We start from the raw sequence: 136,830 nt of genomic DNA, 5'->3' as shown, positions 1-136,830 counted from the left end.
CACCAAACAGTTAATAATAATAAACAAGTTTTCACTGAGGCTCTGTAAGAGCCATATGAATGAAATAAGTAATTATTGATATGACAGGAGCAGGAGGCTTTGACACTTGGGTGGTGGGTGTGTCGATGTGGGCGTGACTGTCATCAAGTATGAATGGGAATGTTACTGACCTGCTGGCTTTGTGTGTATGAGGAAGCGGTGAGCGGGGCGGTCAGTCCTTGTAGAGTTTGGAGCATGATCATCAAAATGGAATAAATAGATAATTGTGACAGAACAAAGAAGTGGCTTGGAGTTGATTGATACACTGACAGATGAGATTCCCAGAGTTAACCCAGTGCTGGCCCTTTACCATCATTAGTTTGTCGTGTTTTATAATAATAAAACGTGTTTATTATTATTAAGTCTTTGGTGCAAAAAACGGATTGAAAGTCGAATTTATTCACTGCATGTTTATGTCTGTATAAGGTTGAGATGGAACTGAACATGAAAATGGCCCTTTAAACCATTCAGTCAACCAGCAAAACAGAGACACAATCAAAACTGTCAGATGACTTATTACCCACGATAATAACTCAAAAATAGTCCAAATTAATATATATTTTTATTTCTTTCCTACTTACGGAAAGTTTCTGTTTATATCGTAGGTTTGTAGTGCCTTTATATACTAAAGAAAAAGATATAAAACTTCAGATATTTCACAGAGATATTAACATTCATGGAGAAACCTCACATAATTAAAGCAGAAAGTTCGGTGGCCACCGTAAGAAAGGCTTGCAGTATTCAATTATGCCACATGAGCTGATCAGTACAGTATTGTGAGGGAATGCAAAACCAAAAAAATGTCCCCATGTCCCCTGGAGGCCTCCGTAATTCTCCGTGAAATGAAGTTTTGACTTGCATGTTTTTCATCAGGTATTTTCCAGAAGAACAACTCTTGGCTTCAGGAGGAGATAGTGAGGCAACAGCACAACCTGTTGGGTGGAGATGACTCTACATTCAATATGGAGTTACTGAAAAACGGCACAGACAAACCCCAACACTTTGGTAAGAATTTAAAACAGAACCTTAGTTGGGACTTTTAGGTATTGTTTTTACTTTTATATGCATGTTATTTTTGCTTGATTTAGGCTTCTTTGAAAAAAATAATATCTTGATAGATTGATGCTAAATCTTCTCTTTGGGATGACACTCATCACTGCCTCCATCCATGATTGTGGGATAATTATTCCCACAATCATATCAATCAATGAATATAATTACTCAGGGAATAATTATAGGCCTTATTTAAGATGGGTGTTAATTAATTCAAAAAGGCCTTGTTATATTCTCCAGATAAACCAAAGCCTGGAGTATTACAGTTTTTAAGGCTGAGAATACTCTTGATAACTTCTTGTACCGTAGGATGTGCCAGGGCCTCAGCCTCCTCCTGTGTTAGTTTAGGCATTGTAAATGATTTTATGTTTTATATTCAATTTTAACACATATTTCAGATATTTTTCCTCCTAATAAAAGGCCACAGTAATATTTTTTGGTTGTGTAAGGATCTGGTTTGCTTACAACACTAATAGGTTGTGCTTTACATAGCTGAAAATGCAGAAAGTGGCTTGCTTTAATGTACTCATAATACTTTCTATTAAAAAAATTTAATCATAGATCCGTTTACACTTCATATGTTAGAAAGTCATCTAAATTACTTTTCAGGTCCTGAGAATGTTGAAATAATGTCTCCAAATTTTTACACTGCTGGTTTTTGTATTTTGACTCTGAATGTTTGTCAGTTGTGTCCTGTAGACCCGTAGTGAAGGTGCTGTCTCCAGAGGATGGAAAGCACAGCATTGTCCAGGCAGCAAGAAAACTTTGTCACTCTGTAGAGAAGAAGGAATGGAGCTCTAAAGACATCAGCGTCTCCATGTTGGACGTACTTCTCAGAGGTATGACTCAGCGCTCATAGGCATCAGAACATTAATAAACACTTAACAGGGTTTTCTGCTGTGCATTATTCTTTCAGTTGTCTGCATGTGTTATCAAAAATAAGATTGAAAAGGTAAAGACATAAAATAAACACTCCTTAAAAAGATCGAGAAGTGATTATTCCCTCTTAGATTTAGAAGTTTGATAAGCTTATTACTGTTACGATTTGAAAGATGTATTTCCTCTTATTATTAGGCATGGCTTTAATCCATATTTATTTCCTTTAGATATTTTGTTATATAAAGGATATGTGTTGTTATTTCAGGCCTTTTCCTCCTTACTAGTTATAGAACTTTAGATGAACAGGCACACTTGATGACTTACAGTGGGTCTGTTTTTTAGAGACCTGGTGAACACCAGTTGGTTCAGTTTGTTTGAGTTTGTTCAGTTTCATCATGTAATGTTATCCAACCTTCCTCAAACCGTAACATTTAATACATATGACCTTCCATTGTCTTTATTTTTTCAGAATCAAAAAATATCCCAGACCCTGAGTTGGTGGTGAAGTTTGGTCCTGTGAACAGCACACTGGGTTTCCTCCCTTGGCACATCAGACTCACAGAGTTTGTGTAAGTTGCTGTCTGTCCTTCAGCCTCATCACATAGAATGTAGTGGTGCATACACTCCTGATCAAAATGTTAAGATCAGTTTAAAAATGGCAAGAATTAACATTTTACACTGGTGGATCCTAAAGCTGGACTATGTAACTTTTATAAAAAAAAATTTTTTTTAACATATTTATTACAACTGTCACTCTGTCATTACAGTATGGTATGAGACAGATAATCTGTGAAAAACGTGAGCTCCACTTCCTTCTGGTGCTAACTAGAAACAACCAATCAGAGCCAGGAGACGAGTCTTAGCGCTTGTTAATCACAGTCTGCTCCTTCTTGCTCTTCCTCCCCTTTTTCTCTGCTGTTACAATTTTTCCCTATCACCAGATCCCATTGTGAATGCTAGGCTAGTTAGCATGACCGTCGATGACTGCCATGTGGTTTTCATGCAACACTAAGTTGTTTCTCCGCCATTAGCACAGTTAGCAGCCAGTATGTGACATTGAGTGACAGCACTAAGACCCGCCTCCTGGCTCTGGTTCAGTGGCGATTTCTGATATGGGCAGCCACCCAGGGTGGCATCTTGTGAGGGGCGGCATGAACACTACTTGGCTGTGTCCTTGATATCTTCAGTTCTTTTTTGTTTTTATCATCTGATCAATGTTTTTTGTTCCCCATCAGCTCCCTGCCCTCCCACAAAAACGTTTCGTATGAAGACCTGTTTGGCTCCCTGCAGCGTTATAGTGCCTGTCACCAGCGGCTCGGACAATGACCTGCAGATTGTTCTGCTCTTCAGAGAGGTGGACGGATCAGGTCCAACATGTTTGTTCAGAGGCTGGATTGGAGGTGACATCCTTCCTGTGTACCATGACCACACCCATCCTTTTCTTCTGGACTAAAAACTTTCAGGATGGCTAAAAGATGAAGGAATCAGGAATGATGAGCAGCTTGTCTTCTGCCACTACTTCGTGTTTCATGATGAAATCACTTTCCAGTATACTGCAAATCAGTGGAACAAGGCTAAACAGAGATGAACGCTGACCAATGAAGACTATCTCCACTGACTGTTTTACAATATCGACTCTGTCTCCCCAACCTCTGTGGGTTCTGTGGATATCATTTCCACAGAAAAGAAATGGATACAGAGAAAACTTACATTAATCATCAGTTGGCATCTTGTTAAATCCAGCCATTATTTTTAGATGGATTTTCAATACTGACAATAAATGGACAGAAAGTTAGATATGAGTGAGAAACATCAGCAGTCTGTTGGTCTATTTGTTCTGTTATCCAATTCAAAATTGTCACCTTCCATTCGTGATTTAGAAACTGACAAATGTTTCAGTTTGCCTGAAATAAAAAAAAGGCACAGCCACTTTGGTGACTGACCCAGAAAAAATTAAACTTTCTTCTTTGAAAGGGAAATCCTCGCTCCATTGTTAACATGCTGTTTGCATCTCAAGTGCCGTACATGTTAGATATTTGCAGGTGAAGATCTGTAAAATAAGACGTAAACAATGTGTAAAGCACGCGTTGTTGGGCCCTGATATTTTGTGTCACAGTGGATCCCCTGATATTTGCTAGTCAGGACCATAACCAACTGAGGGCACCCTCTAAAAACACTTAGAGCAGTCTGTCCAATAGTTCACACACTGAATATGCATTGATATGCATTAATACATGTAGTGGAAACCTTCTGAGAACTTCGGCAGAAGGTAATCTCTCCTGACAGATATTAAGATCCTTTCTTGGAGATACAGCCAAAGAAAATAAATGCAGCTCCTGGATCAGCTGTTTTGCGAGTGCCAGCCAGTAGTGTGTCTAGTGGCATTCTGTCCAGTTCTTCCAGCTTTACAAGCAGCATTTTGCACCAGATACTTTTTAGATATGCACTACAAATAAATCCAGATGAATAGACAGGGTCTAATGCATAGACCATTTGATTAATGACAAACCTGTAACTAATATGCTGGTCCTCTTCTGTTCAAGATACCTATGCACACCAATGGGTAGTGTTTGACTATTTCTATCCAATGAACAGAAAAACCCTTAACACCAGATATGCAACAGACAGAAGTGGCACTGAACAGCAGCATTGAGAAAGTCCCACATGATGTGCAGTGTTTGTCACATGACTTTGATAATATAAATTTACATACACATTCTTCTTGCCCACATTGACAGAGTGGAGTTGTCAAATCACAGCGTTCTGGCTCCAGAACATCAGAATAGTTCATGATGTCTGATGGACCGCTGACTGTGGAGTCACATTATAATGACTCCCTGGTTACTGCAGGTAAGGTTTAACCTTTCTGTGCTCTGAGTGGAGCCACAGGTGGTGTTTTGGGTTCAGTAACACCGTCTAAATGTACAGTCCCTCACCATTTGAATTTTTACACTTTGCCTCAAAATTACAAATCTTAGCGTATCATTTTAGGTATTTGATGTGATTGTCCAATACAGAGGGTTGGGATTAGTGCATATAATTATGTTAAAGGGGCATATTTATGTAAAATTAACTTTATTGAGCTTTATGTCATGTTATAATGTTATTACCTATAAAAAAATACCTGGAGTATTAGGTATGCATGTTTGAGAAATCCTTTAATTTCCCATGGAAACCGTTCAGTTTTACAAAACGCCTGGCTGGACCTAGCACCGCCTTCAAGATGCAGCTCTTCCTCAGAGCTGCAGTTTCCAAGTTTCGGTTCTTCCACGTCACAGAGTCCCCTCCCCCGCTGCTCCCACTCAGCTCCTTCAGACTAGCAGCAGCAATCAGCAAACACCTGGTGGAGCTGTGCATCTTCTGAGCTCATTTTAGGATTTATTTCTCATAGCTAAGCTGGTAGAAACTTTAAAGGGTTAAGAGAGGAGCCATGTTGTGATGACTTCCTGAAGGCGGAGTTTCAGAAAGAGCAGGAGTCTCATGCTCTTCCATTTCTTTTTTGTGTATCTGCTCTGTCTTCTCAATGTCCCGTCAGTTGTGGAAGATGGCTCACTGCTCATACTGAGCCAGGTTCTGGTTCTCCTCTGGGTTTGTTCCTGTTAGGGTGGAGCTTTTCCTCTCCATCGTTGCTATATGCATGCTCAGCGTGAGCTGTAAAGTCAATGACACAACAGTGACTTCAGATCTAGGTTTGCTAAATTGAATAATAAACTGAGCTTAATACACTGTTTGATAACTAAGATAAATTAGAGAACATGTGTGATTGAATTGAGCAAATTTAATTGAAATGTTCTAATGCTGTGATTTTTGTTTAATTGGATATTCTGGCCATTGAGTGTAACAAGTAGCAAGTAATTTATGTAAATCTTTTCATCAACTCAATTAGATGATGATCATCATAAAACTGCTGCAGATTTAGTTTAGAATCTAATAGAAAATTGGGGGATTTCATTCTTCCCATGTATGGATCAGAAAATCAGGACATATAACCCCAACCATCCATCCATCATCATACATGCTTATCCCCAGTGGATGATCCCAACCCTTTTTTGATTTAACTAAACTCTAGAACAAAGTATATCAAAGACCATACTGTGAGGTTGAGCACTTTAATTCACTTCACTAACCAAAGTTTATATAAAAACTCAGACATTTCAACAGCCGTTTAGCATAATTGCAATTTCTGAAACTTGGATGACTAATGAAAGAGTAATGAACTTTGAGACGGAAAGATATGATATAAAACAACATGCAGAATAAAGCTGGGTGAAATGTGACCATATAGAATCAAAATGTCAAGAGGGTGACTGACAGCCTTTTTAAATGGTTTATGATTCAGATCCCAGATAGCAAAATAGGAGAGAATCAACGATAAAATATAGTCAGGCAGAAACATTGAATCCATGCTGAAGCCTGACATTGAAGCGATATTGAAAGTGGTTGGTGACTTACATGTTGAATCAGTGTTAGGATTTCAACTATAACTGACAATATATCAAAGTTGATTCAACCATCATCTGAATTTGGATCTACATGCACATTTGTGTTGATTTTATATTGAATCAAAGTTAAGGAATCAATATTGATTCATGTAAATATTCTGGTCTGATAGGTCTACATCATAACACCTTTAAAAGCTTAAAAAGACAGATTATTTACAATGAATCAAAAGTTTTGCACTGCTATATTTATTTATTTATTTATGCCAGATTGCAAATGTTTGTAAATAATAATAAAAAAAAACCCGTATTCCTTAAAGCAGGTAGAGAAATGTTCTTCTGTCGTCCTCAAGAGGGCAGCAGATGAGTGAACAGTTGAACGTTCTTTCAGAAGAAGAGGCTGTTGTTGGTTACATCCATCTTCAGATAAACGTCCGCCATCAGCTTGACTGCACCATGGGAGCCGTTCTGGGACTCTGTTCCATGGCTAGCTGGGTGAGAATCTTTTTGAAATCCAAAAATACATATCCGAATGAAACCTTTGACCTGATGCAATGATATTCAGTTTCTCCATTATTGTTTATTTTTAAAGAAGACAAACCACGCAGAACAGCAGTCTGACAACCATTGACAAGAAAGAAAGGAAAGCAAAACCATTAGGGAAAAAGGCTTTACATCCCTTCCGCTTCTGTTGTTGAACAAACAGTTCTAAACAAATCTATTCGAGCGTTGGAGGTTTAGGCCGCAAACCCGCTTTGTTTTGATCGAGTGGTGACGCAGCCTGTACTATTCCAGTGATAAGTGACTGGGTAAAAAGCCTACGCTTAGCTAGCTACGTGATTCGTTTATAATGTATACAAGACAGGTGGATGTTATGTTCCACCTGCGCTGTTTAACACATCACCATCTATTTATACATGGCAACAAGTCATTTAATAGCCTCACTGTTGCACAACTAGGATCAGAAATTCCTCTCCCTTTTCCTGTCCTCAGCTAACCTAGTTTGTTTACGCAGATCCCCTGCCTTTGCGGCAGCGCCCCCTGTCTGTTGTGTCGATGCTGTCCAGGTGGAAATAACTCGACCATGACTCGCCTCATCTACGCCTGCTTCTTGTTGCTGGGAGTGGCTGTTGCCGGCATCATGTTGATGCCTGGCATGGAGGGCCAGCTCAAAAAGGTAATGTGTTCACCATAAAGAACTGCCTTCAAACTGTTCCTAGCGTATTAAAACATTTGTCGGTGGTACATAGTTGGAAAAACAGTTGAACTGTGCTGCTAGGAATGACATTTAGAAAAGATTTAAGAAGCTGGAGTCATCAAATAGTTATCCCTTGTTTGACAAGTGTTTTATCTGGTTATGTTTTCTTTGAATTTGGATGAGAAATCAGAACCTTTTCGAATGAGTCATACATCAGGTCCGTGAAGGTATTTACAGGAAACCACAGAGAAATTGATATTAAAACAGAGTCTGAACTTACATATATAAGGAGCGTTAAATTGCTTTGCAAAAAAAGAATATTTCATATGAGCCCGTAAAGGAATTTTGAGGGAGGGATTCTTATTTGTTTTATCTTCAATTTCTTTTTGACTCAGTGATTAGTTTCTGGTCTCTGGTGGCTGTTGGTACTCATTTTTGGTTTTAAATAAACAGTCACAATAGTGAAGTTCAATTACGGTGTTTTTGGTTTTATTGCATTGATATTGTCAGCAGTCCTGCTGCAATAATCTGTCCCACTCAGACATCTTTTGCCCACAAAATATGTGCAACATGCATTAAATATAATCTGCGGCACCATTTATGAGCTTTATTATTACTAGTCTTAGTATGTATTTTTAATCTTCCAAATATATGCCCAGCCATCTTTTCTGTCATTGTATCTCTGCGTCCTTCTCTAGTTGTGTCAGACACATTTTCAACCGTTGATGAGATCACTCTGGCATTTATCCATCTTTGACATTTTTCCAGACTCCGTTTGAGTTTTATTCAGATGCTTTCTGCGGACGTTTACTAAGATTTCTTCTTTTGCATCACTGTAGATTCCAGGATTCTGTGAAGGAGGGATTGGTTCATCTTTACCTGTTATAGAGGGCAAAGTGAACTGTGACGTTCTGGTTGGCTACAAGGCTGTGTATCGGGTTTGCTTTGGAATGGCCATGTTCTTCTTACTGTTCTCTTTGCTTATGATCAAAGTAAAGAGCAGCCAAGACCCTCGAGCAGCACTTCATAATGGGTGAGTGTGTGTATATATATATACTGTATATATATGTATAATTTACTATTATGATTTTTAGAAGTGGTTTGGAAATGCTTTGCTGGATTTGAACAGTAATCAGCATCAGCCTGACTGACTGGTATTTGTATTCCCTCTTTTTTTCCTTTTGTACCAGATTTTGGTTCTTCAAGTTTGTCGCAGCTCTTGGCATCACTGTTGGTTCGTTTTTTATCTCAGAAGGACCTTTCACTACTGGTAAGTATTCCTTTCCTTTGGGCATTATTTTGAACTGTGTAGGTTTTTCTAGTGGACATTGAAAAAATTAAATACTGTAGTTTTATTTTTGTGATAAAAGAGTGAATTATCCTCATTCATTCTTTATCTCAGAGGTAAAGAACAGCATTGCAGTAAATATCGATTGACATGGTCATTAATGGAGTTAATAATCAGACACAAAAATGTTTTGGGGTAAAATTTTTGATTCTGACATTCCTGCATATTTAAAAATTCTCTGGGTCAAATTAACCCGGGAACATTATTGCTGCACCTCAGAGCTGAACATAGTAGGAGGGTTAAATATGGCACTCTGCATACGTGTGCAACCCGCTGTACTTTTTTTCTAAATGTTTTAAATGTAATTTACTGGTCCTTATTTGGAATCTTTGTAGATCAGATCCAATGTATCTAAGCCTGAAACCCTCTTAGGTCGTATTTTTGTTCTGTGATCTCTGCTTGTTCTTCATGCTTCTTCAACAATTCACTGTAAGGTCCCAACAAGGAATACTAGGCTTGTAGTTGGCCCACCAGTATTCTAACTCTGACCCACCTCATGATGTAGTCACAAACCCAAAATCCAGAACCGTAAGGAGTAACAGAAGATGGTGTAACAAGGGAAATGTAATCTAATGATTCAACGCTAAGACAACAGCAGTGCCAGCATGTCTATGGGAGCAAATAGCGGACAGTGTAGATGAGACTTCAGTGTCCGTCTGACCAGCAGAACTTGAGGCACATCAATGTTAAGGATAGAAAACAACACCTGTCCTTTATGGAAGGTGCTGCATACATTAAACAGTCACCATGACAGATCTCAGCCAGAGGGAGGAGACATCCCTGAAAACCATTTCCTCAGGTGAATACTGTGAGCTCAGCTTTGGTTCTGTAATCTGGAAAAAAAACACACACATCCTGTGATCTCAGTGAATTCACTTGTATTATGTTAACAAAAAAGATGGGATCCTTTGTGGACAAAGGATCCCTGGATGGATGCAAGAAACATGCCAACAATGGCAGAACTGATATGATCTGAAAGGGGTTTCAATCTCACCAATGTTCCCCTGTTAAAAAAAGAGAAGAAAACAATGAAATCTTTGTGTCCAAAAGCAGAGGTACCAGTGGTTTAAATCAAGGAGAACTGAAGGTGAATTCCCTGTAGTTAATCACTAAGTTCACATTTAAAGCTTGTTTTCCTTGCTCTGCTCTGCAGTGTGGTTCTACATCGGGATGGCAGGAGCTTTTTGTTTCATCCTCATCCAGCTGGTTTTACTCATTGACTTTGCTCATTCCTGGAATGAGTCCTGGGTGGAGAAGATGGAAGAGGGAAACTCTCGCTGTTGGTATGCAGGTAGGATAATAACCTTAGGAGTTATGTTGTGTTTAAACGTACACAACATGTCAGGTGATATATTTCGGTTCTGTTTTACTTGTTAGGGGAAAATTAGAATGTCTACTGGAAAATTACTCTTTAACACTGTTTAACATTAGAGATTTAAAGCGCAAATTCTAATTTGACTATAAGGACAATAGACCAAAAATGTGATTTTGTTCTAGACTTAGTGCTTCAATGATGTTTCGGATTTTATTATCTCAATTTTTTGAAAACTCTGAATTTATTCTATGGTGTTTAGAAATTAATTGTGTCCCCATGGGTTTAAATAAATGAGAAAAAGGAAATGAATAAAACATAACACAAATGAAAGAGAAATTTAGATGCACAATTTGTATTGATTATTGCTTGTTCTATAGAATGCATAAGTGGACCTTACTTACAAAAGCTATGTAAATCAAATTCCTCAAAAGAATAATTCACTGCAGCATATAAAACAAATCAAGTTACATTGTGTGATTTAAGTATTGCAAACTTAAAATAACTTGAGAAATGTATTTATTTAACACCTCTGGTCAAGGTAAGATGTGTAACCAGCATTATGATTAAATATTCCATGTGCGATTGCCTGAAACAGGTGGAGCATATCCTGTTTAACAATCTTAAGATCTGAAACAGTATATGAAATAAAACTCACCATGACGAAGACCGAACCATGTTTATTGTGGAGCCTTTTGGTCCTGATGTTCTGGATCCACCTGCTGACTAAAAATGGTAACACACCTCCAGACCTTCATAGACTTTCTGCTGTTGGTGCTGCAGGCCAGAGTTCCCACCCTGCTCCTCAAGGCGCTCTGCCTGCCTGAGTTGGATATTTACCTGCTTCAGCCAAGCTGATTTCAAAAATGGCTCTAAAATATTTTGAAAACAGTTTGTTAATTTTCTTCCTCTTGCCTGCTATGTTCTACTTTGTGGTGTTCTATCACATCAAATCCTCATTAAATACATTGAAATTTGTGGTAGGTAGAAAATTTGAAGAGGTGTGTGTACTGTTGTTACACTGCACATCCTGTTGTGTTTTTGAACAGACCTCATCTAAAATTGGCTTTTGCTTTGCTTTTGCAGCTCTACTTTCAGTCACTGCCCTGAACTACGTTCTGTCCCTGGTCTCTTTGGTTCTGTTCTATGTTTACTACACCCATTCTGATGGCTGCACTGAAAATAAGGTCTTCATTAGCATCAACTTGCTGCTGTGCGTCACAGCCTCCGTCATGTCTGTTCTACCACAGATTCAGGTAATAAGCACTTCTTTTTGAAGTTCTCTTGTAAAAAGCAGCATCTTGTAATTTAAAGGGGCTGTATTATGTCAAATTGACTTTTTTCAGCTTTACACCATGTTCTAATGTTTTATCCCGTCATCAAAAATATACCTGAGGGTGGTTTTCACAAAAGTCGGATTCAGAAATACAAGATCTGAGATAAAGCCAGTGTTGCCATAGCGCCATCAAGTTCATCCTGGCCAGAGGTGGGCAGAGTACCCCAAAGTTGTACTCAAGTAAGAGTAGCGATAGTTCAACATATTTTTACTCAAGTGAAAGTAAAAAGTAGCCAGCCAGGAAATTACTCACACAAGAGTAAAAAATTATTTGGTAAAAAGCCCATTCAAGTACTGACTAACTGATCAAATTATCAACCATTTAATGTTTAAAAATTACATCAGATGGACCAAAATATGAAATTAAATGGAAATTATGGTATTTTAAGGATGAAAATGACAATTATTAAGTAACAAAAAATATCTGGCAAATCAGTTTCTTTTAATAACAAAAACTTATGAAACTTAAACATAAATTAAAAAGTACAGCTTAGAAAAAATACTCCCTAAAGTTTTTTTTTTTTTTCTAAAAGTTACTCAAGTAAATGTGAGTAAATGTAAATAGTTACTACCCAACTCTGATCCTGACTTTATCCGTTTCATGGCCAAAGCTCCTCCACTGAGCTGCTTCACAGAACCCTCAGCTCCTTCAGACTAGCCAACAGCAATTAGCAAAAACCTGATGGAACTGCTGAGCTCATTATATGAGCTACTCCTCAGAGCAATGCTGGTAGAAATGTTGTTAAAGGGTTAATAGAGCAGCCGTGTTGTGATGACTTCCTGAAGGTGGACTTTCAGAAAAAGCAGGAGTTTTTAAAGAGACGGAGGTCCAATTTCAAGGTGTTAAATTGCAAAGTCAAGTCATATGTGATATATAGCATTTTTTATAACAACTGAAGGTAACATGACTGGTATGAAATGGCACTATATGCCTGGAAAATACATAATACTATCACGACATGGTGACAGTTTCACAAATATGTAAAAAAAAAAAAGTTAATAAAGTTATATATGCTGTAACATGTAAACTAAGCTGAATAAACTGTAACGTTTTAATACTATAAATACAGAATTTATTTCAGTGTTAGTTCTGTATGTGTTTATGTATTCATTCCATTAATTTAGAATATGCGCTTTGTTTTTATTAGATACCAATGAGAAAATTTATGTCGAACAATTTGATAAAGATTAAAGTGGTAGTGAACATTTTCAGTTTGTTGCTTTCTTCCTAACGCTGCACATTCTTCATAAAGGAGTCCCAGCCCAGGTCTGGCCTGCTGCAATCCTCCCTGGTCACACTGTACACCATGTACCTGACCTGGTCTGCAATGACCAATGAGCCTGGTAAGGAAACATGTCTACAAATTATTAGTTACTCTAATGACTGTGTCCTGTTAACACAGCGCTTAAAAAGAGAAGAGAAATAAAATATGTTAATATCACATAAAATTGGCTTCTTATGATTGACTTTCTACTTTACTTGAAAGATTTTTGAAGCAGGACACAGGGAATAGAGCATTCTCACAATAATGAGAGAGAAAAAATGTCTGATTTATGTATTGATGTCTTCAAAATCAGATGTTTACATACATTCAGTACAGATGCCTTTGAATAACTTGGGTGAAATGTTCTGGGTTTCCTGATTTTGAAGACATCAATCAATAAATATGACATATTTGTTCTATCATTACTGTGACTTTTGGAAATATCTTTGGTAATTCTGTCTTCCAACAAGAGACATTTGCTCTGAATTTAATTCAGACAATGAAAAAAGGTATATATGTCTTTTTATATACGTATAAAAAGACATATACATGTATGTAAACATACAGCAGGTGTATTATAACTGACAGTTTAACCTGTGAAGATACCTCAATAAATGAAAATGCTTGTTCATGATCCCTCTGTAGTATTCCATCTTTTGTGTTGCTCAGTTTTAACATTCAGGAACTTGTCGTGAACTGAAAGTTTGGACAATTTTGATTTGAGTTTGTGTGTGTGTGTGTGTGTGTGTTGGGGTGTGTGTGTGTGTGTGTTTTGCAGACAGAGATTGTAACCCCAGCCTTCTGGGTATGATTGGGCTTAATAGCACCAGCCCTAAAGGTCAGGACCATGTGGTTACATGGTGGGATGCTCAAGGAATTGTGGGATTGATTCTTTTCCTCATGTGTGTCCTGTACTCCAGGTGGGAATCTCCTTTATGTCAAAGTTTGTTTTGAGCCGGCAGAGATGCTCAGATTATTAGTAAATTAGTGGTTGAAAAAACAGATCCTGCACATTGTTAACTTGTTGTGCTTCTGTTTGTCCACCAGTATTCGCAATTCTTCAAATGCCCAGGTGAACAAGTTGACTCTGACCACTGATGAGTCTGCTCTGATCGAGGACGGACCCCAGACAGACAGCTTTGAGGAGGGCAGTGGCCTTAACAGAGCTGTGGACAATGAGAAAGATGGGGTCACCTATTCTTACTCCTTTTTCCACTTCATGCTGTTCCTAGCGTCACTCTACATCATGATGACTCTCACCAACTGGTACAGGTAGGATTGTGAGGATTATTCTATTATTTTAAAAAGAATGGTACAGGCAGACGTTTTCTGCTTGGTGCTGAAGTCGATGCTTCGCCGCACTTCCTGTCATCCTGCACTGAGCTCAGAGGATTTATGACAGAAATGTTTTGTAAAGAGTCAGAGCTGTCTCTCTGATCCAGTCAACCCTGTTTCTATTGGAACAATATACAGTGGAAGCCACATATTTACATAAACTGAATAAAAAGACACAAACATGTTTTTTTTTCTTTCTCACTGTCTGAAGTTAAATACAACCAAACTTTTCTTGTTTTAGTTTAGTTAGAATTACCAAAATAATTTATATCTGCGAAGATAGAAATAACTAACTTGCCAGAAAATTTGGCGAGTTAGTTATTTCTATGAATTCAGAAGCAAGATAACTACCTTTTAAAATGTATGACTTCAGTCAAACACTCAGTGTATGTAAATATCTGGTTCCATCTGCATGCATAGCAGAGCACATCTTCCATTTAATGAGTGTTGTTGTGTGATTTGTTGAAGTCATGTAGACATAGGGCCCAGTGGAGGAGGCTATTTGAGCACCAACACCCTGTAGTGTGTAGTTTAGAAAGATATAGATGTGAATGTAAATCTCAAAGGCATATGCAACACACACACACGCACACCCACACACCCCGACATACACACGCCTACACCCACACAATGACATTTTATCACTTTGCTACACTATGAGTAAGTTCCATTTTCCATATGAAGTGGCAGCATTCTAACCTGTTAGTTGCATGTTTCTCTGTATCTGCAGCCCTGACTCCAATTATGAGACCATGACCAGCAGGTGGCCATCTGTGTGGGTGAAGATCTCCTCCAGCTGGATCTGCATTGGCCTTTATGTGTGGACTCTGGTGGCTCCACTGGTGCTGGTCAACAGAGACTTTGACTAAAAAACACATTTCCCTGCTACGCAACTGTAGACTCATGCTTTGCATCTCCTGTGTTTTCTTTCATCAGCTATATAAGATGTAACTTTGTACCTGCTTACCGTGACAGAGGCAGATTAGTCCTGGTGTTAGAGGATCTCAGTATTCAGTGTAGTTGTTTTTGGCATGTGCAGTCTGGGAGATGAGTACAGCCTGTGTGCATGCATTCATTTCATCTTCATTCCCAGTAAGATGAACCTTTGTGTTCTTGTGACAGGTTGTAGCCTGTTTTTAGTGAACCCTTGCACTGATGCAGTTGTAAATAGGTTGAGTTTGTTCTGTGGTTTATCCAAAGTGACTAATCGTTAATAAGCATGTTTTCCTTTAAGCAGTGAATGTTTCTTCACTTTTTAGGAGTGTTGTGATGGCTTTAATTGTCTCTAGCTGTCAACTTAATACTAATGGTCTGTATAGTTTTGGGACATGTGAAAGGCTGTTCCACAGAAGGTCAGGCTCAAGCAGAGAGAGGTCTGGAACTGGGAACACTGTTCCACTTCATTGCATGAATAGTGCTGTGTCAATGTTTTCTGTGTTATTTGCAGCTGGCACATACATAAGAGACATTCTTCCTTTTATTGATTCTGATTAGTAATGTCTATTGTGTAAAAATAAGACTGGTTAAAACCTCTTTGTAGTGTTATTAGATAATAGTTAAGTATTATGTTTCTCATAAAGCTATTACATCCCTTAACTAAAATAAAGTGAGAAAAGAAGTGTGTATTTTGTTTCATGCTTCCATTAAGCTGTACTCTGGATATGTTAAAAAGTGACACCAGACTTTTAAAGTGCTTGATTAATTAAATAATGAGATGAATTAATTGATTAATGAAGTCAGTCATTCCCATTCACACACTGATGTTGGCAGGCTGCTGGGTTGTAGCCACAGCTGGAGCAGGCTGACGGAGACCAGGCGGCCATGTTGACCACCACCAGCAGGTAAGGTGGTAGGAGTTTCAAGAAGACGACAGTGGTGGACAGAGTGGAAACTGAACCGGCGACACACTTAGGCGAACTCCAACCACTGTCACCTAAGTATTAGAGCAGAGGTTCTCCATCTGGGTCTTCAGGTTTCAGGTGTTTCCTGTACGCACCCACCTGACATATTTACATAGGTGATCAACAGGTTTCTGCTGGTCAGGGAGCTGGAGAGGAGAGAGTCCTGGAACAGCAAATATGTCCCGAGAACCACTGAGGACTGAGAACCACTTTGCGAGACCAATATTTTCACAAAGCCAGTTGTGGAATGACAAGAATTGTTTTTTTATGTCATAATTTTTGTGTCATTAAGATGAGAGCACAGTGACCAATATGTGTAGATTTACCTGCGCACACATACCTTAGTAAACAACCAAAAATTAGATTTTGTGCATTTAAATTACACAAATGCTTTCTCATGCACACACTCAGCTCTGATGACTTCAACTCACCTGCTCTCTGCCTGCCTGCAGCTGTCGCCATGGAAATGAACAAAATCACCAGCCAATCACAGACGAATCTCTTTAATCCAATCAGATTATTCCTAGGAAGTATGTATTAACGAATGAAAAACAATCATAACCAGCAAATAAAAATACTGAACCAGAACATTATGAAACAACACAGGACAAGAAAACAGTAAAATAAACTAATATTTAAGTAAGCATACAAAAAATGCTTAGGTTATTTACTATGTGCTGTTTACATAATAATAATAATAATAATAATGCATTTTTTAAGCAGTAACACAATGTGTGAAAAGTGCTTTTGTCACATTTTCAGGAGTTTTATTTTTACAATTCCTAAATGGATATGCAAAGCTTTTTAAAAATACTTTTATTAGAGGGGCAGTTCAGTGTAAAATCATTATTTCCTCATCATATTTGTAGTGTTGCTTTGATGTTTGATCTTAGTTTTATGTTCTGAAATACTTAATTGTGACAAACATGCAAAAAAACAAATCTGGTAATGGGCCAGCTCTTTTTCACACCTCTATGGTGAGTATCATTAAAATTTTACATTTCAGAAACTTAGTCATATATTGACATGGTTTAAAACCTTATCGAGACAAAAGAAAGAAGTCCACTTGGCTTCAGTTCAAGCTTTCAGAAATCAGAATGTGGCTTGGTCTATGTTTCAGGCTAATATAGCGTCAGTGCTGAATAAAGCTGACATGTGTTAGGCTAATAAGACTGGAAGGTAATAGTACTTCAAAAGATGTCACCTGCTCTGTTAAAATGGCTGTAATTACGAAGACACAGGAGGAGATTATGAAAATACGGGAATCAGAAAGCATTAAAGCCGCCCAGGTGGCACATGCAAGATGATTTGTTTCACATTGTATGTAGTATAATTTTGATATTAACAAGACTATTAACAAGATAATAATTTCACTTTCAATTTTTGCTCAAAAATAAACAGAGCCAAAAGCCATTAAGGAGTTCAAAAAATCTTATTGGTGTCTTTGGTTGACTACTATTGGCTCTGAGTGACTCAGACATTTCTGTTGTATTGCTGTTTCAACCAATATTACGATTTCCAATATTTGTAGGAAATTGAAAAATATTGCTCACTAGGCTTGTTGTGATACACAATAAACTAGTCACAATAAACTAAAACGCGCTTGATAAATAAAAATTAAGCTGATAATTTCCAGTTGCATGCGCTCTGCATGTTTCTGCATGGGAGGTGATGTTGCTCCCTCTCTATTCATTTTCTATGAAACTTGCCAGAAGCAAAAGTTACCAACAAAATTCGTGCATAGAAATTTCAAGCTTTTACACATACACACACCCACACACACACACACACCCGCACACACACCCCCACACGCACACACACCCACACACGTGTTGTGACTATCAACACAACACAAGAAAGTTAAGGGAATGTAAATTAATTTTATTTATATGGCACATTTTCAGCAACAAGGCAATTCAAACTGCTTTCCATGAATTAGAAGGAAATACAAACAAAATAAACCAAAGGAAAGAGCAAAAGAAAAAAAATCTAATCCTCTGGACTTTCTAAGTATGTTAAATTTTGTAATGTTTCTGTTCTGAAAGTCATTTTTCTGGATTCTAAGTTTGTTGCAATTCCTGATCTGGGTTGCTAGATAAGCATAAGTATCCTCTGGATAGGAGAGGACTTGTTGTTAAAATAAACTGAGAAACTTTTCATTTCCAGGACAAATCGTTTCACGGTCTAATCCTACATCAATAACCAGCAGAAAGGATCCAGTAACACCTCGTCTTTAACATATTTATTGTGTGTTATCTAAGCATTTATTTGATATTTAAAAAAAAAAAAAGAAATCAGGTTATAATTTTGTGATTCTCTCTCTAGTCTTTGTAATTTGTACATGTAAAAGATGCTAACCTCTAGCTACACCTGCTACTGACTTAGTGAGCTACAGGAATCTGTTGTGAGCTTCAGTATGTTTGTGTTCTGAACACAAGCACACACAGCTCCCTACCTCCATTCTTCTCTCCTTGAACATATCTTTGCTATCCAAATGAACGTCTTCCTTCACTTTTTTTTTTTTTAAATATTAGGGTTTAGATTAAAAGCTCATATAAAATACCTTTTCTTCTTCAGGTGAATAGAATTAAATGTCAGCAAATATGGATGTGCTTCTCTGTATTTAATAGTCACTATGCATCTGCATGTTTGTCCTGCTTGAATTGTGTTAGTGGGGATAGCAAATCTGTTGCTAAGATGGGTCTTTTGCCTCTAAAGTAATGCTGTGTTTATTTCAAGTTCTTTGAGTGTCACTTCCATGGTAATGCCATGGGTACTGGTACCCTAAGCAGGCCTCTTTTGGCTGTTACTGCCTGTAGAAGAGGTTGTTTTTGTCCTGCTTTTTCACTGCTTTAGCCAGAAGAGTTAGGTTAATACAAGAGGAATAATGTTTGGATAATATGTAGGCTGACATCGATATAAGTTTGTGATGACCAATCTCTCATGTCCAAAACTCGTGAATGGAATCCTCCCTTTGTGTTTCTCTCTCTCCATGTTAATGATTACAAAAAGTAGTTGTTTTTCTTGAAGTTGCATGGTGACTTTGCTGCCTTAAATCCCCAGGAAATTGAAACATTTTTAGATGCAACATTTCTGAGTGGATCACTGAAGGGTTCAACGACTTTGTTTGGAATTTTCTGAAATCTCAGAAGTGTATTGCTTCCAGTCAAGTCTGTCTTTGCCAGGATAAAAGTATATACATGACTTTGAGACAGCCCTGGCAATAACAATAACAGTATTTTTTGAATCAATTACAAATAAGATTGAGTCAATGGTTACAGCAATGTAAAATCTGATATTATATTTAGGCATTAGATACATTTAAACTGCAGGAACCTTTAAATAATCCGTCAACCATGAGAGATAATCTGTTTGTTTCTGCACATGGGAAATTATAGATGTTTGTCATTCATATAACTCTGTAATAAGAAGTACCCTCTCATTTCCTCACCGAGTAGACTTACTGTATGTCTGCTGTGCGCTTTGAATGAGATCATGAAATATTCAGTCCAGCCTGTTGGTGGTCAGGAACTGTGAGTAACACATTCAAAGACTGAGTATCAAAACCCATTGCCACATACTTTAAGTCTTTAAACAAACAAAACAGCAAATCCCTTGATGCTCGAGATATTGCTTCTGTCACCTAAAAACATTTCCAGGATTAGAGGACTAATGGCCCAGCAAGATCTAGAGAAACTCATCCATGTGTTTTTCTTCTGTCTAAAAAAAAATCAATCTTGCAGCTGCAGCTGAAGAGCGCTGCTGCTGGTGTTCTGATTAAAACCAGGAAGAAAGAGAACATCACACCAGTTCTAGAGTCCTTACAGTGAGAGAATAGACTTTAAAATACTGTTGTTAATTTATAAATCACTGAATGGTTTAGCACCAAAATACATTATAGATCTGTCGTTGTTGTATCAACCTTCCAGACCCCTCAGGTCTTCTGGTTCTGTTCTGCTCTGCATCCCCAGAACCAAACATGGAGAAGCAGCATTCAGCTTCTGTGTACCACAAATCTGGAACAAACTTCCAGAAAACTGCAAAATAGCTGAAACACTGAGTTCCTTTAAATCTAGACTAAAAACCCACCTGTTTAACATAATCAATGGAACATGACCAACATATATTATGAGTATTGATGATTTTAACAATGACACTTGAGAAAACAAAGTCTTTTACTAGTTTCACAAATGTTGGGTTTAAGATTTGTATGTGTTTGTGGTATAAAACACGTTGACTTGCTGCTGAAATGTCTTATACAAATAAACTTGATTGATTGATTGGATGATTGGATTATCTCAAACAACAAACATCCAAAGAATAATACACCGTTTCTTACATTGCTCTTGGAAATATGTAAAACAATTGGGATTTCAGGAGACAAGTATAACAGTAAATCATCCCCTGCTATTGCATACAACTTTCCTGATTACTGTTTTAGCACTGTTTAGAAATGATCTTTCCTGATCACTGTTTTTTATCTTGTACTTGTGGTGGACCCAAATGTAGCCAGGATGTTAGAGTGAGAATAGTAGTCATAAAAAATTAGAAATCAATTTGTAATTTACTGGCATGAGGATGACAGGACAGTAAGAAGAGCACAATGAAAGGATTCATCAGTGAACTATGAAAGCAAAAGAGCTATGAAGGTGGGATCACCTAAATGGAGACCAGATGAGACTAATCAGAGGAATGCATAACAGTTGGGTACTAGGGAAAGGTGAATAGCTAACACTAAGAAAGCAGTAGTAACTGAATAGACCACCAGAAAGATGTTAATAACCAAAAGCTGAAACCTAACACTAAAAACCACACAAAGAACAGAACACAAAACAGAAATACTTTATATCTGTAGGGCATTCTGAGAAATCTGTTGACTTAGCCTGAAAATGTGAATAAACTCATCTTATAGGTTCCTCCCCATGTTGCCAAATCTTGTGAGAAACAAGCAACCAGCTCTATGAAAACAAGCCCAATAAAAGCCAAACTGGTGACCACACAAATCCCAAAGAATTTAAAGTGGTTTACAGCGCATACCTGCATATAACAGTACACCACTGCTAACTACTTTGAGTTTTTGCTATGTTGTGGAGAACTGGGAGATAATCATGTTTTTGGAAAGAAAGTAAAGTCCAAATGAGCAAAAAACCACAACCTGTTGGTTTCACAGCTGACCAAATGTTCCAGTGATTCTTGAGAAGAGGGACAAAACAGGCCCTATGGATAAAGCACAAAATTTTAATAAAATATACACTAAATATAATTTTTTCAAATATCTGACTAAACTAACCTGGGCCATGTGAGCACAACGATGTATGATTTCCTGGTATTTGCTGAATATTTTTTATTTTAAACATTGTAGTAGGTGGATGGTGTCTTTAAAATCCCTTGTCCTGGAGCAGAACTCAATACATTATAGTAGTTTAAAACAATTAAAGGAATACTAAGATGATATATTATGAGAATTAAGTATAAGTATTCAAATAAATAATTATAAAAGTATCAATAAATTGAATTCAAAATAATTTTTATATATTTTCCAACTCAATCGAAATTTGTCCCAAGTTTTTGTCAACACCGTCAGACATAAAAAGAATGTAAAAAAAATCAGGCATTATTGGGGGGCATCAAGAATCACTGGTTCAATGGTTGCTGGAAAAGATCAAGTGTTTTCTTGTTAACTGGAAACCATTTGCTGCATGCTTGTTGGTTGTGCAGGAGGCTCTACTTCTGCTTTTCAGAGATGTACTGTTATATGACTGTGTTGAGTTGGAGGGTTGGGCGGTTGGCCAGCAGTGGCCAGAACACAGCATGTGATATTATGCTCAGATGGTTTATTTTGAAGGTCTATATATGATTTAAGTTTGTGTTGATTTGAATATTATACACAGGTACAATATTTTTATGAAGCATTTTAGTGCATCTATATGTATTTTAACAAGTAGTATATTCTGGTGGTTTTAGAGACTTTTTTTGTCATTCATATGTATTTTTTCAGATGCTAGTCAACTTAAACTTATTTGTGTAGGATTATTCAGCAACCAGGCTGTTCAATGTGGCTTGATTTTTTCTGGTGTACTTGGAAGTAAATAGGATTCAGTGTGTTGCAAACTGATATGGTTATGCTGAACGGCGATGTTCTCAGTGCGCAACTTCGTAAACTAAGAATAATATGCAGTGTGTGCGCTGATAACTGAAACACTTAATATCTGTGTCGGTTTTGCAGCTTTATAAAGTGTACCAGACAGTCACACACAGCTGTTTTTCATCCAGACAACCTATCACACCCAGCAAATCAAAATATTGCATCAAGCAGCACATGCTACTAAACAAAGAAAACTTAATATAAGAAATACTTGAATTTTATGCTCCAAGTATATGCAGTTAAGCATAGCAATACTTATTATTATCCATTTAAGGTAATTTTTCTTTTAATTTATCTATGCTCTTAGCCCAGCCATGAGTATTGATTAGTTTTTAAAGCAATGTTTCCAATGAACTAGGTTAATGCAATTTAGCTTTATTTTACCCAAAATATTACACAAAGTGATGAAGTACAGTTAGGTAAAAAGTATTGATTTGTTTTAATATAATGACAGTTATTAAGTTTTTATGGAAAGTCTTGGACCTAACAGTTTTTTGAAAATGTCACTGAAGTAATAATTTTTCAATTCCATCAAATTTATTAACAGCAGAGAGCTAATAAAAGCACATCATCATCTTAAAGTATTTTCATGACCTAATTTTGGGAACCATAATATTTTAGTCTAAGTGAAGAAATGTGGCAATTTTCACCAGACACCTTAATTTAGTACATGTGCAATGCTGCTTTGAGCTTAACTTGCATATTTTGCACTCTTCAGTAAACTATAGGGAAGACATAAATATAGAATGGAAAAGTGCATCAGAGAAGAGTCAGAAGTAGTTTGAGAGCATGTTTGAATTTAGAGAAAGAAGAAAATGAGCTTTTCATTGAAGGTTTGGCACACGTTCATTAAAGTGGGTCTTAGAATGGCTAGTATGGAGGCTAGGCTTTTCAATGTGCTTTTCACGTTTTCCCTGGCCCCTCTAAAACAAAAGTCCCACAGTGCTTTTGTTGTTGGTTATTGCACAATCTTTGGAGGAGAAGATGTGTTTTCACATTATGTGCAAAAAAGAAAGACCTGTGTTAACTTCCCAGATACAGTCAGGAAGTTCCCTATTTTACAGCTTTTGGGGGAAAAAAATGTCAAGTTATTTAAATAAAAAGAACTGCAAGTGCCTTTGTGCTGAATTGAGTTGTTACTCTCAAAACTGTACACACCCCTGCAAATTTTCAGATTTTTCGACTTGAAGACCACAAGAAACAAGAAGAAGATATGATGAACAAAAAGCTGCTATAATCTGGCTGCATAAACTAACACTTCTTGAATCACCTTTTGATTTAATTTCAGTCTTTAGTTGCAGTCTCTCAGTATTGATATTTGCTCTCTGTATTGCACTAATATTTAACACATCTGTCTGACTGTGAGGACGTCTCTTGTTCTCTGGCGTCTCCACATGACCCCAGAGATGTTCTGGTAGATTTCGTCCTGGACTCTAGCTAGATCAGAGATCTGCAACCTGAGGGAGCAAAGCCACCTGTGGCTCTGGAGCCAAAGATGGCTCTGATCAGCATGACCCCAATATGAGAGCGAGGTGTGTGTGTGTCTTAAGAGAACAATGGGTCATAAAGTAGGGCATGTAACCAGCCTTTAGAGCTAACAAAGGGACAAAGAACAATGTTTGGTCGTATGTATCTTTTGTGACATCAGTAGTGAGCGCAATGACTGTTTGAATATAATGTCTGGTTAGTTGGTTTTAGGAAAAACAACTCTGCCTATTGTTCTGTAATAGTGCCAAATTAAGCTTGTATTCACTGAACAGATCATTTTATTATTAATCACAATTATGAATAGCTAAGTCAAACATTTTTGTCAATTTGTGTTACACAAATAGTTAGTCCACGTAGAAAGAAACCTCATTACGGCACAAAGTGTTGTTGGATTAATGTTCAGCAAGTGTTCAAAATGACATGCATCAGGTAAAAACCCCAATAACCATATTTTGATCGGATTTAGCTCAATTGAAATGATATTTTAATCCAAATGAGAGAGGTGGTTCATGTCTGTTTCTAATCTGAAAGGCCTGCATGTAAACGCCGACCCTGTTTGTACTCTGACTGTGGCAAACTGAAATGACTGTGTATGTGTCCTTTATGTCATCCTAACAAATGTACGTCTTCTGCAGCTGCTGTGTCAGGGAAGCAAACCCAAGGAAGTCAGTAAAGTCTTTACTGCCATTAGAGCTCAGTGCGGGTCGGGTCCATTCTGGGCATTCAGAAGACAGGATAAACACACCACTGCCATAGTTTGTTTTTATGTTCAGTAACAACATTTTACAACTCTGTCTATGTCAGTGCTTCTATTATGAATGAAGCCTGGTGCATGTAAATTGCCATTACTGAATGGCCATTCAGCCAATGGCTGATTGGCTGAACGTAGTGTTGGAGTACAGGACACTGGGGTTGCTAGGCATTTTGGTAAGAATTAGTCATTTGGTGTTGCTAACGCTACAGCTTGTAGCTTGTAGCTACAGCTTGTAGCGTTAGCAGCGCTACAAGCTACATATGCCAACATTATTCCCAAATTAGAAATATCCCATAGCAAAACCAGCATTGTGTGCTGCCCTTGACATTCAAAAATGATATAGCAGTTAAAAACGCAGAAATGCAGCAAGCAGTTCTTAGGCCCTGTACACACGGAGCAGCACAGACAATGTTGTAGTAGGAAGTGATCATTTCTAATCACTGAAGACGCAGAATCCATGTGGATGCACGGCCTGACTGACAAAAACCTTTTGCAGATTCACTTTTAACCATCACAATGTTTTATGACAATATTCATTTTCTTCTCATATTAAAACCTGATACAGAGAACAAGCGTGACTAAAAACTGTATTTCATACAATTTTTGGAAATCTGTTTTCATAATGACTTATTTAGCTTATTTTAGGATTCACCTGTACTTCTACAGATTAGACAGTGCTGCTCTGAAGCTGATTTCCCACCCTTTTGTTTTTGTCACACCTTTGTGCAACAGGAGGTGTTTTGACAGTGTTAAAAAGAATGTGCTGATCGCCCCTTGCTCTAAAGCCTTGGTCCAGAAACAGCCACATTCCTTGTGGTCACTGACCAATGGAGGCAAAATGTAATTAGCACCTATTAGTGAAGGCCTGGGGGCAATCTTTTAGACTCAAGGGCCAGCTCAAGCCCTGAGTCAGAAACAAAACACGCCCAGCTGGTCTCTTACTATGCACACAAGATTAATCCCACAGTAATGTGGCAGCACAAGAGTATGACATTTATTTGATGCTCCATATTCCTACTGTAGTTAGGGAAAACAAAAGTTGCCAACAACATTATTTTGGGAATTCAACCCAAGGAAATAAGTATCAGCGTCGTTGGTGCACAGGTTTGCTTCACTATTAGTCACAATTCAAATGTCCAATTTCTAGTTTTTTAAAACAAAAAACACAAAACACAGCTTTTAAGGATGGTGAAACATAATGGTACAGATACAGGGGTTGGAAGTGTACAGGACTGAGGCTTACCAGCCTATTATTTGTGATATTTTAACAGTTTGTGTGCTCGGCCGAGAATTAAGGGCCTCAAACCACAAATGTTGATAGAGAGGTCTAGATAGAGGCGACAGAGTGACCACGCCTCTGTGCCAGCTCCTGGACTCTCAAACAAACTCCTGGCTAAAAACAGATCATGGCTTCTAGAAGTGAAGATATATGTTCAACGTGGTTTTTAATACTCAATAGTGTGACATTTTTTATTATATTTTTACTTTGCTCAACTGTCTCTTGTGTCCTATTCTGTTTCATTCCTTGTGTTTTATATGTATTATCTTATTTCACCCATAGTAAAACACTTTGGTTAACCTAGTGGTTATTGTAAAGAGCTATGCAAACAAAGTTATTATTATTAATCCCTGAATGTTAGATTCTCTTCAAAATATGGAGAACACTGAAGAGAGAGACAAATACATGTGTACATATTTTTATATAATTAGACTAGTCACTGCATCTTCCTCAGCACATAAAACAGTTGTAAAAAGGCATGCACGCATTCACACACACTTCCCCCACTCCCCTCCCGCACACATGCGCACACATGAACCTCGTGTTCCTGTATCACATCCCTGGGCATTTTCAGGAAATCATTAAACAGTGGCTTTTAACAATCACAAATTATACTCAGTTGTTCTAAATTAACATGTCTAAACAAGATTGTTTTGTCCTTGTTTTTATGGATTACATATTTTTAAAATCACTAAAAAAACAAATTCTATGTCAGAAGTCTGGTGAGTAAAGTTTGGGACCGTCCTGAAAGAGTGCGATCATTTTTGGGGGTTTGGACTCTTTTGAAGCCAGAACCATTACGACTTCCCAAGAAGAAAACAGAAGTAAACAAGACCAATAAATATACTTAAACAAAAAGTTTACGCATGACAAGTTCCCACAGAGCTGCATTAAAAAACCAAATCATAAAACAAGTAATTAACTTACAACAAAAAAGGCTGACTTTTAATTAGCGAATGTTTATATTTTTGATGTTCTGCAATAAAAATGTTTGTTTTTAATCAGATGTTACTGATTGATTCCTTTTAACTTGTATTCAATCTAGAAAACTGGCTGGTTGTAGAAGTGAAGGGTCCAGTGTGTACAATTTGTAAATGGTTGCATAAGTAATCACTACACCAACTTAAATTATTACACATATGTAATGTAACATGTACAGTCAACCTTGTGGTCAACAAAGTTTCTTCCCTAGAGATCGGCACATCCAGATAAGCCCAGTTACTCATCTCCTATATGGCAACAAACAATTCTGGGAAGCAGCTGAACAGCGGCAGGAAGGATGAGAAGGTCAAACATTCTTCCTCTGGTTATTTGCCCACAGTGTCTTTGTGGGAAGATTTAGGAAAGCTCTACATTGGAAAAAAAAAAAAACCCAGAAAGAGAAGGGTGCGGCCAACGTCAGCTTCCCTCCTGTGAAAGAGCAGGAGAAAACTGTGATGCTGAGTCGCTCTACTTCTCTGGAACAAATCACTCACTCAATTAGTGACTTTCATACACATGAGCACCCACACATGTATCTTACTAGGAATACATTTCTAATGAAAAAACCCATCAAGTGAAGAAACCAGTTCCCACGCGTTTTTTCATCTTTAAAGGGTGGGAGCTGCTGTTTTCCTTTAATATACTGTATCCTCAGATGGCAGGATGCCAGGACTCACTATACGCTTGAACAGAACCAATGGAAGATCCGTTAGTGGAAAAGTGATTGATATATAAATATAGCTTATTTGATAGCTTTTATGATTTGCTGGTTAGTTTGAAAGTAATCAATGGATAGAGGGAACCTGGTCCTTCTAGTTTTTCTTCGTGCCGGAAGAAAAACGAACGAATGACTGAGGGTCATTGCGCATAACAGAAACCCTGTAAATTCTAGACACTAACAGGTACCATAGAATTGCACAAAAATCTGTGAGGGACGACGGAGTCCCTGCTCAAAATTCCGTGAAAGAGGTGTACGGAGCCTTGTGCTGGAAGCCCATTAAAATGCATCTACATCGTTTTAAACTGTGTGATTGTGAGCGTGAGTGGGAATAAAAATACCAATAGGGATTTTGTTCCATATAACACAGTAGGAGTGTAACCGGTAAACCTTTTATGGATGCAAAAGCAAGAACCCCCCACTTGATGACTTTGTGTTTCTGTGTTTGATATGATGTAAAGCACTTTGAAATGCCTTGCTGCTGAAATGTGCTATACAGATAAAATTTTATTTGATTTTTGATTTTGGTCCACTGAACCACATGCAGGAAAGTGCCGTTAGACACTTGGGAATGCTGCCTATGTGAGTGAATGAGAGTGATTCTGAAGTATCTGTCAAACATCATCCTGATACTTGTGTGGTTTCTCCTGCAAGATATATAATTTTCTCTGCAAGTTATAATTTCTCTTTACCCGACAAGACCTGCTGCTGCCTCTGCCCTAATGTCTCCTCACTGACTTTGCTCTTTTTATTGACAGTATTTTAAATATTTTAAATATGTGAAAGCAACAATGAGGAAATCTGAAAAAAAAGAAAGATGACTGGGTTTATTCTTTAGCATTAAATAACCAACAAGGGGTGGAACATAGACAGAGGTAGGTAGAGTAGACAAACATTGTACTCAAGAGTAGCACTACATCAACATTTTTACTGAAGTAAAAGGTAAAATATAGCTTTTTCACTTAAGTAAGAGTGAAAAAGTATTAGGTAAAAAGGCTACTGAAGAACTGAGTAACTGATCATACAATCAGATTTATTTTTGAATTATGTTAAACAAGTAAAATCTAAAGTTATGTGCAAATTCTGGCATTTTAAGGCCTAAAATATATAAAAAAAACAAAAAAAAACCCTACCAATAAACAAAATAACATTTAGACAGAAAAAACTTTGAAAGTACTAGTTCCAGTGGCAACATTAAACTTTACATAAAGTAATATAGTAAGTAATGTGTGTATTAAAACAGGGTGATGTACTTCCAGTGGTAATTTGTAGTGCTTAGTGTGTCTCATTGATCTCCAAATGACCAGGCAGGTTCAGCAGACAGAAAATAACACCGTAAACATAAAGCTTGAGCAGAAACAGCAGGACTGTGGGTGTGTGTGTCTGTGTCTCACACATTTTGGGTTAAAATATGTTTGTTCGTTTTTCATTGAAGTTGATTGAATTGGATAGAATATCCAGAAGTTGTACTCAGAGTATCTTTAGTTGGTAGTAATAAATTAAAAGTAAAAACCACAGTGCAGTAAAACTACTCCTAAAAGTATTTTCTTCTAGAAAGTTACTCAAGTAAATGTGACAGAGTTCATGTAGGTATAGAGAATAGCTGACAGCATTAGTAGTGTTGTCATAAGCTTACTGTGGTAACTGGCACTGATTAGTCATTTAGTTAACATGGTACGTGTGCAGCAGCAACTATTCTGAAGCTTTTAAACAGGATCAGTTATTCATATCATTCCTGTCATGATACACATGCAAGCTTTGCACTGATTGACTGAACAAGACTCTTCTTAGTGTCCATTATATTTAAGCAACAGCTGCTTTTGTGGGATCAAACAGCATGGAGTCAGTGCTCAGTGGAAACTGCACTGTTATTCCATTCAGAGTAAAAGGATCCACCCTTATGTTATTGTTGTCATATCAGTGGCTCCACTATAAGTGGGAAAGAGGGAGGTAACAGCTTTTGCAGAGCACAGATGGCTGTCTTTCAATAAACAATCTCTGATCTTTGTTGGCTGTTTGATCAGATGTGGGCAAGTCAAACAAATAGAAGGGAGAGTCAATCAAATCCAGATTTCTCCTGTTAGTGAGTTCAACAAGAATTCTTTTTTGTTTTAAAAATTGAGGTAATGACCTCAATTTGTTGCCTGAATTTGTTGCCTGAATGTTGCCTGATGGCACAAAAGTGCCATCAGGCAACATTCGATGAAATGATGGGTTTGCAGTGTTGAAAATAAGCTGCAATCCATACAATATAGTGTATAGTATTGTGAATTGCTTACTCTGTACAGCAAAATGTTTTGACAGATTGTTTTATAAGATCCTAATAAAATTTGTGTATTTGAGTGCAGCAGTGGCACAGGGGTAGAGGGAGGGATCTCTATGCAGAGACCTGGCTGTCACAGGTTCCAGTCCTGGACAGTCCTCACCTTAACCACATCGTTCTCCTCTTCCATAACCCACTTTCCTGTCTGACCTCTGATAAATAAAGTCCTCTAGAGCTGGAGAAAACCTTAAAACTGTATGTATGTCTTAGAGAAGAGTAGCTTATAACTGTCATGTTTGTGCAGTTGCACCACAAAACAAAGTATTGGTAAAGGTTGGTAATGTTAAGAATACGCATGTCATTCTGAAATTTTTATTTGGAAATACAGCTAGTGGAACATTGGTATAACCAGCTCATGCTACCAGTGTGTGACCGATCTTCTCTAAATCTCTTTACTTTAATCATAACAATGCACTTGACAATGAACTATTCAGTCACATTCCATTTTCCCATAACTGAGAAAACAAAGATGGAGGAATCCACTATATAAGGCAACTGTTGATTGCACAGATGTACATGAGTGGATCTAATGAATTTGGGTTGTCCATAACACTTTACTGAGAAATAAAAGCATTACAGCTGTGTCATGGTTTTAGGTAGCTGCCTGGGCCACATACAGACACTCTCAGGAGACCCGAGAGTGTTACGATGCTTATTTACAATGATGTAAAGAAATGAATAATTGGTCTGGGGTGGTGCAGGAGGCGCGGGAAATCGGTAACACTGGAAGATGAGCAAGAACAGGTGAGACTCATACTGACTGATTTAGAGATGAAGAAGAATATGGATCTTAGCTACAAAGATCTGTTGAGGAGAGACGAGTGGGAACAGAGATTGGAGTGGAGAAAGTGAAGCTGTGTTGGAGGGCAGATAGGTTGGGTGGAGGCTGAAGGTGGAGGAGGACCCATGGCTGGCCTTGTAATGTAGAAGAAACCCAGAGTCTTCACAGAGAGTTTGAAGGTGTTGGTTTGACGCTGGTGAGTTGCAAAGAAACTGTTCCAGGATGTCGACCGTGGTAACGTTTAAAGAGTACACAAGGAGGGAAGTGATCAAGAAGTTTAACACTAAGGGTCCGAATGACTGGCAACTGATTCCTCTTATCCTCCTCTTGATGAGAGCTGAACACCTGCCACACTTCATAAAGAACAGTGGAGACATTGGACAGTAGTGTAACATTGCATTGTCACAAACAGCAGAGCAGGAGAGTGGCCTGGTCCTTTACAAGCCTTCTTACTACATTGTGTGTGGCACAAACCATGCATGATTTACAGTATTTTCTGCAAAACTGCCAATGTGTGTTAATTTCATAAAATGTGGAAAGAAATGGTTAAACAAACACGTTGTGTCATCAGGGCCTCTCCACACCGTGGGAGAGGCCTGAGCCTGCAATCTGACACACACACTTCTCACCTGTGGAAACAAAAGACTGTAAGGAACACAAATCAGCAGGAGGGTTGAGTGTGGTACCAGAGTAAGTTCAAGATGGGAAGCAGGGTGGGGGGAGTGTGGCTGCATCTTTTGCAGCAGAGTCTCTTCCATTTCCCAGTGTTTCCAAACAGCACCAAAGACATGCACAACTATGAATGCACAACATAAATCTGTTAACTTGTCATGACTGTTTTGTGGCATGTTTGCAAACTTAAATAAGAGAAATAACTTCAGTCAGAGAAGTAAGAGGAAAGAGAACCTGAAGTTGTGCCAAAATTATTTCTTTTTTTAAGTGACAGTGTCTCTCAAACTTCCTATCGTTCTGTTTCAAAGCACACAGATCTGAATTAGGAGCCAACCTCCCATGGATAATTACATTCTTTGTTAAGGCGGCCATATTGTCTAATGAGGAAGTAACACAATGAACAAGAACATCAATTTCAGAAGGACTAGAGATTAAATTGCTCCCTCCATCTGTTTCTCTGAGATTCAGAGGAAATTAAACATGGAACAGATTTTTTTAAAGGTTCTAGCAGCATTATTTGATAAAGATCTTCTACAATGAGGGTTATTGGGAAGTGATGTTATATCATCACACTCAATGTCATATTATATCATAGCACAGGGTAAAAAGCAAGCAAAATACATGGATTTACATGTATGTAATTACTTAACTGAAATTCACATGTTGAAGTCTGGTCATAATAATATGCTCGTTACTTGTTTGCCATTGTTGACATGTAAAAGCTCTCTTGTGCCGTTTGAACTCCACTGTACCAGGACCTCCAATGAATTTGCTAACTTATTGAGAAATTCTAAAAATTAGAGTCCGTCTGTTCATCTATACAGTACTGTTAACTGTCAGTGTTGTGGCCAATCAAATCATTTTGGGAGAAAGAGACACAATTCTAAAAACTCCACTACAAAATATTAGAATTCATACATCAATTGAGATCCTCCACCTGCGGTCAATGTGTTCCCCACAGCTTTCTCTCAGGGCCTTTTGAAGCATCTGATTTTATTCAAATAATAATCTCATCCCTTTTATCAGGTGTTTTCCCACAGGCCACAAGCTACCATACCTATGTTCAGTGGTTTGACAACTGCAGTTAAACACCTTAACAATGACCAGCATGTCTATCCATTGATTTGTCGTTTAAAGGAAGGACTCGTTTTTCTGCAGACACTCATGAAAATGACTTTTTGCATGAACCTTTCCTTACATCACACTTGGCAGTTTGTCATCCAATATTGATGTCACCATTACTGACTGTTAATTACAAAATGTCATCCAGTGAAGATCTTTATTTTCCATCATATCTAGGTGATTAATGTTATCAGACATGATAAAGACACAGGTTAAAATAAAATGAATGTTATTGGTCATGTAACTGACAGATGTAGGATCACACAAAACTATCAAACTACTCTTTGATAGTTTTAATAGTAATCTACCAACACCATGTGAAAGGTCAACTACCTGAGATCACCAGAGACGCACAAATCTCGAATCCTTAAAAGCACAAAAATAAGTCTTGCACTGTTTTGTAAATGCAGTTGATTCCTGCTGTTCTGAGAAACAACAGATAAGTAGAAGACGGATACGTCAGAAAACAGCAAATCATTCCCAAACAACAGCTTTTAGTATGAGAAGTAAACATTTCAGTTTTCTCATAACTGAGTGCAAAATATTCAGTAATGGTTGGTACAAAGTTTATCAAACAGACTTAATTACTACTGTCTGTCTGCTTTACTAAGCCTTGAAGAAGGATCTCTCATTTTACAGAGAAGTCATGACCACCTACAGAGTTTTCTCAGTCTTTCTAAGCTCCAGCTATAAACTAGCTGTGCAGCTAGAGAATCCGTATTGCAGATGTGAATAACAGTATGATACCTCTAGTGCCTTTCTCCTTCCTTTACCCAGTGCAGTGTGTATCATACCCAGATGACAATGAGAAGGTGTATAAATATGTCCTATCTGGAAGTCTAGTCTGACACAATGAACTGTTCTGCCATTTCAGGTTTCTGCTCTGTCAGGACGTCACACAGGTGTGTGTTTCAGATACCCAGTTTGGCTAGGTGTGTCATAGTCCAGATCATTGAGATCAGTATTTGTGGGCGAAGCTCACAGCCCAGAAAGATGCTGTTTATTGTCTTTATCATTCATGCTGTTTAACCAGCTAAAATAATTTTGTTCCTTCTTTATGGCGAGTTCCTCTAGCATCTGGTCTTCCTTAGACCTTCACTTAGTCTTACAGTGTAAGTTGTGAACTTTTGATAATTTGCAAACCATATGAAACTGAAATGATCATATGGGTTCCCGCCACTCTTATCAAAAAGAAGAATACGTCAAGTACATACATTTTTAGCTATTTTATTTATTGTAGTCTGTCTTCTGTCCAGGTTACAGATTTCCTCACTTTCTGCTGACCTCCTTTTCTATTATCTTTTGTGCCACTCTCTTCTCCTTCCATTTAAATGGTCTTGTCTTTTGTTCTTTCCTGTTGTGAAAGACTTTCACTTTGATCTGAAGGACTAGTGGGGAAGGTCTTAGAATCTGTTCCATAAATATTAAGAGGTCTTTACTTTTCTCAATACATTTCATACCACAGAATATACGGATGTTAGGGGCCTGTGCCTCCAGGAGGCTTCTGTGTCTTTTCTGGACTGACAGAATATCCCAAGTTTATGAAAAACCCTTTCTTCTTGTCCAGCAAGTGATTGTCAGCCTGGGTTAAAATTCATGCTGGAACGTAAGCTCTCTATGAAAAGGGGTTCCAGATAACTTGAATATGGGTTTAACCAGTTAATCAGTTAAAGTTAAAGAAGACCACAAACTGTTAGTTCTACAATGTCAAGATGTAGCTATGAAGTTTCTTCTCTGCAATGTTACTATACAACACTGGATATTATCCAGTCATGACTAGTGCACATACCAACATTTTAGAGCTTTTTCTTTTTTTTTTTTTTACCCCTCCAGGGGGTCTTTTGTGGGCTCTAGTGTCCCTTACATGATAGTAGGCTGATAGGAAACGGGGAAGGAGAGGGGGGAAGACATCGGCAAATATCGTCGGGTCCGGGAGTCGAACCCGCGACGGCCGCGTCGAGGACTCAAGGCCTCCAAATATGGGTCGCGCTAACCACTACACCACCACGACACGCCCAGAGCCTTTTCTTTTAAGATTAATGTTCCAATATTCTGCCTGGTATTGTTTACATATTGGATGTATGAATAATTTCACCAATATGTAGAATTTTGATCAGTGGTTATTGAAAGGTTTTGTACTGTCTATGAAAAAACAAAAACAGGAAACAACTTAGCTTGTTCAGTCTATCTGGCACAAACATCAAGATATGTACATGTATGTATTCATAAAGAAATGTTGTAGATTTAGAAAACAAAAGTAATTGTATAGTTCTCATTTTATTCACACTTATTGGCTACTGTATGCATGGATGAGTGAATGGAAAATTTTAAACCATTTCTTCATCCGACGTCCAGCAGTCCTAATGGTTGTCTGAGTCATTTAAAGGTTAACCTGAATGTCAGAGGCTTGTCAATTGTGAGACTGTAGGTATTATGCAGATCACCAGACAGGTGTTAAGATCATTTGCAATGGTGGTGGAGGAAATCTAGAAAGACAAATAAAATATAAATGTATAGCTAAAGGGTATATCAACTTAGGATATAGCATATTGTAATTTACATTCCAAGTATGTTACTTATGCAGAAAAGCTGATATTGTGAAAGATTAAGCTTTAAATCAACATTGAAATAATTACACTGGTCTTAAAATATTAATTATATTAGATTTCCAAAGAAATTGACATTGCAAAAGATTTTAAGTCAACTTGTAATGGAGTGAGTTGTACTTAAAATTATTCTTTATTACTTGCATATTAAAGGTTTTCCACAATTAGCATAACGTTGCTCTCAGTGATAAATTAGATTTAAGTATTAGTACTATTAGTAACTTACTAATATTTCAGTCTCATATCTAGTGAAGCAGAACAGTGGAGGTACACTCTAAAGACAAGTTGAGTTTAATTTAATAAAAAACTTGCGATCTGCTCACCTTAAAAAATGTAAACCAAACAGCAATCTAAATGGAGGTTTTGGGAGGATGTTTTCACTCCTGTTTAGGTCACAAATTCCAGTCAACCAGAACTAAACTAGTGCTTCAGTTTTGCACATTGTCAAAGCATTTTGAGGCACAGTCAAAGGAAATTTTGTTGCTTCTATTCTGTGAATACAAAGAAGAGCACCGTTTCCTGGCACATTATTGTGCCAAAGTTAGGGTCAATTTATTATTGCTTAAAAGGTACAAAGTAGCCTGGTAAAAACCAGACCCCAATTTTAGGCTGCATTATTTTCTTTCTTCAGAGGATCTGGGCTCTTGGAGGCATGGACTGTGTTGTTTTTAAATGTTACCCGATGTTTGACCGTGACGTATGTTATGTGCCAGTTTGACCTAAGAAGCTTACCGGAAATCGCCTGCGCTGTAAACAGTCGTCCTCCACTGCAAATAGAGAAGTGCTGATCTGAACGAGGCTGTTGTTAATGTTAATTTAATATTTGTGGCTAGGCTATGGGGGTCACGGCTTGCAGTTGTAGGCGGTGAGTTAGACGGGTTGTAGTGAGAAAAATGATAATTTAATGATGACGAAGGTTACAGAAAGTCCAGGCAGCACAGATGAGCATAAAGGCTAAGAAACTCAAAACGCTGGTAGCAACACAACGTGAGACAGCTAAACAGTGTCGACAATGACAGGACAGGGAGTGGAGAACACAGGTGGGATTAAATACACAAGGGGTAATCAGGGAACACGAGACACAGCTGGGAGCAATCAAGGCCAGATGAGACAAACCAGGAACTAAATTAACACACAGAAAAACCAAATCCTCACTAAGGGCCAGGATTGTATGACTGAATATCTCACATTAAAGACATAATACAATAATTGTCATCATGAAGAGTCGCTGTGCATAAGAAGTGCATAACATTTCTCTACAAAAAACAAAAAGTAAGCAAATAGTAAGTGCATTTTGTCCATTAAGCACATTTCTCACACAGCTGTCACAAAGTGCTTCACAGTATAAATAGTAAAAAAAACAGTCAATATCAAAAGTCAACACAAAGAAAGCGACATTTACAAAATACATCATAATGTATTCTGTAAATACAATATGATGTATTTACATAATAGATCATGTTTGCATGGCAGTGGCACAAACATAAAGCCCACAACCCATAGGGGGAGCCGTCAGTCATGGGTTCGAGTCCCGTCCCATTGATCTTTGCCACATGTCTTCCTCTCTTGTAACCCACTTTCTTGTCAATTCGCTGGCAAATAAAGCCACTAGAGCCACAAAAATCCCCCCAAAAAGAAAATAAACTAAGAAATACATCATGATAACATAAAATTGTCAAGGCAGCTCAGGTACCAGTCAGGCTTAAATGCTGAACTTGTGTTAAGTTGCTTTTTAAAATGGAGTAAAACGATTGGAAGTAATTTGGGAGATTATTCCACCGTCTCCTCTGGTGCTGTAATGATTGTGATGGACCATCAGCAGGATGTCAAACTACCAGCTGAAGAGGCTGAATCAGATCACATATATAGAGACGGATGGATGGTCTTATATATATACAAGGGTGTTTTGACCTTAGCATTTAATATAAATTAATGTCAGCAATTAATGTAAAATAAATTCATATAAATTAATGTCAGACCACCGTCCTAAAGATATCTTGCCATGATCATTTAGATTGTGCACACGTGTGCTGTCCAATCACCCGTTCTGTGTGCTGGTCAGAGCTGGGCTGTAAAACCTGCACATGATGATTTGCACATCCACACGTCTCTTTTAGGCATATAGTTTTGTGCCCAAGTCAGACTGTCTTGCTGCTTGTTTATCTTTATCTTGCTGTGTGTGCAGTGACACGGTGTAATCAGCTCTGTAGTGTATCATCTCCCAACCCAAAGGTAGTCATTTCCTCAGTACCTCAATCTCATCACAAACATGAAACCTTCTTTTAGTGTCAGCCTTGGATGCTGAGATCATCGTAAATGATGATTATCTCATTTTATATCGTTTCTTGCTTATGCTGTGGCTCAATGTCTTATTCTTCAGTCAGAGGGGATTCTTGCATCATTGAGATAATTACTATAATCTCATGCTGGCTTTAAGCTGTGTTTAAAAGCCAGGTCTTCTAGATGTAACTTGAGTTTGTGTGTTTTGTGCAGGCCTGGGTTGGGTGGAGTGCTTCTGGTCATGGGATCTGTTGGAGATATTTGTTGGTGGGTAACTTTATATGCTGTTTATGACAGCACTCTTGATATGTTTCCTAGTTTTCCAACACAAATAAATAATGCAATACAAGACAATGTTTTTTATTGACTGCTTTTAAATAAATGTGACTGGACACAGCAAAAGTAAGAAGAAGTTTGCTTAGGGGCGTTTAGAGTGTCTGATTTAATATTTTAAAATGATGGCGGGCAGGACAAAAGGTATTTTTAAAGACTTTATTCAAAAAATTAAATCAAATAAGTCACTTTTTCCAAATTATTTTTTCAATGTAACACTTATCAAGCTAATAAAGATAGTATGTATATGTAATTTAGAACAGAGTAAAATACCTCTGTTGACAATAGATAGTGTTTACTGTGAGTAACATTATTGGTTACAAGCAGAATTTTACTGGTTTGTAAAAATAAATCTTTACACATATCAAGCTCCTCAACAGAATTTTTTTGTAACTTTGTGGCAGTTCTAGACTAAATTTGATGTTCAACCCAGCCCAGGTTCCCCACTGTCTGACCGGGTCATTTTCCTGCTCCTCCTGAGCGTAAAGGTTAAAGTAAAAACATGAAGGGATGGATTCTGGAATTGCCCATGGTTCCTGCAGGCTAAAACTTGGTTCTTATATAGTTTAAGTGTGGGATAAGTGTGGGCCACGGGTGGGGACCTCGATGACCTGATCCTCAGCAGCAACAGAAGCTGGCTCTCGAGACGTGGAATGTCACCTGGGGAAAGAGAAAGACAATGAGCTGATGTGTGAGGTTGAGAGGTTCTGGCTGCAAATAGTCGTTCTCACCTCAGCAATTGACTCTGGTTCAGGAACCAGTGTCACTGAGAGGGGTTGGACACTCTTTCACTCTGGAGTTACCCCTGGTGGGAGGCGCCGGGCAGGAACCCCCCATCTTGGTGCCTGTATGTTGGGGTTTACCCCAGGTGAATGACAGGGCAGTCTCCCTCCACCTACGAGTAGGGGGACAGATTCTGACTATTGTTACCAGAAAAGATTACCCATCCTTTTTGGAGGGGGAACTGGAGAGTGCTCCTCCCTTGTTCAGATGGTAAGCTTATTTATTAAGCTTATTTGAAGTTTACTCTGATATTTGCGCTAGAAATGAGACCAAAAATACTGTTTTTGCAGTGAACTGCAAAACAGCTGAAACACTGAGTTCCTTTAAATCTACACTAAACCCCCACCTGCTTTGTGTTTTTGCAGCGTGGATGTTTGTTCCAGATTTGTGGAGCACAGAAGCTGAATGCTGCTTCTCCGTGTTTGGTTCTGGTTCTGGGCATGCACAGCAGAACCAGAACCAGAAGACCTGAGAGGTCTGGAAGGTTGATACAACAACAGCAGATCTTTAATTTGCTGTCCAGACTTCCATCTATTTGATTTTTCTCTTGCTCTTGCCTGTAATCTTCTTCATTCCCGACCAAACATTTCCAATGTTCCTTTGTAGTTTGCTCTTCAGCTTGTTCCTGTACGCCTCCTTGCTGTCTCAAATCTCAACTGTGAGCTGCTTCTGTATGTTCCTCAATAACTCCCTCCCATATGGCTCCTTTTTTCTTGTTTTTTCTTGTGTGTTATCCACACAGAAATTTATATAGTGGTATTATGTATATATTGGAATATTAGGCAATGTCAATCACGCGCTGGCTCGCTCTGCTATATTACAGCTCCTTCATCACAATGGAGCCTGCTATGATGCTATAAATGCTCAGTTTGTCAAGATGGCCACTGGTGGCGGATAAAAAATTTCCCTAGAATGGCAAGTTCTTTCACCGACATTAGCACATTTAGCAGCACATACATGAGCACTCTGGACAGTGCCAAGAGCTTCCTCCTGGCTCTGATTGGTTGCTTTGTGACTCATTGGCAGATGTCAATAAAAGCAATAAAAACTGAATAGTTGCACCGGATTAGTTGAAACGAAATATCAACATTGCTGTCTGAGTGCATTTCTGCATAAAGCACAGCAATAAACTTCTGAACATTCAGACAACACTTCACACAGAGCGCTGCTGAAGTAGTTTGACCCAGACCTGGTGAGTATGGCAGGCGGATGACTCTGCAAAGAGAGCCATCTATACTTCTAGTCTGCTCTGCATTCCCAGAACCAGAAGATACAAGAGCTCTGGATGGTTGATGGCAGCAGGTCTTTATTCTCGTACACGTACAGAAATATTTAACCCAGACTTTTAAGAGTTGTGTAATTTCATTGCATGACAATTTCCATTTACTTTTTTTTTTAGATAAATTTAATACAAACCTATCAAATAAACCTTACATAATTCCTATTCATCACTGTAATGTAAGCTATTTATTTTAATTGCTAATTGTAATCCTCAGGTTTATGTATTTAGTATTATTAAAGTATAGTTGTATTAAATTAATAATGAGTATTTAAAATACAAAAAGTATATTGTTTGAATTGCACAATAATCAAGTTATAATAGCATTTTTGAAATTACCATAAGCCATTTATGCTTATGCAATAAACCAATTTAAAATTCATCATATTCATTCAATTCCTTCCCATTCAGTCAATTGTGATGATGCATATATGCATATGCATAAATACATAAACCTTCCTGATGAAGCCCCTGACCTGCCAGAATAAAATATCCATCCATCCATCCATCCATTTTCTGTTCACCCTTTGTCCCTAATGGGGTCGGGAGGGTTGCTGGTGCCCATCTCCAGCTACGTTCCAGGGTACACCCTGGACAGGTCGCCAGTCTGTCACAGAGACATACAGGACAAACAACCATGCACACGCACACTCACACCTAGGGAGAATTTAAAGAGACCAATTAACCTGACAGTCATGGTTTTTGGACTGTGGGAGGAAGCCGGAGTACCCGGAGAGAACCCACGCATGCACAGGGAGAACATGCAAACTCCATGCAGAAAGACCCCAGCCGGGAATCGAACCCAGGACCTTCTTGCTGCAAGGCAACAGTGCTACCAACTGTGCCACTGTGCAGCCTACTAGAATAAAATATGCAGTTAACAAAACACCAACTAAAAATACATCATACAGAACCAGGAACCTCCCACATAACTTCTTACAAAATGCATGCCACATGTTGTGAACAAAGGGAATGCTACCTGCCTCGTTTAGCTACTGATGTTACTAGTCATTTTAACCAGCATAATAACCGATTGCAAAGGGTTAATTTAACCCATTATCAACCGGTACCATATAATATACAATACTGATAATCTGTGAAAAAATTGACCAGATATACACCGCTCAGTCAGAAGCAACGTATCATTTCAGCACTGTCAATCACTCATGTGCGCACGCTGCTCACACTCTCCCTGTTGCTCTCTGCTACACTGCAGCTGGAAGGAGGTGGAGGAGCTTCAGTCTTTACAGATTATCTGTCTCATGCCATACTGTAATGGCATGGTGTCCATTTTAACAAACCTGGAGAAAAAAAACTCTTTTTTTGGTAAAAGTTACATGTTGCAGCTTTAAGAACTTCATATTTGAAGAGAATCTTAAATTCTATTCAGGATTTAACAGGGAGCTAAAACAGAATAAATATGATCTCTTGTTATCAGAACTCATTAGAACTGCAGTGTTTGAATCAGCTGCAGTTTCAATGAGTTAAACTTTGTTTAACTTCATTTTATGGACCTTCTGATAGCATGCAATTACAGTAGTCCAGCCTTGAAGTAACCAATGCATAGAAGTAGTTTTTCACTGTCACTCCTGGACAGAATATTTCTGATTTTGTCAATATTCCAGAGATTAAAAAAGAAAATCCTAGAAACCTGTTTAATATGGGATTTAAATGACATATCCTGGTCAAAAATATCACCAGGGTTTTTTACCTTACCGTTACAGGTCATTGTATCCAGATCACGTGATGAGTTAGTTTGCTTTTTCAGAGTTTCAGGTCCAAACACAAAAACTTCTGTCTTATCAGATTTTAAAAGAAGAAAGTTTAGTGTCATGCAGGTTTTTGTCTTCAAGACATCCCTGTAGTCCACCTAACAGACTGGATTCATCAGGTGGTATGGATAGATATAGCTGAATATTATCAGCACAACAGGAACGGAGCCCTGTGGTACTCCACGAGTAACCCTCGAGTGTGAAGAAGATTTATCATTCACACAAGCAAACTTGAATCTGTTGGACATATAGGATTTAAACCAACCTGTTTGTACAGGCACATGCAGAGGGAGGGGGGAGGGGGGCTTGAGCCCCTGCCCTTTTTATCCTTGATGCCCCTAGTGCCCTTTTTGAGTTTTTTCTTTTTTTTTAAATTAAAAAATATATTTTTAATCTGTATGTCAGAAGGCCTGTTTGTGCCCCTCAGCAATAATATTTAGCTAAATATAATAATTTAGTAAAAATAAACTAGTCTGGCTGCCCTCAGTCTAATAATGACTCTCAGAGCCTCCATGTTGTTCAAACTCCGGGTCCATGGTGAGGAGGAGGAGGATCTGTGTCCTCTAACTATCAAATTATGGGCAAGAATATTTTTTCATACACTGGTTTGTGAATAAAAACGTAGGTCTGATGTTGACGTTAGAAAAACTGTTTCTATTTATATTTTCATAATGGTCCTTGCAATAGTGGAACAAAACCCGCCTCGCCATTAAACTCAGAAATGCTTCAGCTGCAGAGAAAACTTCTGACTTTAACTTCATCATTCTGCTAAAAGCCCGGTTCACTACAGGCAGTCTGAGTCTGTCCACTGACAGATATAAAGAATATCTGTCTTTACATCAGACATCCTGATATAAGACACGGTCCCGACTGTCACCGCGAGTCGCAATGCAGATCAAAGCTCCAGTACCACCCGGTACCACCTGGTACCTGCTCTCTGTTCGCTCTGCTTCTCCTTAACGTTTCTACCAGGTGGTTTAAAGCCGCTGCTGATGGGATCTGGGCTGGAGGTTCGCGGCTGTAAATAGAAGTTATTGCAGAACCTCAAGTGTTAAAGGAAGATTCGGCCCAGAGCATTTAGAGTTCACAAAATAAACATCAGAGAAAATATTGTAGCAATAATTAGAACCGCAGCAAAAAGCCAAACATGCCACAATGAAATGAATCAAAATGTCTCCAAAGCATCGGCTGACTGACAGGGGCCACCGGGGGATTCCAGGTAGATTTCAGGTAGATTCCAGGTAGATTCCAGAGATGCGCATCGCAGCAGCTGTTCCTCCAGGGCCGGCCCAAGGTAATATGGGGCCTTAGACAGAACCCCGCTCCCTCCGGAACCCGTCCTACTAAGAACCTCAGCATCCTAACATGTTTAAATATAGATAAGGTGAATCTGTGAGAGGGAGACCAGGTTTATTGGCAGAGTTTAAAATCAATCACTGATTATTGGTTATTTGCTGTGATGTATTTGTGAACAAACCCAATTCAAACACAAAGATTACACCATATTGTAGCCATGGTAACACAACAATCAAACTATCAAGATGATTCTTTAAACTTTTACAAAGTAAACTTCCTAATTAAATCCTAAATGTACTATTTATTTTTCTCAGCTGAATGCATTAAATAAAATGTAATAACATTGTTATTCTCTATAAATGATGCTACAGGTTTAGATCTATGATCTGTGTTACAATTAAACCATTTCTAGGGGCCCCTGAGTGTCTGAAAGCCCCTGAGTGTCTGGAGGCCCCTGAATGGCCCCTACCAGCAGCTACTGAGTTTTCTTTGCCTTGATATCCCAGTCTTATAATTCTAGGTCTCAGAGGTTTAACATCAAACTATTATATAGAGTTAAGCCCTTTGAGTTTTTGATCTATAAATCAGTCTGCAGCCACGTTGTTCTAGAGGTTAAATAGATGTTATTAGGGCTTAATTAGTAAAATGGCAGCAAATTAGCTTATTTCATAACCTTTGACCTTCTCTCCTCTGGTCTGTTTAACAGCTCCAGTCTCAGATCAGCTCAGCCCTCCAGGACTGTCAGCAGCAGAAACAGAAACTTTATACCTGATGAGGAAAACATAGACTAGATTTGCTTTGCATTTCCCCGCATGATGGCAATGATATAGTAGGATCAAATTAGATTCTCGATTAATATGGGTTGTTGTTATGTTGTTGTACGGAGTTTTTGTTCAATGTGCCCCTTTTTTAAATTTGAGAGACCTTTGAAGGTCTCTGCACGGCCCTGTGTTTGTACATTGGGGCCAAAAGCAGCTCTGAGATCTACCAATAGAAAAACAGGCACAAGTCCATTATCTGAGGTCAAAACAATATCATTTGTACATTTCCCAAGTTCTTTTGAGGTTTATTATGAGCTCTGAAACCCGACTGAAACTCTTCAGTAGTATTTAGACTCATACATTTCACAAGCCACTATTTGCTCAAGGATTTTAGATTAGAAAGGAAAATTAGACATAGGTTTGTAGTTTATCAAGTCATCTTGATTGAGAAAAGGACTCTTATGTAAATGCTTAATTACAACTGTAAACAGCGTATTTCCTGCTTTCCTACATTTGGGTTCTCAGTAAAGAGCATCTTATGAACTTCAAAAAGTTTAACATAAAAGCACAAAGGCCAATAAAGGCTTCGCTGTGAGAGACAAGAAAGTGTTAGAGGAATCAAAAGCTGGTGAGATGTAAGACGCTAAACAAGAATAGATGATTCAATTCTCTTTTGACCACAAGTTACAAAGAACAGACAGTTTTCTGCAGACAAAAAAAACTAGGCTTTTCTTAACTCTTTCATATAAGTTGAACTAGTAATGCTCTGTTTGAATCCCAGACAACAGCATCCATTCACTCAGGCTAATCAGTTTACTGCTTAAGAAACTCACTGACTCAGTCTTGTTAGGAGAAGTCAAGCAAGGCCATGAACAGAAAGGGCTTCAACTTTCTCATGTAAAACCACTGGATACTGCTGAGGGTTTTAGTGTGTGTGTGCATGTCGGGGTGTGTCTGTTGAGCATATGGCAAAGCATTTTCTGCCGAGTCAGTGCTGTTCTCAAACATGCAATTGATTGTGCTGCGGTTTTGCCAGCCAAGAGCAGTTAAAAATACTCCACCTAACCAAATGAGGTGCAATTTGTTTGTTTCTCTTTAAGGCTCTAAAGTGGAACCATGTGAGGCAAAGACTTTTATTTCCTGAAGGCTTTTTTTTTTCTTAGCTTCTTTGAAAATAATTAGAAATCTCAATATTATTGCTACCACATTTCAAACGTAATTAAAAGCTGTGGGAATTGTTCTCTTTTCTGATGTGGTCTGATGGATTTTTTTCCCTATAGCTTAGAAAAGCTAAACAAGCATGATGTTTCAAAATGAGCCTTTCAAAAAATGTGCTGTAGGCCAGAAAATGTTGAACCATCTCCAGATGCAGAGGTTGAATAGCTATTACCAAAAATAAAGAGGCAACAAATTTATATCTACATGTGGTGATCATGTCATTGTATAGTAAGCACATGTTTTTTGCCTACCAGAACTGTTAATGAAGCAATGTGAGAACAGATCCAGAACCTCCAAGTCTCCCAGCCACAGTGTGATGTGGAGGTTGAAGAACATTGGAACCTGGAATCCCAGACAAACGTTTAAAGCATATTGTGTGTTTCTTTCTTCAGATTTTAAAGCAGTTACATTAAAGGTTGCTATTACCAAACACATGAGAGGACAAGAGCTTTTTCTGGCTCCCAAACATGTTTTTGATATTTGAGGTTTACAACTGTGGTCAGAATTGTTGGACTCCTTCTTGAAATCAGACAACACTGTTAATGTGTTCATGGAAATGACCTTAGTAAAACTGTTCATACCTGTAAGGCTTCCAAAAGAACAAAAACAAAATCTTCACAAAGTTCAAGCTGTATGTTTTATTGATGTCCCAAATTGTCAGGGGGGAAAAAAAGTGAAACATTTTCTGTGTTCTCTGCTTCCAAGATAAATCTGGTCATTCAATTAGTTTTAAAACCACACCTGAACTCTTTTAGTATTCACATTTCTCCTGAGTAATCAAAATTTTACCTTAAGGAACTCTGGCTAGCAGGACTGTGGCACTTGAACTGTGAAACTACTCTCACACGTTTGGTAAAAAGCACATTCATCAAGACAATATAAAGAACAAATAAACAGTCTGGACCTCAGAAAGACGATGGTAGACACACACTTATTGTGAGGGTGAAGGTTACACTGTCATTTCCAAATATTTCATGCTCCTGATGCCATTACAAGGCATCAGGAGACAAATTCTGTTGGAAACAACCCTGGGCGTGGCCATGTGTGCAAAATTTCAAAAAACTTTGAGGGCAAAAAAAAGAAAAGAAATATTAACAAGGACTCTGGGTTTCTCCCAAGAAGGTTGTTGCTCAGCTTGACTCTACTGGAGATGATGTGTTAAGGAAGACAATTGTGAAAGTTGTCCACTGTGGAGGACTCTGAGGCCACAGAGTAGGAAAAACTCCTTTGCTGAAACAATGGCACATCAATAAAGTTTGCTCAAACATTTGAAACATGGTGATGTGTTTTGGAAGTCTGTTCCAAGTTTGGTCTGATGAGGCTGAACTGGAGCTCTTTGGCCAGAGAAATGTTGCTTTTGCTTGGAGAAGGAAGGAAACCGTCAAAACAAAGACCTGTGATCCACATGGTGGTGGGAGCATCATATGGTGACTCAGGCTCTAGGAACCTTCATGTTCATGGAATGTTTACTAGAAAAGCAAACCTTAAATTAAAATCACACACCCCTACACCCATACATACAGTACATACAGTATGTGTGTGGGCGTGCGTGTGTGTGTGTGTGGGGGGGGGTAAATTAATGTGTATTAACTATTAAACTGTATTAACAATGCAGCCACAAAATGGGCATTTTAATGTGTCAGGGAGGGCATCCGGCATGAAACTGCCAAATCTAACATGCGGGTCAAGAACATGATCTCCAGTGCACTGGACCGGTCAAAGCCTGGGTTGACAATATCATTAGAGCTGGTGATCAACAGCACTCAAGGTATGCACTGGGTGAAGTAAAGGGAAAGAGAATGTGTTATTGGATTTTTTATTATCTAATATTCTTTACTATTAACAAAATTGCGGAAAAAAAGGTGTTTTGTGTCAAAACATCCTGTATGAGGCCCACATCTGTGTGAGTGTATTGGGGGTGACCTGAATAGGAATTTCATACCACAAACATGCAAATGTGAGCTGGTATGACAATAGAAACCCCTGAAAATATTCATTTCCTTGGCAACTATGGGGACGTAGTGAGGTTACTGCACTGGTAACGAGCCTCACAGCAGGTTATTCAGGCACCCAACTGTGGAGTTATTGCTCAAGCTCTGGCCATCTTCCTTTCAGCCTACATTTAGCTTTCTTCATGGCTTCAAACAGTAACGTTTGATTCAAAAGTTTGGATTTAAAAGGCATGTGCGAGTGAGGCGGCCTGACTCAGTCATTGTCATGATATGTGCTAGAGATGATGGACTCAATAGCAGAACACAAAAAGGAGATCACAGAGCAACAAAACAGGGACAAGGTTGCATGAAAAGGATCCAGTAAGGATAGAATGAGGGAGAGGTGGTTAAATACTCGGCCTTTGAATGCTGGAACAATGGGCCAGTGCTAATTAGAAAACAAGGTGCAGCTATGAGGGGAGAGAAGAAACCAGGCTGGAGAGAGAGAGAGAGAGAGACAGAGAGAGAGAAGTTGCACAGCAAGGAAAAGGAAACTCTTACAGGGGAGCTGGGAAAATATGAATATAACTGTTGCCAGATCAGCCAACGCAACAAATAAATAAACATAATCTAACTAAACAAAGTAAGAACAGACTGATCTAAAGTAAGACCAAAACCAGACTGACCTAATCAAAACAAGAATAACGAAGGCAAAACACAGATAACAAATAAAAAATACAGACAAACCCAGAAAACTCCCAAAAACAATCTAAGATCCTGACAGTTCCACCAGATCTGCCAGGAGGAATGGGCCACAATACAGGCAAACTAATGTGAGAAGGTAGTATGCAATGTTTACCAAAAATTATGCAGTTCGAAGGCATGACTAACAAATTCTGAAGAAATGTATGCAAACTTCTGATTCTGAAGACGTTTCTCTTATTATTGTGGCATTTAGCCAATAGAAATAATTTTGTTAATTCTAACTGGATGCGTTAAAGATAAGTTTGGTCTGATTTAACTTCAGACCAAGTTAAATCAGAAAAGATTGTGTGTTTTTATTCAGTATAATTACGGTTCAGGTTTAAAGGGATTGTGCCAACAGTTAAGTTTGTAGGGGGTCTGAGGTAAGGAGTGCAGTGCAGAAGAATGACTGAAGCCACAGGTAAGTTAGTCTTATACCTGTAGATTTATTGTTAACAGTTGCTACACTGTTCAAAACAAGAGTAACAACATGAAAATAAAATAAAATACAATAACAGTACCTGAGCTCAGATAAATGTTACCAGGTGTTGAGAATAGTTAGGGTTCAAGTCAGGTCAAACTAGCAAGAGTCATAGTTTGAGTACTGCAGGTCGTCCTACTGCACAGCTGAAGTGGTTTGTGATGGAAGAACACGCTGTTCTCCCAGGCCACTCAGAATGACTCTGGGTCTGTTCAGAGACTCCATCTTCTTCCTTAGCTGGAAGAAATCCAGGTCCAGAGTTTCTATTTCATTACATGGCCATAAATAAATTAATGGAAATGCTTTAATTTAAAAGATAGCACAATGTTTAAATCCAAATTTTTAATATTCTTACAGTACAGCTTAATCGTGGACTTCAGTTTTTAAATCCCAAGCAGCTCATTTATTCATCAACAACTTATATAGTCAAGAAATTCATGACTTAAACATGACTTTAATTCATGGCTTAAAGGCATGAATTAAAGTGTGAATAAAAACACACACATTTTTATCTCCTGTCTGAAGTTAAGTCCGACCAAACTATTCTTGTTTTTGCTAAGTTAGAAATTATACTGAAATTATTCCTACCTGCTAAATGCCAGCAAACTTAGCAAGGATATTTCTAGAGTTTTTTTAAATAACTTTGCTCCAATTCAAAGGTTTAAACATATTTGGTCATTATTGGAGATATATTTTAAACTTGAGTTTAACATTTTGGGCTTCCTTCCACAAACTTCTGATAGGTTACCTGTCACCCATCCATCCATCCATCTTCTTCCGCTTATCCGAGGTCGGGTCGCGGGGGTAGCAGCTTCAGAAGGGAGGCCCAGACTTCCCTCTCCCCAGCCACTTCTTCTAGCTCCTCCGGGGGAATCCCGAGGCGTTCCCAGGCCAGCCGAGAGACACAGTCCCTCCAGCGTGTCCTGGGTCTTCCCCGGGGCCTCCTCCCGGTGGGACGTGCCCGGAACACCTCACCAGGGAGGCGTCCAGGAGGCATCCTGACCAGATGCCCGAGCCACCTCAACTGGCTCCTCTCGATGTGAAGGAGCAGCGGCTCTACTCTGAGTCCCTCCCGGATGACTGAGCTTCTCACCCTATCTCTAAGGGAGAGCCCAGCCACCCTACGGAGAAAACCCATTTCGGCCGCTTGTATCCGCGATCTCGTTCTTTCGGTCATGACCCAAAGCTCATGACCATAGATGAGGGTGGGAACGTAGATCGACCGGTAAATCGAGAGCTTCGCTTTTTGGCTCAGCTCTCTCTTCACCACGACGGACCGGTACAGCGCCCGCTTGACAGCAGACGCTGCGCCAATCCGCCTGTCGATCTCCCGCTCCCTTCTTCCCCCATTCGTGAACAAGATCCCGAGATACTTAAACTCCTCCACTTGTGGCAGGACACCCCCCCTGACCCGGAGAAGGCACTCTACCCTTTTCCGGCTCAAGACCATGGCCTCGGATTTGGAGGCACTGATCCCCATCCCGGCCGCTTCACACTCGGCTGCGAACCGCTCCAGCGAGAGCTGCAGATCACGATCTGATGAAGCCAAAAGGACCACATCGTCTGCGAAAAGCAGAGATGAGATCCTAAGGCCACCAAATCGGATCCCCTCGACACCTTGGCTGCGCCTAGAAATTCTGTCCATGAAAGTGATGAACAGAATCGGTGACAAAGGGCAGCCCTGGCGGAGTCCAACTCTCACCGGAAACGAGCCCGACTTACTGCCGGCAATGTGGACCAGACTCTGACACCGGTCATACAGGGACCTGACAGCCCGTATCAAAGGGCCCGGTACCCCATACTCCTGGAGAACCCCCCACAGGGCTCCCCGAGGGACACGGTCGAACGCCTTCTCCAAGTCCACAAAACACATGTAGACTGGTTGGGCGAACTCCCATGCACCCTCCAGGACCCTGCCGAGGGTGTAGAGCTGGTCCAGCGTTCCACGACCAGGACGAAAACCACACTGCTCTTCCTGAATCCGAGGTTCGACTATCCGACGGACCCTCCTCTCCAGGACCCCTGAATAGACCTTGCCAGGGAGGCTTAAGAGTGTGACCCCTCTATAATTGGAGCACACCCTCCGGTCCCCCTTTTTGAACAGGGGGACCACCACCCCAGTCTGCCAATCCAGGGGAACTGCCCCCGATGTCCATGCGACATTGCAGAGTCGCGTCAACCAACACAACCCTACAACATCCAGAGCCTTAAGGAACTCCGGGCGGATCTCATCCACCCCCGGGGCCCTGCCACCGAGGAGCTTTTTAACCACCTCGGCGACCTCGCCCCCAGAGATTGGAGAGCCCAACCCAGAGTCCCCAGGCTCCGCTTCCTCAGTGGAAGGCATGTTGGTGGGATTGAGGAGGTCTTCGAAGTACTCTGCCCACCGGCCCACAACGTCCCGAGTAGAGGTCAGCAGCACACCATCCCCACTATAAACAGTGTTGGTGCTGCACCGCTTCCCCCCCCTGAGACGCCGGATGGTGGACCAGAATCGCCTCGAAGCCGTACGGAAGTCTTTCTCCATGGCCTCTCCAAACTCCTCCCACGCCCGAGTTTTTGCCTCAGCAACCGCCCGAGCCGCATGCCGCTTCGCCCGCCGGTACCCATCAGCTGCTTCCGGAGTCCCACAGGCCAAAAAGGCCCGATAGGACTCCTTCTTCAGCCTGACGGCATCCCTCACCGAAGGTGTCCACCAGCGGGTTCGAGGGTTGCCGCCGCGACAGGCACCGACAACCTTGCGGCCACAGCTCCGATCGGCCGCCTCGACAATGGAGGCACGGAACACGGTCCACTCAGACTCCATGTCCCCCACCTCCCCCGGGACGTGTTCGAAGTTTTGCCAGAGATGGGAGTTAAAGCTCCGTCTCACAGGGGATTCCGCCAGACGTTCCCAGCAGACCCTCACAACACGTTTGGGCCTGCCAGGTCTGACCGGCTTTCGCCCCCACCACCGGAGCCAACTCACCACCAGGTAGTGGTCAGTGGACAGCTCCGCACCTCTCTTCACCCGAGTGTCCAAGACATACGGCCGCAGATCCGATGAAACGATGACAAAGTCGATCATCGAACTGCGGCCTACCTGTTACCTGTCACATTTGAGTAAATTGGAGTCATACCTGTGGATGTGTTTTAAGGCCACACCTGAAACACACTATTTCTTGTTTGACATGACAGGAAAGTCAAAAGAAATCAACTAAGATATCAGGAAGAGAATCGTGGAGCTGCATGTCTGGTTCATCCTTTGGAACAATTGACTGATGCTTGAAGTTTCCATCATCCACTCAAATAATTTTATGCAAGGATAAAATTATTATCCTTGCTCCAGAAGGAGCTCAAGAAGATGCTCCTTCTTGAGCATCATAATGGCTCAAGAAGGAGACAGGTTCTTTTGCCAGAGATGAACGGGTTCTGGTCCAAAATTAACCCCAGAGCTTGTGGCTGAAGCTGGTCAGACAGAGTCATTATCCACAGTCAAGCTGTCCGGTACTGACATGGGCTGAAAGGAACAAACACTCACTTCAAAAGAAACATAAAATGTCAGACTGCAGCTCACAGATGTCCACTGGGACAAATATCTTTATTTTTGGAGACATGGCCTGTAGTCTGATGAAACTAAAGTTGAACTGTTTGGGCATAATGCCTATTGCTAAATTAGGGGAAAAAGTGGAGATGCTTGTACCACCCTAACTGTTAAGTGTGAAGGTTGCAGCATCATGCCGTGTTGATGTTTTGCTGCAGGAGGAACTGGTGCGCTCCAGAAAGTATATGGGATCAAGAGATCCTGAGGATCATGAGGATCATGTAGAAGTATGGAAGCAATATCTGAAGAAATCAGCCTGGAAGTAAAAGCTTGGGTCCAGATCGGTCTTCCAAATGGACGATGACCCTCAGCATGCAGCCAAAGAGAAGACAAAGTGGCTTAAGGACAACAAAGTCAAGGTTTTAAAATCTAAATCGAGCTTTAAATTTACAAACCACACACAGAGTCTACTACAATAATATCTAACACACATTGAACCAAAACTATAAAGTTTGTTAAAAAAAAAATAGGTACATCCCAAAACATTAACATATGAAAGACTATAAACTGCTTCATTATAAAGGTGGTGTACACTTTTTAGACCAGCCACTACAATTTTCACAAACAATAATGTTCTACCCAAGTAGAATTGAAAACCCTAAAAACAGGGAAAACAAGAGTAATAGTTTGAAGTGATTGTATTTTAAACAAACATAAACACTATAATTACACCTTAACATTCCTCACACATTTTCTCACACAGCCTGTGAGATGTAAACCATCTTAAGCTCCTTAGTAAGAAACATGGTATTAGCGACAGCAGCAGACACGTAAATATATTTTTGGGGCCTGAGTGGGTAACATCAAATTACCTGTAAAACTGTTAAGAAACAAAAAAAATATGTAAAACTGTTATTCATGCATTCAGGGGGTAACCTAGGTAAATAAAATCTTAATTTTGAATTTGAATAGAATTTGAAGTAACTAAGGTGCATTCACACCTGCTCTGTTTAGTCTGTTTAATCAAACTCTGGATCGTTTGGAGAGGTGTGAATGTAATTGGACTGAAAAAGAAAACTTTGGTGTGCTCAATAACACACCTCAGTCTCAGTTTGGTTGAAGTGAACTCTGGTGTGGATTGACTGCAGTGTGAATGCAAGCGGACTGGAAAAAACTCCAAAAGAAGGAAGCAAACAATAGTGTAGGGCATTCTGGGTAAATTCAACAAAAACAAACCTGAGAGTCCAAAGCTAGTAGGAGAAACTCGTGATCTTTTGCTAAAAGACAAAAGAGAAATCCTACAATCACAAACGTTTGACACCATTCCATTTTTTTTTTTTTACATTTTACGAAGAAGAAAGTTCACATCTTCATCCGAGGTGTTTTTTGTGTCTTTTCCTTCAGTGGTTCAGAGGCGAGAAGGTGAACAGGTTTTTCAAAGGGTTTGGTTTGTGCATGAAAGTGACCAACACCTGCTGAAAATGTATCAAATTTTGCTTCCCAATTGAACTGAGTCTGCTGGACTATCAGGTGAAAACACCCTAAAAGTTAATATTGCCACTTTGCGTAATTTAGCAGGACAGCTCCAGTTTGAAACCACGTATTTACAAATATTTTGTAAATTAGGTTGTGTGACATGAAAGGAAATCCTTGAGAAATGAATGTTGTTTTTTTTAAGTTTTATATGAATCTCAGACAAAGAGAAATGTGAATGTAAATCTACCCTCTCATGAGAAAATCAAGAAGTGCAAGCACATAGTTTTGGTGCCTTCAGAGTTTTATACATGGACAGATTTAACTGTCATTCAATTGTACACTTAAAAATTTACATATTCAAAGAAATTTTGTTGCAAGGCTCTAATAATAATAAAGTAAATAACTAATAATAAAAGCATCAATATTTCTATCAGATAACATTTCCAGAAATTGTAGCAGTACAAACAGGAAAAAATATTTTATTGCGTGTTTACATAAGAATATAAAAGTTGAGAGGAAATATTTGTTGACAGTTTTTGAAGAGTTGACTTTTAAATTAAAAGTAGCAGTAAGGGGCCATGGCCTGTTGAAGTCACCAGGATGTTTGGTCATGTACTAATCCTGACTGCAGTGTTTAACATTATGTAACAAAATGTAGTTTTGGGAAATATGCAAGAAGAAAATTGATTTTGAGATGAATAATATGTTGCAGAGGTACAGGTGAAGTATAGTATATTATAGTTTGTGTTTATGTTGATAGAAGAATGTAAACATGAAGTCACTTCAAAATCCTAATCAAGTTCCGATCATTACATTTTAATTAATGTATTTTTTATTTAAGTGCTTTCATTTTAACACTTCTGCCTTGAATTACCTTGTTTTCATTAGATCACTTAATGACTAGAACTCATCGTGTTCATTATAATTGGTATAGAGATACATTGCTATGGCAGGTACCTATTGTTCTACACCTCAAAATAACTGTCGCTTCCTACTACCACTAATGTGGCTCGTACCGCTGCGTGGCTCCCTCACAATATATATATCAAAACGTGCGGCTCAATCCCTTGAGGGGAACTATTACTTCTGTTGGTATTTCGAGTAACTGTGGCGACATAATTAACAAAAAACGAGCCAAATTTAACTCAAAACAAAAGTCTAACTGACTCAAAATAGACATAGGATTTAGTCTGCCAGTCTGAGCTGCTCTTAAGAACCACAGTGATGGCAGAATGTCAGAACTACAGACATTGTGGAACAACTGCTATAAACTCATTGCATCTCTGAATGGTGCTGTTTATGTTATATTTTATATGCATATCATCTAGTGGTGGCAAAAGCAACAAAACACTAGTATGCTATGGACTTAAGATGGAGTACATGCACACATATTCATGACATACTTTGATTAAATCAATAAATGTAATTCCAGTACTGAAAAATGAACTTTATACCAGGTGAGTCTCTCTAACCTGAGAATGTGAACCTGTACTGGGCTGATTCTGTGCCTTCAAATAATTTTAACAATGCTCCTGTAGAAGATTCCTAACTTAGAACTTATAAGTCTGAAACAGTAACAGGTCTGAAAAAAACAGACTGTGTGCTACACTCAAGAAAGAGATTCATTTGATGCATCAAAGAGTGATGTCATCACTGCTGATGTCATCATTACCAGTGGAACTGAATATTCTACTGGTGCATTCACATCAAACACGTTTTAAGCATCAGGTGAGTCTGGTTTACATTCAAGGTCTATGTGGAGCGTTGGATGTGCTTGATGTGTCAAAAGCTCCAAATGGTTCAAATTGCTCCGCACTAGAGGCTCGAAGCACCGTGACGGCCCTCGACGCGCCTCCACATAGACTTTGAATGCAAACCAGCTGCACCTGACGCTCAAAACGCATTTGGTGTGAACGCACCATTATATGTCTAGTGTCACATTAGGTCAGTGCTTCTCAATTCCAGTCCTCAAGCCCCTCTGCTCTGCAGGTTTTAGATGTGTCTCTGTTTCAGAACAGCTGATCCAAATGATTGCATGACCTCTTCTGCAGTCATCAAGTACTGGAGAAGTCTGTTAATCACTCACAGATTCAATCCAGGTGTGTGGCAGAAGGGGAACAACTAAAACATGCAGGGCAGGGGGGCCTGAGGACCGGAATGAGAAATACTGCATTAGTTCCATCATCAAAGTGTGGTTCTAATATGATGGACTCATTGCTTTGTTTAATGTTTAGAGGTAAGATGCTAATTAAGGTTTAGACAGGGTTAGGGTTAGGAATAGACTAGTATTGTTTAAGGTTAGGGTAAATGTGTGGATTAGGCAAAATCGCAGCTACTAAAATGAAGGAAATCAATGCTAAGTTCTAATATGTGTCGAATAGTTTTGACAAACTTGTACAGCATTTTGTTTTCTAAATCATTCTACAAATAACCAATGATGATATAATATTAGGGTGTTTCTCTGCCAATTGCGTAGCTGCAGTACATTAGTAGTCTAATGTGTTGAATGTGCTGAGACACATTCAGCACATTAGAAACCAATCAGAACCAAAAGTTTGTCTTTTGGTTCTGATTGGTTGTTTCTGGACAGTAGCAAAGCTAGATGGATTTTCACAGATTCTCTGTTTCATATTCTACTGTCAGACACATTTAACAACTATTCATCCATCCATCATCTAACACACTTATCCTTGCACACACACATTCACACCTTAGGACAATTTAGAGAGACCAATTAATCAAGTAATTAATGCCAAGTGTTAGCAAAACCTGGGTTTGGATAGTGACCTAGGTTAGTGCCACTTGGGTGTGGGTCGACGTAAAGGACGAGCCGGACATAGATTGGCCTTCATGCCAATGCCAACACGAAGGCCCTCCATTGGTCGCATGGATGTCTGTCTTTCCTCGGACCTCCCAGTTTGTGTGGAGATTTGGCTTTGCTTGGACTCCTCTGTTTGCAGCCTAGGAGTGAATCTGTGCAAAGGCCAAGCCAGGCTATGCATGGAGACCCCTGGTGGCTTGAAGGTCTGTGTTTGCTCTGGTTGCAGGGGGGGCTCTGGTTGCAGGGGGGGCTCTGGTTGGGTGGAGACTCTAGGATGGTTATTTTCCAGAGCAAGTTTCAACTTTACCTTCAGGTCTGCAACCTGACCCTGCAGAGATTTCACTGTTTCCTCCTGTTCTCTGAATTTGGAAGCTTGCTCGGTGTGATGTTTGAGCTGTTCCTCATATTTAAGTCTCACTCTGTACTCTTCAACCATTACTTCTACCAGACCTTTGTTGCGGGAGGCGTATTTTTCAGCCTCCCTCTTGAAGTACTCCAGCTGCTGAAGAATGTTCTTGTCGGCTGTAACTTTGGAAGAGCAAGAAGCCTTTGGTACATTTGGAATCTCTGCTACGTTTCTTCCATGTTCAGGTTTGACTCGCAGGTGACGTTCTTTTTCTAACATTTTTTGCAGTTTTTGAATCTCCTCCTGCTGTGATTTGACTTCAGCCTGGTATGCAATCCTTTGCTCTCTTTCCTCATGGAGACCAAAGATCTTACTCTGCAATTCTTTTTTAAGATCGTCTACCTGCTTTGTAAGATCACGGATGTGTTGGCTAGGCTCTTCCACGACGTCCACTGAGGGGGTAATCTCGAAGCCAGCAGAGTGAGTTGTTTCCTGCTTGACTTCCTGTGATGTTGGAATCTCCAAGTCGGTGGAAGGACTCGACTCCCCCTGGATCTCTGGTGATTCATCTTCCGGCTCAATGGGGCTGTCTATGTCTTCTTCGAAAGGGAAAATGACAGCGTCGTAGTCGACTTGGATGTTGAGGTCCATAATGTCGACCCATGAAAGCTCAGCTGGAAAAGCTTCATGTTCACAAGCAATCTGTTGTTGCTTCATGTCGATGTTCTGGTAATTTCTTGCTTCTCTGAAAGGCGTGTAATATCTGGAATCGATATCCCGCTGGTTGTGATTAATTTCGAACGTGCTCTGAAGAGTGATCTGTCGCAATAGAACTGTGGAACAGGTCTGAGAAAACGCTGTCTGTGAACTACATTCAAGAGAGAGATTCCTTTGTGGTATCATAGAGTGATGTCATCACTGCTGATGTCATTGATGCCATTGGAACAGAACATTCTATCCACCTTATTCCTGGGAGGCTTACTGGGGAAACGATTATGGGTCTTAGAAGTAGAAGTATTTCATTGTAATTTGGAGGGTTTTACTGATCTATATTCATGATAGAAGTTAGATCTCTCTTTTCAGTTTTATTGTAATTTGTAATTATGAGTTCAATCACGGGGAGCGACAGGAACACAGCGTTAAGTTTTGTAACGGAATTTCAAAATAAAAGCCTAAATATTCCTCTCAGGATAGTACTGCCTTTACTATCTTTTTCTCTCAGGTTATTGCACTGCCCTGCTGCGCAAGATAGTGAATTAACCTTAGCACAAACCTTAGCATTTCACTGCCCCCATTAGCATTAGCCTTTTCACTAAAAAAAAAAGCTTTTAGCTATTTTCCTTATTTATTAGCCACGCTTAGTACACTGAATGGAGTGATGCTCCACATGGAACTGACAGCATTTTGGCTAATGTTAGCAATTTGGCTCATTTTAACTTGTATACTAATTTCAACATACTGAATAGCATAAGTCCATGTTACTCAACATGCTTGTGACTTTCCACATGCTATTGAGTACATTGTGGCTTACTTTAGCATTGATGCTAATTTGTAGCATCAGAACGCCCACGAAGTGTGCCAACCGACAGGCACACTTTGGCAGGCTCAGTTTAAATTTCTTCAGAAATTTTCTAGTTTGTATTACATGCCTGGGGTGTCTGTTTTCTTGACCCTCTACTTTCATTAAGTATGGAGGACAGAGTGACAACTTCAGGAACTCCAGCTCTGACTCCCACTCTCAGCTCTACTCTCTCCTACATTACATCTCCTTGAAAAGAGTTTCTGGGGGAGATAATGAATGAGGTAAGCTTGCGGTACTCTGTATCTATGTTTCTTCTTCTATACACAATAGATAATTATGTTAAACCATTAGGGTGTTTTTAGATTTGGGTTGGTTGTCTTTTAGTGCTTTCATCAGAGCTAAAGAAAGTCCAGGGTTCAGCCTGGTTGGCCAAAGTCAAAGGGTCAATGCGCTCACATGGTTACAGGAGTTTCATTTTCACACACACGCGTCACGTTCAACAAAATTCCCTGAGCTGCACTGCTGTGAAGCCCCTTCCACTAAAGTAAACATCATGATGTTTTGTCATATTTGTAGTTACAGTAAGCACAACAATCATGGCAGAGAGGAATGACTATTAAAAGTTCACAAGTTAAGAAGAGGATGAGATTGTGATTGACGAACTGGAAAACCTTATTTTATTTCCCATGTTATCAGAAGTAAAAATAAATCAAACAAAAAAAAACAAAAACAGAAGGCGTCAGAGGGACATTTAACGGTTCATTGAACCAGAAATGAGAGGAGCAGTTCATCAGAGGAAGTCCAAGGCCATGTACTGTACTTCCTCCTGGCCTCGGACAATTGTTTCTCAAAAATGTCCAACCTGCTCTCCAGAACTGTATTCTGGAAACCGAGTAGTTGAGGCTGTTCTCTGCATAAACAAACACACCCACAAACATCTGACCAATCACCAATTCTCTAGAGGAGTTGAGAAAAGAATAACAAGGATGGCATGAGAAAAAAATTATGCGATTTTCATTACTTACATTACTTAACTATGGCAATGAGAACCAATTTTCCATTTCTGTTTTGTTTTACTCCTTTACTTTATTCGTCATATTGTTTTGGTCCCCTTTTTCCATATTTTAAAATATAGTAAAATATATCTATTGAATTGAATTAATTCAACTCAGTGACTATGGTGTGTAACAAAAAATTATCATTAACATGTAACTAATATCTCAACATAGAGTGACCAGACGAGCTTGATTTCTGGGGACAGTCTCAGTTTTATCTATCCCAATCATTTCTCAGCATGGTCATCTACTACTAGCATTTCGTTCCCAACTATTTTGCTATTGCCTGAACACTCTTTGATACACTGGCTGGTGAAAAACAGAAGTACATACTAAAGATAACCACCAAGCAAAAACTCCAGTTCCACCAACTGACTCCGGCTGATTGGACAGATGAAAATCTTTTAGCATTCATGGAGTTTAAAGCAGCTTTGGTTGATCCAGTAGTCCTGGCCCACCAAGACTTTGACTGCCCATTTGTCTTCTCTACCAATGCTTCGCTGAACAGTTTTTGCAAGCTCAGGAGGGTGAGGGTGTGACTTGCCAGTAGAGCAAGCAACTTTCTCACACTTGCACAAAGAAACACCCAGCCCATCATCTTCAGTTTTTGGCACTTAGACGGTCTGTGTGTGACAAATTTAGACACTGGTTGAAAGGATATGTATTTACGGTGTGGACAGACATCAGCCCACTCAGTCACATTCTCACAAAGCCATGTCTGGATGCCTGTAAACAGCGATGGGTGGCAAAGCTGGCTTCTTATGTTTTTGATAATTATATATACTGTATATATACAGTATATATGTATATGTTTTAAATATATCCCTGGTTCAAAGAATGTGGTGGTAGATACCTTAAGTCGCCAGCCCTTTGTCAAATCTACTGTGGTTAAGAGGTTGTTGCAGAGCCCAGCTCCTTAATGAGGCCCTCCATGTCTCACCTGGCTCTGTCCAGGAAGCTCTAAGAGTCAAATGCCAAAGACCACTCCAGCATGTTGCACTTATATGACAGAACATAGTTTTGGTCCATCACAAAGGATGATGTCCATGCTATTCTTGAGACACACTGTGAATGGGAGTCTGCTCCTAGAGTAGAAACTGTTGACACCCTTGAACACCTGCCTTAGCTTATCTTTCCATCTTGAGACTATCTACCTGTGTTTTCAGAAACTGTGAGAGAACAACAGCACAGTGATCCTGTGTTCTCAAGGATACTACATTATGTTGACTGTGATCATCATCCATCTAGAAGAAAAAGATTAAATGAACAAACAATTGTCATCAAGTACCTCAAACACTAGGAGAAATGTGTCGTGTCCAATGAAATCCTCTATTGACTGTCTAAAGACCAAGTTATATGCAAGAGACACCACCAGTTTGTGGTACCCGACTCACAGAAACCTGATATTCTCAAGGGATCCACCACAGTGCTGGTCTTCAAGGGCAGTTAAGGAGTATGGTTATTGCTTGTCAGATGTTCTACTGGCCCTGATATTGACCATGATATCAAACGGAATCTTTGTTGTTCCCTAGTAAGGTGGACAGGAACTACAATCTCTCACATGCTTCAATTGACACACAGAGTGTTTGCCCACAAACTTCACTAGTTTATCAATCTGTTATTGACACTAAGCCAGATAACGTCTATACTATCAGAACCTGTGGATAGTCAAGAAAGTCTATAGACTGATCCAGGTGATGACTATGATGCTAGTCAGCTTATTGACAGAGTTCTATCTCAGTGTTTCAAATGATCCAGCAGAGGCATTTACACTAATATGTTCTTTTGTAATCTGGATTTTTCTTATTCTGGGTGTATATCACCATTGTCAGTACAGGTCCAGAACCGCTTTTTGTTTTGGGGTGTGGGTTATGTGGGATGTAGGCTGTATCCTGCTTCCAGGAGCTGGTAGGGAATAAGGCACCATTTTTTGCCACTTCATCCTTTCTAAAGGATACTGAGTGAGTCGGACTGTATACACACACCGGCCGGGTCATGTAATTTGTCTTTTTCCATATGGTGATTATTTTGCACTTTAATCATTTTTGATCAAAATTCAACAGGAGCGAATGTAACAGAAATAAATAAATAAATGAATTTCACCCAAAACTAATTTGCACTGATAGAATTTTTTGTTGATTGCTATGCATTGATTGTTTGAAGTGACCTACTGGTAATTTCACATTGCTGCATGCATCAGGTCCTTCAGATGCATTGTCTTACCCATGATTTTTTTAATTAGTAAAATAATGTTTAGGCTCTGTGAATTGTTAAATATATTGATTTTCAAAAGAATAATAAAAAAGAAAAAGAAATCACGAAAAAAGCACTGTCTTGAACTTCAGCTCTCTTAAGTTCTGCCTCTCTCTTCAGTATCTTCTGTTGCGTTCATTCAGTAGATTAACAATCTCGCAGATATTTTTCAAGGAGCAGCAATTTTTCGAGTTCCACTACATGTGCTGGCACAGATGTAATATGAAACATACACAAAAAATAATTGTTATGCAATTATTCATTTTTTCCTTTCAATTACTTTGCTGTTTAATTAATCGAGGTGTTTTTCAGGATCTTTCAAATATCAAAATACTTTGCCTTTCTCATTTGGACTCTATAACATAATCATAATAAAAACATAAAAATATATGTTTTTAACATTTTTAAAGCATACATTTATGTCTTAAAATGCATGTTTTGAAAATGTAAAGTAGATATTTGTAGCAGAAGCACACATGCACCGCACTTTCTTCTTTGACATTAATTTTTTTATCTTGGTCTATTAGGAGCAGAATGCCTCCTTATACAATGTTAGTAAATACAAATTGTAGGCTGCGGTCAAATACAGGAATCAGAATGTCCCTTACAGGACACTTCAATTTGGCTTAAAATACAAGACGTCTCGGTTAATATGGGACAGTTGGCAACCCTAGTTTATGCCATTCTACATAGATTGAATAATTGAGTTTACAGACAGAGTTGCAGTTTTTAAGAGCGCACTTGTAAGACAACACACTAAAGTGCTTATTTCGGTTTTACAAGATTCTGTGGAATAAAGTAATGCAAGTAAGCTCTTTACTGTCTGTCTAACAAGATACACATGCAGTCAGCTTCACAGAACACTAAGATTATACTGGAATGAACCCAACTTATAAATTATATACTTTTTTCAGCATCCCAGAATTTCTTGGTTTAAAAAAAGCAAAGGGTTGTGAACAGTGGGGTCCACCCACTGTTCACAAACTGCCCCAACTACATAATCAGAGTTAGAGCCACATGAGATAAATTGAACAAAAATGCAGCATTAGACAAGGCTTTTTTGGCATCATCAGATGCCCGTGCCCTCTTGAGGTCCACTCTGTATGTTTGTCCCCTATTTTGCTTTTAAGTGCTTTTTACAAGGGCATGCATATTGATTTGCCCGTGGGATGAAATGGTCATAAAAGTCCATGATCCCCAAGAACACCTGCAGTGTCTTCACTGAGGAAGGGTGAGAAAAAGCTGAAAATGCCTCAACATTAGCAGGGAGGGGAACTGTCCCTTGAGAACACACTCTGTGTCCCAGGAACTCAACAGCAGGCAGACCTAACTGGAATTTAGCTGGGTTCATGATGAGGCCATGCTCACTGAGCAACAGCTGATGGAGGTTCTGCCGCAGAGGGACTAGCCATCAAAATATCGATGAACAAATTAGATGAGTAGTAGCCATCTAATCTAATTAGATGAACAAAAACTACATCCCATGCAGGACCAAATCCATAAGTAACCGGAATGTCTGCGCTGCACCTTTAAGGCTGGAGGGCATCTGTAAAAACTCAAAAAGACCTCAAGGAGTGACAACTGCCTTTTTTGGAAACATCTAAGGGATGCAAGAGAACCTGATGGTAGCCTCGCACCAAATCCTCTTTGGAAAAAACAGTTGCCCCAGACAGGCAGGTAGAAAAATCCTGAATATGAGGGGCTGGATACCTGCTATTATTGGTTGGATTGTTAAGGCATCAGTAAAATAGGACATCGGTGTCACATTGACATAATGAGTGAGTCATCTGACTCATTCCATTCCAGAAAAAATATCAAGATCACTGGGATCTCTATGGATTGTGATCGGGCTTAGGAAGAAACGCCAGCTTTTGGGTGTTATCAGAAATGAGGAAGCTATGGAGGTCTACAAGTCAGGCTGAGTAAACATTCTCACAAGCCACCACTCCCCAGCCTACTCCTCACAAACGCATAAGCCATGTCCAGCAAGCTTGATGAAGTGGAACATCTTATTTCCACCAACAAATACGCCCGAGACTGTTGTGTTTTCATTGTCACAGAGTCATGGCTGTGCCCAAATCTCCCAGACAACCCAGTACAGCTTGCAAATAGATCCTTATATCATTATGACAGAAACGCAAACTCTGGAAAGAGCAGAGGAGGAGGTCTGTGTGTCTACATTCAGAAAAACTGAAGCAGCAGATAAGATTATAGACACCAACTGCTGCCCAGATCTCGATCTGATATCAGTTAGGTGTAGGCCATTCCATCTGCCGGGAGAGCTAGTAGTCATTATTAATGCTGTTTACATTCCACCTAATGCCAATATCAGCACCGCTCCCACACAGAGATTTGCTTCTTCTACCAGTAGGGGGCAGAACTGTGCAGTTCCCTCAGGAGTTTGCTAATTGATGCTAGCTAGTCCAATGGAGCTGAGTGGGGGAGCGACAGGAGATGAGTGAGACTGCAGCTCTGAGGAGGAGCTGCTGCTAGGAGGTAGAACTTGGTCCACCCAGACGTTTTGCACAGGTTAGGTTTGACCTCTTTTGTACAGAGGTACAAAATTGATTACTGCCCATTGATTACTGGATTGGACGTCGCCTATTAAGTCACTTTAGTTGTGACATTCTCTTGCAGCCATCATTAGAATGCATTGAGTCATGTGCCCAAAACTTGTCTCAATGAGGGATGGAATTGGTCACAAAAATATTCATAGCACCATGATTTATTATCCGATTTCTATTACATATGGCTTAAATTAAAGCTGAGAAAATTGCTAATGTTTTAATAGATATATTATATAATCCCACCGTCCTTCTGTGCATCCATCTTTTTACTTTTAAAATTTTTTTAGACTTTTTTGAATGTTACAAGAAGTTAATTTTTTAACAATGTTGGTTAAGAGAGTTTTGACTTCTTACTCTGCAAGAAATGTACTTTGCCAGGCACAACAACTTGGCCACATTGTTTACAGCAGGGATCAGCTGATTGCGCTGAAGCCGACCTGCATGGTGTCCAGACCCACAGAAATTCCTTAAGAGACCTAGAGAAGGACACAAAGGGGCTGCAGAGGAGGAAACAAACAGCTGAGGAGAGAAATAAGGAAGAAACAACGGAGGTTTATGGAGAAGAGGAGATATAAACCTTTTCTCCCCTCTGTTTCTATGGGCAACGTAAGATTGCTGGCTAACAAGATGAAGGAATTAACAGCGCTGGCCAGGAGCCAGAGGGAGTACCAGGAATGTAGCTTAATGTGTTTTACGGAGACATAACTGGACCGGGACATTCCTGATGCCAATGTCTCCATCAAGGGCTACCAGACTGTTTGGGCCGACAGGGACTTAACCAAGAGTGTTCAGTGGGAAGGAGGGAGGCTTATCGTTCTACTGAAAACAATCATTGGTGCAATCCTGCTCATATCACGGTCAAGGATCATATCACGAATCTGTTTCCCGGACGTTGAAAGGTTTTACTTGCCCTGTGAATATTTCCATGTTATCATGGTGACTGTTTACGTTGCTGCTAATGCTGAGCCTGGTTCTGGTGTTAAAATACAGTTTTGACTTTCCCAGTGAGCCCTACCCACTTACATGCATTAGCAGAAAGCATGGATTGGATATCTTCTTTCTTTTAAGGTTTTATTGGCTCTAGAGACCTTTATTTGAGAGTGGTTAGACAGGAAAGTGGGTAATGAGAGAGGAGGAAGACATGCGGCAAAGGTCATCAGTCTGGGAATCGAACCCGTGACAGCCACATTGAGGACGAAGGCTTTACCCCTGCACCACCACAGCATCTCCACGATTTGATGTCTTGTATTCCTTAGACTGCCTATGGATACATGAATGCTTTTTATTCTTGCATTTAGATAAGACAAATGTAATGCATTTTTTGTTAGCATCTTCAAATATAACACTTTCTATCTCCTGTAATCTAAAATAAAGTAAACAAAGTGTGTGCTCATGTGCAGGGAAATGTGTGATTGTGTGCATGCTCTGTGGCAAAAGACACATTCAGCAGCCAAAAACACTTAGCTATAATTGGGGGTAATTTCTTTGTTTCTGCTTCATGCTGACAGCACTGCCTGGAAACTCGAAAGAATTTCAGAACATCTTTAAGATCTAGCAACATGATTATTACAAAACCATTCTCTTTGGAAATTTCTTAGTCATTTCAAAGTAGACACATTTTCTTTTATACAGTTTTATCAGAATCATTGCACCACATATCTTTAGTTCACAACAAAATTTTTCACTCCACTATTACATTTGCCAGTAGTTCTTTCTATAGTGGTGAAAGAAAAATGGAACAGTGCAGCAGCAGAAGAACTAAAAAGTTCTTTGCCAGAATTAGAAGTATTTCTAGGATGTTTAAAGATTCATCCTTTAAGTACGATGTGTCAAATGTGTGATATAGGACTAGATTGAGAACAAGTTGAGAACTTGTTTTTGAGAACTGACCTTTATGAATTTAAATAACATGGATATAGTCTTATACTTAGTGTTATCAGTTTTAACTTCAAGCAGTAAGAATAAAGCGAGAACATTGACATCGCATTAATGTTCTAAATAATATATCATGCTTGTTATGTCTTGTTAATTCCCCAACTCATGTTGCAGATATTTTCCTCTTTTTATAAAAGGGGTTGGTTAGTTTTTTGGTCTTTTCTAAATATTTGTCTACTTCAGGCATGTAAGATCCATGATGTTCTCGTCCTGTTGCCTGATTGCCCATTATGGTCACACTAATGAAGCTGCCCTGTTAATTATGTAAAATAAAAGAACTTCTGAAACACTGATATGTCCTTCCATAAAGTCTCACATGTAGATGCACCACTGATACTCACCCTGGCTTCTCTGGCTCACACATTAGGCTTCTTTCTAAAAGTGCACAATAATTATCAGCCCAATAATTATTATTAGACTAATAATTTGTTGCTATTGGTCCAATAACAAGAAATTATGGACATCATTCATGTCAGTTTGACATAAAAACAACTATCACCTGTAACATGTTTGATGGTGCGGGTGTTTTGTTTATTTTAATCAAGCGCTCCCACTCCCACATGAGAATGGCATTGGAATAATTGGAGGAAACAACTTTCTGACTGGAAATAAATCATTTTAAAATTCTCTCCTCTGTGCGGCAGTGGTGCAGGGGTAAGGCATGACCCATGTCCTCGACGACACTGTTACGCGTTCAAGTCCTGGCTCAGAGACCTTTGCCGCACCTTCCGCTTCAATCACAACCCACTTTCCTATCTTTCATATCTCTGCATCCCTAATAATTACTTTTCTGTAGCTTAGAAAATTAATCTGTAACAAAAATGACTCATTTTTGAGTCGACCTGGACAAAAATTACACAAAAATCTGAACACCCACTGCACACTTCGCCGCCATTTTCTCTGAGTCATCCACCAGGCAGCAGCTCTGGGAGAAAGGCTGCAGTTTTCCAGGCATCGCACCAATTCAAGTCAATTTAAGAATGCTTATTGGTCCCCCGAAAAATGATGAAAACCTGGACATATCCAGGGAAAAGAGGATGTTTGGTGCTAACTAGCACTTAGTGTTTGTCAACAACTCACTGGCAGAAGTGAGAGTGTTGCGCAACACAAATAATTATCTGGCCAGCATACATGGCACTTAATAGTAAAACATAATTTAATGAAGCTTAGAGGCAGATAATTTGAATATTCAAGGTGCTTGAATCATTTATTGAATAGTTACAGCCCTACTTGTGTGTTTAAGTGTGGTTTTTAAATTATAATCAGTATTTTAATATTTAGTAAAAAAAAGTTGTTTAATACAGATGACAAGCTCAATGATAGTGATTGGAAATGTTTCACCTTGGGAAAGTGGTAACCTATTGACTAAAGTGGTTAATAAAAGTGAGACCAAGGAAAACTAGAAGGAGAAAATGGTTGGAGTGTCAGGATCTGTGTTTTTCTGTGTTCATTTAGAGTTTTTTGTGTCCTTGCGTCTCTTCGTTGTCCTGTCCTCCCCTTGATTGTTCCCAGGTGTGTCTCGTTCTGTGATTACCCTCCCGTGTATTTAACTCCACCTGTGTTCCTTGTTCCTCGTCGGGTCCTCGTCAATGTCAACGTCAATGTTAGCTTCTTCGTCGTTCTGTGTTTCCTTGTGCCTGCTGCTTGTTCCCGGACTTATTTATCATTAAACATCCCTTATTCATCTCATCTGGGTCTACAGCGTCTGCCTCACCACCTCACCCGCACCACTTCCTGACATGGAGAAGTTCTGGTTGTCACCAGCCAGCAGGATGACTTCAGTCAGTAGCTCCTCTTTTGTTAATACGATGTCACATTCACACAGTGAAACTCCTGCCCTTGCTGCTGAATTTGAAAGTAGGTTAATGCAGTGTATTTTGGGATTAATAGTTCTTATACCAGCCTCCTCTAGTTCAGTCTTTCATGGCTGGAAGCCCAACAACAGGAAAACCAAAGGGGGTAATCAGGGAGAAATGAAAGCAACTAAGGGGAAACGCAAGCAGAGGAAAGATGAGAAAACAGAAAACATCTGGGAAGAGGAGCGGGCTGGCAGGCTAAGGGAAGAAGAAAGATGGACAGGAGGGCAAACAAAGAAACAGAACCTAAGACTAACCTAAATACTAAACATAAAGATAGATGGCAAGAATGATAAGAAAGAAACGACCACAAATAAACTAAAATGGTCTTTGCAGATAAACAAATCAAAAGCACAAATGAAAACAAATGATTAAGGCAGAGCACACACAACCAAGTGATCAAGAAAATACAAAAACATTAGCGAAACCAGAAATAATTCCAAATCATCATAATAGTGGGCACCTCCAAGACCTTCCCCAGTTATTCTCAGGAATTATATATGGAAGGGGAAATGAGTCGTACAGTGCAAAAGCCCTAGACTGTGCCTGCTCTAAGGTCCACTGCTTCCAAATGCCCAGAGTGACACCACTGTTGCTGCCCCTCCAGGGCCTCTCTATCGCTACAAGTCCTCTACTGTTGCTCCCCTCTCCCCGCTGGTTCTCTTTTAGCCCATTCTGCAGACTCTCTTCTGGTTCTGATCCTGGCCCTCTGCACATGGCCTGCTGCTGCTATGTTTCTTCTGGTCAACCTCCCTTTCCCAGAAGAAGGAATCCTCTCCTTCTGTGTAGTTTCTTGCAGTCCTAGGTGTAGATCACAACCACAGTAAATTAACTAAAAACACCACTACAACCTAATAACATTATGGTAAATACAATAACACCTTGCTAAAATTCAGAAAAGGCATACATTATAGAGTGTTCACCCCTTGACGTTTAACAGCTCCATGCGGATTTGCAATTTAAGGACTGCAATTGCACTGTTGCCTGAACAGTGCCCCAGTTGGTAGCACTGTTGCCTTGTAGCAAGAAGATAGAAGGTCCTGGGCTCAACTCCCAGCCCGGGGTCTTTCTGCATGTTCTCCTTGTGCCTGCATGGTTTCTCTCCAGGTACTCTGGCTTCCTCCCACCATTCAAAAACATGACTGTCAGGTTGATTGGTCTCTAAATTCTCCTAAGGTGTGTGTGTGTGCATGATTGTTTGTCCTGTATTTCTCTGTGTTGACCTGCGACAGACTGACAACCAGTCCAGGGTGACCCCGCCTCTCGCCCTTTGACCGCTGTAGTAGTCTGGAAATTAAGACCCTAAAATATATTTTGTGTCTGGTTTGACCCTAATTTCACCAACTCACACATATGTGTGAAAATTATCATTATGTTGTGACAGTATAATATAAGACAGATAATCTGATAAAAAAAAGTGACATACTTCTGCCAGGACTACCAGTATTAACTGCAGCAACACATGAAACAATCACATCCCTCCCTTTGCTCTCTGCTACGCTACAGCTGGTTCACCACAACTTAGCCTTTCACGAATGCTAATGCCTAGTTATAATGGACACTGTTGACAGCGGATAACAGTTTTCCTGTAACGGACACCTTTGACTCAGGCTGGCACATGCAGCACATGGTGCAGTCTCAAACGTCATCTTCTCCCAGGACAATGTAGAGGAAACTAATTAGGAACGGTGCTGGAGCTCCGCCCACACACATAAAGCACAAGGCGTAGGGCTCCAAGTGGCCTGGGGGTCACCAAGAGTCATGCTCAGTCACTGTTATTCATCATAATGACAACATATTTTACAAAAAATGTGTGTAATGTGTCACTTCAAAAACAGAGCTTGACAGTATGCTCTCTTGATACATTACTTCCCAAAGTTAAATCAAAATTAATTTTTCATTATCACAACAAACCATGTTTCACTCATTCTGTAAAGTACAGTTTGGTCAAAATGACAATCATTCCTATACTTGACTGTGGTGATATCATCTACACATCTGCACATAAAACTCTACTCCATAAGTTAGATGTCATCTATCACCCTACAATCCATTTTGTTACTGGTGGCCCTTTTAATGTCATTTATACTCACTTGTAAACTGGCCGCCACTCCATTCACACAGATTAATAAATTGGTTGAAATTCATCTATATGGCTGTGATTAGCAAAACCCCTTTATACCTTTGTTTATTCATCAATATTTCCAACAGCTCACACTTTGCAAAGAAGTTGCAAAGTGTTACATTTTACTCTGTTAATTTTAACAGAGTAAATGTAACTAGTTACTACCCACCTGTGTATTTGCGTTAAATCTCTTTATAAAGTGAGCATCAAGCAAGTCAAAATAAGTCTTATTCTAACAAACCTATTGTTTATACACATTTATAGGATGAGTCCTAGTTCTTTACACTCCACATTGTTACATTTAATTCATTATTGTGATTTATTTTACTTATCCACATTTTCACTGTGACCCTTTCCACCACCAAATTTTGAGAAATGCACTGAAAAACACTGAATTATTGGTCATTCCCGTTCAGGGAGAGCACCACAACGCATCTGTGCTTAGGGCACCCAAATAAATAGCAACTGACTTGATTAGGAACATTGTTTCTTATAGGAAAATCTATAATTCTTTAAACTTCCTTCCTGCAGGAGCTGAAATGAGCTAGCTATGGGCCAGTCCACACAGGAGTGTGTGTGTTCCAAATGCAGTCTCAGAAGACTACTGGTAAACAGAGGTCGAGAACTACTGTGCTCAAGTTTTATTGTTCAATGATGTCACAGGGATTCTGCTGACATTCTATTCACATTGCAGTGCATTCTGGGTTTCAGAGTTTTTAACCAGTCTTTTTTGTTCACCATGTAGTTCAGTTCTTTTTGTTTTGAACAGCAGTCAGGGAAGTATGAACGAGACCTTTTCATCTTGAAGGAGGCATAGGGTAGGGTGAGCCCTTTAGTCTAGTTATCAAACCACTGCCATCCTTCTGATGCTTACTCTTACTGCCTTATGTTGTTTTAGGCATCTGTGCTCTTTTCTCATTAAGTATATTTTGCAATTTCCAACTGCTTGGATCTTGATCATTTATTATTATTATTATTATTATTATTAGTTTTATCTATTCAGCATTTTTAGCAGACACAAAATATTTTTAAAAATTCTCTCTGATTTTAACTTTTGTAAAATGCTTTGTGTTATGCTGAAAGGTGTTCTCCAAATAAAGCCTGATTAATATTTTTTCCTAAAAAGAACGTCGAGTGACTTCTGCTTTCCTGTGTTTGTCAGGCATGCAGAAATGCAATACTTAGCAGGTGAATGTGAAAGGAGGTTAACTTAACAGTGAGATAAAGAGTTCCCCATTCATTCTCCGAGCTGCAATATTTGCTAATACTTCATCTATAATCACTGAGAAACAGCGTGATGCAACAGGAACACAGACTTTAGAATCATGTACCGAACTGGAGTTTGACATTGCGTATAAATGTAACTACAATTTTTAGTTTTATGGGTTTGAAGTTTTTGTATTAAACCATAAGAGATAACATAAATACAACCACAGTTTTTTTCTTCCTGCTCCATCTGCCTTTGCTGTTGTATCCTTGGGCAAGGCACTTCACCTACATTGCCTGCTGGCGGTGGTCAGAGGGCCGTGGTGCGTGACAGCCTCGCCTCTGACAGTATGAACTTGTGCTATCCAGTAGCTTGCCACCATCAATGTGTGAATGTGTGTGTGTGTGTGATTGGACTTCATGTATTATGAAGTGCTTTGGGAGCTATACGTGTTCTGGCCATTTACCATTTAAAACAAGATGTTTAGTCTGATTTACTTCTAAACAGTGAGAAAAGGAATGTCAACTTCTGTGTTGATGGACTGATGACCTGTCCAGGGTCTATCCTTCCTCTTGCCCAATGAATGCTGGAGCACTAGTTGCCCTGTAACCTTGCAAGAATAAGCGGGTTTAGATCATGGTTGGACACATTTACAGAAAAATTCCTGTAAAAAAAATCAAATTTTTCCATTTTGCATAGAAGTTGTCTGTGCAGTTTGAGAATGTCTGTGTGCACATATTTTGGAACTAACTCAATTAATTGAAAGCGTCATATAGGAATAGTTTATCTTATTCACTGAGTAGGTCATGAAAACATTTGGCACATATACTTGTTGGACAGAACTGTATGGTATATGATAATGCACTCAAACTTAAATGCTCATATAATCATATCAGAAAGTGCATGTAAAGTAAATAATATCTTGATGTAGGTATAATCTCCTTACAATTCACTACAAGGACAAAGTAAAGTAGCATATGCGCCTTTTCTGGACACTTCAGACTTGTTTCTTATTTTATAAAAGTTAATTATTCAAATAACCAGCCAGGAACCAAAATGGCCTTGTTATGGGTTAAGGCATTTTTTGACCCACAGAAATCCGTAATGGCAAGTGGCAGCTGGCATGTGTGGAATGTTGGCTGAAAGTTGTGGCCAGTGGAGACGTCAAACAAGTATGGAAATAGTTGAGCTCAGCAGACTGTCCAATAGGATTTTTTAAGGTAAAATTTACCCTTTTTTTAACCATAACCATTTAGTAAGCTAACTATATATTTACATTGATTACATGAACAGACTGCACAGTGGCGCAGTTGGTATAGCACTGTTGCAAGAAGGTCCTGGTTTGATTCCCAGCCCGGCGTCTTTCTGCATGGAGTTTGCATGTTCTCGCTGTTCATGTGTGGTTTTTTTTGAGTGCTTCGGCTTCCTCCCATTGTCTAAAATTATGACTGTAAGATTATGTATATGTGTATTTTGTATATATGGATATTTTTATATTTGTGTTTTATGGTATTTTTTCTACAACGTACTGTATTTTTATTGTTTTTTTTTTTTTTCATTTCTGTACTCTTGTTTGGTCATGACAGTTTCAATTTCCTACTCGTGGGACTGACAAAGTATTATCTTATCTTACTATCTTACACTGCACTTTTAGTTATACCTGCAGTCAATTTAGATTGACTAGTGTGCAGTTATTTTGGACAGTGTGAATGTTCTCTGTGGCGATGCCAGGGAAATGCCACATACCTGGAACATACTTTCTGTGTAGCAAAGCTTCTATAATGCATCCCACCCAAGTATTAAAGTAAAAAATCCCCTTTTTACTTTGTTCTCATGTGTTAGATCATTTTTTCAAACTCTGCTGACAAGGCACAGGCAAATGTAAGACAATCTCAAAAGGTTGTTAATTGTTATCACATATGGAACTGCAAGTACTACATTCAAAGTGAGTGCTAATAAAAGCTGTCCACATTGTAGATGTTACTGTAGAAACTAGACAAATACACACTTCTCAGGTATTCCCAATATTTCTATCAAAGACACAACTTGAAATGACACTAATCAAATTACATTTGTTGTGAATAAGTAAAATCACTAAACTAAAAGGTAAGCATGCTCTGAAAAAGGGACAGCATAGAACTCATCCATCCATCCATCCATCTTCCTCTGCTTAGCCGGAGTCGGGTCATGGGGGTAGAAGCTTAAGTAGGGAGGCCCAGACTTCCCTCTCAGCCACTTGGGCCAGATCCTCCAAGGGGATACCAGGGTGTTTCCAGGGAAACATCATCCCTCCAGCGTGTCCTGGGTCTTCCCCGGGGCCTCCTCCTGGTGGGACGTGCACAGAACACCTCACCAGGGAGGCGTCCAGGAGGCATCCTGACCAGAAGTCGGAGCCTCAACTGGCTCCTCTCGACATGAAGGAGCAGTGGCTCTACTCTGAGTTCCTCCCAGATGACTGAGCTTCTCACCCTATCTCTAAGGGAGAGCCCAGACACCCTATGGAGAAAACTCATTTTGGCAGCTTGTATGTGTGACCTCGTTCTTTCATTCATGACCCAAAGAGAAATTAACTAAAATTATTGAAATAAAAAAATGATTTTATTATAATCAAATGCATATTATAGCAGGACAAACAAGCATTTCTGATGGAAACTTCAAACTCTTTAGATGACAAAAAACCTTTGATGACTAATGGCCACAAAATCCAAACAATGACACAAACAATTGGGAAAAATCATTACCGTTATTTCAACCCTGATTAGTATCTCATAAAAAAAATCAGTTCAATCAAAGATGAGGACTGAGAACATTTATTGGTTAAGATAGCATTTCACAGGTGCAGTTAATAAGTTGAATTTTTTACTACCAGTTTTACTTTTACAATAGCAGATCCCCTGGGTAAACATGTCTAATGCTTGCTTCTGTTCAGAGTGGAAGACACGCAAATCAATTAACTAAAAATGGTCAGTTGTCTGTTATATTGAATAGAATTGAGCTTTGTGTTGTAAAATAAATTAGTAACATATCTATCAGAAAACTCTTCACATACAATTTGCATCAAGTTACATCTTTTAACAGCAAGATCTCAGTGCAAATGCTTTTGTAAATGAAAAGATCCTTGTCAGTACCGACAAAATTATTGACATAAAGTTGCAAAAAGCTCCCCAAATAAAGTTTCATCTAGTTTTTGACAGTTGTGGAACTAAAATGATTTGGATTTAAGGTAAGAGAAGACTAAATATTAGTCCAGATCCATGACCAGTCTTCCAAACACTTCACATTTTTATTGTGACACAGTTAGCTTGATATACAGTACTAAATATCTATTTCTCAAGCAGCAATGAGTTAAACAAGGAAAAAAAAACATTCACTCAAGTATCTAATACACATTTTTAAATACTACTGACAAAGAAATGAAAAAAAAAAGAATAAGAATGCTGGTCATTAAATAAATGATGTTAATAAAATCTAATAAAGTTTTTCTTTAAGGAACCCACAAACAAGCAGTGATATGTCTGTTTGCAATTCCTGCCACTTTCATGTGTACCTCAAAAAGAAGAGACTACAAAATGAAACATATAACACCAAAAATATTCAAAGTTTATCAGGAGTTACCACTTCTGTTGAATGAGAATGTTGGAATTTAACAAAAAGAAAAAAAAAGAAAGAAAGAATTGTTTTTACTCTTAATAAATCTGCCTATTTTTAGTTGATGGAATATTGTTTTGAGATGATACACAGCAGTAGCGTGTTGAAAGGTGCTTTCCTTTCCAGGTTCCCCTTTCCTCATTAACACCGCAGCATGTCTACTGACACAGCATAGTCATAAAACCATCCAACTGCAGTTTTCCTTGTGAGAAGGAGACAAAGACTGGAACAAATGTTCAGCCCTGAATATGGACAAAATCAGTTTGGCAATACAGGCTAAGCATTAATTATATTGAATGATCTCGGTAAAAGGCAAAGTATAAGAACAAATCTGCGTTGGTAGGTAAAAAAACCATTTTTCTACCAGCATTCCAAACCGCCATCCTACCAGTTCATTCATTATCATGTTCCAGTCACTTGATGGCATCAAATGCATCAAAGTATAGGAGTGTTCTTACCTGAAACTGAACAGCAATGACCAAACAAATCCACAAAACCAGTGTCACCTGTCCGCTTCTTTGTCTTCAAACTAATCAGTGACAGTTTAAAAGAAAAAAACAAAAACTGCATAATACTATGCTACGAGTCATCCGATTGTTCCCTTGTGTACACTACCTGACCTTTTAGTGCACATCCTATATTCAATGTGTTAAAGGTACAGTGTTTTAACAATGCTGTGCTATCTGAAAACATCCAAGAAGTACTGTCACTATTCCTGCCTCCAAGCACATTGCTTCTATTCCCCGTGTTTGTTGTGGCTGTTTTTCCTTTTCTTCTCATGTGATTGTTGCAGCCATTTTCCCTCACAGGCCATAGCGGCTTGGTGACCTCTCCCTACATGCTCCTTCTTCATTAACTACTTAGAATTATCTGACACACTAGGTATTTGGTTAGTGCCTGGGACCTGTCAGTGAGTCTAATAAAGCACAAGCATGAAATAATCACACATTGCTATTGGTGACAAACCATTTTTGCCCCCACTCTGTGGCTTTTGTCAGTAGTGTTTAAAATTTGCTTGGGACTTTAAAATTAGACTTTGATGTGTTTAATATGAGCGAGGTTTAGACTTCTAAAACTTCCTATGGCTGTTTCATATCATGAAAAGTTACAGAAATACTCTGAGATAAAATAGATGAAACTTGAACCTTTAAAAGGTCTTGCAAAATATTTAAATTTCAATTAGATTTGCTATTTCTCTGAAGGAGTGTCTATACTAAGCACTGTGACTGTTAGTCCCAGCTATGAAATGAATATGCACTCAATCGTTGCCTGATCTTCTGCCTGCAGAGAGTAATCTTGTCAGCTGGACAGACATGGAAGTAGGCAAAACCTTGCTTTACACGTCCAGGTCATCTGGCCTTGCTCTGCTCATCCTGCTGCTGGCACGGCTACAAGGCCTGGCATCAATTAAAGCCAAAGGTTGGAGATCATGTCCTACTGATGAAGGAAGTTTCTTTTGCTCGTGTGTATCGTCAGGAAAGTCAAAGGCTTGCACATGGGAGTTTGAAATAGTGCTTCCCGCACCATTTTGGCCAAGCCGGTTCTGCTCTGTAGAGTAATTCGCCCAGTTCTGCTCATTGGCCTGTTTATTATAATTTCTGCATGAACTGGTTCCCCGCTCCCCAGTGGCCAGCTTGTAGCCTGGGGGGGACAGAGGTGATAGGGGAGCAGTTGGGGAGGAACAGCCATTATAGTAAGCATACTTTGTTGTGGACAGTTCTTTAGGGGTGGGACTCAAAGTGCCTCCACTGGCATAGAGTGCTGGCTGTTGTTTCCCCTTTACACGATCTTTAATTCTCTTAAAAAAAACATAGAAAAGCTCGATGATATTAAGCAACAGGGAAACTAGAGAGACGACCAGCATGAAGATGATGAAAACGGTCTTCTCTGTTGGACGGGACAGAAAACAGTCCACCCTGTGTGGGCATGGAGACCGCTCACACGTGTAGACCGCAGACAACGTGAAGCCATACATATACCACTGGATCACCAAGAAGCCCACCTCAAACAGAGATTTAAAAAAAATGCTGACTATGTAGGTTCTAAGTAGGGCACCCTTCATCTTCACTTTGCCGTGCTCTTCAATCCCATACTTCATTTTTTTCATCTCAATTTTCTTCAGCGGTAAGTCAACATCACCTCCATCATTTTGTACGGCTTTAAGTTCTTCTTCCTTTCTGTTGAGTTTCTGCTCTTTCCTGTGCAGATAGAAAACATGAGCCAGATACAGGAGCGTCGGTGTTGACACAAAGATGATCTGAAGGACCCAGAAACGAACATGGGAGATGGGGAAAGATTTGTCGTAGCAGACATTTTCACAACCAGGTTGCTGGGTGTTACATTTGAAAGCAGACTGTTCATCTCCCCAGGCTGATTCCACCGCAGTACCCAGCACCAGGATCCTGAAGATGAAGAGAACCGACAGCCAGACCTTTCCTCCAGCGGTGGAGTAGGCCTGAACCTTGTCCAGAAGACGACCCAATGCACTCCAATCACCCATTCTTCGGGAGAGTGAGCTGGAACAAAAGCAGTTGCGAATGTGTTACTGTGAAGATAGTAATATGCAACAAATGATCGGATTAATCATGCTGAATCATGATCGATCCGATCGTGATTCATCATGAACTCTATCCAGAATTCTTCAAATGTCAGTTTTAATATTACCTGTTAAAATTTTTTTTATTAAGCACCTTTTGCAATCAAATTTGTAACCGGTCAATTAAAAAATAGTCAATACATCAGCCCTACACTGTATTGATGTTAAGTCAAGCAGAAAGGGCTGAGAGTTTCACATTTTGACGTGGGAAATACTGCATCCTTTGTTACAGACAATCAAACACACACTAAAGGAATGCTAGGTTATTGAATTTTAGGCAGCAAAATGTTTATTTTAGTTTAATAAAAAGGCTAGTAGCCTTTTTATTTGACAGTGGTCATACAGGAAAGTGGGCTATGGGGGGGGGGACATGCGGCAAAGGTCAACAGGACTTTGTGACAGCCACGTTAAGGACTGAGGCCTTCCTCTGTAGGTCACGCGGCACTGCAGCAACTCGTGTTTTTAATATTTTGTAAAATAAGCTTAATCTTGTTTTTTTTATTATTATTTTAACTGAACACTTGATTACTAAAAGAATCGTTAGCTGCAGCCCTAATGGTACATGAACAGTACGATGCAAGACAATTCTGTGGTTAATCAATTTTGACAGCTTACGGGGGAAACCTTATACCTAGTTTATTTTTTACCTAATTTGTATTTTATGTTTTTCTTCTTTTTGGTGGAGCAAAACATAAATGTTTGATGCAATGCACAAAATAATTCAATTGCTTAGAGAAGGAGCAAGAAGCACGTCTGTCCTTCTCTGCAACACTACACATGTACATCAGGCAGGCTGCTAAAATCCCTGAAACCTCTAAACTCCTTAAATCTTTAGCATTTTTCTAAACCCCAAAAATTAAAATGTTTGCAGTATTAGTAAGAATCTTCTCAGACAGAATACTACGCTAAATAACATTCCTGAGATTTGAAAAACGTAAACTTACTATAGGGATTTTTTCCCCCCCATGCTTTGCAAAACCCGTCATGTGAGCGGTTTAGACTTGCTTTAGTATGTGTGCCAAAGTTTAACTCCCTGTCCTGAGATGCATTGGGCAAGAAGGTCACCCACTTCAGATGCCAAAGCAAAAACTCGGCAAACCCAAGAGCCATTAAGGTTCAACAGTTTTTCCTTATGGGAAGGGAGGTTAAATGGACAAAAATGACAAAGCTGGGAACACAAATATATAACATCAAAGAGCAAAAGAAAAGCTTATTTATAGTGTTTTATTTGACAAGTTCTACAGGAAGATTAAGTCTAAAAAAAGAAATGGTGATGTGTGCCCGAAGCAGGCAGGGCAGGGCAGTTAAATTGCTCACAGTGTGAAAGCAATAAATCAACTTCCTACTTACATAGAACTTTCGCATATCTGTTTTTCCTTTGGAAAAAATACCAGACTTTATTCTATAATTATGCTTTTTTCTCTCTAAAATATAAAAAAAGCCGTTTAAAACTAATTATTGTGTGTATTAAATGGGCAAGCCTTACACACATGACTTTAATCCTAAGTGAGATTCTTACTAAGAAGTCCTGAAAAGATCTTTAAAAGTAGGTTTTCACATCTGTTTGACTTTAAGAAAAATTACACACACATATATATATATATATATATATACCCCTAAGCCCATGAAATAGAAAATCTATCTACCCTGCAATAACACCTAAAAGAAAATCCTGTTTAAAAAATAACTATGTGATAAATGTCACAGTTTATTACAGGTTTTTCCATTACACTTTTACCAACTGAAACCATGTTTGTCCAGTCCACAGCCTGGAGTAAATTCCTTAATTAGAAAATGACCTGTAGTCTAATCCTCATGAAGCAAAATGAAATGCATGTGCTCTCACTTATTGCACATTAAGCCACGGGAAGTTTTCGCCAGTGCTCTAAAATCTGGCATTTCAGCTTCAAACAAGTCAAAAAGTAATGAGGAGCTGAGGACAATAACGTCTGTGTGATTATTATCCCGCCACTTTCTACATGGCTGAGTCTGTCATGCAGAAATAAGCAAGCAGAACAATAGGCTGCAGTCCACAGAACTGTACTGGAAAAACTGAACCTCTCTGCTGCTCCTCTGCAGCCTTTCTACTGCGGCCGGAGTCCCAAATGGTCAAGTCCTGGGCAAAGCTCTCCATCTCATTTGGTAAGTGAAAACCCCTCTTTAATAAACGAGGAGAGAGCCCTTTTAAATGTCCAAGAGAAACTTCTTTACGTGGGGGTTCAGTTCTATTTCAAGACGTCTAATAGGGTTAAACATAAATACTAAAGAAAAACAAGCCTTTCTATAAAACTATTTTGTTAAAGTTGGAAAATTTTAACAGGAGCCTGGAAAAATCGCCCGTCTATTTCTAAATCCTGCTCTCATAGTTTTCTGTTTGTTTTTCCAAACCAACGGCTTTGGTTCCACTTGAGCTTACCTGCAGGGTTACAGAAGGCGGTCCAGCGGGACTTTCTTCGCCTATGGAAAAAACTTCCTTCTCACGATCGGAATCCGGAGTAAAAAGTGAGCCGAACTCCTCAAACTTCCCTTATAAGAGTCAGTCAGAAAAGTTCCAGTCACCTGATCTCTACGTCAAAACACGAAGCCCCTGGAAGCTGGAAGTGGAGGGGCCAAAACGCCCCCCAAAAATTTCAGGGCAGCTCCTCCCTGTCTTCACGGATCCCACCGCACCAACATCCCTTCCAAAGCCCGGTTTAATTTGCTGCGTCTCAAATAAGCCGCATGCTGTAAGAACAATTCTCTCTTTCTTAAAATGACATTTTATCAGAGTATAAAACATTTGAACAATAAAGAATAAATGTGGACAGTAACGAAATGAGTGAGAATCTTCACTCAAAATGAGTGAAAATCTGTCTCTGCAACTTGAAAACATTTCTGTCTTTTTCTCAGAGTTGCACAGTTTAGAGTTCACTAAAGTTATGAGCCTTATTCGTAGAACAGTTTTGCTCGAACATCTTTTGAAAAAGTACAACTCCAAACTAAACTGTGCACTTTAGTAGTGCATAGCGCCACCTTGTGATGGTCCTTCAATATGGAAATCGCATTAAACGGTGTTTTTTGAGCAGGTTTTTTTTTTTAGACATAGGCCTACTTGTTAACAGGCTTTTGTATTGACAAAAATACAAAAGATGTATTGCCAACTTTTGTAGATCAAATTCAATTCGAAAATACTTCTTTAATACTTATAAAAAAAGTTTTTTTAAAAAGTGGAACATTTCACAGACTCTTAAGAATCATAAATTACTTTTTGTTGATCTTTCCTTGGCCTCAAATATGATATTGAGACTCTATACAAGAGGGAATAAATATTGATTCCTTAACTTTGTCTTGATGTCATAGCCACACCTTGTCTTAAGAAAGTCCTGCCTGTCATTGCATCTGATGTGGTTCCAGTGATAAAGTGATCGCTCTCATCAGGTGTTTTCTTCCAGGCTTTAAAAACAGCAGTAATCAAACCACTGATAAAGAAGAACAATCTGGACAAATCACTACTGCAGAATTATAGGCCAACCTCCAACCTCCCATTCATCAGTAAAGTTATTAAAAAGTCTGTCTAAACAGTTAAACAGCTTTCTAACTATAACCAACCGTTTTAACGTCTTTCAGGCTGATTTTTGTGTTCACCACAGAACAGAGACTGGCCTGGTCAAAGTGTTCAGTGAGATCCACATAAATACAAGCTGTGGAAGAACCACAGTGACAGTTCTGTTGGACCTCAGTGCAGCTTTTCACACTGTTGACCATGACATGTTACTGAAACGGCTGGAGAGTTGGTAAGATTCTCTGGTTCAGAACTCAACTGGTTCAATCTTACAAAAAGAACAGGGATTTCTTTGTTTCAATAGGTAACTTCTCTATGCACCACAACTCTGGAACAAACCTCCATCTAGATTAAAAACCCAGAGTTGCTTTTGAAACATAATCAATGAAACATTAATCAGCATTTTGATGTGCAATGATGGCACTTGACAAAATATTATGTTTCAGTTGTTGACTGTGTTCTATGACTTTTATGAGAGCTTAGTTTTTCACCAATGAGCTTCTGCTGATAGCAGGTCTACATCATAACACACCATTAAAAGTTTCTTCACTGGTGTTAAGCACACAATTCTGTTGGCAGATGATGGGCATTAAGTCTTTAAAAATTAACTTACATTACCATATTTCCAAAAATGTGTGCACACAAACTTAAAAATGACATCATGGCATTATATTATATTACATTTTATTTAGGGAAACAGGCATAGATCTGTAAACATATTTGACTCCTTTGTAACAGTCTATTGTCCACGGAAAAACAGCCTCATACTGTATGAACAGGAAAACAGCATGAGTTGGGGTAACCCAAGTTTGATTCTAGTTGGCATCACTTTGGTTCCTTGATACCTTCCTCTTGATCTGGTACTTAACGAAAGCCACTTCTTGACAGTTTTGCTGCAGTGCTTGTTGGTCATCTTTGGGTCAAACTGCACAGCAGCAGCTAAAGAACACAAAAGTAAGAGTCAGCAAGGCGCTGATTTGGGCAGATTAGAAAAGCGATAAAAGACATTTGAAAAGTTTTGAAACACATTGAAATATTAAGTAATGTACTGCTATAGAATTGAGAACAAACACAGACACCATATGGTTCCCCTTGTACATTCACAGTTAAATTAATAAGGACGGATCAATGGATATTGGCGTGTCATTATATGTCAACTAACATTTAGCGTAAACTTAGACGCCATAAATACCTATCAAGCTGCTGCATAGGCAGAAAACAATGCAATTATTTTTCAATAAACAGTTAAACTAAGAGTAATACCGCCAAACTAACAGCAAAAATGTTTAGAGTAGTATTAAATTCGGAAGCCAGTTGCAAACAAGCCAGCAGCGAAGTGGCTATGTTGGGACATAGAACTAATGTAAAAAAGGAGAGGTGGACCGCTCCATTACTTATAGTGACTTGTAGATGTTTTTGTGTCAACACGCACAGTCAGTAATAATATTTACAGACAAGTAAAAAAATGTACAGAAACACTATATGTTGAGTACAAATCACTGTCCTTAACATGTAGCGCTTAATTTAAAGCTTGACAAAACCCCAGTCAATAATAAAATGCTCCCACCCAGAGATTGAAGAGCTCACCCTCCTCCCACAAACATGGGTGTGACAAACAGCGTAGAATAGATTGATTCAACATTGATCAGTCCACAGCTCTCAAAGCACAAAAGCTTAAAGTTCATGATTCTCCATCCAACACAAGACTTAGACCAAATCCCAACTGAGCACAATAAGTTTATAGATGCTCTTTATGACCTATTTTAAAGGAAGAATGGGGGAAAAAATAAATTTCTAGACGTATAAAGCTGGCTGAATAACCCCAGGAGGCTGGCAGCTGACTCAGTGGAGACTTTGACTTGGTCTGTCACATAAAATGTTCAAGCGGATTTTCTACCTTTTAAATGAAACAGGAAAAGAAAAAAAAAAACATCTTTCGTCATCTCTCCTTTCCCCTGAGGGCTGCCTGCCCCTGCTTTCATCCGGAAGCCTGGGGGTAAGAAACTCAGGAAGGGACAAAGAGGAAGAAAGGAAGGAATGAAGATGATGCTAAAAAAAAAGATGAAAGTAGCGAAAACGGATTTGGAAGCATATAGTGAATAGGAAGACATAAAGACAAAAAAAAGATGTAGGAATGAAACAAGTAAGAGATGATGTCGTGCTTCATGAATGAGCATCAGAAATTTGGGTTGTAAGATAGGATGAGAAACAAGAGCATGCTTTCTACTTGCCCCCTCCCTTTCCCATTTCCTCCCTTTTCATCTGCCCCAGTGCCCCTATATAACCTCTGACACAGACCATGCCTCAGTCAAAGTTGTGTCAGCAGCACAGGAAACTGCAGCTATCTCTCTGCCTTTGCGGCAGCAATATTTGAGCTTCACTTGTTTGAGTTAGTTTTTATATCCAGTTGGAGTTCTGGACTGATGACCTTCCACCAGGAGAAGATGCTGAACCAGTTAGCCATCATCTTGCTGCTCTTGCCACTGGTGCAGTGAGTGAGTGGGAAACACTGCAGCTTCCTCTGATGCTAATTATGTCAGCCTGAAAGACCTCTCCTTCGGCTCAGACTATCACCTGGAAGTCAGAGCCGTCAACTCTAATGGTTCCTCCGTCCCTGCAACGTTCAACTTCACAATTGCAGAACAGCCTGGTGTGTTGCCTCTCTTGTTCTACGTTAGATGACACACGTTTCAAGTTACAGATAATAATAAAATTTATCTGGGTAATGTTTTTCCTCTGTCCCCGCAGCGAGTAGCAAGATGACCAAAGGCACTGTGGTTGGCATCGTGATATTGATCTTCCTGCTGGTGTTCCTGGCAGTGGATGCCACCTGCTGCTACAGAAACCGCTGTGGTCTGCTTATGGCCGTCGCAGGGAAACTGTCCAGGTGGAAAGACCCAAGCCTCAAAAAGGTCGAGGAAGGAGAGGGGACAACTAACGGGTGAGCAGCAGTCTGGACGACAACCATCTCACAGATTCTCTTTTGCGAAGAACCTTTTTCTAAATATTCCTGCATATTGTGCCAGCAGAGATGTAACACTGAAGGGTCTCTCCAAACCCAGAGACAGTATTCAGCAGTCCGAGGTTCAGACGGTCAGCAAAGAAGCCGGTCAACGCTCAGAGGTCACCTGCGACAAAGCTCCACTCACCAAAAGTGAGTAAGTTTGTTCTCCCAAACGCCAACAAGTTGCATAAATACAGTATGAACGTTATGAAAAGTATTCATAGTCTTTTAACGTTTTGGTATTTTTAAATTTTGTTATTGAGTGTGATTCCATTACAAAGGAAAGTGATTCCAAACTAAATTAGTGGCATTGAATTTTAAAAATAAATGGTGTTTTTTCTGTCTCTACTTAACAAGCAATCATTTTCAATCTATCACAGTGAATTCCAACAAAAATACTTAGAAGTTTGTAATTGTAATGTGCTTAAATGTGAACAAGTTAAAGGTATAAATATCTTGGCACTGCAGGCTACAAAGCAGAAAAAAAAACTGGAATCATTTTGCAGTTTCAAATTGTGTTTTGCTTTTATTTTAACACGCTATTGTTATTTTTTTTTTTATCCACAGGAAATTACACCCCACAGCTAACCTGTGAGGCTTTCTAAACTAAAGAAGAGAAAAACAAAAGACTACATGTTATACAGAGATCCAGAGAAGAAGTCAGTGGATCCCAGCTGCTGTGGGAGAAGTCAAGCACTCAGGAGGAAATGAACGGATTTGAACTGATGGTGATAAAACTGAGCTCATCCTGCTGTTAGCATGGAGGACACGTTAGCATAGCTGTTAGCCTCAGTTTTTACACTTGTTTGTTCTTTAACAGGGTAATAATGACGTCTGTGTTTTACAGGGTAATAGTTTTGTTACTGTCTAATCGCTGTAACTGCGTTTGTGAAAGAAAAACAGTAACATTTACTTGGCACAACATATGTTCATTAGTTTCACAGACGGAATTATCGTTTTGTCGTTGATAACTTCTTTATTGTTAACATCGTGTCGGTGAGTCCAGCAGGAGTCAACAGAATGGATTAAATACCGTATTATTTAACTGTATGCTACTGAAAATGAATGTAAACAAACTCCTGATAATATTTATTATTTTCTAACATTACATTTATAAAAGTTAATTTGTTTTATTTGGGTTTAGATACGTCCAACACCATCTTTAACTTTCCTGCCTCGATGTGCTGTTGAGCACTTTTCTATAAAAACGTCTTGGAAAGTCAGAAAGTTTGACACTTGTAGTTAAAGAGAACTTCAAAAGTTTTAATTAGCCACTTACAAAATGTATTTTGTTTTCTATCAATGCTAATATTACCAACAGTAGATCAGCAAATCAACAGAACAGTGTTTAGCTTTTCTTCTAGTTAATTATTCTAACAGTGTTTTTATTTTTTTACCACTGTACATTGTGTATACATTTTTTGTGTTTCATAAACATGCTTGATGTCTTGATGGCTCATTATATGAATGTTTTCTGCATGTTTATTCAAATAATATCAGAAGTGAAGAAAATCTTTTCCTTTTTCTTCTTTCATTTTTTAAATCAGTATTTTATCTCTACAAACAAAGTGTGTTGAGTGAAACATGGCAGTGGCAGCATGATAATGTGGGCATAATTTTTATTCTACTGGCCAGGAAAAGTTAGTGAGACTGAGGAGAGCAAGGCAGACTGTAACCTGCAGCTGTGATCGCAGCGACAGGCAGCTCCAGGATCGTCTTAGGGGGGCTGAATAGTTTTGTTTTTAGATTTTTGCTTGTAAAATGTTTGCAAACCCTGAGTTAGTTTTCCTTCATTTTCACAATTGTGCACAGCTTTATGCCAGAGTGGCATTTAATAAATATACTGAAGTTACAACAATTTCCTGCAAGGCAGTGCATGGCTCATTGTGCTGACCAGAAACAAAAGTAAGCAATCATTTCTACAATTAGCAAAATGTTGCAGTACATGTATAATATACATAATTGGATTGTAGCGCCAAAGGTGGTGTGGATGAGACACAATTTTACATAAACTACAAACACTTAAAATCCTCTTTCCAAACACACTGAGCTCATGTTGGTCTTTTGAAGCAATAGCCTTGAATGTCCTGAGGAAATAACTTATGCTTAACTTTTTTTGTCCTAAAACTAAACTTTGTCCTTGTTTACAAACTGGGACAAACAATGAATTGAGTTTGTTTCTTTGAGTTTGGACTCTTTGAAATAGATAAAATCAGTTAAATAAATGATTACTAAGCTCTAACCAGATGTGGATCTGAACAAGTCGTGTCCTACTTGCCAACCTCAGAAAGAAATCCAAATGTGAAAACAAGAAATGAAGATGTGGTAACAACCGCAGCACAGGAATAATAACATCAGTTCAGCTAAAGACATGACCAACACCAGCATTAGGATGATTTTATCTTGATGACTGATAATCCAAACTAATGCATTAATGAATGGTTGACATTTTCTCATGTAAATATACAACATTTAGTTATAACAGCCTATCATTACACAGAAACCTCACTCAGCATTTCATAAAAGCATTTTGAGTTATCATTGTTTATGTTCCTATGTTTCGTTTATGTTCCTGAAAATATATTCTCAAAATCACCCAGTTTTAGTCGGTATGTTCAGCCATTTTCAAAACACAGATGCGACAATCATACTCAGTGATTAAGAATGTCTCGATGAGTTTTGTCAGATTAAAAGTACCTTTTGAAAATAATAACCTTTAAGTAGCTGTTTGGCACACATTTCTGCTTTTTTAAATGTAAAATTTTTCATTGGTCTGAGGCAATGATCTAATTTTAAATGTCATGTTTTCATGAACTGTTAGAGGAAAATCATCACACTTAATAGAAATAAAGGATATCAAACATCCATATGTGTAATTAATCTACATAATGTGTTCAATTAGTGATAAAGTTCCTGAAATAAATGAACTTCAATAATATTAAAATTTACTGAATATTATCCGTATAGCCTAAAGTATTTAACAAGAATTTAACACCTCACTAACTTTTGAAGATGAAATTGACATGACATAAAAGGCATCAAAGGAAATTAAACCCTATTGTAAGAAAATAAAGAATATTTTTCTGTTCAAGAGACCAAAAACTGATCTGGTCTTAATTTAAAGTTCGAAAGTTCAAAACACTTTGATTCTGACATTGTCGCCAAAGACAATGTAAAACACAGTGATGTTTCTGCAGAGAGCTCATCTGAAGATGAAGGATTTAAGTACTCTGGTTTTGACATTGTCGCCGAAGACAATGTAAAAGACGATGGAATTTCAGGAGAATTCGAAGAGGATAAGACAGGGAAATGCTTGGTTTTGACATTTTTCCTGAAGATCAGAAGGACATTGATGCTTCCTCTAAAGTTGAGGAAGTTACCATCAATATGCATTTGACAGTCAAGACATCTGGAGACACTGCTGCTTTGGAAAGCGTCTGTCTTCCTGATAACAAAATGGAGCTGGAATTTGAAACCTACTCTGGGGACACAGAAATGAACATTAAAGACACTCCAGAATACTTTGATGATTTTGTTGAACAACTGGACCTGGCTGTGAAAGAAAGCTGTGACTGCAAGGAAAATCAGATGAATTTTGAAAAAGTCTTTGAAAATCCATCAACAGAAGAAACCGCTTCAGTTGATGCAAACTCAAAGGGTGAAATTCAAAATTACACAGACCATTTTGAGAACCTGGACACTAGAGACATGGATGATTCACCGAAGGAAGTTGACTCTGGAAGCAGAAATAATGCAAATGTGTCACATTTTGATGAAGTCTCTGAGTATTCTTCATCAGAAGAATGGTCTTCAGATTAAGAAAGCTCAAAAGATGATATTGAAATTGACCCTGACCATTACGACAACATTTACGCTAAGGACATTGATGCTTCCACTAAGGATGAGGAAGTTTGTTCTGGAAGCCCAAATGCTGAGAATATGTGGACAGATTTTGGAGAAGTGTATAAGTTTTCTTCATCAGAGGAATCGTCTTCTGAAGAAGAAAACTCAGAAGATGGAAATCAGAATGACACCGATAATTTTGACAGCATGGATGTAAATATTTACCCAGGAATGTACTTTTGCAAATTCTCCAACTCCTTTTTTAACAGCTGGATGAATGCCACAACACAAAGCATCATGAACTTGACTATTGTCAGAAGGTTTGTGGCTCAGTTTCCTGAGGAGATTTCTGAACTTTTTACAGCAACACCATTGTTTGTGAGGTGTTTCTTTACAGCAATGTACCATCCAGGAAGAGGCTTTCCTCCACATGAAGTCTTTGCTGTTCAGAATGAACTCATTGAAACTCTGAAGATTAAGGATGGAAAACATCAGGACAAGCCAGGAGTCCTTTTGTTTTACATGTTGCACTATCTGGCCCAGTGTGGCATCTACACAAACTGTAAGCTGTATACAGCTGACTATTGTGGACAATGTCAGAAGTGTTCACAAATTATTCGTAACTTTGGTCCTGTCATTCCTCTGCACAACAAAATGACACCACATCAACTCTTCTGGAGGATTATTGGAGTGGAATTTCAGAGGACAGGACGAATACAGTGCAGGGCTCAAAGTGACAACTGACCAACAACAAAGATAGTGCTTCAGACACATTTTGGAGGAAGTGGGTGGAACATGGCCCACACAGAGTGGGACATGTCCCTGCCTCCATTGTCAAGGAGGCAGGGACATGTCCAAGGATCTTGCAAAAGATCCTTGTTCTTAGGTACACTGGAGAACAGTGTGGTCACAAAATTTTCAGTTCATTTATTATGGGCAACGCCACGCTAGAATCAACTCGAGGGCACCAGAAGGGAGGGATGCTGTCAAGCTGAAGATAGAGACCTATCGGGTGGTTTTGGTCTGTGGATCCCTGGAAGCAGCTGATGGGTCCAGGCAGTCCAAGCAGCATGAAGCTTGGGTGCTCACTGAGGCAAAAACTCGGGCATGGGAGAAGTTCACAGAGGCCATGGAGAACCTTGGATCAGGCAGAGTACTTCGAAGACTTCCTCAATCCCACCATCGCATATGCACTGAGGAAGCGGATCTTGGGGACTTTGGATCAGGCTTTGCTGAGTTGACCATGGTGAGAAGCGCAGAGGAGTGGGCATACTTTTTGCCTCCCACCTTTTCTGCCTGTATGTTGGGGTTTACTCCAATGAAGAGGGTAGCTTCATTCCACCTACTGGGGGGACGGGTTCTGACTGTTGTTTGTACTTATGTGACAGACAGCAGTTTAGATTGGCCAACTTTTTTTGAGTTGTTGGAGGGGTGCTGGAGAATGTCCCTCCTAGAGACTTCCTTGTTCTGCTGGTGGATTTCAACGCTCACGTGGGCAATGACAGTGAGACCCCGAGGGTTGTGGTTGGGAGCAGGGGCGATTCTAGGATCTGACCTTTAGGGGTGCTTAGCCCCCAGCAGGGCTAGATATTCGTTCATGCAGTTTTCTAAATCTAACTGCTTATTTACATACGTTCACAAACAAAATTAAGAGACATGTTGTCAGTAATTCACAGAACAAAAGAACAATGTTCATTTTACTTAAACATATAGTTTGAGTAAAATTAACATTACTCAAATGTTCATTTTACTGAACATAAAACATCATAAAATGATCCATAAATGTTCATTCATGGATCATTTTACTGATCCATAAATGTTCATGCATGGATGTTACATAAAGAGTAAAATCAGAGAAACTTTAAATTTTTTCCACAGGTGTATAAACTCAGTTTGAAACAGAATCTCTAGACTACATCATACCTGCCAACATCTGCTAACATTAATGAGACACAAGTAGCTGTGGAGTGACACAGTCCTAGTGTGGAAATTAAAATAAAATCTACTCAAAACTATGCATTTCCAGTCATTTGAAGAACATTTTACTAAATGCATAGGATTAATAAACCTAAAACCAGTTTATTATCAAGATAGATGTTGAACTTTATTTGAAAATCATACTTAGAAATTGCATTACCCTTATTTTTGTCTGACCGTTATGCGGCTGTTGGCCTTTTTTCTTTAAACAAGAATGAATGTCCATCTATGGAAAAGTAGACATGATTACATATTTCAGTTCACAGTTCATGAAGTGGGTCTGTCATAGTTTCAGGACAAAACACCTTTTTCTTCGCAAAGAAACAGCCTAACTCCAACATTCTGTGCTCTTCTTTAGTTTGACCTTATTTAAGTGACTCCAGAGATATTTGGGAAATTAATTACAAAACAACACAACAGTCACTAATCAAACTTCAAAAAAAAATTTGGATAAATTATTTATCCAAATATTTTGCACATATAGGCTACATTTTGTACAGAACTACAAAATACTCTTCAAATAAATAAAGCCAATGCTGTACACAATTTCATTCATAAATATAAAAAATAATTCTAAATTAATTAAGTACTGCATTGCCCATTGCAAAAAATCACTAAGCATAATATTTTGCATTGCAAATTGTCATCTGAATAAATGATTCAGATGAATGTGCTGATGATACAAGTCTGGCCCCTTATAGCTGGTTAAAATATATATATATATACAGTATATATATATATATATATATATATATATATATATATATATATATATATATATATAATTGTCTTTACTGTTTTCTTTAGAGGCTGGTTCTAGACCAAATTTACCACAGGGGCCCATGCAGACAGTGTTTTTATGGAGACACGTAAAAAAAGCATTAAACAAAAACAGAGCAATATTTCATCATTTAATAATGTGAACAAAGAGCCACTTGTGTCTCCAGAGATTCAGGTTGCAGGTCTCTGATTTAGTAGATGGAAAGTCTGATCCTATCTCCATACAGAAGTTAAAAGAGCAGTACTATCATTTTTAATTCATTAAATTAATTTTCATTTAAAATAATTTAATGTATTTTTAATAATACCTTAAAAAGAAAATTGTGAAGAAAAAATATCTACCACTGAATATTTAAAAAGGACATTTATTTAGTATAATTTCTTTAGAACCCCTCGGAGCCCCCGTCTAGAACCGGCCCTGGCCTGCAGGTCTGGTGTATTTTTGCTTAGCATGTTTTTTCTTCATTGATAGGAAGTCAGATTATCCAAACTGGTAAACCACATTAATAAAATATTAGTGAAATAATACATTAAATGACCACTGGACAATTATTCATAAATATATCAACATTTTTGAATAAAACACACAGAAAGTAATGTAATGTAGGAAATATTTGTGCATTTTCTGTTAATCTATTTGTATGATTTGTTCTTTAAATGCCACTTGTTTTGGCTATTGCTATTATTTATTAAATATCATCCAAAGTCAACATCCTAAGCAAAGAATCAAACCACAATAGTCAACTAAAATCACAATAAGAAACGTAATCAATCATAACTAAATGTTCTGTACCATGTCAGCCCCAGGAGATGATTGAAGATGAAGAGACGCAGATTTCTGGTTCTGACGGGTCTGCGGTTCCTCTCCTGATCCATTCTGTCTGATATCAGCAGCTCACTGCGCCACGACGGACACTTTTTGTTTGTCTTTCTATGTCCGCAGTATCCATCCTCTCTGAAATCGTTCGGCTTATAATGCGCGTCTTTTCACTCACGTCTGTAATTTTAAAAGCGTTTTTGCTTCTAAGGACAGTGAATCGGGTCGAGGACGTTTTAAAAAGACGCGGGTTGATAGCAGCTCACCGCGGCTGCGTAGTGTCCGTCTCTAGGCGTTCAGCGTCGGTCCGTAGCGTTCTGGGGTCCTTTAGCTCCGCCACGACAATTTAGTTGACCTTAATATTTCCTGTGTTTTATTTTGGTCATTATTGTTAAACTTAGTGTTGATGTATGTATTATAGGGTTCGAGTGCGCAGGTTTACAAGCGTGCAAAGCTGTAAGAATTGGGACGGTACGCCCCTGTGTCGTAACTTCGACATCCAAAATTTAAAATCACTGTTTAGGCATTTGTGCTGCTAAAAAGTAAACAAATTATTTTAAATGTACAGTAAAGGTAGTTTTGGAGATATAGGTTTGACTTGTTGAATACAAAACATTCTATGTAATCACATGTTCAGTAGACTGAAATGAAAATTATTTCAATATTTTACTTTTGAAAACTGTTTTTATTCTCTTTTTTTTTTTGGAACAGACAGCTTGCTCAATGAACTTTGCATATTTCCAAGATGGCAAAACATATACATTAACATATATTAATATTCAATTTAACAGTCTGTGATTTGACTTTAAGGACAAACATACGGCATATATAAAAATACAAATTCCTGATGCTACATTTGAAAAATAAAAATACTAATGGAACTAAAATGTCTGCGATAGACTTTCGACCTGTCCAGGGTGTACCCCGCCTCTCGCCCGAAATGTCTGGCTGGAGATAGGCACCAGCACCAGTCCAACAGTTTTGTGGCCTTTGAGACCTACATGGACATGGAAATATATTAATATAGACAGATCATTATCAAATATTAAGGAAAGAAATATAACAGATATCTGCCAAGAATTTTATAATCAAATACAGAATAAATATAATGATTATTTGCAAATTTATACTGATGGTTCAAAACCTCCCAAAAATGAAGCGACTGGTATAGCAGCAGTGATTCCTGAATTAAAGATTAATATTTCAAACAGAACATCTAATTATCTCAGTATATATGCAGTAGAATTATGTGCTATATTATTAGCTTAAGAATGGGTGGAGGATAGTAATATAAATAAAATAATAGTTTGTAGTGATTCATTATTTGCATTGTTGAGTATTGGAAAAGGAAGTAGCTACAAATAATCATCAAAATATATTATATGAGATTATGGCTGTTCATCATAGAATTTGTGAACAAAATAAAAATGTAATATTATTTTGGACTCCTGCTCATGTGGGTATTTTGGGTAATGAAAGAGCAGATAGGTTGGCTAAGGAGGCTATTAAAAAGAAGATATTGATATGCCAGTAAAGTTATCTAAATCTGAAGGCAAAAGTATAGTTTGGAGACAAAGCAAAGAAGTTATGGAAAATTAGGTGGGATAATGAAATAAATGGAAGGCATTTATATAGGATACAAAATACAGTTGATGTAGTAAAGATTAGAGGAATAAACAGGAGGGAGGAGATAATTATAAATAGAATAAGAATCGGTCACAGTTTTTTAAATGCAACTCTTTTTAAGATGGGGAAACATTTTACTGGTTTTTGTAGTTGGTGTGATGCTGTAGAAACGATGGAACATGTTTTTATTAGTTGTAGAAAATATGTAAATCAAAGAAGATTATTAAAAACGGAATTAGGTTTTAATAGGGAATTGAAATTTGAGAATGTGGTTGATCAGTTAAATAGTATTGAGGGGAAAAAGAAGATTTTTCGTTTTTTAAAAAAATACTGGGATCATTATGAGAATTTGAGGTATAGATATTAGGATCCAATAGATGGCAGTAGTGCAACAATAATGGATGCAAGCTGCCGTTAAAATCTAAAGAAGAAGAAGAAGAAGAAGTAGTCGATTTATTATGTCAGTTTAATGTGTGACTTCCTGGTTACGCGGTATATTTCTCAATCCGGTTTCTTCTAAATATATAGTAGTACGAGGTGTACTCCAGACGTTTGAAGGATTTTTAATCAACTTTTTTTTTAACTTCAGCTCCTTCAGGGTTTCCTGAGACTGCTGATCAAAGTTAGCTGCTGAGCTAACTTGTCCGACAGACTGACCATGTCCGCCTCAACTGGCAGCTCTCCGCCGGGCCACAGCTCAGGCCTTGGCCCGAGTATGTCTATGTTCCGATGGCTGGAGGTGCTGGAGAAGGAATTTGACAAGGCATTTGTGGACGTAGATCTATTGCTCGGAGAAATAGACCCCGATCAAGTGGATATAACATACGAAGGAAGACAGAAAATGACGAGTCTGAGCTCTTGTTTTGCTCAGCTCTGCCACAAAACCCAGACGGTTTTCCAGCTCAACCACAAATTAGAGGTTAGTTGACAGATCTTAGCATGTTTTTAATCAGTGAATATTAAACTGTGTTTACAGTTCAGCGAGAGCAGTTCTCCCGGAGACAGAGCACGTCTGACTGGCTTGTTCCTGACTTCTTGGAGTTAATGGTCGGTGGTTGGCACAGCGAAGAGCCTAAAGCAGGGGCGCCCAAAGTCGGTCCTCGAGGGCCGGCATCCTGCATGTTTTAGTTCTCTCCCTGGTAGTCTAAAGCTTTTCCAAGCCTAAAGCTTCCGACACCAGGCCTCTTCAGTGGACTCATGTCTCCAACCGAGGCGTAGTCATCAGGACGTAAGATAGATGGTGTTTCCGGAGGCTGCTTTCACAGACAGCAGAACTGATCTTCTTGGACTAAGTTCCGCCTCTTTCCAGAGCCAGGAGCAAATTAATCTAAACCCTGTTTAAAATTTTAACTGATATAACAACTTTGTGAAAGTATAAGAGAATATTAAGAAAATAGACTGAGATAAACTAATAATGACTTGTTTTTCCCATCTAACTGGTCTTAGATAATCTTATCATAGTGGCTGTTTCCTCTATTCTTTGTTTAAGGTTAAAGGAGTAAAGTTCTACCACTGTTGTTCTTCAGTAATTGTTAATGACTTTTGTTGAATGCTAGTCCATTAACTGATAGATTGCATTTTAGAATTTGAACCCCAGCATTCATTTTTAAATTGGAAGTGCAAAAAGATGGACAGATTAGACATTTCTACTCTTAAACACACATTGGAACATATTTTTATTTATTTTTTCCCAAATCACACAGTTTACCAGACTGGAATTTATTTGTACATTTATCAGCATCTACCTCAATGTGCTGCTAATGGTGGAGAAGCAACAAATTCTTGACAGGGCTCCAATGTGGGGAACTACTATACAGGTGGAGTATAGCAGAGAGCGAGGTGAGCAGCGTATGCATAAGAGTGATTGTCAGCATTGGCTCTGATTGTTTCTGACCAGGAGTGTTATATTTCTGCACATGGCTGTAGGAACACAGGGAGGATGCAGAGGAGCATGTCAAAATACAGTTTTTTATATAAAAATTGCCTTTAACAAAATCTTTTTCTGATTTATGTATTTATTCTTTGGGCTAATCCAGTTTTTGATCTGACATGTCTTCATTTTGTACCTTTCCTCCACTCTTCCTCTTTTCTACATATCTACTCCTTCATTCATACTTTGTCTGATAAAGGCCCAGCTGGTTGACCTGCGCTCTGAGTTGACTGAAGCTAAGTCTGAGCGGACAGTCGTGGAAAAGGAGGTCCACGATCTGCTGCTGCAGCTCCATTCTCTGCAGCTCCAGCTCAATGCCAAGCAGGGCCAAGTGGAGGACTCTGACATCATCAAAGACAGACTGGTAGGTAGGACAAAAAATGACTAGCTCTGGTACGTTTGTCAAGGATGTAAGAGGAGTCTGTCAGGAAAAGACTGATTATCATGTGTTATTGGTAAAGGACTGTTGCTTTCATTAAAAAATAAGGATTCCTGATATGTATTGATTCTAATGTGGTTCAACAGAGAGAGAGCTTCCATACTGCTGGCCGTCCTGTAAGCTCACATGTCACACCTTTCTATTAGCTGAGGTTTGTTTGTCAGGGAGACGGCAACAACAACATGCTGGGAATCAGGTTTAATTCAGTGGTCATGTGAGCATCAGTGTTTCTTTTCTTTGGAAACCAAAGTTTCCCGGCACGCTTGGCTTTCCTCTCCTGGTATGATGGACATGCTGGCACACAGCCAGTGCAGTGTCTCCCCTTTTCTATCTATGCTGCTCTTTCCACTGTTGCCAACTCCTGAGAAAGAAAAGTACTGGCTGTCCTTAAAGTCGCTAGATGATGTCATCACCTAATTTGCATATTTGTTCATGTGATCCAGACTCCAGTGGGAAAGAGGAATGTCAAGAAGTACCAAACCACTCGAAATATGTTTAGAACTACAAATGGACTTTCTGAAGTCATTTCATATCTCTAACTCTTTATAGCAACAGAGTTGCTGAGTTGGCAACTGTGACTGTTTCACCACCTTTACTGCTGTTGCTAACACAGTTCTGTGTGTTACCTCTCATGTTGCAAACTATTCTCTAACCTCCACCTTCTTTCTTTTCTTCTTCTTACTTTGCTCTAAAGCTTGCAACATCCTTGGAAGGGATGGTGAGTTTTATTTGGCACATGCTTTTGCAAAGGTAAAATCTTTGAGATATTTGAAGTGATTGTTAGACTAGCTACTGATCGCTGTTCACAACGTTTCGTCCTGACATGGGTCTGCCTGAATGTTTGTTATATTGGTTTTCTTAGTTAATGGATCTGGGTCTATCAGGTATGGAATATATTGTGTTTAAAGTCATTTTATAGAAATTGTAAACTGGTCTGAGGTGAAAATTATGCTTCCTCCTATAATAAGCTATCAGATATCACTTGACAATTAGACATAAACAGCAGAAAGTCTATCTTGCTTTTAGAAGGTCTCTTGCATCTTTTGTGCATCGTCTTCATTGATTTCTTTTTAAACACTACTATAAAACAAAGTAGTGTTTCATATTGAAGTTTGAGAATTCTTCATTTTCATGCCACATATGATTTGTTGTTAAAGCAAAAAGATGGAGAAAAAGAAGATTAATGGTGCTATTTTTTCCAGATGATACTCTGGCCTATAAGTTATTCAAATATAAATGAGCACCTAATGCTTTAAAAAAAAACAAACAGAAAACACAATGTTAGAATCTATCTTTGGACAAAACAAGGGGATTCCTGAACACCGCGAGCTAAAATTTGTTGACAAATTTATAGTGGAAGCTATAAATTTATAGTATATATGACAACTTTCATTGTGATGAAAGTTGTCATCACAATGTTATTTTCCACAATTTCAGTTTTTATCTTTAACTTTGCTTACCTTGTTTTTGGTGTGTGTACAGTAATGAAAAAGTACTAACTTCAATCTTAGCAAGTCCAGTTTTTATGGGATTTTATTTTCATGTGGAGGAGATTATCAGCCACATTTCCTGAAAGAAATATTAAAATATATTTTTATGCCAGTGGGCAGAAAGAGAATTCCTACGACTCAAATCACATAACCAATCTAGTGACAAGCACAAGACAGGTGTTTTGAGTAAAAAAAAAAGAAAGGTTCATTGTCTACTAGATGAGCACAGAAAGTTTTAAGAGACATAGTCCAAAGTCTTATTTGTTCTTTGTTCAAGCTCTTTACTTATGCAAACAAACCCGTTTCAAAAGAAGCAACATGGAGCGCTTTTAAAAATTCCACATCCAAAATTCAATAAAAGTTATTCACCTGGTAAGAAACGCAGAAAGAGAAACTCCACTGCAGCAGCAAAGTTTTATCAACAGAATAATAGTGTGAAACTGTTAAACTCCACCTGAACAGAGGCATCTTTTAAAATGGCCTGGATTTTTTTAAGGTTTTATTGGGTCTTGATCTTGTGACATCTGTATGGAGGACTCAGGCCTGCGCCACCGCAGCACTTCAAAAATAACATTGATTTTGACGTGCGCAAAAAAAGCTTTTCTAAAATTTAGAAAATATTTCTAAATTGAAATGAAAATATTTCATTTTGGCTTTAACAGAAATATTGTTCAGAGACTTTAACAACAACGATGCAGTTCTTAAAGGGATTACAGTTGTGTGATTAAGCAATGAAGATATTGGAAACGGTTTTAGAGACCAGCTGTAGACTGTCTGTGATCCGCAACTGGTGGAGAGCAAAGATGTGAAATTATGGGAAAGCAAAATAAAGGTAAAGGAAGATCAGTCTTTATGCCACTTACATGGTCTGTGTTTATTCTAGGAACAGGAACTTGATGCTAGCAAGAAGGAGAAATTAACTGAGGCAAGACTGGAAGCAGAAGTCCGACTTTTTAAGAAAGAAAACGAGGCCCTTCGTAGACACATTGCAGTCCTGCAGGCTGAGGTGTACGGAGCCAGACTAGCAGCTAAATACTTGGACAAGGAACTGGCTGGCAGGTAAGAAGAATTGAATTCTATTAGGACCGATGGTAATGGATATTTCCAGAGACGATGTTTGTTGGACAGACAACATTGTTTTCTGACTGAAGAATGGGACATCTTTTGTTGCTGCTCTTATTTCTTACAACTGTTCAGGCTGGTAGTTTTTTCAAAAATGTTTTGCAGATAAATAGAGCAAAAAGGGTCCTTGGAATTTGGAATTGGTGTTCAATTTTAAGCAGATGTGACTTCCATGTTGTCTTTGAAGCCCTTTGACTTTAATGTCGACACGGTCAGGAAATATGTCGGAGTGTCTTTTAAAGTTTGGAGTCTCGGTACCAAATAATGAGGCTGCAGTCATCAGGGCTGTTGAGGTTACTTACACAGAACACATCTGGTTAATCCCACTTAAACCAACCTGGTTTATATGGACTGCTGTTTTGTCCTGCAGCATACTTCACACATCCTGAGAGGCGTTACAGTTCCACTCTGGTTTCAAAAAGCGCCAGTGTGAGACACTCCAGTCACTGGTGTCACGTAAACTGGACTGCAACAAAAACATTTCAACTTAACTGAAGAGCAGCTCCTTAATGCTCAGGCTTTAGATGGCCTCCAGCATTAAGAACCTCTTCCTGCTGTTATATGACTGCAGAGGTCTGAGAGCAGCTGACCAGCCTTATGGTCAGACCATTCAGATCTGAAACAAAGAGCGGTGAGGAGCATGTTATAAGATTTTCCATTACGTTCCCTTCTTTTGATTACCAAAACCACTGTTTACATTAAACACACAAAAAATAAAATATTTGATGATGCATAAAAAAAGCCAATAAATAATCAGATGTACCACACAAAGGAGAGTCAGAAACAGCAGGCCATATTTGCAGGTTGAGAATCAGTCATCATAATATGTGAGCATGGAATAAAGAAAATACAAATAGACAGGTTATTGTTTGTTTTTTGGGTATGGCTCAGAAAAGCAGCTGACAAGTTTTTTTCCATTCTCAGAAATGTGAGCGTGTCTGTTTTATGTGTTTTAAGTGGATCATGTTGCTGGCAGCAGCAACGGCAGCAGCAACCTCCACCCTCCTGGAATGAGGATGATGCTGATGAGGCCTGTGCAGGCCTTGTACATGAGCTCCTGCACAAAACTCATTTTATCTGAATTTGTCCTGGGGAAAAATTCAGCCATTTGCAAAGAGCAGAAAGAAGCCAGAGGACCAGAGTCTGGAATGTCATGGGAAGAGCAAAACCAAAATCAACCTGTTTGTTTAATTTAATGTTATTTTGTTTTATTGCAGAACCAGTGTCACACTGGGCAGAAACATCCTCAAACTAAACAAGATGTGTGTTTGTGAGTGGTGAGCTGGTGTCCTCTGAAGTGCCCTCTTCCTTAAATTCTTTAAATATGTCATTATCATTTAAAAAAATTGACCAGTAAAAATAGATTGACGGGATTACTTTGACTGCATGAGTCAAAATGGCAGAAGACAAAAAAAGTCGAGTGCAATCTCTGATTTCCACACTATACAATTCTCAACGAGAGTGGGATTGGGAGTCAGAGCTAGAGGAAGAAGCAGAGGAGGAATGCCAGAGATGGAGCACTCTGTTCATCCTACACCACAGATCTGGAGGGGTTGGAGCATGTTGTTATGCGTTTGAGGGCCCAGCAGAAATCGTTTGCGTAATCCTGCTGTAGATGTTGGAAAGCGAGTCTCTACAGTAATCTCAGCCGAAAGAGACACATCAGATGTCTTAACATTTCTGGCTCACGTTTTTGGAATGCTACAGTTTTTTTGCTACAGTCAATAATTCTTCACAATACAATTTTGGCCTGCATATTGATTGTATAACACAAAGACAAATTCTTTTTTGTTGTAATGTTACTGTACCTGAGATCTGAACATCAGGATAATCTTCAGGTGGATTTCAAAGAGTGAGAGTCAGATTTACCCCAGTGGTGGGGGTCCCTGTTTGTAACAGTGTTATATAAAATGATTTTATGTCTCTTTTATGTTATATTCATCAAACACAAATAGTTTAGTTTTAGTTGGATTTTATTTTAAAACTTGACTTTTTACACAGGAGTTTAATTAATCTTACTATGCATTTTCACTGACCACACAGTGTAATAATACATTTCATTGATTTCATTCATCCTGGGTTTTATTCTTCTTTAGTAAAAACTCTGACTTGTGTTTTTCCCGATTGGTTTTTACAGCTTTTGGTCTGGTAACATTTTGTGTGGTTCCAGTGAATCTGCTGGATACTTTCATTGACTTTCACAAAAGAAAAGACAATAAAAGCATCAGAGCCCAGAACCTAAAAAGGCTCTGGTTCTGTTCTGGTTCTGTTCTGGTTCTGCTCTGGTTCTGCTCTGGTTCTGTTCCAGGAGCAGCTGTGGAACCTCTAGACATGATGATGTACCAAAGGATTCTTCATAAAAACAGCATAATTTTATCCAACCAGACTTCCTCTTCATGAGACTGTCTTGGGAAAACAGCATCTTCAGTCAGAGGCTTCTTCAGATGTACTGTAACACAGACTGCAACTTTGTTCAGGCTTATTAAATGTTACATCCAAGCAGTCCTCTTGCAACGTTGTGCAAACTGAAATTTGTACGATGACTGAGATTTGATGCATCTCTGTTCATAGAAAAACCAAGTTAATCTGAACTCACCCCAGTTAAAAATTACAGCTGAGAAGCATATCCTACCAGATGACAGTAGATGATGATGTGATCACTCTTTCAGGGTGCAGCAGATCCAGTTACTTGGTCGTGACATGAAAGGACCGGCCCATGACAAGCTGTGGAACCAGCTGGAGGCAGAGATTCACCTCCACCGCCATAAAACAGTCATCCGTGCGTGTCGAGGCCGCAGCGACCCAAAGAAGTCTCTTCCCTCTCCTGTGGGACATGTATGTTTAAACTCACACAGAGGTTGAAGTGCTTGCACTTGTCCTTTCTAAAAAAAATGTGTAATGTTAATATTTTTTTGTATGATAGGACCCTGACACGCTGAAGAAAACCCAGGGAGTGGGTCCCATCAGAAAGGTGGTGCTCCTGAAGGAGGATCACGAAGGCCTAGGAATCTCCATCACAGTAAATAGAACTTTTTCTTCCTTAAGGAGGAACAAACTCCAATTTTGCGCAATTTTACAAACTTTATCACTTGGGTAAAATAAAAAACTTCAACACAGCTTGCTGCACGCCTCCTGTAAGCAATCATTTCTCAACAGTCTGAAGGTCCCTCTGTAGAACAAGGAGCTGGTTTCCACCAGGCCCGGATTCCAACCAATTACTGTGACTAGTTTAAAAAAAACAAAAAAAAAACTTTATTTATGATACTATACACATACAAAACATGCATAAAAAAATTAACCCGACTTAAGACAAAGGGATACTTTAACCTCAGTCTCCTCTGACAGCCCTCAGAAAAAAGTCAGCATGACTAATAAGTACAAAACTGAAAAAAAATAACCCATTACACTAACTGTTTGGAACAAGAGACGTGTCTGGATAAAGTTGCTTGTAAACAGGAATCTGAAGAGACTCAATTTATGCCAAAATAAATACCTTATTGTTTGGTGAGGACCTGATGTCATGTGTCTGTTCTTCAGGGTGGGAAGGAGCATGGCGTTCCCATTCTGATTTCAGAGATCCATCCTAACCAGCCTGCAGACAGATGTGGAGGTCTGCATGTTGGAGACGCCATCCTTGCTGTCAACAGCATCAACCTGCGAGACGCAAAACACAAGGAAGCCGTCACCATTCTGTCTCAGCAGGTAGCACCTCTGTTAGACTGGATTTCTCTAACTGTATTGCTGCTGCTTTAAAGAAGACCAGAAGGCACAAAGGACTTAAAGAGTTACTTCTTTATGAACAGCTTATTTGTCTTAATATGCTCACTGTGGGTGTTTGTGGCAGCGAGGACAAATTGAGTTCGAGGTGGTGTACGTGGCCCCAGAAGTGGACAGTGATGATGAGAATGTGGAGTATGAAGATGACAGCGGCCACCGGTACCGACTCTACTTGGATGAACTGGAGGACAGCAGCACAACAGCGCCACCAGGCAACAGCTCAGCATCACTTCAGGGTGAAGGAAATCTCTTTTTCAAATAGACTGTAAAGGAAAAGTGAGTTAAGGACAGTGTTTGGTCAAATTAGAACAAGAGTCTCCACAAGTCTGATTTGTGTGTGAAAGTGAAACATCAAAAAGCTCCTGAGATATTGTAGAATTCACACAAGTAAATCACATATGAAACCTGCAAATCCGTTCATGGAGCAGTGACGAGTCCTGCCTAGTTTTCAATGTTTTCCTGCTAGATGTGAGAATGGAAACGGAATAAATCAATCGAATGCTAATGTCCAATATGACTGATTGTGAAAATGGAGCTAAGACATTCAAATAGCTGTTAAAGTATTCAAATTTAAATAGTTAATGAAACTTTCATTTCCTTAAGTGTACTATCAATTTTTGCACCAATTTGGTGTAGAAATGTCTTTACTTTTGAAAGCAGATGTGCAGAAAGTCAAAAACGGTCCATGGATACTTTATTCATCTGTATATGAATGGGATGTGTAAAATAGAAACTTTTAACAGAATACATGCTCTCCATCATAACTGATCCTTTAGATAAAAAATTGAGGAACACAATTATTTCAACCAGCTGAATTAACAAAGTGCATTACATGAAACCTCGGTTCCTTTAAGGAAGAAAAGCAGCACGAGGTCAACAGATTATATGAACCAGTATTCAAGTTGATATGTCTAACAAAAAATAAGAAATGAACATTAATCTTCAGTCATACAACAATGTCATTCTACCTCTAATTTCCAAAGAGGAGACATTTCTTGTTGAACCAGGTGTGAGCTCTCTCACCAGCTGCTTCCACGTCTTTCACAAGACAAAGATATCTCTGGGTCAGAGCTGATCCAGGCTCAGATTCCTTTTCCTGAAATTTCAGCTCAGTGTTTCCTTCTGTAAAGCTGGTTTCATTCACATGTTGAGCGACATTATATAGCTTTAGCTGCCAGTTCCTTCACTTGTCTTGAGGTTTTCTGTGAAGAGAGGCCGTCTGAAGGATAAACAGCAGCATGTTTGTCCCAAAATATTGAATTATTTTTGAATTCTGAGGAGGAATCATTTTTAATTCAGTCAGATTGAGAACGTTTTGTTCTTTATTAATCTTTTCTCTCCATTCTGCAGCTCTGGAGAAGATGACACTGAACAGTGGACCGGAGAACGGAAACCCTGGGATCCCCTCTCAGAAAAATCCACAGGAAACTCCGTCAAAGCCACCAGACACGGACTACTCCTCATAAAATGCCAAACTGACCTCTGGGATTTTTGGACAAGAACTGAAACAATTCAGTGACAATCTGAGAAACTTGGGGAAACCGACTTTTACTGTCCATTTTCCCATCTTTCTCTTTTAGTCTAGATGAAGTGCAGTTTGTGGCTTGTGGCACTTGATCTCAGTTATTTTTATGTGAAAGTTTGATGCCATGTTAATGGACTGGGAAAATTTGAGAATGTTTTTAGCAATGGGAGCTGACAGGAATACCTTATAGGAGAGAAATATGCACGCTGACATGGAAGTGGAATAATTTCATCTCTTTATTGATAAAATGCTTCAGAGCTTCTGTCTGGGGAGACGGTGTGTGTTGGTTCATTATCTGGTTTTAAATAAGGAAGCCTTTTCAGAAAAAGATTCTGAAAGAAAAATAAGTTTGTTAGAAACGTAGGACAACTTTCACAATGAACTCATTTAGGCATCAAATATTTTAGACAGGGTCTGTTTTTTCTTTTTTAACAGTGACTATAGATATGTTTTAATGTGTAAACTCCTATTTGTGTAATCAGAAGATTAAGATGCAACGTGCTGTTTGGTGACCCACCTTGTCCTTCCGTAGCTCTTAGGCTAACAACTGACCTTTTTTAGGTTGCTGATGTTACTTTTGATTTTTTCTTCTTTTTTTGGTTTTTGTGAACCTCTTGGCTTTTCTTGAGGTTTTTTTTAACCAAATAATTTCAAAAATAGCATGATACATTTTTTTAATCACTACTATCCCTGAAAGTCCATAAAAATGAATGAATCCTTGTCCTGACATATTTAGTCGATAGTTGAACAGGTGTAGGTCAGTGTTGTCATCGGCAACAGTATCACATGTCCTAAATATGTTTAGAGGAGACTACTGTACCCATCTCTGTTATGAATAGACAATCCTGTTTATTTTCTGATATTTGGTATGTGTGCTCTTTAAAGCTGCTGCATTTCCTCGTTCTTTTTAAAACCGTTGTGGAACGCCTCCCAGTATAACTGTGGAGAAGGTTTGACTGCACCAGTTTTTCCAGGCTTCCACCTCTGCAATCCATGTATTCAGCTGAATCGTTTATTATCCACCTGCTTGTTTTTGAACTTGAATAAACCATTTTTTTGTCATAACTCTTTCCTGAACCTCAGTATGTTTTTGTCAGTTTAAGTTTTGTGGGCTGTTTATAAATTCGAGATGCTCTTTAATCATTTAAGGAATATTTAAATGAACAAATGCTCTTTAATGATTTAAGTATTCAAGTTATTCAATGGTATTTAATAAATATTAAAGTACTACACACAAAAAAGTTGCTTACTTCCTATTAATGTTCAGAAAGCTCACAGTGGTCACTGAAATGACATGAAACTGACAAAACTAATAAATAGAAATGCACTTAAATTTAACCGATGACTACTGGACCATACTTTTGAACTGCAGTTCAACTGAATCATTAAAAAAAATCTAATTGCATTTGTCGAATTTGAAAATTCAAAGGATTTAATGTTGGTGTAAAATGGTGCAGATCATTGTGATAAATACTGCGTGTGTTTTTGGAAAACAACATGAACGTCTTTCAGTATTTCAATTTAATTTATTCTCTGAATATTGTCAGACTCTCCTCTGTGGGGCTTTTGAACCTCTGACAGGCAAAACTGAGTTATTAAACAAACCAAACTGCTGCACAGCTGTCTACAGCTGCACAAGGTTTACCAGCTGTCCGTTGATCATGATGAACTTTACAATATCATGTTTTGGGTGGCTCATGTTTTCACTAAATCCAGGAAAATGAAGCATCACCAAGTTCTAAAAGGCCTCAGACCGGCTCCCTGTAGCTCACAGAATAATGTTAAGATACTTCAGTTAGTTTTAGCTTGACACCAAAACATAATTAAGATCTGCTTTATCAACCTTCCAGACCTCTCAGGTGTTCTGATTCAAGTCTTCTCTGCATCCCCAGAACCAAAACCAGACATGGAGCATTCAGTGTTTACTCTCCTCTAATCTAGAACAAATGTCCAAAGACAAAATAGCTGAAACACCAAGTTTCTTTAAGCCCATTTATTTGTGGTTGCCTTTAACTTCTAGTCTAGATTACTACTTTTTATTACTTCTCTTTATGTTTTCAGTGTAATATAATGTTTTTGCTGAAATGTGCCATACAAATAATCTTGACTCATTTCTGTTTTTTTAATATTTGGGTTTTTCTTTTTTTATGTTTCATGCTATTTTTCAATTCTTTTTCATTGAAAAGCATTTTGAAGTTGGAAAAAAAGACAAACAGCAGCTAAAAAACCCTGAAATAGGCACACACACAACATTTCTGTACATATTTTAATGTAAACTTGGATGTTTGATGGTTTATTTTATAAAAACAGTTTAGTCTGGTGGGCCGTGTGGTGAGCAGTACCAGATCTGAGCCCAGATCGACCCACTGCTGTTATTAACCTGCAGCAGATCTTCCACAGTGAACCATGCTCTGCAGCAGGAAGTACAGCACATCGCAAATTTTGTGTGGATGCAATATTACTATCCATAGTATTAACAAGCACAAAGTTCTGCTTGGACTTTGAATTTATTCTTATACGACCTTACGTAATATCCTAATTTCCAAGCAAAGTTAGTGTCACCATCCTCAACATTTTATTATCTGCATCAGATCCTATTAGTCAGAGGAGTAGAGCAATGGATGGTGCTGCTCTGCTCGCAGGTTGCTGCGCCTCTGGTCTGAAGTGGATTAGAGGCAACAGTCATTACAAAACTTCAGACACGTCCAAACCTTTCAGAGCTGTGACAGATAGTAGGATTCATTTTCCAAACATCCTCGTTGTATAGCGTTAGAGATTCGATAAATGTAATGTTTAAGAATTCACTGCGTGGCACAGCTTGGAGCCACATACTGAGGACAGTATTCTGCTACAGTCCTCCTCAGATCATCTATTCCTCTCTTCAGCAGGCCGACTTGGAGCAGCTTACAGCTCGGTTCTTCTTCTCCTTCAGCCAGCTGGTGCTCCTGTTCCTCTGCTGAGACGCTGAGTGCTGGACGGACACAAAACAGCAGCAGAGGACATTTGGTCACCATCTCAGTAACACATCCATACTGTCTACACTCAGAGAAACAGGAAACAATGTTTGTTCATTTTACATGAATGAAATATGATTCAAACATGTCGACCATGTACTTCACTTTTCAACATTTCTTCCTTCCTTTCTACATAAACTGTCAAGAGCTCTGCTCACTGCTGTTCCTGCTCTCCCGCTGTATTTCTCTGGCATGTATGAAGCTATTACTCTGATTAACCATATGAGGATGTGACATTGGAGTGTTTGTTTTCAGCACATTACATTTCATTCCCAGAAGCAGAGAGAGGTTGGGCTCTTTTCCCTGCGCTCTTTGGGCCAGGATGCTGCAGAAACCTCGCAGGTCAAGCAGACACAAAGACATCTCTTTCAAAAGCTCGTCCACTTCTGACATGCTTCCTGGAGATGACGGATGCACCAACTTGTCTTTGTCCTGGTTAACAGAGTGAATAAAATGTTCATGTTTCAATGTGAGCATAACCGGGTCAATGACAACAGAGAACATGTTCAGCAGACTGCACCCCTGTACAGCAAAAAAATAAAATAAAATCTGATTTATGAAACCAGGACTATGCACAACAGAAAGTAATTTTCCTATGAATAACAGCTGAATCAAAAAGTTTGTGCAGAAGGTCACACTTAGGTTCTCTCCTCCCTGAGCTGCATCACCGCGGATCTACTGTTCTGTCACTTATGGGAACTTAGGCAAGCGTATGACTTCTTAGTCTTGGTTGTGAGTCTTTAGAGAAAATGAAGCTACTTTATTATAACAAACCCAGAATGCTGGCGGTGACCATGTGCATGTCCTGAGTGTGTAAACATGTCTTGGGAATCCACCTGAAAAAAGATTGGACAGTGTACAGCCACAGCCAGACTCAGAACTCGGGCCGGGTCATGGTCGGGTCAGACTTGGGCTACTGTGGCACATTTTCAATAATAGAACCAGCAGATGTCAGTTGGCTCTGCCTCAGACACAATGTCTATGGATTGGATAGACAAACGGGTCAGGCTGGAATTTCTAGACTCTTTCTAAAACTCTGCTGTAGACTAAACTAAGTCAAACAGCTTTGAAATGATTTTGCACATAAAACTAGTGTATGGGGTTTGGCTTGTTTGACTACAAGCTAAGCTAAGTTAAAGTTTCTTACACTGACCAATACCCAAAAGCAAAGAGTTTGGCATTCCAGACAGTGATACCTGAGAGAAGGCTCCAAGCATGCTGACCAAGTTCTCCTCCTTTTGCAGAGAACAAGCCACTGGTGGGTGAGCGGCACCTCTTTTTTTTAGCAGTCTTCCACTAGTGGCCTATCAAAAAAGAAAATACAAACAAATGAGAACTGTGTTTGGGAGAAAAATGCCTGACGTTCTGTTTCATACAGGAAGATCACTAAACCAACTAATTCTGCTGGCCTTTTGTAGTTGAAACGGTTAGAAGATCGCATTCACATGAGCCCTTAAACATCTTATAGACTCTATTTTAATGTAGAAATCCACTAATTCTGAACTGGGATCACAGGACACACCATAAACCACGACCTCTCTGCTTCACCTCACTTCAAAACATTCAAACTAAGACCTTGCTGGCTTGGCACCAGATTCCCCAGCAGACTTCTGAGGTTGAGAGAAATCCCAAACTTATCGGGTTGGGACTAGCTTTAGGGAAGAAGGGAGAGCTGTGGTATATCATACATCAAACAGTCATAATGTTATGAGTAATAGTAATAAATAAATCTAGCATGTATATTTTGAATATCCCTACCATTAGTTGTGAAGTTAGTCTCTCAATTTCATCCTTCTGTATCCTTAATACCTGGGGAAGGTGGTGGATTCATATATTTTTGAATTGTTTAGCATAAGCGTTTCTGTTCAGTTGTATGTGATGCTACCATGTTGCTGTTGTCTTGCTGCTGCAGGAGCTGAGAATTTTCTCCCAAAAGGTTTTTTAGATCGTGCACCGGCAGCCTGGCCCCATCATCCAGACACTGCTGCACTTTCTTACGCAACCTGTCCAATTTAAAAAAAAAAAAAAAAAGACAATAAACAAAGTGAGACAGTGAGATAAACATACAAAATAAAACATTAACTATGATCTCACACCATACCTTTGTACAGATGTCATCATCTCACCCTCTGTCTTGGCCTGCACCTCAATCATGACATCTTTCTTCTGAATCAATGCACATTCTACCTCTATGCTCTTCTGTAGCTGGAACACTGTATTCTCAAGACGCCTGTTTTTTTCCTCTAACTTCTCCTGCTGAGCATATAAACAGAGGCTAGTTACCTAAGGTTTATGTACTGTGAGTATGTGGATAGGAACCAATGTGTTGGTGCATATCCACAGGGACTCATGAAATTGGTGCACCGTTATACACATGTACATGCTAAGAGGCAGCGTCAGTAAAGCTATATAAAGATCTACAAGAGTTTCTTTAAGTCTAAACGTCTATATTTAGACACATTGGTCTAAATATAGATGTTAAGAACATCTGTATGGCAGGCAGCTGTGTGTTGTGGTTGCCATCTGACCTCAATAAACTCATTTATAATTGCATCATAGCCTTATATTCAACTTAATTTAGTTCATTTATATACGTAGTGCCAATTTACAACTAATGTTGTCTCAAAGCACGTCTCTTATGAAGTGGCTCCAGATTGGCTGTGTGTGTGTGTGTGTGTGTGTGTGCGCGTGGGTGTGTAGGTGTGTGTGTGGGGGTGTGCGTGTGTGTGTACGAACCAGGTTTTTATATAATGTTTGGGACCTATTTCTGTCTTCATTGTAGGGCTGTGGGGATAAATCCTGGACCCCATGAGAGAAATTCTGTGTGTGTGTGTGGGTGTGTGTGGGTGGGGGTGTGTGTGTGTGTGTGTTTATACCTGTTTGGACTGGACTTGAACTTCATTTAATGTGGGCAGATCAGAGAGGTATTTCTCTAGTATCTCAATGCGTTGCTGTTTGTCTTGGTTCTGCTCACTCTCTCTCTGGTATTTCTTCTTCAGACTGGTGATGTAACGATCCCTTGTCTTTATCTGTTCACAAATTAAATTGATAGATTCGTCAGGTTGCAGAGACAAGCTCAAGTCAAATTTAAAGTAATAAAAGAGTTTACATAAATTGTGAATCATACCTTGTCTTCCAGTTTTCTGATCTCCTCTGTATATCTCAGAGTGACCTGCTTATAAAACAGGTTCAGATGGAGAACTTCAAGCTCAGCAGCTGCTAATTTCTTACCAAGTTCTTCATCACAACATCGCCTATCAGATTGCAGCTTGCCGGATGTCGTCATTGCTGACTCCTAAATAACAAGAATTGTTTGTGAGTTTTGTAACCACGTTTCTAACGTCGCATTCTTCACCGTATCTCACCTCAGTATTTGGGATTATGGAGGTATGAAACTGTCCTCTCTGGCTGCCCAGGACCTGCTGGGCTCTGTGCTCGTTCTCCCTGATCCACACATGCAGCTGCATGATTTGCTGCTTTTGGCTGAAACACGAAATCCTTTTGTGTCAGCAACAAATTATCATCAATGGTTCTGTTTAAATTGTAAAGTTTTAGATTGCAATTTTTTGACAACATTATAACAATAATCTAATAATAGTTATAGTTATAGACAGTACAGCAAGGAAATGTTAAAACTGAGCACTGAATGTACTGAAGCAACAAATAAAGTTTGTCAGTATTTATTAATATACTAAAAATTATTTAAATAAATAAATAAATAAATCTTGAAGAGGAAGACACGGGAAAGCAATTCAGTGGTGGGCAAAAAACATGAAAGGAAATCATATTAACTTCAACTAATCATCAAAAATAAACCTGTTCCTGAAAAACCGTTTGGTTAAAAACAAGGTGAAGGGCGGCAGGTGGAAGCCGTGTGTCAGTGGAGACGTCAGTTTGTTCTGCATTACCTTTGTATCTCCAGTTCTCTTTCCCTCAGCAGTTTCTCCTTAACCTTCAGCAGAGTGTTAGCAGGAGTGGAAGTTTCCATTAGCATCTGTTAGCACACAAACATGTTGGTAGAGTGGTCAACTACATCATATCATGCTCGGAAAAGTAACAAACACTATCAATAAAAAGATAACTTTTAATAAAAAAGAGCAGAAAAAAGGAGACGTTAGAGGATTTTAGAGTTAGACATGTGGGGAAAAACATGGCGTAATGCTCAATGTGTGTTGGATTATATTTTTCCTTTATCCGAGTAGAGAATAATGCAGACATTTTAACTGATGGTCCTCAATTAAAATTCAACATGTCCATTAACATAAATATAAATCACCAATAGAAGTCAACTGATTCTTTTAACTGCATTTTTGCAGTTGAGGAGAAAGGCTCCAATTTAGCCTGCTTTGCTGGAGGACCTAAAGATAAAGAAAAGTATGCTTTACATAACAGAGTAGTCAAACAGAAAGGCTTGCAAAAACTTGCAACAAATGAACAGAAACATGTCACACATCACTGCGACTTTCCAGGAGAGTCCATTTCTTTCCATTTCTTTTATTACAGCAGTAACATAACTCTCCTCTTACCTGATTAAGTCCAGATTCCTGATGAGACAATGTGAGGCCGTTTACACCATAGTCTTCTGTCCCTGGTGAACTGGCCTGACCAGGTTCATTTCCACTCTCCAGTTTGGGCCGGTACTCCATCTGCTGAGTCAGCCACATCTGGGTTCGAACAGCTGGCTGAATGGGCATGCCTCTGTCAGGGTTCTCAGCCACCAGCCAGTCACCCCAGCTGGATGACTGAAGACCACGTATTTGCTGACCTTTCCCAGAATCTTTCGTCTCATGAAAACTGGAGCAGCTTAAGCTGTATTTAACTGGAGAAGAATGAGACGAGGAAGGGGACAGGTCTGTTTTCAAACCAGTAGATCTATTACTGTGTTTGTAGCGGTAGCTGGGCTCGGCACCAGGAGATCTCAGCAGAAAATTGCTGCAGTTCATAGCAGAAGACAACGGTAGGTAAAGGTTGATATTTGAATCCTGTCTTTTCTTTCTATAACCATGAAGTACACCTCTGTCCAGCGAACCCTCAGCACCTGGGCTGTAACAGTAACTGGACGTCTTTGTGGAACTCTTATCTACCCCTGATGACAGTTTGGTAAAAGAGGATGACCTTCTGATGGGTTGATGCACTTTCATGTCCAAACTGCTTGGAGCTTCTGCAGAAGATGTGGCTTGCTTACTAATGTTGCGAGACATATTCCAGCAGCCAGAGCTGTGGGAAGGAGAGGCCATTTTTAAAAGGATTCTTGGTGAGGAAGAAGCAGATGACAAGGCGAGAGCTGAAGGGACGCCATCCTCTTCCTGGTTTAAGTTATGCTGTGACACAAGAAGGGAAGACAGAGGAGTTGCACTGGAACAGGAGTCATCTGTAGACACACAAAACATAAACAATTTTTTTCTCTAAGCAAATGAATTAGATGACAAGTTGAAGAACATTAATATAAATGTGTAGTAGGCATGACAATATAAAAAACTTTGAGCTGTGGACAATGTGCATTGTGAGCTCTGATATCGAGTTAGATCGAGGAAAAGATTACCCTCTGACAGATTAAGTTTTTAAAACTGCATTTGTGATCCTGCTATTACAAACATGAAGCAGAATTTGCAAGAAAAAAAAGTCATACTCCTATGTGCAAACCCTAAGGTATTAGTATAAAGTCTCTTACTGCTTTTTATGTTGGTGAAAATCCAACCACAAATCAAACTACAGTTACAAGGTTAATCTTCTGAGCTTCAGTAACACATGAACACCTACCTTCCAAACTGTCAGAGCAGTAGGTGCCGATTCCTGTGTCACCGCTGTCAGACACAGAGCTTTGTCGTCGTCCATCACAGATCCTGCCTCCAGAGCAAGGCAGACTGCTGTGCCAGTTTGATTCATGTCCCAGAAACCATCCAGAGCCACAACTAGGCCCTGAAAATTCACATCAAAAAAGGTAAAAGATTCACACACATACAATGTGGACCAACTTACGAATGTATTATACATTATGTGATGTCCAGACTGTACAAATAATAGTTTGTTTAATATAAATTGTTTTTTTTGCTGTCACAAAAATAAGTTTTTAACAATGATTTAAATATTTCTCTGGTAACAACATGCAGGGACACCCTGTGATGCAAAGGAATATTTGGTAAGAAGTATAACTTGTCCCAGAAAATTTCACCAATTTATATTTTGCAAAGAAATAATTGGAGCAGTAACTTTATTCAAATGAGTGTTTTTATTGGAGGAAATTAAAAGATGCGTGAGAAAGATTGTAGATCTCAAACACTTTTCTTACGGATAATGAATCCATCTCTGCCATGAGTTGACATGTTTATTCAACCCATGGCAAAATAAACCACAGGTTTATTCTGCCATTATTATTAAATAAGAGGATTTTTGGATGGTAGAATGTTGAGTTCTTCTGGTGAATACAAAGGTTTTCTCTGGGTTCTCCAGCTTCATTCAGAAACAACATTAAAAAGAAACTGGTCACTATGAATTATGTGTGTATTGGTGGAAAGAGACCAGAGTTTTCAAGTTCCTGGAAGTACAGGTCACTGGTACCTGACCTTGAAGTAACACATCTCTTGTATCATTAAAAAGCCCAGCAGAGACTCTTCTGACTCAGGACCCTAAAACACTACAAGATACTCAAGAAGCTACTGAATAGTTTCTACTGGTGCAGTACTGAAAGCTTTCTTACTCTTGTACTGTGTGGTACTTCCTCTGACTGCACTGCAATGAGCTGTGAGGACAGCTCAAAGGACTGTTGACTCATCCTGTCAAGTCGCCTCATCACAAAAGCCACAACATTTCAAAAGGACACCAAACCAGCTGGGAGTAGACCTGACATAACAGATTTTGTTGGATGATAAATTATCCCAAAAGTTAACAATAATATTACTAATTTGAGACCATTTTCAAGTTCATGGTAGTGGCGTAATAGTGCAAGAACATATTCTCAGAGGCCAATAGACTTTACATTTTTATGAACATTTAACACTGGAAGAGGAAGACATTTTAAGTACCTAAAACAAATAAAATAAAACAAGAGAAACAACAAATAAAATTAATTATGAGGTTTCTGTAAAAAAAAAAGAAGAGAAAAGTTATCCCTACAAAAAAGGGCTAGTTGAGAATAATGCACCAGACTGTAGATGTCTGTCATCCAGTTATTGGTAGAAAGAGTTTACTTAACATGTTTGATTAAAGTTAGATGATTTTTATAATAATAGGCTGTCATCTAAAGTGGACCAGTCAAACATGAGTCCACCCCGGTCCTGGTGCCGCATCAACTGGAAAACAGGCGCAAGAAAAAACTTATTGCTGTACTTATGGGACAAGTTTAGTTGCAAGGATGAGAAAGGAAACAACTTTAGCATACAGGGTAAATGTAGTTTGGTTTATGTTCAACACTCATGCAAACATTATGAATAATGTTTTAGCAACAAATGCAAATAATATCCATTTTATTTACTCAATAAAACTGGTAAATAGCACCAGTTTTATCTGGCTAAAACTGAAAACAGAGGGTCAGGAGCTTAGCTCAGAGAGAGTAACCTTCTTAAAATAATTGATCATGTAGGAGAGGAAGGGAATGTTGGCCAGACGATGGATGAAGATCAAAACCAGTGGTGGTTTCTGATATAGGCGACATGGGCAACTACCCAGGGCGGCATTTTGTGGGGATATTCTTCCTACCACTGTCACTCTTTCTGTGCCAATGCCTAGCCTGGCATTTCAGTATAAAATATCTTTCATTGATCTCATGCAATATTTTAATTTTTTTAATTTTTTGAGCATGACTTTATAAGAAATGACCCTTTTTTTTTTTACATCATTTTACAAGTACATCTAAAAAAATGTTTTTAGATGTTTTTGTAGTGCAGAATTCAAACTCTGGATGCCTAAGACGGACCTAATGTTTGATATAATCCACAAATAATGTAAAATAAGTCTGTTGAGGAGATGAAGTTCTCTTCATGTCAGAGAGCCAAAACTCACCCCTTCATCAGTTTTCATGAAAACAACACAAGCTTCATAAATCAAAACCTATATTTTTGTAATTATTTAATGATATAAAACAAACCACTTAAAGTCTGACCATCCCAGCATTTAAACGGATTAAAGGCACTAAATGAATGCAGCGAATAGCTCTTTAGTCAAGGGCCGAATCGGAAGCAGTAAGTCGGATGCTAACTTCATCGTCGTCCTTAAATCCAAGCAGCCGGGCTCTTGTGTTGGTAGCATGCATTAATACATTAATACATGCTCTTCTAATACAAGCCTCTCACCTGCTTTATTAGCTTCAAATCCGGCTTTAAAGTCACTTCTGTCCCACATTGTGTTTGATGTCGGGGAGCATGAAACCCGAAATCCGATCAGAAGACAAAAGAGAAATTACAGCTTCCGGAAAAAAAACATGGATACCGACTCAAACATGACTTCATCTAGAACAAATAAAACCACAGTTTGGATTGTTCTTTAAGAAGTAATGTATCGAGAAATAACCATCTGTGTTTCTGTTAGTTTGCAGCTTTTTTAGCTGAACGTCCTCTACAAAACGCAGGCATGAAACTCCTCCTCCTCCTCCTCGGCAGCCAGCAGCAGCCTCGGTACGGAAGACCTCCCCCCAATTTTATTCAACGACTGGACATGATAGTCCATTAGCTCCTGAGGGCTGTTTCACAAAAATAGCGTTACAAAATCCAGCATAAAAGATTAAGCCAGGCTTGAAATGCGCGATCATCATCCTGGCTCCATCCAGGATGAACTGAGGAAGAAACCAGGTGCAGATCCAGGCTTTCATTCAGGTGATGAATGAGCCTCCACAGATTTCTAAAGCAGACCATGAGATCGATCACAGATTCCCTGATGCTGCGCTAGATATATTGAGTACGCCATTCTATCCATCCATCCACCCATCCATCCATCCATCCATTTTCTTCCTCTTATCCAGGGTCGGGTCGCGGGGGTAGCAGCTTCAGAAGGGAGGCCCAGACTTCCCTCTCCCCAGCCACTTGTTCCAGCTCCTCACACCAAACTAACAACGTCTTTTTATTGAGGATCAGTGGCGGTTTCCGACATGGGCAACGGCTCAGGGCAGCATTCTGAGGGGGGCGGCAAGAACTCTCTTTTGCTCTTCTATTTGATCGATCTTTTATTTGCTCTTCTATTTGATCATCTTCTATTTGCTCTTCTATTTGATCATCTTCTATTTGGGGGTTCTTTGCCCTCGGACAAACGGGCTTAAATCCAACATGTTCTTCCAGAGATTTTGCTGTCCTCCGCCACAACGCTCACCTTGGTGACTGAAGCTGGTCCCTCCCAGGTTCACATCGACGTTAAAATCAGAATTCTGAGAAAAAAGTCAGGATTATTTTTCTTCAGTTGCCCTAATGCTCTTCTGTATAATTATACACTTTTTAAAATACAAAAGCATAATATCGCACATGTGATCACTGAGAAGGATGAAACAATAGATTGTTATTTTTAATATCAAAATATTAAGAAAAGAGGATAGATTTTTTTGTTTAATATAATTTGATTTTATATGTGTGCATATATATATACTGTATATGTATATGTACGTTCTAGTGTCTATATATATATGTGTGTGTGTGTGCATATATATATATATATATATATATATATATATATATATAGCATAGTGCATATATATATATGCACGTTCTAGTGTTTATATATATATAGGCGTAACTTCACAGGTGTGGACATGTCCCCACCAATATTTCCTACAACGTTTTTTCTTTATGTGCCTGAATATATATAGTAAATGTGTGTGTATACATAGACAAACACAATTAAATCATCACGAACCACACTCCCTACCAGTGGGTGGAGGTAATGCACACCCTCAGTTTTCTTGCCAACCGCCAAAAACACAGGAAAAAGAAGAAGAAGAGGAAGAAATCCACAACAAACCCCGGGAAGTTAACCTGTTGATGCTCAGTGGCTGTCCGTGGAACTGGTGGGTCTCCGGCAGTATGATTGTAAACTCTGTGATGCGAACAGTTTTCAATAACCCACATGCTCTATACTCAGGTCTACAAGACCCGTCTCACTGCATCTGTGAACTAAACAGGGCAAGAAAAAAAAGTTTTAATTGACAGGTTATAAAAGATGCATAGCCGCGCAGTTTTTACGGAGTTAATTTTCTGAACGTGCTTCTCCCGGTCAGTGCGCGTCAAGTCTAACCGGGTTTCGTGCTTAGTTTAGGTAATTAATTATCCACCACAGAATTTGGCGCCTCGGGAGCGCGCACGGCGCAGGAAGGTTCAGAACGTTGCAGTCAAACAGAACATTTAACAATGTGAGACAATGAGAGCAAATAATATTTGATCGGACATGTTGAAACGAACACAAAGCCGTTTGCTTGTTGATAACGGCATATTGAATGTTGGTGTTTATATGCATCAAGTGATCATTGTCTTATGAAGCAAACGTTCTAGTGTTTATTTTAATAAGATTATGATGTTTTTTCTGCTGTAACATGTTAAGTGAAGGATAAAGTAACACAACTAATGTTTGCCAGTTAAAACATCACTAGAGTAGATAGTCCATAAGATACATTATAACCTTAATAATGTCTAATTTTATAATAAGGTACCTCATTATTTTTACTGATTATTTAATGTAAAGCTCTCCACATCTGCTTGGCTTTCAGATCTCAGCCACCACTATGTTTATTAGCCCAGAGGAGGAGGCCCTGATTGGTCGAGTGTTTGAAAACTATCTGACAGATCATCACCATGGTGACATTCTTCAGCTCAGTTCTGATGTAAATGAAGACACTCATCGCTCTGTTGTGGTTAACGCCATGACACTTTTTGAAGCCAATATGGAGGTAATGGCCTTTAGATGAGTTTTGTTTGTAACAGAAGGACACGTTGAGTATCCAGTTCTGCCCAATTTGAATATAATGCATTTGATCTGATGCATTGGTCTTATCCACTTTCTGTCACTTGTTGATAGCTACTACTTATGCTTATATTTCATTTTTCTGCACAGAAAGAACAGAAGTTGGTGATTAAAAAGAAAATCTCAAAATGTTACAGTGTTCTGTTTTCAGTAGCTTTTGAGTAATTTAACTAAAGCTACTGAAGAGGCCTGTCTACGCTGCAAAAACGACACCAGTATTAGTTTGAGAAACACCTTCCTGAGTCTGTAATGTTGAATTGGGTTAACATTCCTGTGATGTTTGTGGTATCCATGGAAACTGCACCAGAAATCTTAGTCCATGCTTCAGTGTCAGGGTTGATTTTGGTTTCAAAAAGAGACTTAGTACAAGCTGTGTGTCACATAGCTGACTAGCGCAAACAAGTACATGTGTCTTACCACGCTGCACTACACTGATATTAATCTGCCTTTTTTTAGGTTGGGGATTATTTCAATGCATATCCAAACGATGTCTTGGCTGTATTTGATAAAGTATTACAGAAAAAAGCTTCAGAGTTAACAGATGAGGCTTCTCTCAAAGACAAAGGACAAGGAGCCGGTCAGAGAAGCCTGAGGCAGATATATCACACTCGCATCACAGGTAAGACATCCAGCTGCCGACCGAGCTCTGTTTGTTTTATGCTGTTTTGTTTTTCAGTATTGTATGCGTTGTATTTTTTTTTTATCATTATTTATCAGTTGTAACAACATAAATGTTATTCGTTCATTCTCTTATTGTTGGATTTATATTTCTGCATATTCAATGGTATATCTTTAAAGCGCTAGAAGTAGCGTAATGGAGAAGTTAAGTATTAAATATTACTGATTCTTATTTCTGACAGTTTATAAAAAACGTGTAGTGTATTTTTTCCCAAATGCACTCATGAAAATTAGGATGTTCTTTGTTCTATTATAGTTTCCTTGTCTTTTTGAACCCATTTAATCCCAGGTCTGCCAGTGTGTCCAGAACTAACCAGACATACCATTCCAAGATCCAGAGATGTGGGTCACTTTTTGTCTGTTACTGGTACGGTCATACGTACCAGTGTGGCTAAGGTAAGAAATCACATTTTAACTGTTCAGACATACAGTCCATCTAAAGATCCTCTGTTCTTGAATCAGGATGTCTGGTTTCTGTTTATGATTTAGTTCAGTAAACTGAGCTGCTGGTGCAACATTTGTCTGTCATTTCATCTCCTAATCCAATGCAAAATGGTCTTGATTTTGGTAATCTGTTGAATCAGGCCTGGACAGAAATACCAACAGTTTTGTCCCCGTGTGTGAAACAGTTCTCATAAGTAATGCATCCAGAACTGAAAAGTACACCACCCATTGTTAAATATCAATAAACAAAAACCACAGAAAGAAGCTGAGCTTGGTCCTACTGGTCCTAATAGGAAAAAGTCGTCGTTCATAGATGAATCGTCTCTCTTTGTCGTCTCCTGATTGAAGCAACGTCTCCAACTCTAAAACATTTGTAGGATTTACAAATATAGTAAGAGGAGTCACATAAATGTTTGTGTTTGTGCTGTTCTGTATTTATTAGGTTCTGGAGTATGAACGTGATTACATGTGCACAAAGTGCCGGCATGTTTTCAAGGTGCAGGCTGATTTTGACCAGTTCTACACCTTCGTCCAGCCGGTGGGCTGCCCAAATCCTGCTGCCTGTAATTCCTTTAAATTCAGCTGTCTGTCTGGAGGGTCGGAGCCTGCTGCCTGCAGGGACTACCAGGAAATTAAGATACAAGAGCAAGTATGGAACATTTGCATATAACTCCTTCTCTTTATTTCTATTAAAATGAAGTTTAAAGTTTGTTAAAATAATAAGTTAGAAGTTTCTTTTAAATCTCCATTAGAAAATGAAATGACCCTCTCTTATAACAGGTTCAGAGGCTGTCGGTGGGCAGTATTCCTCGTTCATTAGTGGTAGTGCTGGAGGATGACCTGGTTGACAGCTGTAAATCAGGTATGAATCAGCAGCCAAAGTATTTGTAAAATACATGTAATAAAAGACTGACATTTTCTCCTAACAGCTTTTGAAATTCTCAGATTCATTGCAAGAAACTGTTGAAATCTGCAGTATAGTTACATTACTTAGTGCTTTTGGCACTTCAATAAACCAAGAAAAATATCTATTCATTGCCTTTTGCTTAATCTAGCGTTGGTTTCTTGCGGTAGCAGCCTTAAGAGAGGCCCACATTCACTTTCTGGCCCCAGCCGCTTGGTCCGGCTCCTCCAGGGGAATCCCTAATCGTTCTCAAGGCAGCTGAGAAACACAGTCCCTCCAGCGTGTCCTGGATCTTCGTCTGACTCTCCTTCCTTTGGGATGTTGTCCCATTCACCTCACCTTCCAGTTGGAAGGCTTCCAACTGGCATCCGAACCAATGTCTGAGCCACCTCAGCTGGCTCCTCTCGGTGTGGAGGAGCAGCGGCTCTACTCTGAGCCCCTCCTGCATAGTTCACTAGTGTTATCTGAGCAGTAGTGGCACACACTCCCTTCCACTGGTGCTGACTCTGTCTGATGACATCAGCTCAGTTGTTTGTAAGCCAGTTGCCCAAACCCCCAATGCTGTTATGAGGATACCCAGAAATCTGGACCTCTCTGTCTTTTGCACTACAAGTGTTTCAAATGCTTGTCAACTTTGCAACCAAAATAACCCAATAAATGTATGGATTATTATATTACATATTCAAGAAGAGAGTGAAGTATTTTTTTCATTAAAATAAAATATGTTTACAGGTGATGACATAACGGTTTATGGTGTAATGTATCTCCGCTGGAAGCCCCTTTATGATGGTTCCCCCTGCGATGTGGAGTTGGTCCTCAGAGCTAACAACATAGAAGCAAATAATCAGCAGGCTGCTGCTGCTCTGATGGTAAAAGATGTTCAGAAAGAATTTGAAGAGTTTTGGGACAGCTACAAGCAGAATCCACTGGCTGGTTAGTGTTTTTGCCCTTTGACAAAACATTTTTGCATTTCTTGTGGTAACTTGCATTTTGCAATTTGATTTTCTCATCTCTTTCTGTAGGTAGGAATGAGATATTGTTAAGCCTGTGTCCGCAGGTTTTTGGCATGTATGTAATTAAGCTGGCTGTGGCGATGGTGCTGGCGGGTGGAGTCCAGAGAATAGACTCTTCTGGGACCAAAGTTAGAGGTATTTTGTCTTCTTTGTTTGCCATAATCAGATGTGAATGTGAATCGGAATGATTGATTTCATTGTAAAATGTCTGAGTTTCCCTATAAAGCCGTATTTCATTTCATTTTATTACTATTGACAACAATTTAAGCTAGAAGTCAATCAATTAATCAATCAAGTTTATTTGTATGTCACATGTCAGCGACACGGCAGTTCAAAGTGCTTTACATCATAAAAACACAAAAATAGCAAAATGTGATTGTGTGATGTCTCTTGTAATTTGTAGGAGAATGCCATTTGTGCTGGTTGGTGATCCTGGTACAGGGAAAAATCTCAGTTTCTGAAATATGCGCCAAGATAATATCCGATCTGTAGTTACCGCTGGAATTGGATCAACCAGTGCAGGTGAGCATTTTCCACATCATAAGCAGTGTTTTCAATAAGCAGTGTTTTCAATAAGCAGTGTTTTCAATAAGCAGTGTTTTCAATAAGCAGTGTTTTCAATAAGCAGTGTTTTCTATAAGCAGTGTTTTCTATAAGCAGTGTTTTCAATAAGCAGTGTTTTCTATAAGCAGTGTTTTCAATAAGCAGTGTTTTCAATAAGCAGTGTTTTCAGTAAGCAGTGTTTTCTATAAGCAGTGTTTTCAATAAGCAGTGTTTTCAGTAAGCAGTGTTTTCTATAAGCAGTGTTTTCTATAAGCAGTGTTTTCTATAAGCAGTGTTTTCTATAAGCAGTGTTTTCAGTAAGCAGTGTTTTTCAGTAAGCAGTGTTTTCTATAAGCAGTGTTTCAATAGCAGTGTTTTCAGTAAGCAGTGTTTTCTATAAGCATGTTTCTATAAGCAGTGTTTTCTATAAGCAGTGTTTTCAATAAGCAGTGTTTTCAGTAAGCAGTGTTTTCTATAAGCAGTGTTTTCAATAAGCAGTGTTTTCTATAAGCAGTGTTTTCAGTAAGCAGTGTTTTCTTTAGGAGCTTTGGGAAGGTTGGGGCACCTGAGGATTATTCAAGACTAGCACTGAAACAAGTCATTTTTTTTTACTGCTATGGTGCTATAATGGTGGTGGTTGTAAGATTTTGTCCCGCAATTTTTGGGTTACCAGTTCAGTTCCCGCTCTATCTGCCTCTGTCGTTGTGTCCTTTGGCAGCCTTCCTGCTGCTGGTCAGATGCTGGTCAGATGCCCTGGTGGTGCCAGTGTGTGGCAGCCTGGCCTGATTTGAGTTCATATTTAGTTTCCCTTTGGCATAAATAAAGTATTTCTGAATCCTGAAAATGATCACAGAAGGCCTAGAAATACCTGTGAGTATTTGTGTATTTAATTGACACCTGCCAATTTCCACCCCTGATTGTGACCCGTTGGGTCTTGCAAAAGACAACTGGGATTTCTGTTTGTTGGAAGTACTCACAAAGTTTCATTGTTGAAATGAAGAGGTTATAGTTTGCCAATAACACAGTGGCTGACCTAAGTAGAACCTATTCAACTTTATGGCCTATTGAAAGCAAGGTTGTTTCTTTTGGTTGTAGGGAACCATTTTCCATTTGTCAGTGGAAAATGAATGCTGACTTCCAGTCACAGTAGACTGTGAAACACAGTGATTAATCTATTTTGATCTGGAAATATTTCTCATACTATTTATTACGTGCTAGAGGTCATAGATCAGTTAGAATACATGACCAACCAAATTTCAGGATGTTAATCCAACCATGAAGTTGCAGAGTTCCCACCATTCCCTGAAATCCTCCAAAGTTTGTAAATTTTAAAAATAAAGGTTAGAGGTAATGAAAAGTTGCCTGGCCTATGTCAGCTGTGGCAGGCCACCATCAGTGTGTGAATGTGTGTGTGAGCTCACAATGCAGTGGCATGTTGAGATGGTTGTAAGGACTTTGAGCTTTACTTCCTTTTTTTAAACATACTTTTGAACACTGCTGTTTCTCAGAGCTTTCATTTTTCTGATGGTACATTTTCTACTTTGCCAATCTAAAAATCTCCTGGTGTCTTTCTGTTCTCTGTCTCGGTGAAGGTCTGACGGTTGCTGCAGTAAAGGATGGAGGTGACTGGCACCTGGAAGCTGGAGCGCTGGTTCTGTCTGATGGTGGTTTGTGCTGCATTGATGAGTTCAGCAGCATCAAAGAACATGATCGAATCAGCATTCATGAAGCGATGGAGCAGCAGTCAATCAGCGTAGCCAAAGCTGGGTTTGTATATTTACACTCGCTCACATCTGCTCTCCTCCCTGCATGAAGTGTTCCTTCTTCCTTCATGAACATTTCCACTCTTTCTCACTGGGCGGACAGCAGCCAGTCTGACCTCTTCCCCTCTCTGTCCCTGGTCACGTCTCTTATTATTTCCCATCGTTGACGACAAATCCCCTGAAGTGCTAATTCTCCCTCGTTCTCTGCTCCTGAATCTGCTCTAGCGGTTTAAGTTTGTGTGGAACACATATCTGCTACACATTTTTCTGCAGCACAAGCCACCTGCTACTGTCTCTTCAGCAACTTCATACATTTACCTTCATTTGGTCAACGGCGGGGGCCAGTTTCCACCTTGATTATGTCCCGTTGCATCTTGCAGAAGAAACAAATTGGTATTTCTCAAAACTTTTGCAGGACCTTGAGAAGCTTTTGCAGAATCTAGCAAAAGTAAATCAGGATTCTTTTTTTCTTTTCTCCATGCGTTAATTAAACTGGAGTATAAATTAAGTTTGAATACGAATGATGCTATCATGGGATATGTGTAGATAAAATCTATTTACACTTTTTGTTTTGATCTCTTGACTCGTAATCTTTCTACAGAATGGTGTGCAAGCTGAATACTCGAACCACCATTTTGGCAGCTACCAACCCCAAGGACAGTATGATCCCAGTCAGCCTCTCTCTGTGAACGTGGCTCTGGCCAGTCCTTTGCTCAGCCGGTTCGACCTGGTTCTGGTTCTGCTGGACACCAGAAACGTTGAATGGGACTGTATCATCTCTTCTTTTATTCTTGAGGACCGAGGTAGTACTAAGGTTTTTTTTCTTTTTTCCCCATCTAGTTTTGAAATCATTTTTAGTTATCTTTGATGATATTCATGCTACATTTTTCCTTCTATTCTGACACACATTACGGGCAGCATCAGTACATGTCTCCCCATGATTTCTCAGGAACTCCATCTGATGCCAGTGGGCTCTGGTCCATGGAGAAAATGAAAACTTATTTCAGTGTGATTAAACAGCTGCAGCCTCAGGTGTCCGAAGAAGCCAACTGCATCCTGACTCGTTATTACCAGCTGCAGCGTCAACGAGACGGTCACAGTGCCGCCCGCACAACTATCCGCATGCTGGAGAGTCTGAGCAGACTTGCTGAAGGTGAGAACAGACTGAAGTCCAAAACAATTTCACTTTACATTATGATCATCAAAAGTTCAAACTCAGTGGACGGTCAGTGAAAACAGCATCTTTTACCTTTAGCTACTGAAATATGTGACATGATTAAAGATGCTTGCTGTGCCTCAGAAATGTAGTTGAACATAAAAGAAAGGGAAATCTGAAAAAATCTTTGAAAATATGCATGTTTCCAGATGGCATTATAGTGCTAGTAAAAGGGAAAATGATTTGTGAAACACCTGCACATATTGACAGAGACCTGCTCCTTTCTTAAACTTTCCACAGCACATGCCCGGCTCATGTACAGAGAGACTGTTACTGTCGAAGATGCCGTTACAGCCGTGTCAGTCATGGAGTGCTCCATGCAGGTAAGGAGAAAACAGATTGACCCATTTTCACTGCATAAGTGATGATCCTTATCCTTATCAGTATTTTCTGTTAAATGGCTGTAGTGTCTTCAGTTTATATACTTTGCTGTCCAACACGAGGCTGTGTGAAAAAAAGACACATTGGGTGCACTTTGGGACACTATTATGCATGTCTTTGTTATATTGTTCATCTACAGGTAATTTACCTATACTCAGTTACTTCATAATGAAAGTTGTAGATATCAATGTGTGTATTTTTATTTATGTATTGGAGTTTGTGTCAGTGTTTGGATAGGTGTCTTTATACAGGTAACAAGTTCAAACAAGTGACTTTAAGACGAGTAGTGAGGCAAGAGTTTAAAGAAAAACTAACAAATCTGTGAGAGCTGGAGTTCTTATTACTTATGTCATTCAATAAAATGCATATTAATTACTTAAAATCCATACAATGTTTTTTATTATTATTATTAATTTATGGATTTTAGTTTCAGATTCCATCACTCACATTTGAAGAGCAGTTGATAAAAATGTCAGTGTTTTACCTGCTTTGCAAGTGGAAAACCTGAAAAAGTGGCACAGTATCAAATACTTGTTCTCCCTACTGTAGAAATCAAAAAAGACTTTGGACTTTTGTAGTTTAGTTAGTTGATTTGTTGATTGTTTTTGTTTATTTATAGTTATACAATATTATAATGATAAAGTTTTCACAAAAAAAGGGAGAAAATGGGATGGTGATTGGGTCACATGATGTGGCTGAGTCTTGATTTGGCTCAAGAAATGAAAATATGTATGGCTGGTTGTCAGCAATGTCCATTTGAATTGATTTGAGAATTTCAAACTCATTAAAACCTGAAAACTTTCTTCAACAAGGAAAGTTATTCACAATGATTTGGATCATGCAACAACACCTGATGTTTGGGGAATCAGTGAAGGTGAGATTATATTCTCACATCTAAAATCCAAGTTTCAAGTAAACAGAAAGGACTTGTCTTATTATAAAAGACGGCATGTTGCCTGCTAAGAAAGATCAGACTGGTTCTGAGCAGTTATTAAATGGTTTTGTTCTGGTGATGTCATGAGTTCATGCCAGAATGAAACCCCCAGGATGCAGTGGGCTCAAACTATTAAGAGTTTGAGCTGCTTAATCTTAGAAAATCTAGTGATGGCAATAATGTTGGTAAATATTATCATTTGGAGTATATGCCTTTATTCCTCTCTTTCTCATGTGTTCTTCCATCACTGTGACCTTTAGCAGTTTGGCCAGTGTATTTTGTCTGGTGTGACCATTTCCTGCAGTAACACTCTGTCCTCTCTGGAATATATTAGCCAAAAACTAGCTCACTCAAGCAGTCCTTTGTGACATGGATATTGCAGACACTAATGTTGCAATGACTGTGCTCCCATGTTGCATTGTCTTGTTTTATTTTTCAGTCCTGTAGCAGATCATTAACCGTCTGGTGCATCTTTCCTTTAGGGTGGTGCTTTGCTGGGAAATGTAAACGCTTTGCTAACAACGTTCCCCACCGACCCCCTCCAGCAGTATCAAACCCAGTGTCAGATGCTCCTGGAGGGACTGAACCTGCCTGAGCTTCTTCAAAGTGAGATGGAGCGGCTGGCCAGGTGAGCAACTCTAGAATCTCAACACTTCTTATTTTATTCATGTGCACATTTTTAGTGCTTAAGATTTACTGCTGACATGATGGTTTAGTTACACACCAAAAAAGTTGAGCGTTAGGCACCCAATAGGAGCCACCCAAAAATAAGTGGCTGAATGATGACAGGAGCTGCTATAGCAACCAACCAACCAAAGACTAAAGGGCTGCAAAGAATTCTCCCGTTGGTTCCCTAGACTAGACTTTATTTTTCATGCTCCTTCGGGTCATCCAGTCATTTTACCATTTTATAAACACATAGCCCCCTCACTTCTGAGCTGATGGTTGGGCCCCTTTTTGTGTGTGTGTGTGTGATTATTCACATTTCATAATATATTTGACTTGTATGTGATCTGTGTGAACTGCAAACAGCCTGAAAGTGTCCTGCTAGAGCAGTAGTAGAGGGCGCAATAACTTCACACGCAGTGCAGCTCAGTTTTTGTGGAAGTAAATATGGATGATGATGGTGGAATCGATCTTGGGATTTTAAAGTTTGGGACTCCACCTGTCTCTGTATGGTGTGACTCGAACCCAAGCAGTAAGGAGAGGGTGAGGGAGGAGCAGGAACAAACGAAATAGTAATACACAACCGAGGGAGCAAATGTAGTACTTAATATTCTTTGCTATGCAGGTAAATTAGTGAAGAATCTTTCATATTAGAAAATGATATTACTAGCTATAAGTTTTAAAAAGTGAATAGTAAATTGTGAAAGTTACTTTTTAAGTTCTGGGTGCTTAACTGTGTAAGTTTATTTAAAACGGCTGAACACTCAACGAACCTGTGATTATGCTAGATAAATTAGATAATATAGCTGTTCATGGTGTTACCTGTAATTCTGTATATCTTCTCTTATGCAGTGAACAGTGCAATTAACAAACCCAGATTTGTATATCATAATAAAATGCATTTTTGTGGATGCTGTGTCTTTGCTAGGCTAAGGAGCAACACCCCAGAGTCTGGTATGTGTGACCCGTCTCTTTCTACAGACCAGCATCAACTACATGGTTCAGACTCTGAAACCTCCAGTGACCTAAAGAGTTGTGTAACAGTGAAGAGTTGTTTGGACTGGCTTCCTGCCACGAGTCCCTCACTGTCCCCAGATGATGTCATCGTACCCATCATTACATCAACCCAAGGAAACATAAATACTGCACCAAACAATAGCTGGTCAGTATCATCAGCACTAAGAGCAGGGCAAAGTGGAGTTGTGGAAAGAGAACAGAGACGCCTGCCTGAGAAGAAGAACAATGTTTTGCTAAATGAAAAGAAGGCGGCCGAAGATGGAAAATTGACAGACCTGCACACAAAACTGTCGGCTTTTATTTTCAAACCCAGAGGTAGGAAACAACCTGACCACAGTGGTAATGAAGCAGAAACATTAGGAGAAAAAAGGATAAATATGCAGACGTCAGCTAGACATGATGACTTGACTAGCCAAATGCCACAAGCAAAGAAAAAGAAACTAATGGAAAAGCTAAATAATGGACATTCACAACACTGCACAACCAAACCTACAGCAGCTCAGACTAACCTGGAAATAGTTCCTCATAAAACAGAAACTGCTAAGTGTGAACTAAAGCAGTCGGACCTTACTCATGTTCCAAACCAACATGCAAAACCTGCAAGCAACAGTGAGGTGAACATGAGGAAAAGGAAGTGCTTTAATCTGGACCCGCCACTAAATACTGATGGATCTAAGCCGTTCCTTTCAGGTTTGTCTTTCTCTGGTCTTGCTGACTTTTCTAGTGATGTCCTTGACACTGACTGGGACCAAGAAGTTTCAAAAACCACCAAAACCTGAGGTCAAAGAATGTCTGCATAAATAGTACAGTGAGGAACTGAATTTAATTATTTGTCTTAAAAAACTTCTTGGTACAAAAACTCTTAAAAGTGAAAAAGAGGACTTGTACATGTTTTGTTTTTTGTGTTTAAAATTTTGAGCAGAGGCTGATCAGTCGCCTTCATATGAGAAAGTGTCTGTAAAAAATAATGAAAAGAAAAAAACTGTTCTAGTGAACTTTCTTCTTGGATTTCTGCTTTTGACCGATGAGGAAGTAAAATGTTGCTTAACAAGGTTGCTCTAATCAAATATAAAAATTGGGATACAATGTGGTTTGGACAGCCTTGTTTGATTTTAATTTAGACATTTTAATTTTTCATAACTCCAATAAGGATGTGAAAGTCATGTCTGTGCCTTTTCGGCTTCATATCTGCTTCTTACTCCAGCTCAAGGAAGCAAAACCTTTTTATTGCATTAATGCAAAAATGAAGTCAACTGACATCAGCAGGCAAATGGTAAAAAAGCATGAATGATCTTTAAATCCCAGTTCCTGATTTTGTCCTTGTCACACTGAAGTGATATGAAGGCACCAACTGCAAAGATCTCAGCTATGCAGTGAAACAGAAAGTAGAAAAACATTGAAGAATGGGTGATGGGTTAATTAGGAGCATTATTTGTATGTTCAGTTTCTCTTTATAATTTTCACAATGGTTGAGCGTCTGTAGTGAGTCTCTCTTTCACTGGTTTATTTCCTATGATATTGACCAACTGTTCCGCTTTGAGACTATTGGGTACAACATTAAAAATGACAGAGAAAAGTCATTGCCAACATATAAACAACAAATATAGTTTTTTTCTGGGTCGACTAACAAAGCAGTCTACTGGTGCTTTGCACGGATATCTGAGACGTGAAATCTTAACAGGAATAAACAGGAAGCTGTAGAGGTAATGGTGGCCTACAACAAACGACCAGAAAGCAACATGTTGAACATCCACTGGACCGTACAGCTGGCCAACAAGTCAGTTTCTCTTCGTCGTATCAATCTAAATGCTTTGATATTTTCATCAGATCGCTTCAGGCTTTGTGCTGCAGCTGTTTTCCAGTTTTACTTTCTTTGTGGATGAACACCATACATTTGTTCAATGTATGTTTTTTTGTATCATGAGTTACATTCTGCTCCAACCAACAAATTCTAGAACTGGTCCAATATTAGTCTAAATGTAATTATTTAAATTCTGTAGTCTGAGCAAAGTGCTACACAATCACTTGAACTGGATGCCATTAATTTGGCCTCTTATAGTAAGTGTTTTTTTTGTTGTTTTTTTTACCAATTAAATCTCTTATTAAACAAGCATCTAGGATTTCCTTTCATCATCTTTGGGATATTGCCAACATTAGAATGATCCTGCCTTGGAACGATGCTGAAAAACTAATCCATGTATTTGTTACTTCAAGGCTGGCTGACTCTTTACCTTCAGGAAGTCCACAGAATGCAGTTAGAAGCCTTCAGCTAATCCAAAACGCTACAGCAAGAGTTCTGATGAAGCTCCTAATGCATTACAGCACCCAACCCAACCCAACCCACCCAGCCTTCCACTGCAGTGAAGTGCAATGCAGTGGGAACAAGGGGAGGGCACCAAACAGACTAGGACCGCCTCTGCCAGCAGGCAAGGTGGTTGAAGTGTTTTGTAATGATCTTGCCAAAGATTTTCATGGAAAATATTAAGATTTTAGTGCTGTATTTAAATATGGCCCTTCCTTTTGTAAAATGATGCACAATCAGGCAAATCTGAATAGAGTTGTGTGGTAATAAGTAAATGACAAGAAATTTCAAGATGACAGACAATAAGATCTGTTGAAAACTTGCTTCTTAGTGCAAATGATTATGAAACAAAACACAGACAAGACAGACTTGTCAATACTACATGAGAAATTGCTGGGCATTTTTCAGGTCTTAAATGGCCATTTTCTGAAATAGGTTCAGCAGGCTGTAAACTTGACCAGCAGGCCAGTAAATGAAGCTAAAAACACTACTGACAACCTGACTCTGATTAACCTGATGAGCTTAAAGTCTTAGACATAAATGCCCTAGTGTGTGTACGTGCATGTGTGTGTGTGTATTATCCGTACGTACCTGGATGCTAATGCACTTACTGTGGCCATCTGTGCAACCAGCACCCACCTGCACAATCTGACTTATCTTCTGCACGTCTTTGTAAACACTGCTAGTCGTTTCCTTCAGTATCTTGTGTGTCGCCTTTACTGTGCAGTTTGCAACTGGATTTTGAGAGAAACCGCAAAACAGATAAAAGAAACTTTCTGTAAGACTGGAATCAAAAAGGCGATACTGGACAAAATCTTTTTCTTCTTCATTGCAGAGACATTCCTTCCTTCTCCTGAATAACACTTTTGCTATTGAAAATGGGCTGTTCACCATCAAAAGGAAAGTTATTTTCAAAACCACGTCAATGTGATGTTCAGAATGCCCTGGTCTCTGAAGAATTACAGGAGGTTGCGGATGGTGGACCTGAACTGGATGAAGACACCCGTTTACAACCTCAAAACAAGGAAGAGGATCTGCCACTACTTACTGACGAATACTGCACAAAAGAAACTTCAGTGACTCATCTGGACCCTGATCCAATACTTCCTGAAAATGAAATGGATTCTGAAGCAACACAGGTAAATGAAATGCCTCAGGAAATAATTGGAAATGTCATGGAAATGCCTCTGAGTCAGAAGGCGGAGACCCGAAAGAAAAACATGAAGAAGAGATCCACAGAACGGCAGAGAAAGTCTTCTTTAGTGCAAACAAAGGCAGGTTTGCCACCACATATGGTGAGAGCTCACCAGGCTGCTTACAATTTCCTGAACCAAAATATCTCCAAATATGAAATTCTTCTGGGGCTCCTGGACCAGGCTACCCAGACACAACTGTCACTCCAAACACCGATGTCTGCTTTGGAGTTGTACTTTGAGGAAATCAACCAGGCACTAGAGGAGATGGCTGAAGAGGGGGAGCTGATGCTCAAGGAGCATGGGGACAGCATGACTTTACCTTCTGGGATATTTGGTCAAGCAGTATGCTCGGCTAAACCTATGAATAATTTTGATCCATCACCAGATCTTTTACATCAACTACTTCAGGATTCATCAGAAAAAATCAGGCAAGTTAAAAGCTCAGTGAAGACTCAGAGTGATACTACACTTGAGGAGGGAATAGATTATTTCTCTTCCTTCTCTAAACTGTATACCGAGAAGCTTCAGGCTAAGCAGGCTGCAGAGTTTAGGTTAGCTCAAGTACTTGCAAGGGTTGAGACGGTGGCTATTAGGAAGTCCAACCCAGAAGATTCTGCACTGCACAGTGAGGACAGTGGTATTGGTGGAGAGAGTGAGAGTTTGACAGGATCTGAAAGGAACCATGGCCACCGTGGGAGCGCTGGATCAGGAAGTTTTGGGTCTGAAGTCAACATTCGGGGTATATATCAAAATTATTCAGCCGGTTTTACTAGAAATAACGAAGAGGGGGAGGAGGAAGAGGATGAGGAGCAGCATGCAGAAAAATATCAAGATGATGAAATTGACCAGTTTGAGAGAAAGAGATCAAACTCTTCTCCACCAGATCCCTGTCACGCTCTTCGTTACATGTATGAAAACTCCATGAAAGATCAGCAGCCTGCCTTCAAACAACTTTTCAATGCTGAACACTCTGAAATAACAGAGGAACAAAACAGTCAGATGGAATTAGATGAAAAAATTAATATGATTTCTGAAATGCAAGGACTAAATGACTTTGTAAAGCCTCAGTGCAATTTGTATCAAGCTGGACATCGGCAACATTCTTTGGATGGATCAGCTGGTGAACACAAAAGCCAAGACAGAACCAATCGACTACCTGGTTCTTTATCTTCACCATCAAATAAACCACTAAAGTGCTATTCAGTCAGAAGGCTCATAAATACATTTAGCCAAGGGGTTGATGGGAGACCAGGCAGGGATGACCTAGATATGGATAATCTACCACCGCCACCCCTGGAAGTTCTAATGGACAATTCCTTTCGACGCAATGAAGACCAACTACGAAATGAAAAGCTACATGAAGATCCGGTTCTGACTCTTCCGTTAATACACCAGACCACTGGGATTTCCCAGCGAAGGAAGATAGTTATGCAGAATGTGGAAGTTCTGCCAAACAAAGCAAATGTAAAAATTGGATCAATGGCTGCGTCACCCGCCCCTCCTCTTAGGCATGAGGGAGTTACTGAGGTGCAACATCAAAAGTTGAAACTGGAAACAGATCTGTCTGAACAAACTGAGAAAACGAAAAGAATCTACAAACAAGCAAGAAAGATTATCCATTTGCGCAATGCAGGAGAATCCACCGACATGAAAAATTTTCAAATTCCAGTCTCAGGAGATTTAACATCCCTTCAAGCCACAAGATGTGAAGGCAATGAGATACCCTCCTGCAGTCTGCCCGTCATAGCACCACCCGTTTCAAGAGTGCGCTTGCCACCATCATGTCCTTCTGTGCACCACACTGTTCCACATCCCCCTGTCTTCAGACAGCATCCCAACTCTGGATCCTCTTCTCGCCCAAATTCTCCAAGAAAAGTTACACGCGCAAATGATAACAGCACAGAACAGATCATTCCTCATATGTCCTTTCATGATGCCCGCTCAGTCTTCTGTCAAAACGAGTTGAAAAGTTCCCAGGCCTGCCTGTCCTTTGGAAGTTCTGTTCTCCCCAGAAAATGGGGGGAAGTCTCTCGAGGCAGGTTGTCCACAAGAGGAAGAGAGAATTCAACCCGTCGCACACAGTCAGAACAGAGGCCTGGAATGACTTCCTATTCAGACTTGGAAACAGATGGCCATTTGGTATCCCTGCAAACCAACGAAGATGAACCTGTTGGAGAAAAATACAGGTAAATTGAACCCGTAAGCTAGGTTTATACTTAACACATTGAACTGGGCGCGCTGTGGTGGAATTAGCAGGTCTTTATCACAGGACCTGGAGTGTAAAAGGTCAGGGATGTAGATTGGTGTCTGTCCATTAAGAGCTCGCCAAGTTAAAAGCAATATCTTAATATCCACTAAATAATGAGGCAGGAGCCAATGAGGTTACATTAGAGGTGGAGGTACATGACAAAATATCCATTTGTTTCAAATAAAACTAAAATAGTACATTTTTCATGTACAGCTCATGTTTACCTTACACTGAATAAAAAACATGTACACATATTTTTTTATCACTGTCTCAAGTTTATTGGAATTAACAAAATAATTTCCATTTGCTATATCCCAGTGAGAACAATATTAGATTTTTTTTGTAACTTTCTTCAAATTCAGATGTTTACATACATTTGGTCAATATCAGGGATAACTGTCTTTTAAAATGTATGAATTGGGTTATGCCTGTTTAGCTGCAGGAGGAACTGGTGCATATCATAAAATTTATGTCATCATGAAGAAAGAAAATTATGTAGAAATATTGAAGCAATATTTGAAAAAATCACCCAGGAAGTAAAAGCTTAGGGACAGATTGGTCTTCCAAATGGACAATGATGCTAAGCATGCAGCCGAAGTGAAGACAAGGGAGCTAAAGGACAACAAAGTCAAGGTTTTGATTAGGCCATCACAAAGCCTTGATGTTAATGGAGAAGATGTGGGAAGATCTGAAAAGGCGTGTGAGAGTGAGGCGGCCTACAAACCTGACTCAGTTCCACCGGTTCTGTCAGGAGGACGGAGACAAAACGGCACCAAATACTGTGAGAAACTTGTGGAATGAAACTCCAATGGTTTGACCCAATGATAGAGGTTAAAAAAATTCCTGATATTGACCAAATGTATGTAAACTTTTGAATTCAAGGACAGTTACAAAAAAGATCTCTAAAAAATGTTCTCACTAAGTTGGTAATCCTATCTAACCTAAAACAAGAAACGTTTGATCTAATTTAACTTCCAACTGTGAGAAAAAATTGCATAGGTGTCTTTATTCAGTGTATGGTAAGTTATTTAAGTTATTAAGCCATTTAATTTATGCTAAGTTAATAAATAGTCTACTGAGTCCAATCATTTACTTTCAATATTTGAGTTGACAGTGAAAAACAGGATTATTTCCACCGAATCCTAAACCCTGTGGTCTTTAGTGAGCTGCAATAAAAGACCAAATCTTGGTCTCTGAAGTACCATATTCAGCATTGCTAAGAAATAGGAAGTGAACTAAACAAAATGTCTAAAAACAAGTGAAATATTCCTAAGGTCAAATGTGGCTTGTACTTCAAATTATTTTTAAGTACATTTATTCTCATATTCTTAGATGATGTTGAAGCAGATGTTGGATTCTGCTTCAGTGAGACATTTTACCCGACTCAACCCACCTATATGTTGTTTTGCATGATAATGTGTTTTTATTTATGAAGGTATGAACTCATTTTATCATTACCGTGTTTTAAAAAAGAAATCCGTTATAATTTTTATATTTGGAGCAAAAGCACACTGCCTACTAAATCACCTCCAGCCTGAACAACGCTGGGCTTAATCCAGATTGGATTAGATTTGTAGCTCCACTCCTCAGTTGATGTCAGTTTCTAACCCTGTTGCCCTTCATGACCCGGTGCAGTAAAACTCACCTCCCCTCTCTGTCGCTCCCTGTAGTCTAGACAACTCTCTGAAGACAGAAGAAAAGTCCGAGGTGGATCCAGCTGCTGAAAACTGATTCTGGTTAGGGTTGAACAAATCCACAGAGGAAGATGGAAAAGATTCATTACAAACACCTGAAATGTTTTTGTTGTTTGTTTTAATTGTGAATTATTTTTCTTGTAGTCCTGATCTTAGATCAGAGAACATGTCTTTTAATTCAAGTAAGTTTTTATGTCCTTGCACTCATATTTTTAAAGAGCTTTAAATTATAATTAATTTTAGTTTGCATACATTCTTGAGCATTTTGCAAAATGCAGCATCAATTCTAAAGTTTTAAATATGTTCCTAGTCTATAGTTAAAAACTGAGGAGGCCTAAAACGTTGTAAATCATTATCCAAGTTTCTTGTTTTTAACCTGTTGTCATTTTTTTCTGATTTTGTGAAGCACTTTGGTTGAAATATTGGTCGAGTAAATCCCTATGGAAATAAATAATTTATTGATGCAAGTTTGTTAAAAGATTGTAGATGGTAATGGTTATGGGCAGGAAGTGTCTCCTGTGGTGGTCGGTCTCACAGCATTTCTGAGAGTCTCTGATTGAAGATGTTCTGTGTTTGTAATTTTTTTGCACTGAACAGCCTAATCGTCATCAACAAATATTTTCTAGTCCATTTTTCTATATAACTTCACTGCTGCGTCTCCAGTTCAGTCCAGCTGAAGATCAAGATATCTAAACTCATCCAACACCTTCAGCTCTCCTGACATGGAAATGGTGTTTGACAATTTCTCGTTTCTGTTGGAATCTACAATCATCTTTTATCTGTTCAAATTTGGTGTACCGTCTATGGATATGATAAAAACAATATCAGAGATAATGTGTTAATCTAAATAAATGATCTAATAATTACATGCAGTCTTTGTTTTCTATATGCATTAAAATTCATTGTCCATGCCATTCCGCTCTGCTTGCCTAGATGAAATAGACCTACAAAATGAACCAAAGGTACATGACAATATTGTTAGGAATATTTTTCTTTTTTTTTTTTAGTTGCAGCTGTTAGTTCAAGTTACTGATACTGATACTAAATTATCTGCAGGCAACACATGTGAGAGAGCAACTCTGTGTCATAGAACCTGAAGGTAACCTCATGGGGAAGATATTTTGTTAGAACACCATTTAATAATCTATGACTAAACAAAATAAAACTGAACTTCTGTTGAGACCAAACATTAAGGTGTCAGTTTTGTGCATATCTCAGAGAGAAAGCTAGTCTTCCAGAAGACCAGCGACTGGGAGATGCTTTTTCTTTCTAAGAAAAAAAAAATATTCTGAGATGCTTTCTTCAGCATCTCAGACGACTAAAAACAAAGTAAGGTTTTAGATTTTTTACACTAGAACATGTCAAATCATTGTTACAGCAAGGTGGAGAAAATATTCTAAGCGAAAGAAGAAGAAATGTAGAATTTTAAGAAACTTATGACTGGATTATAAGTTCAAGTTATTTAATATTTAAGCACTTCAGTGCTGAGAAAGGTTTTAGACAAGAACGCTATAATTGTTGCAGTGAAAGAGTTTGGGAATATGGCAAACACATTCAGGTTTGCTTAATAAATAATCTGCATAAATATTTGTTAGTATTGTTATAACAAGCTTTAGTGCGAAGACTGTGAAACGTATGTATTAGTCGTTTTACCCAACTAAATGAACTACTTTTCAGTGGCTATGAAAATACACTGATGTAATGTCCCATTTTAGCCACACGGTGGTGCCAGCGCTCCTTTTTGAGCCTCTGCTTTGATTTCCCGAGATCTTTAGAGTAAATAAATAGTGTTAATAGGCATGATTGTCCAAGGTCATTTTCGCGGGTGGATAAATTACCAAAAATTGTACTCAAGTAAGAATGGTGCTACTTAAAAGTATTTTGTACTCAAGTGGGTTAGAGTAAAAAAATAAAAGTAAAGAGTCAAGTAAAGAGTACCTCTAATGAAATTACTCAAATAAGAGTAAAAAGCATTTGGTAAAAAGGCTACTCTAATATGGAGTAACAGATCTATTTGTCATGTTATATTTAAAAATTGTCTCAGCAGATCGACAAAAGTATAGTGGGGATTGTTTCTTTTTCTTTTAGACAAAATTGAAAATAATTCACATAACATAATTACAAACTAAAGTCAGACAACCGAAATATTTTTAAAATCAATTTCTTTCACTATAAAACTTGTGACACTAAACCTTACATTAGGCAATGTGTTTGTATCAACATATGTTGAAATAGGCTAAAGAAGGTCCAATAACAACATTCACAGTAATCCCCTGACTGTGACCCAAAGGGCTCAACACATAGAAAACAACAATAGAAAAACAAAGCTTGTGTACAAACAGGATGTCTCACTTTAACAAAAGCTCCAGGTGTGTGTCTGTACCGGTCCAGTTTTGGTTAAAGCAAACTTGATCTTCATTTAGTAAAGTAAAAGTAGTGATAATATTACACAAGTAAAATCAAAAAAGTATAGTGTAGTAAAACTACAACTAAAAGTCCAATCTTTCCAAGATGTTGCTGAAGTAAATGTTACTGAGTGAATGTATATCTAATTTAAAAAAATAATAATTTTCGATCTTTATTTACTAATATTTAGCTCCTTGGATGGAGCAGCTTGTCAACAAATAAGCAATTTATTTTGGGGGCTCAATAAAGTCATTCTATTCTATTCTATTCTATTCTATTCTATTCTATTCTATTCTATTCTATTACTGACAGAAATGGACCAGAGTTCTGTTCACTTTAACTGTGCTATAAACAAATCCCGAATTGTTCAGTTTATGTCTGTCACTTATCAGCAATATGATCAAAGTCCAGTCCAAGTTTTGTGTTTGTCACTGAATCTGATTTCAGTTTCACAGAAGTACATCTTAGCTGCTTGTCTTATTATTTCTAACATGTTGCATATCTCACTGACCGTAGGCAGGCGTTGGGTGGAGAAATAAAGCATTTCTCCTTTTGGGTCAAGGCTTCTTCATTTACAAACATGTAAAGAACCAAACTGGATCCTCGTCTCAGTTCCTCTGGAAGATGGCAGATGAGGGAAATGATTTCCTGGAACGGGACTCGGCTGTGACATCTTTTGTGATTTAAACAGAACATGTCCACAGGGACTCTGTTGAAAACCTGAATACAATCTGTGACCAACAAACCTCTAAAGAACAAAACGATTACCAAGAAACCAAACTGCATTCCACAGATCTAAACCAGTCCTCAGGCGAAGGCATGA

General features: G+C 39.0%; 8 protein-coding genes and 1 long non-coding RNA gene across 14 annotated transcripts in view; 6 read left to right on the top strand and 3 right to left on the bottom strand.

Annotated features, from left to right (window-relative positions):
• Positions 1-3,786, top strand: part of nus1 (NUS1 dehydrodolichyl diphosphate synthase subunit) — a 5,480-nt gene extending 1,694 nt beyond the window's left edge. Inside the window, exons 2-5 of the mRNA XM_032584427.1 lie at positions 913-1,044; positions 1,779-1,931; positions 2,441-2,540; positions 3,207-3,786. Of these exons, the coding sequence (XP_032440318.1) occupies positions 913-1,044; positions 1,779-1,931; positions 2,441-2,540; positions 3,207-3,297 (476 nt within the window). The 3' untranslated portion in view covers positions 3,298-3,786. The remainder of the gene's footprint in view (positions 1-912; positions 1,045-1,778; positions 1,932-2,440; positions 2,541-3,206) is intronic.
• Positions 3,787-6,773: 2,987 nt separating this feature from the next.
• On the top strand, positions 6,774-15,923 carry serinc1 (serine incorporator 1). Its single transcript, XM_032584414.1, has 10 exons — positions 6,774-6,905; positions 7,426-7,587; positions 8,448-8,641; positions 8,799-8,878; positions 10,110-10,247; positions 11,355-11,524; positions 12,858-12,948; positions 13,648-13,789; positions 13,917-14,141; positions 14,935-15,923. The coding sequence occupies exons 1-10, from the start codon at positions 6,774-6,776 to the stop codon at positions 15,071-15,073; spliced, it is 1,473 nt and encodes a 490-aa protein (XP_032440305.1). The 3' UTR covers positions 15,074-15,923.
• A 22,675-nt stretch (positions 15,924-38,598) lies between these two features.
• On the bottom strand, positions 38,599-52,995 carry LOC116733647 (uncharacterized). The gene is made up of 3 exons (XR_004342071.1): positions 52,984-52,995; positions 49,470-49,474; positions 38,599-38,648 (listed from the first exon to the last, which is right to left on the bottom strand). It is a non-coding gene; the product is annotated as an uncharacterized LOC116733647 (long non-coding RNA).
• Positions 52,996-73,332: 20,337 nt separating this feature from the next.
• On the bottom strand, positions 73,333-79,327 carry gja1b (gap junction protein alpha 1b). The gene is made up of 2 exons (XM_032584419.1): positions 79,199-79,327; positions 73,333-76,702 (listed from the first exon to the last, which is right to left on the bottom strand). Exon 2 carries the CDS (start codon positions 76,684-76,686, stop codon positions 75,523-75,525), a length of 1,164 nt encoding a protein of 387 aa, XP_032440310.1. The 5' UTR covers positions 76,687-76,702; positions 79,199-79,327; the 3' UTR covers positions 73,333-75,522.
• Positions 79,328-82,746: 3,419 nt separating this feature from the next.
• Positions 82,747-85,015, top strand: LOC116734621 (neural cell adhesion molecule 1-like). Its single transcript, XM_032586109.1, has 5 exons — positions 82,747-82,814; positions 82,864-82,973; positions 83,072-83,264; positions 83,353-83,477; positions 84,963-85,015. Exons 1-5 carry the CDS (start codon positions 82,747-82,749, stop codon positions 85,013-85,015), a joined length of 549 nt encoding a protein of 182 aa, XP_032442000.1.
• Positions 85,016-92,793: 7,778 nt separating this feature from the next.
• Positions 92,794-103,721, top strand: gopc (golgi-associated PDZ and coiled-coil motif containing). 3 transcript variants are annotated; one of them, XM_032585071.1, is made up of 10 exons: positions 92,816-92,830; positions 92,960-93,289; positions 94,500-94,664; positions 95,434-95,457; positions 97,113-97,288; positions 100,021-100,186; positions 100,275-100,370; positions 100,889-101,053; positions 101,196-101,364; positions 102,479-103,721. In XM_032585071.1, the coding sequence occupies exons 2-10, from the start codon at positions 93,029-93,031 to the stop codon at positions 102,592-102,594; spliced, it is 1,338 nt and encodes a 445-aa protein (XP_032440962.1). In that variant the 5' UTR covers positions 92,816-92,830; positions 92,960-93,028; the 3' UTR covers positions 102,595-103,721. The 3 variants fall into 3 exon arrangements, with proteins under 3 accessions (XP_032440961.1, XP_032440963.1, XP_032440962.1); XM_032585070.1 differs by having other exon boundaries at positions 92,794-93,289; XM_032585072.1 differs by lacking the exon at positions 95,434-95,457 and having other exon boundaries at positions 92,795-93,289.
• A 1,184-nt stretch (positions 103,722-104,905) lies between these two features.
• cep85l (centrosomal protein 85L) lies at positions 104,906-114,272 on the bottom strand. Of its 4 annotated transcripts, none has more exons than XM_032585065.1 (13): positions 113,956-114,257; positions 111,428-111,586; positions 110,194-111,038; positions 109,576-109,661; positions 109,033-109,150; positions 108,795-108,962; positions 108,544-108,696; positions 107,769-107,923; positions 107,553-107,670; positions 107,426-107,476; positions 106,864-106,971; positions 105,931-106,099; positions 104,906-105,624 (listed from the first exon to the last, which is right to left on the bottom strand). In XM_032585065.1, the coding sequence occupies exons 1-13, from the start codon at positions 114,002-114,004 to the stop codon at positions 105,455-105,457; spliced, it is 2,349 nt and encodes a 782-aa protein (XP_032440956.1). In that variant the 5' UTR covers positions 114,005-114,257; the 3' UTR covers positions 104,906-105,454. The 4 variants fall into 4 exon arrangements, with proteins under 4 accessions (XP_032440956.1, XP_032440957.1, XP_032440958.1 ...); XM_032585066.1 differs by having other exon boundaries at positions 107,769-107,920; XM_032585067.1 differs by lacking the exon at positions 113,956-114,257 and having other exon boundaries at positions 110,194-110,988; positions 111,428-111,583.
• A 1,308-nt stretch (positions 114,273-115,580) lies between these two features.
• On the top strand, positions 115,581-127,426 carry mcm9 (minichromosome maintenance 9 homologous recombination repair factor). Its single transcript, XM_032585529.1, is given in 17 exon segments — positions 115,581-115,652; positions 116,349-116,528; positions 117,059-117,221; positions 117,570-117,676; positions 118,167-118,373; positions 118,505-118,586; positions 119,361-119,561; positions 119,651-119,776; positions 120,045-120,056; positions 120,059-120,163; positions 121,777-121,951; positions 122,549-122,598; positions 122,601-122,750; positions 122,897-123,100; positions 123,404-123,486; positions 124,961-125,106; positions 126,073-127,426. Coding segments are annotated over 16 exon segments (2,844 nt in total). The 5' UTR covers positions 115,581-115,652; positions 116,349-116,363; the 3' UTR covers positions 126,941-127,426.
• Positions 127,427-129,219: 1,793 nt separating this feature from the next.
• pcare2 (photoreceptor cilium actin regulator 2) lies at positions 129,220-134,467 on the top strand. The gene is made up of 2 exons (XM_032585527.1): positions 129,220-131,845; positions 133,578-134,467. Exons 1-2 carry the CDS (start codon positions 129,342-129,344, stop codon positions 133,636-133,638), a joined length of 2,565 nt encoding a protein of 854 aa, XP_032441418.1. The 5' UTR covers positions 129,220-129,341; the 3' UTR covers positions 133,639-134,467.
• The last annotated feature ends 2,363 nt before the right edge of the window (positions 134,468-136,830 follow it).

This window comes from Xiphophorus hellerii, chromosome 15 (assembly GCF_003331165.1).
Source record: "Xiphophorus hellerii strain 12219 chromosome 15, Xiphophorus_hellerii-4.1, whole genome shotgun sequence".
NCBI lineage: Eukaryota > Metazoa > Chordata > Actinopteri > Cyprinodontiformes > Poeciliidae > Xiphophorus > Xiphophorus hellerii.
This window is presented reverse-complemented; position numbering and strand designations above follow the sequence as displayed.

Coding starts and splice junctions, on each gene's coding strand:
- serinc1 (XM_032584414.1), top strand. CDS start 6,774: ATGAGTGAACAGTTGAACGTTCTTTCAGAAGAAGAGGCTGTTGTTGGT. Junction 11,525..12,857: donor CTGTTCTACCACAGATTCAG/GTAATAAGCACT, acceptor TTCTTCATAAAG/GAGTCCCAGCCCAGGTCTGG. Junction 12,949..13,647: donor TGCAATGACCAATGAGCCTG/GTAAGGAAACAT, acceptor TGTGTTTTGCAG/ACAGAGATTGTAACCCCAGC.
- gja1b (XM_032584419.1), bottom strand. CDS start 76,686: ATGGGTGATTGGAGTGCATTGGGTCGTCTTCTGGACAAGGTTCAGGCC.
- LOC116734621 (XM_032586109.1), top strand. CDS start 82,747: ATGACCTTCCACCAGGAGAAGATGCTGAACCAGTTAGCCATCATCTTG. Junction 82,815..82,863: donor CTGCTCTTGCCACTGGTGCA/GTGAGTGAGTGG, acceptor TAATTATGTCAG/CCTGAAAGACCTCTCCTTCG. Junction 83,265..83,352: donor GGAGAGGGGACAACTAACGG/GTGAGCAGCAGT, acceptor TTGTGCCAGCAG/AGATGTAACACTGAAGGGTC.
- gopc (XM_032585070.1), top strand. CDS start 93,029: ATGTCCGCCTCAACTGGCAGCTCTCCGCCGGGCCACAGCTCAGGCCTT. Junction 100,371..100,888: donor GCCTAGGAATCTCCATCACA/GTAAATAGAACT, acceptor TCTGTTCTTCAG/GGTGGGAAGGAGCATGGCGT. Junction 101,054..101,195: donor TCACCATTCTGTCTCAGCAG/GTAGCACCTCTG, acceptor TGTTTGTGGCAG/CGAGGACAAATTGAGTTCGA.
- cep85l (XM_032585065.1), bottom strand. CDS start 114,004: ATGTGGGACAGAAGTGACTTTAAAGCCGGATTTGAAGCTAATAAAGCA. Junction 109,662..110,193: donor AGGAATCTGGACTTAATCAG/GTAAGAGGAGAG, acceptor GTGTGCTAACAG/ATGCTAATGGAAACTTCCAC. Junction 106,100..106,863: donor TGCTTGGAGCCTTCTCTCAG/GTATCACTGTCT, acceptor TCTGTTAACCAG/GACAAAGACAAGTTGGTGCA.
- pcare2 (XM_032585527.1), top strand. CDS start 129,342: ATGGGCTGTTCACCATCAAAAGGAAAGTTATTTTCAAAACCACGTCAA. Junction 131,846..133,577: donor CCTGTTGGAGAAAAATACAG/GTAAATTGAACC, acceptor CGCTCCCTGTAG/TCTAGACAACTCTCTGAAGA.